Below are 144,179 nucleotides of genomic sequence, written 5' to 3' on the forward strand. Positions count from 1 at the left end.
GACACCTAGTGACCAGTGTAGAAGACTACAAAACAATGTGTTTGAGTTTTCTGAATGTCTTGTATTTGCATTTTAGTTAATGGAGTCACCTTTATGATTTGAAATGCTTATTCCATAGGCAAGAAAATATGTATAATTTGCTTAAAACTAATAACAGTGATGATTTATTATTTAATATATTTTGATTGTATATCCTTTTCAATGGACGATTGCACAGGCGATTGCGTGTCACATATTCTCCCTAGCAACAATCTAAAAGTAGTAAGTTTGCAAAGTATTTATGCAAACATGCGTCATTACAAGGAAAAATAATAATAAAAGTTGAAATGTTGTACATGTGTATGTGTATTGGCAATACATGGAGTAATGGAGAGGCATTTTCTTAGCTTAACTAAACACTAGTGTCCCATCATTTTGTTTCAAATAAAAAATAATTGATCTCAGTTGAGTTTCCTTTTGCAGGTTAAGCCTCTAACGCCAAGAGAGTTCTCCTGTGATGGAATGCTGGAGCGGGTCCATCATTATATCACTCACCAGGTAAAAGCTGCAGTCACATAAGCATACCAACAATAAATCAATGGTTATGTCATTATTTTCTCTCAAAGGCTTACATGTAATCTGATGTGATATTTATGATTCTGTTCCATCCAGAATTTCTGCAGTGCATCAATCACCACATGGCCGCCCAAAAGTGCTCTAAGAGTCCACCTGGGTCCTCTCGGTCAGTCATGTGTAAGCGTGTGTGCACGGTCCTCCCTGGTGTGTGAGCCATCACTCTTTCAACGACTTAACAACCTTGAAGTGTTCACCAGGTGAGAGACGAGCACCATGCTTGCAACACACTGTTAATTCTACATTTGATTTCAATTCTACACTTGTAAGTCCTAGAATATATCGTACAGGACCTAGATGTGGTTTAAAACTCAAATGTTAATAAAATCTAGAAAATTTCAGTGGAAATTTGGATGGGCATGCCACCCGTGCCATGAACCTCGGACCCGGTGTCTACCGGCACTGTGTAGTTTACAATGTAGACATGAGGAAATTGGCTAAAATGCTAACAATTAGTATGCTAGCATCAAAAGTGCCAAGACGGTCCTAAAGCATTCCTATATATAGGTCTTTAAACAGGAGCAAAATAACTAAAATGTTAACATGCATTAACAGTTAGCATGGTACCACCTAGCAAAATATCATGTGGCGAAAGTGCTGAGGCAGTTCTATAGTGTCCCTACATCATGCCATGTGTGTATTTGCATTGAAACATTAGTAAATTTGCTAAAATGCTAACTTTTAGCATGGTATCACCAACAAGATAGCACCAAGGACCAAAAGTGCCAAGGCGGTTCTATAGTGTCCCTGCATCATGTAATGTGTGTTTTTGTATTTAGACACCAGTAAATTAGCTAAAATGTTAACATGCTAACAGTTACCATGCTAGTACCTAGCAAGATAGAATCAAGTACTGAAAGTGGCCAAGGCAGTTCTACAGTGTCCTGACATCATGCCATGTGTGTATTTGAATTTAGACTTGAGTTAATTAGTTAAAATGCTAACAATTACCATGCTAGCACCTAGCAAAATAGCATAAAGTACTGAAAGCGCCAAGGCAGTTCTGTAGTGTCCTTACATCATGCCATTTGTGTATTTGCATTCAGACATGAGTAAATTAGCTAAAATGCTAACATGCTAACAATTAGCATGCTAGCACCTAGCAAGATAGCATCAGGTACTGAAAGTGCCAACGTTGACCTATAGTGTCCTTACATCATGCTATGTGTGTATTAGCAATTAGACATGAATACATTAGCTCAAATGCTAACAGCTAGCATGCTAGCACCTAGGAAGATACTGGATCAGTCAAGTACTGGATGTTCCAAGGCATTCCTGTGGTGTTGCTATATGATGTCATATGTGTTTTTACAAATAGCCATGCATTAGTGAACCAAGGCATCCGAGTCATGTGAGGATCGATAACAAAACATCGATACCTCTGATACCACCGCTTAATGCTGTATCATGGATTCTATGAAAATGTTGATATGGCTCCAGTCATCGATACATGAATATAATAATGTAACATTACAGTGTTAAATAATAATACAACAGAAGTGGGTGATTGTAAATGTAAATGTATGTAGAAGAGACAGCAGTATTCCACCGGTAACGTCAACATCCAGATTCACTTTCACTGTTCCTTTCTAATGTACAGTCTTGGAATCGGTTGTGCCAGCACACTGGAGGAAGTCAACCACATATTCCCCGCCTACACCCCCTGGGGTCGACTCTGTCAACTTCAGCAGGAACCGCTGCTGTTCAGCTGTTCCGGTTCTGACCCTTCCCACCGCCGCCTGTGTCCGTGCAGAGCTTATCGACCTGGACAGGTGGCACTAAGCCCTTAGGACATGGAGGACATGGCAGGAATGAAGTATGAAGTTAAGGAATCAGGTCCATCAGTGCTTCCTTTTGTGTAGATTTGTTTTCACTTTGACTAAAGAGGACAGCTTCACTGCTGATGCTACATAAAAAACAAATGAGACTTAAATCCACATTTTTGTTCCTAATTAGCCATCATTTTGGCTCCTGTGACTTCATGAGATGATTCATAGCTAGCAATACAAAGCCAGGCTATTTTTTATACTCAGGAAATTAATTGACATTGTTATCTATCTATTTGATGATAGAAGGATGATGGAGTATTGTCTATATTTCACTTTAATTTGAAGTCAGAGCCCTCTTTTTCAGTTTGGGTCACATTTACACGCTTCATTGATTCCCGTCTGGCTACAAAATGATGAGTGTGGGCCTCCTTGGAGATAGTGTGACAGCCTCAAATGATGAGGCTCATTATCGCTGTGAATCACAAATAACCCCTGGGCGCCTTTGGGTGGTCGCTGCCATATGAGCATGATTATATTGTCATATAAACCTCCAGTTCCTGACTGTCTTGGCTCTGTTTAACTTCATACCCCCCCGCCCCCACCATAGAGGATGCCGGGCTGCACTGTTTGTCTTTCAAACACATATTCTGTCACTCAAGGCAGGATTAACTATGTTTTCTTGACTGAAATTACACTTTTAAACACTTAAGACAAACTCCTGACTTTTTGTTCCATTTAATGTTGAAAAAATAGTTGAAATTTGTCATGTGATATTCATTTTGAAAATGTGTACATGTAAAAAAAAAAAACAACATCACATTTATCTAACAAAAACTTAAGACAATTCAGATTTCCATTTTGGACTACAATTTTGGACTGGGACCATTTTGGGTAGCTGACATCTTTTGTTGATTGAACATATTTAAAGGACATCTTCAGGGTTATATGCATATGCATATGCAGCACTTGTAAAGATTTAAGCATAACTCCCTCATATAGAAGACCGACAGGGTCACACAGCCTTCTTCCATCGCCACTCACAGCTGATGAAAGAAACAAATGATAAGACCTAAGGGCCAAGATACAGCCCATAATAAACCCAGTAAGTGATGGGGTGCTGGCCCTACAAGGTGCAGCTGTTTTAGCCAAAATGGTGTCAACAAGTGCTGTTATTTGGAATGAATGGGAGGTTTTTCTCGGAATTGACGCACGGTTTTATTGGCAGAAATGGTGAACTTTGTTTCCACTCCCGATACCCTCCAAGCGACCGGAACATATTGTCACTGCGGGATCAGGCAATACTCTGGGCCGTGACGACAGGGTATGATGTCAGTTGAATGGGCCGATGTAAACAAGAGTTCTGATGACTTTGGAGGATTGTGGTGCATTTATTTGGCTTCTTTTACGTGTGAATTCTGCTCAATTACAACCTAACAAAGATGATGAAAGACAACTTGGCTATTATTTGCATGTAGGGGGGTGTCCAAACTTGTTTCCACAGAGGGCTGCATACTGAAACGTACAACATGGTGGCAAACTTAAGTATGATTGCCAAGAAAAATGATGGATCTTGTTGAAGAAAGGCGCTTTCATTGATGGACCATATTGATGGCATTAAACACATTTTAACATTATTTTACCGCATATTTTTAGATGTGGGCTGCACGGCGGTCGAGTGGTTAGCGCGAAGACCTCACAGCTAGGTGAACAGGGTTCAATTCCACCTTCATCCATCTCTGTGTGGAGTTTGCATGTTCTCCCCGTGCATGCGTGGGTTTTCTCCGGGTACTCCGGTTTCCTCCCACATTCCAAAAAATGCTAGGTTAACTGGCGACTCCAAATTGTCCATGGGTATGAATGTGAGTGTGAATGGTTGTTTGTCTATATGTGCCCTGTGATTGGCTGGCCACCAGTCCAGGGTGTACCCTGCCTCTCGCCCCAAGACAACTGGGATAGGCTCCAGCATCCCCCGCGACCCTTGTGAGGAAAAGCGGTAGAAAATGAGTGAATGAATGAATTTTTAGATGTATGACTTTTATATGATACCACATACACTTTAATGATGGCCCTTAGCAGCTGTAAGCATCATACATAGAGGAAGACATCACAGACATGGGTACCGGTAAGTAAGTGTTACAATCTTCCAACAAAAATACTTCTTGGACTACTAAATAAAAATAAAATCTTGAAAAAAAATCCTCACAAAGGAAGCAGTTTGCGACGCGAGCCTTTTTAACTACTAGAAGAAAGCAGCTGCCTGTATTGTAATGATTATTATTAAAAGTTGTTATTAGTGTGGCAAGATTACGCTGCAGAACAACAACAAACAGCCTTGCTTGGAAGCTAATTAAATGCTGACAACAAACACTTGGCTTGCCTGCAGCGCCGTGTGAAGCCACAGAGGCTGCTTGCTTTAATGATACTCGTGACTATTAAAAAACAAGAACGAGCAAAAAAAAAAAAAAAATTAGGTTGCTGACTCACTCCGCGCACAGGAAGTGATGTGCACTTAAAGATGACTTAAGTACCAGCACCTCCCTTTTCAAACCTTTCATGTCAGTTTCTGCTCAGGTTTGTCATCCCTGAGTTAACATGGAGGCAGACTGTGTCTCTCATGTGTTTCATTTGTAAGTCTAACAGGATGTTAGTGCTATTGTCTCGATGTGCATGTTCAACAGGGTGTATTTTCATCTCAGGTGAAGAGGAGATAGCCATCAAAGCGTAGGGAATGAAGGATGCTTTCAATTTCCTGCGGCATGAATGAAGTGTTTATTATCTGGTTGTGGACTTACCATCACAAAAATAGCAACAAAAATTCTGAAATATTGTGTGTGTGCATACAGTTACTCTATTGAACGCACATTGTTTTGAGAAGCCAAACTATTTAGTTAAGTGGCCCCACCAACTAACCGGAACTACATTCCTTATCAGCAAAATCCGACCAGAATGGAACGAAGTGAGGGGTGAGTCACAGTTGATGCACTACACCGCTGATGGGGATGTCATACAACTTCAGGTCAACAAATCTGAACTATCCCTGTTAATACCCAGATACTTTCCCTAAACACAGTGGTATAGGTGAGGGGCTCCGGAAAACAACATTAACTGGCGGTACTTTAGATTTGACCAGTTAATGTAGTCTATGCGCCATGTTCTTAATGAGTTTCTGAAACCAAATTTGGTAAGGTTGCGAGGAGAAACTCCAGTTGACTCCATCAAATAGTTTTTCAGTGTCTAATGAGAGGATTGTGGTTTCTAAATTATGGATGACACGGTGGTCAATCAGATTTATTAGGTGGCGTACATTGAGTGTTTCCCCTTGATAAATTCTGATTGATAGTTATATTATATTAGGGGTAACTCTCCTCGCTAATACTAGTATTGTGAGATCTGTATTAATCAGTGAAATTGGTCAAAATTAGAAGGAAGTGTTGGGTCTTTATCTGGTTTCAGCAGGAGACTGATTGTACAGGGTCAGGCAAAATGATCTGACACATTTGTAGGTTAAATAAAAGGCAAATAAAGTAAAGAAACAAAAAAGTGTTTTATTTTACAAAGCAGAGGTTAAGTACATATTATGCCATTTTGCTTTGTTTCTTTATAATTTTATAATGCCATTGCTTTTGGTTTCTTTTTCAGTTGCTGCCATGAATTGGTGAGCATGGCGCTTTCATTGTGGAAACGTTTATCAAAACAAATTAATCTGTAACTGCAACACAATGAGCGTTCTGTTTGCACTTCAATCTTGGTAGACATGATCCCGTACCAGCTGGAAACACCATCTTGTTATGGGTTACCAACTTCAGAGCTACTAGATCTGCATTGAAACGAAAATCAACCGGCCAACCTCACACCGCCAGAACTTTTTTTTTAAAACATAATGAAACAGAATGAAAATAAAAACACTTGTTTGTTTCTTTACTTTATTTGCCTTTTACTTAACCTGCAAATATGTCAGATCATTTTGCCTGACCCTGTAGTAGAAGTCGTGTATGGGGAAAGATGACCATTTTCTTTAATTCCCCAAACAATTCTAAAACAATTCCTAGTAATGACCGAAATGTTTTTATAAAATTCAGCAGGGAACCTGTCAGGTCCTGGTACTATCTTGTTTGGCATCTGCTGTAGAGCAGATTTTTGTGAATGAAATGGATAAATCTAACTTTGTCACCTGCCCCTTATTCATGGCATACATATAGTTTTTCGTCTGAAGTCAGCTGGGATAGGCTCCAGCATCCTCCGTCAGACATCTGTTTGTCACTATTTCATGGCCAACAGAAAGTCTATGCTAGGTTGACTGTTCCTGTAGTTTCTATTTGTGGCACCAGAGGGTACCATTGCCCCTGAAAAGGCAAAGGTGCTTTAAAAGAGCATTAAAATGTATTATGACTCTGTAGATTGACTAGAAGTGTGTCCAGGGTATATAATTTACAGCAAAAATAGACATAAACGTAGGACATTGCGAGGAACCAGAATACTCCTTGCCTCCCTGGAAAGCTTTTGTCATCTTTCATCCCACACCTCCAAACTGCCTTCATTTTCTGGAGTCCCATAAATCCACTCTTATTCTCCCATAAATGGCTCCTTTTGGGGTGGGATTTATAGTACGGGGTGGCAATGGGGTGTGCAGGGCCCACCTTTTGATGTCCTCTCTACTTAAGAGGCGCTGCAGACACACCTGCACATATGCGGCGCCGTGCCTCCGCCACACACGGCTAGCGTGCACAGGAACATTAAAAGATATTAAACGGCATTTCTGCTTTCAGTCAAGAGTCATGGGATGTAACAGGCGAGCAGGGTGGTTTGCGTTAAGCGCTGCCACTTCCTCTGATGTAATTAAAGCCGGGCCGGTGCAGGGGGTCTTTAAAAGTCTTGTTCCCCCCCCTGCACGCCTGATCCTGACCTTTTAAAAATGTACCTTTCTTGTGGTATTAAGATGGAATAACACTGGTTGTTTTAATCTGGGTGGTCATGTGGTTGGTTGTTTTGATTTCATGTGGATCTTATTATATGTGAGCATATTTCATTAGCAAAATGATTAACAGTACTGTCTCTTTGACATGCTGTAAAGGGCCGTCAGAGTTGGATGACAAGGCCAAGGAAAAAGTTTTTACTAGGAAGGTGGTCCACCGCAAGATGTTTTATGCAAAGGCAGAGCTTGTTTAATGCTTTCTGGAGTGGAAGATTTAGATTGAGATCGGAGACGAGCGCACTGATGCCATTGAACAAAAACTTTATTGGTTTTGGCTTTGTTTTGAATTGGCTCTCTTTATGACAGAGCAAGTGGATTTCTATAATACTGCTTCTGACAGAAAAAAATCCCAAGTCTGTAATAGTAATAAGAGCTATGGGGTACATTAGTGTAGTGTTTCTTTCCACAGAGTGATGCATACAGAAAATTAATATGAATATGGCCATTGGTCACAGTTGAGTGTGTTCCTATGTTGCTTCTGCATTCAACTATACAATATTCATTCATTCATTTTCTACCGCTTATCCTCACAACGGTCGTGGGGGTGCTGGAGCCTATCCCAGCTGTCTTCGGACGAGAGGCGGGGTACACCCTGGACTGGTCGCCAGCCAATCACAGGCCACATATAGACAAACAACCATTCACACTCACATTCATACCTATGGACAATTTGGATGATGACGAATATGAACTGGCTCCAACAACTTCTCCTCAAGCAAGTCAGAGCTTTTCTTCCTGCCACTCACACACAACACATACACCTGTGTATCAAATTTTGTTAGCAATTCACAGAGGATAAGTTACGATGCCTATTTTTAAGATAATTCTGATCAATGAAGTGGATTCATTTTGTCTTTGATTTTGTGTTCAAAAATATTTTTCCAAAAACCTGTCTCAGAAAAAAGGGTGTGGTCTTATATTCAGTGTTACGTGACATCATTATTATATTCGGGTCAATATAGTATTCATTCATTTTCTACTGCTTATCCTCACGAGGGTCGCGGCCAGCTGTCTTTGGGCGAGAGGCGGGGTACACCCTGGACTGGTCGCCAGCCAATCACAGGGCACATATAAACAAACAACCATTCACACTCAAATTCATACCTTTGGACAATTTGGAGTCGCCAATTAACCTAGCATGTTTTTGGAATGTGGGAGGAAACCGGAGTACCCGGAGAAAAGCCATGCATGCACAGGGAGAACATGCAAACGCCACACAGAGATGCCCGAGGGTGGAATCAAACCGGGTTTCCTAGCTGTGAGGCCTGCGCGGTAACCACTCGTATGCCGTGCAGCCTATATACAACATATTATATTATATATATTGTGAGCCAGAGCTTTTCTTCCTGTTACTCACATACATAACATGCAGTCACGTCACACACACATGCAGAAGACCCGTCGGAAAAAATGTGTTTCAAATGTTGGGGAAGTTAACAAACAAATAATACAGACAGTGCTCCGATACCTTCTCACTTCTCTTTGGCAGTCGACGTACTCCCTGACAACTGAACTCACAGTGACAGTAGAGACAAATAACTTTGGTCTTGTTGCCAGAGCTTTGAAGCTAAACTCACCAATGAAAACATCAGTTTCTTTGCCCATTTCTGCTTAATATTTGTTCCTGTTATGGCTCCACACAAACCGCTGTGAGCCGAGAGTCGAACAGGATAATCACACTCAAAAAAAAAAAAAAATGCTGTTAAAGGAAATTTCTGTTAACTTTGAAAGCCCTATAAATGATGAATGGAAGGAATAAATGAACATCTGAGGTTACTTGCACCTTCATTGGAGACATGCTTCTTGACGTGACTGTTCCCAAAAACACTATGTGGCAGCGAGATCAACATTTTGCTTTTTAGTTCAGCTTGCCTCTGCCTGTACTGCTATTGTTATACTTTCTATGAGAAGATGAGGTGATTGTGACACAGCCAGGTGTTACCAGTTACCATGGCGATGACAACCACCGGTCCAGGTGCATATGCAGATGGAATTGCAAGGAATGTTGGTGTGTGTCTGTGTGAGATGTATGTGATGCTGGTATCTGTGTGTGTGTGTGTGTGTGTGTGTGAGAGAGGCATGAGGGAGTTGCTATTGAGCCCACAGGTGTGTTGAGGATGAAGAGGGCGTGGGAGAAGGTTCTAGAAGAAGCGGAAGAAGGGGAGATAAATGGTGATAAGGATGGAGTCTGGCCTTTGACACCTTGCAACGATGATGCCATCATGGCAGCGAGCCATCAGCTAATTGTAAAATTGGAACCTGCTCATGAGATGAACTAGAAAAATCATTCCTAAATTATTTGTAAAGAAAGAACATTCCTCCTGTGTTGCACCTGTGAGACCACGGCTCTTCCATTGTCGTGCATTCTCACCTGGGAACATTCCACTCCTAGCTAAAGCTGTTCCCTCTCTTGGAGCTACATCACTCACCACTTGGTCATAACCACCACAAAGGAGGCCTTGGTGGCCCCGGCTGCGGCCCAGCGACATGCACCGCCCTGGGCAGCAAGGAGAGGAAAGTCTCCCCACCCATCCCGATACCTCCACCTGTCCTGATTTCCAGCATTTGTCCATCATTCCCACCTCCTCACATGATGAAAAGCCTGTCAGCGTGGATTAAGGAAGAGTGGCAGGCATCAGTCGCAATGTAGGCTGTGCCGCCGCATCCCTCTGTTTGCCACTTGAGGGCAATTTGTGCGTGTGAATGTGTTCCCATTGATACGAATGCGACTGTAACAAAGTTTGATCATCTTCTGTCAACAACTTGCCATTGCACTATGACTTTGAGTTGAGCACAAAATGCTTTGGAAGACATGCTAGCATACAAAGTGTCATCAAATCAACGCTCAATGATTTTGCTCAGTCGCAAATGCTTGTGCTTGATGGCAACCATGTTTTTCTTGCATCCATCCATCCATAGGTATGCCTTGTCAGCTCCCAAAAGGTGTGTACCAAATTTTATGATGGCTAAACACCCTGCCATTACAGTAGCTGTTTTTGTGCTGCTGTGTAAGTCATTTCAAGTGAGTCAAACTTTGGGGTTTCATAACAGCACCACCATTTGGTGTATTTGTCAGAAAAATATTAGCACAGGCAACACGATAGGGGTGTATGTTTGGACTCTTTTTCACCCTTTTGTGTGTAGAGGTTCTGGAGTAGCTTGAGCTTACACCAGTTGTGTAAGCTGCTTGGGCAGCTGTTTTTTTATTAGTCTGTGGCATTCATTCATTTATTTTCTACCGCTTATCCTCACGAGGGTCGAGGGGGAGCTGGAGCCTATCCCAGCTGTCTTTCAGCGAGAGGCGGGGTACTCCCTGGACTGGTGGCCAGCCAATCACAGGGCACATATAGACAAACAACCATTCACACTCACATTCATACCTATGGACAATTTGGAGTCGCCAATTAACCTAGCATGTTTTTGGAATGTGGGAGGAAACCGGAGTACCCGGAGAAAACCCACGCATGCACGGGGAGAACATGCAAACTCCACACAGAGATGGCCGAGGGTGGAATTGAACTCGGGTCTCCTAGCTGTGAGGCCTAACCGCGCTAACCACTAGAGAGCCGTGCAACCTAGTCTGTCATCCTAAAAATATAGTTTCACAAAAAAAAAATCTGCAGTTATTTAATAAGAAAACATAAAAATATTAAGCGCAAAAGTACTAATCAATGAGTCACTTTTGAATTACAGTCTGATTTCTGATGGCAGGTCCCGTGCCTTTCTGCACATAATATCTGGAAAATTCCATTTCATCCACTAAGAATCTGGAACCTGTTTTCCGGACTTTTATTACATCCCTCTTTAAGTTTAGTCGCTGTATTCCTGTCTTTATCAATATAATCTCTGCTGTAGTTTAACAAGTTAATCAGTGTTTACACACACATGCACACTCCGAGATGAGCCATCAGATGAGTAGCTCCAGCTTCTCGGTTGCTTATACACATGATATTCAAATAGGAATGATCCCTCATGATTACATCACTGACTTACCAAGTGTAACGAGGCTTCTATGCAGTCTGAGGTCTGTTAGTAATTCCCAGGTCAAGGCTAAAAGCCACAGAGACACACCAATGGAGTCGGGGGCCCAAAGCGACCTGGAGGAGATCAGGAAGTCACTTCTGTTTTTTAACTTTCGCTTTTTACAACTAGCCTCACTTCAGTCACTTGGTATGCTGTAAAAGCTAAAATGGAAGATTAAATAGCTTAAATGAAGATGGAAACTGCTTTTTCATGATAGATCACTTTGTTTATCTTGAGTGAGGGGTGTCCAAAGTGCGGCCCCGGGGGACATTGTTAAGGATGAAAATGCATGCTCCCAAATCCATACTGAGGAGGTACTCATCCCCACATTTTGCCCACATTTGCAAGTACATCAGGTTGGGGCTGGGGCTTTAGAGCCGCTGCCTGAAGGATGATCACATTGTAAGCCTCAAACTGACCACACCCTGCTAAGCGCCCCCGAATGCCGCACCAATCCAAAGCTTTACTGAAGCACGTTTTGCACAAAGACAGGAAGTCCCACACACGGCATGGCGTGCTTGTTCTGGATGCTGCAGCAGGGGCGGAGCTGATCATTTTAAAGCAAGTATCGGCTGATATTGATACCGTGCTTTTTCACCTTTATTGGCCGATACCGATTGGTGCCGATCGATTGGAGCACCCCTAATTGTCAGATATGGTGCTAATTTTGCTTTGTCAACTAGAACACAAGGATAATATGTTGATGTTTTTGTCAATTCCAATTCCAATTTTTCTGTTCTCAGATTAATTGTTTATTTTAATTAATAATAATACATAATTGGTCTAACATACTACAAAACATATCTTGTTAGTCAAACATAATTTGGCAATTTGGCATTTCTAATTCATTTTTTGCAGTTAGTTAATTTACAGCTTTCGTTCCTTTTGGTGCGGGGGGGCGGGGGAGGGGTACTTTAGTTTTCAGGCTGGCACAGAGGAGTATTTTACTTCTTGGTGAGACAAAACCCAAGAAGAGCAGCCTGGGAGGGGGCAGGATCTTAAATGGATTTCATGGCGGATACAGAAGGAAGTGGGTGTGTTTGTATGCAAGGATAAGAAGGAGTTCACTGTGGATTTATATGGCGAGGAGGGGGGGGGGGGGGGGGGGGGAACAAGGGATGAAAGAATGAGATGAGCCGACTTGTAAAGAGAAGAGTTGTATGAGAGCAAACCATTTTGTTGTTGACAAAAACTGGAAGCTACGCTACGTAAAGAGGGAATCTGGAACACCCCCATGTTAACTACTTTTACTCCAATAACCAATAACCTGTGAGACATTGATAGGCGTGAGTGACAGGGAGAAAAGCACTGACTCGCTTGGGCTGAGGTCATGTGTTGGTTTGCAAATAGACCCAAAATATGAAAGACATTACTTTTTTCCCCTGAAAAGGTTATCTTTTATTTGGGTCAACCAAAAGTTAAGGAAAAAATAGACCTCCACAGACGCGAGACCTCGACACATTCCACGAGACTCCAGTTCAGCAGGCATCACCTGATTAACTCTGTTGTGATTTTTTGCAACAGTCTCTCCCTGCTCAGTCTTTTTCCCCTTTTTGGCATGAGCAACAGCATCTCTTTTAAGACGCATGTCAAGGGAACTGTCTGCTGCTTTCAAAGGCCTTTGTGTCCTGCCTTTCTTCCCCCCTTTAGTTGGTTTCCCCAAAAACCTTTTCCCATACCATGGCCGTCTCACCTCCCAATTCCCAACCCACCCTCTCATCTTTAGCTCCTTGTTTTATAAACTTCTTTCATACAGAGGTACCAGATTTTCTGGACTATAAGTCTTTCTGGAGTATAAGTCGCACAAGGCCAAAAATGCATAATTATGTAGAAACAAACATACATAAGTCGCACTGGAGTATAAGTCGCATTTTTTGTGAATAATTTATTTTATGACCAAAACAGACATTGCGTCCTCTTGGAAGGCAAGTTCTAACAATAAAAGAATAAAGAACAGGCTGAATAGATGTAAGATATGCATAATGGTACAGCTACGTGAAAAATAAACATAAACATAAAAAAGTGTCCAGCAACAGTTTTTTCATTTATAAGTCGCAGGAACAGCTAACTTATGAAAAAAACTGTGACTTATAGTCCGGAAAATACGATATTATATTAGCATATGGTAACAGAACGAGGGGTGTTGACTTTGTCAATGTACAAAAAACAGGTCCAAAATGTTATGGAAAAAAAGAATGTGAAAAGTTTCACTATTTTTTTGAAATTTGCTCATCATTCACAACCCTGATGTAAAACATGAACACATATTTCGTTCCCTTTTCAGTGCATTATAACGAGTTCACTCTCCTTGGGATGGCTGTATCTTTCAGCACAAGACGTGTGCTCCAGTCCTCAGGGAAAAAATACTGACGGCAAACCAGCATCTTGTTTTTGTAGCGAAATGGAGAGCTATAGGTATCCACTCTTCTGTCTGTGAATGACGCTGAGACTAGCGGTTAGCGAGCATGCATGTGCACCTGGTTCTCCACATGTTCTGGTCACCCCCGTCTCTTTCGCCGATGACTTCAGTGACCACACAGGTATCTTCTGGAATCTTCTTGTCATAAATCTGTGTGGAGACGAAAAGGCAAAAAGGAATTTTTTTTTGTTATTTATTCTAGCCAAACAGCTGACAGAAGTGAAACGTTTGGAGAAGAGAAGATGAACGTTGGAGAGAGACAAAGTGTGGAAACAAGAAGCGTGTGCCGTGTGGTCCCTGGTGGGGGCCAAGTGACGCCATTTGTTCCTCACATGTGTTGCGGCCGTGTCCTCACCTCCGGCGTGCACATATGGTTTTAATCCATAGACACACTCCGCTGCATCGCTCAACAATCACCCCATCCCTGGTTTCTACCTTTCTCGTATACCAACATCAAACCCCGTCCCTTTTTTCACCCCATTGTGTCTCTTGAAGGCAACAACTTGTCATAATCTGAAATCCATGAAAGGTTTTTCCTCCGGGAGATACCTTGCAGGATGGATTACTTGTCTTCTACATCCTTGTCTGCTTTGAGACAGTCGCGCCAAAACATCTCTCTGGCTTTTCCAGAGATGTGTGGTTCTGTGAGTCAGTGCTCAGAGAAAAAAAAATACCATGAGGAGTCAGGGGAATACAATGCATGTTTTCAGGAGCATCAAGAGACCCCAAATCTGAAGAAGATGATTTTTTATTTGCCTCTTTGTGAGTGTTATGTCTTAGCTCCCTCCTTGGAGTCTTGTTCTGCACTTGAAAGCAACGCTCTTACTTTTTCACACCTCAAAGGGCAAAAACACATCCTTAAGTTTCTCCATTTTGTTTTCATTTCCTGTCCACTTTTGGGGTGTCTTTGAAAGTGAAGTGCGGGTCCCGTCAGAGCGGCGGTCCCAGTGTCAACAATGGGATATAATTACAGGTACAATACTGAGACTGTCAAAGCATAAGATGCGCCTCTAAAGCGCTGACGTCACAATGTATTGATTTCTCATGATGGTTATTGAGAGTGATATGTCCAGGGTCACATCAACTCTTCTAATGGAACTGTCATGATGGAAAACATTTGCTTCTAATTGACCTCCAGCATCTCCACATTGCTCTCCCACCCTTCCTCAAACACATGCAGCCTTGCACCTTTGGCCCAAGAACTCAACCGACCATCAAACCGCTCACAGCTGGGACCCAGAACCATGCACTGGGACCAGGACGCGAAAGAGACCTGGGTAGAAGACGTTGTGGCTGTAAATCTGAGGGTTGGAAAGTCCCCTATGAAGTTGAACATGCAGTATAATGCCTCAAAAAATTGGAGTTCAGAATATATAGTAAATACTAGATCACATTAGATTATACTGGATTAGATTTATTGGTCCCCAGGGGTAAAATTTGTCTCCATTGACTGTACGTTATAGGGACAACATTACAACAACATTATTAAATACAGTTGAATAAAATCCTTAAAGGGGATCTATTATGCTCATTCAGCCCTTTATATTGAGTTGTGGACTCATATAGAGCAGCTACACGTAATAACCCGCACAGAAAGCTTTCTAGTTCTTCCAGAATCTGCACCTATTCAAGCTTATACCGCCTACGGCCCGCCTCCAGGCCCACGCACTCCTCTGTGATTGGTCACACTCTGCGCTAACGCGGTGAAATCTTCACAGTGCTGCAAAATGGGGTAGAGCAGGTCTACAGCTTGGTATTTGGGAATGCCCATATAAGGAAGTTTGACTCACTGTGACATCACAGGCAGCCAGTGTTAGAAAAAAGAATGCGAAACTGAGCGTTCAGAGCCATCCCAAACTTTTTTTCAGGGCTCACTTCAAAATGCACAAACTTCATTATCTGAAACTCTCAATTTCCAATACTGATATCAGCCGATACAGATGTGTGTAACAATGCATATATCATGTGGTGCATTTTTTTATATCGGTCTTCATGATCGGGAAAAAAATAATATGTCAATCTGATTTATGGAGTCAAACTTGACAAACCATGTGGCAGAAACATAAAAGCACATGCAACACAGTAGGGGTCCATGTCTCGTCAAAGTTTTGCTCTTTTGTGTGTGGCGAACGGTTCAAGAGTAGAAGAGTTCTTCTTATACAAACATCCACTACACAAAAGAAGGTGCATGGAAAGACTTTTGGAAGACGTTAGGATGAAAAGACTAAAAACATGGCACTATTTTCCACAATCAGTTAACCTGATGTCAAACAACTCAGTGAAATTGTCCATTTATTTGTTTTTTAAATGAGATAGGCCACCTCTTCAAAGAGATTGATTACCTCAAGCACGCATGAAATCACGATGCATACTTTAAGTCAAAAGAAAATTATTCAGAGTGCAGCTTTCCTCTTGGAGGTTAGACCTTTCACGATAGTTCAAGAACAAAGCCGTGAACGCGCACGCACACACGCACACACACACACTCACACTGCACAGCTTAGACCATGCAACCCCCCTCTTGTGTCTACGTCTGACTCCTTGTGTAAGGCTCAAAGAGGAGAGAAAGAATGAGGACGAGCTTGTGTGTGATTAGAGAATATAAGGAAGCGTTACCGGCGTTGTGATGGCTGCAGGCTGGAAGCAATTTTTTTTAAAAAGGGCGGCGAATGTGGGGGAAAATTAATAAAACATTTTCCCAGCCGTATACAGTAATCCCTTGTTTATCATTGTTAATTGGTTCCAGACCCGACCGCGATAAGTTAAGTTCCGCGAAGTAGGATTCCTTCTTCTCAGATGGAATATTTTTGTAGTTATGGCATGGAAAACTATATTTAGGATCTTTTAAATACAGTTTAATTTATTATTCATTATTAGAGACCTCTGGACATTAAATAACATCCCTATAGTCACCTTTACACTTATTGTGTGTATTATGCAATATTCATTCATTCATTTTCTGCTGCTTATCCTCATGAGGGTCGCGGGGGTGCTGGAGCCTATCCCAGATGTCTTCGGGCGAGAGGCGGGGTACACTCTGGTCACCAGCCAATCACAGGGCACATATAGACAAACAACCATTCACACTCACATTCATACCTATGGACAATTTGGAGTCGCCAATTAACCTAGCATGTTTTTGGAATGTGGGAGGAAACCGGAGTACCCGGAGAAAACCCACGCATGCACGGGGAGAACATGCAAACTCCATACAGAGATGGCCGAGGGTGGGAGTGAACTCAGGTCTCCTAGCTGTGAGGTCTGCGCGCATTCACATGTTGAATAGTGGTCTTGATGGCTTATACACTATTTTGGACTATATACTCATTTAGCCATTTTTATGCTTGAAAATGCTTGATTTGGGTAAGAAATATTCTTTTATTTATACACTTACTTTTTGGCATATCCACCATTATTTTGAAATTAGCATCATAACACTTTTTCCCCCATCGCATCCTTCCTTGTCACTGGTATGTGTGAGTGCCACGAAGAAAAGATCTGACTCACATGAAGAGAAGTTGTTTGGCAACTTGTTGGTGTCCATGTATAATTTATAATGTCTAAAACAAGAATATAAAACCAACTTTTTTATAGCAAAAATAAATATCCAAAATCAGGGTCAATACAGTACGTGGTAAATCACCCCTGAGCTGTGAAACGCGGGACTGTATCCTGTTGAGTTAAATTACATTATTTCATCAGCATCCAACAGCCAGCAAATGACAATATGACCTTATTTCAAGTCACCACTTTGACTGGTAACGGCCAATCGAGGTGCGGCTTCCCGTACATGCCACACAATTAGGAACACATGCATGATCCTGAACTCCAAGTTTTGTATCAAAAATCTGAGCATAGCTCTTAAAGATAGAACTCTTGTATTGGTCCTCATTAGATTATTATGAGCTTGCCTGCCTCAGCCTATTAGGGTTTTATCAGGTACGGGACTGAGGATGGTATGTTGACCTCGCGGTATACGGCACCCCCACTCGCCACTTTTAGCCTCTATATACAACAAGCCACCTGTAATTATGTGGGGATTACCCCTTTATATGAGGAGGCTTTATAGAGCCTAAAGGGGCTTTCTTCCTTTAAAAAACTCTCCAGTAAAAAGCAACAGGCCAATCAATACAATACACCTAGAGCTCTGCCAGTTCATGTAGAAATATTCCTGCATAAATAACCTGTGCATTAAATACATCTTTAATAATGATTTTGGGTGCACTGACCACATTTATTAACACAAATAAAAAAAAACACAGCACAACAGAACCAATGTTGTCACAGCGGTAAGTACCAGGAGCACCAACCGATGAGTTGCAACATTTTAAAGCACATGCAGAGGTAGATGAAGCTGACAAATTAAATCATCAAATGCACCTTCAATGTAATTATTTATTTCAGTTAATTTAGGGGAATAGGCTTCTGTTGTTTGTGTGATTTGCATTTTTGTTGACGGACACCTAGAGGATTAGAGAACTTTTATTTAAAAAAAACAAAAAACGCAGGAATCCCATTTATTGGGCGCCACAACAGAGCAGCCTGCAGGCGCTAGTCGTCAACATCACAGTAAAAAAAAAAAGCTGTGAGCTGCTGGACCTTTTAGCGACTTTTTCCAGATGGTTAAGCATTTTAGGCACATGTGCGAGTATATAAACTGATTCCAACCCACCCTGGACTACAACAGGTGCACCAGCAGGAAAACACACAACTAGAGACACACTAAACTATGACATTGCCCTTGGATTTTTCCTCCAAATGTCGCACGCAATGTACCGACTGAAAAGTCCCTGAATCTCAGAGAGAAAGAGAAGAAGCCAAAGTGCTGGAAACTTAGTGAATGAGAGCATCAACAAGGGGAAAATCCATTAGGTGCAGCCTTGCCAATTGTACAAGGCTGCACCTAATGAATGGAGTCACGCCCCAGTCGGCCCCTTTTGTCCACTGCCAATTATAGCTAAATAAATATTTAATGCATCAAAAATGTAAATCCTGATATAAACGGGATGTTGTTTGGCTGAAATCTACAAAGCGGCTTGAAGGCACGACGATGAAAAGTGAGCACAGGTGGTGTACAAAAAGAAAGTGAGAGGAAACAAGTATTTTTACAAGATTCAAAAAAACCAAATGTGTGCATTGCGTGCCTCGTTCTGGGTTGTGTTTTTTTTCTGGCCTATTAAAAGCAGACCTATTTGCAGACAAGTATTTGAGGCTCAAAGGTTTATGTGGTGTTCTCCTCAAAAGAACTTCCACTGGCATACCAAACATTGGCACTTTTGGACTTGAATCTTCTTTCCACATGTAGCATCGAATGTCTCACAAACTCTTTAGATCACAATTCACTTGCTAGCCATTTTCCACTTAACTCTGCGGATTCATTTGAGGCCACAAGTTACATTTGTGTCTCCTCCCCTATGGCGATAAGATTCCACCTGTCCATTATTGGCCACGGTAGTTCAGATCACTTTTATCTCCCTTCACGTTCCCGTAAATGCAGCAAATGCACCAATTAACGCCTCTATTCAGTTAGTGCAGCAAACCAAGCAACCTCCTGATGTAATTTTTCTAATAACACATGAACAATATGGATACCGCAGAACCTTCATATCTGCCTACAATACATTTATATTTAATACACTCCTAACAGGTGCTGACATTCAATCATGCCGACTGCCTACTCCATCATTTCCCCCTTTTTCACCCTGTCTCCATTGTAATTGCAGATATAAAAATGGCCAAATGTTGCCCCCTTTGATGGAGAAGGGCATTCCTGGCATCTCTTAGATGTCGGTGCAGCTTTGTGGTAATCCAACCCCGGTTGAAAGCATTTTCCTGGGAAAAAGAAGCAATGGACGAAGCAGCAGGGACACCTGCAGCTCTGGAGCAGCAGCGACTGGAGATGCCTCTCGCACAACACTCAACACCATTCTAGACGCGCGCACACACACACACACACATACATACTCTATGTTGGCCAGCCTCAATGGTATTCCACCCTGTGATATACTGGCTGATGACTGGTGAAAATGAGTACATTTGCCGCCATAAAATACATCTCATCAATTTATCCGAGACATTCAAATGGGCTCTAACTGGCCTCATCAGTGGCTCTGTGATTGGCTGGTGACCAGGTCAGTGTGTACTCGGCCTCTCGCCCGAAGACAGCTGGGATAGGCTCCAGCAACCCCAGCGACCCTCGTGAGGATAAGCGGTAGAAAATTAATGAATGAATACTTGAATGAATACTATTGACCCAAATATAATAATGTCACGTAACACTGAAAATAAGACGACACCCTTTTTTCTGAGACAGGTTTTTGGAAAAATATTTTTGAACATAAAATCAAGACCCTGCCCTGTGACCCTGCCTCTCACCCGAAGACAGCTGGGATAGGCTCCAGCATACCTGCAACCGTAGTGAGGACAAGTAATATAGAAAATAGATGTATGGAAGCTTGCCAATGACACAGAAGAGACTAGACTGCAGTGGATCATACTGCAAGTGATTTGTTGTCTAGCTGCATTTTTTCCAAAATTGATATGCATTCATTCATTCATTTTCTACCGCTTATCCTCACAAGGGGTGCTGGAGCCTATCCCAGCTGTCTTCGGGCGAGAGTCAAGGTCACAGGGCACATATAGACAAACAATCATTCACACTCACATTCATACCTATGGACAATTTGGAGTCGCCAATTAACCTAGCATGTTTTTGGAATGTGGGAGGAAACCGGAGTACCCGGAGAAAACCCACGTGAAAAATGCAAACTCCACATAGAAATGGCCGAGGGTGGAATTGAACTTGGGTCTCCTAGGTGTGAGAGCTTTGCGCTAACCACTCCTTCGCCATGCAGCCGACATGCATTTACATAAAATAAATTCAATGTAGTTATTTAAAATATTTGTGCTTTTTTTTTTAATCACAGGCCCGCCCCGGTAGTGGGGGACCTCTGCTCTAAATAACCTTTTTCTCCAGACAAAAATTCTGTATGAGCTATATAAGTAATGTTGCATGCAAATATCCATTGACTTCCTTTCACTGCTTAACGTTGATGCTATCCTACACAACACATGATACATATTTCCATGCTCCACTTCTGTGGGTAGCGTGAGTGAACGTTCCAATGAGTGAACAATTGAATAAATAAACTTGGGTTGTGGACAAACCATATCTGATACAGGGGTGGGGGTCTAAGGGGGTGAAAGCTGTGGGAGTATTCCCTAAAAACACTGCAGGCCAAGTGAAATTGAGCCTAATTCCCAGGAATGCTGCTTCCGTGTGGACATGTCGATAAAAATACAGCTTATTGTGATAGAGGGGGTTCAGCCCTCAGGTAGAGTAATGAAAAGAAAACTGGACGGTTTCCCATTGGAGGGAAAAAGCAGTTCACCTTTCACCCTGCTTACAATAGGCCGTATAGATTGGTACTGCTTGTTTTTCCTCACAAATTGTGTTTATACGGCATACATACAAGTGAGGCAAAAAAATATTGAGGCAACCGCCAATTGCATACGTTCTCCCATTGTATTGTGACCAAACCTGACGTGTGTTAGAATCTCCACTTGTATGTTCTCCACGTGCACGCATGAGTTTTCACCGGGTACTCCGGTTTCCTCCCACATTCCAAAAACATGCTAGGTTGAGGAATGTGAGTGTGAATGGTTGTTTGTCTATATTTGCCCCGTGATTGGCTGGCGGCCAGTGCAGGATGTACCTTGCCTCTCACCTGAAGTCAGGCTCCAGCATATCCGTGACCCTGGTGAGGATAAGCTGCATAGAAGATATATGGATGGATGCCACTCACGTCTGCATTAAGCCCTTAAATAATGCAGAGCTTTCCTGTCATAAAGATAGAATTTACAGTAAATTCAGATTACAGATTATAGACGTAAAATAGTGTGTGTATAAAATATACAGTATATAGCCAATTGTTTTTAGCAAAATTCGTCCAAAAAATGTACCCACCCCTATCTTATAAGATGTGGTATTTCTTCCATGCATGCAGCAGCGTGGGAGAAAAACTAGAAGGTAGACACACTGGTCAAAGGTGTCAAGACAAATACACAAAAGGAGGGAGCGAGAAGAATCTTCCTGCTGGACGGAAGCCCAGGAGCAGATGGACGTGAGAAAGCAGTTGTCATTGACGGTTGAAGGCTTGGCACTCGGGTGGTAAAAACTGTCAAGGCTGACTTTTGGCACTGACAGGAAGCCATCACTTGCTGACTAAGGGGAACTCACACATGTAACGTTGGCTCAACAGCTGAGCTCCAAACGCACATACCTCACAGTTTACGTCTGCACAGATTCTAGCACGTAGATGTATTGACCTCTGCCAAGGAAGGGTTTTCACGTTATGGGTTTGGGACAAGGTAGGCAAAGTTGACATTGCAGCCGCTAATGTAATCACATACTAGTTTATTAATAACATGAGTTTTATTGACAATATTTTATTTATTTTATTAACAAAATGAGGCACCGGGAGCACACTTTTTTTTAAATCAAGTTCTTCCTCATTGGAATTCGGCTGTCAAAGTGGGCAAAAACACTAGGAAATCTAAATAACAACATTTGAGTTGGAGTGTTATGCTTGAGACTCGATGCCCAACTCAGAGGGAGGGTGGGATTGAACTCAGAGACCCGGGTTCAATCCCACCCTCGGCCATCTCTGTGTGGAGTTTGCATGTTCTCCCCGTGCATGCGTGGGTTTTCTCCGGGTAGTCCAGTTTCCTCCCACATTCCAAAAACATGCTAGGTTAATTGGCGACTCCAAATTGTCCATAGGTATGAATGTGAGTGTGAATGGTTGTTTGTCTATATGTGCCCTGTGATTGGCTGGCCACCAGTCCAGGGTGTACCCCGCCTCTCGCCCGAAGACAGCTGGGATAGGCTCCAGCACCCCCGCGACCCTTGCGAGGATAAGCGGTAGAAAATGAATGAATGAATACTATATTGACCCAAATATAATAATGATGTCACGTAACGCTGAATGTAAGACAATGCCCTTTTTTCTGAGACAGCTTTTTGGAAAAATACTTTTGAACACAAAATCAAAGGCAAATTGAATCCACTTCATTGATCAGCATTATCTTAAAAATAGGCATCTTATCCTCTGTGAATTGCTAACAAAATCTGATACACATGTGTATGTGCTGTGTGTGAGTGGCAGGAAGAAAAGCGCTGACTTGCTTGAGGAGAAGTTGTTGGAGCCAGTTCATATTCGTCATCTTGAAGGTAATGAGTCTAATTTGCTTCAAAGTACTTAGATCAGTCAATTACATCCACAGCAAAGGGCTGTTGTAAAGTGCTGGCCACAATGGTGACTGGAGTTCAACGCTTCCTAATGCCTGCCTGGCGACCTGTCATTTGATGCTGCTGTTTTTACTTATTTGTTATTTATTTTCTATGTCTTTTTTCCATTTGCTATTGTCATGCATTAACATAAAAAGATGAAGTTTTACACTCATGCTCCCCGGCTTGTGTTAGCCTTCACATGTGTTTATGGGGAAAGCGGCAAGCTGTTAACAATCGCCATTTCGAAACAACTTGTACACGCTTTCACTTTTACGACGACACTGGGATTTGTCAACAACCACCCAGCAAAATATGCAACTGAAGCAAGCATGCACATTTTTACCCTATGACCTCTCTAAGAAAGAAAATGAAAAAGAATGGGGATGACAGCGACTCACACATCATACTTGTGTTGTGCTGTGGTCGGAAACTTTGCATTCCGAACAGAACTTTCCCAAGACAATAAAACCCTTGTCATACTGTGTACTGTGTTTTGCAGTGCTGCAGAAAGTGGCTTATACTGACACATGTTGACACACTTATTAAACACATTTAAAGTATAAAATGTATAGGTACGCCTGTGATTGGCTGGCGACCAGTCCGGGGTTACCCCGCCTCTCGCCCGAAGACAGCTGGGATAGGCTCCAGCACCCCCACGACCCTCGTGAGGAAAAAGTGGTAGAAAATGAATGAATGAATGTATAGGTACTCACCACAAATTAATGTTCATGTAAGGTGATCTATGAAGAGATGGAATCAGAGTCATGATATAGCCTTTAGCTTGGTCGTCGGGCTCTGTCGTCCGCGTCTACATCATTCAGTTTCTGCTGTAATTCCAGGAATAATTTAAGATTAATTTACGAATACTATATTGCCACATATAAACTTGTGTTCACTACCTGTGTCTGTAGCCAAACAAACAAACATTCATTCATTCATTCATTTTCTACCACTTATCCTCACGAGGGTCTCGGGGGTGTTGGAGCCTATCCCAGGCTCCACCCTGGACTGGTCGCCAGCCAATCACAGGGCACATATAGACAAACAACCATTCACACTCACATTCATACCTATGGACAATTTGGAGTCGCCAATTAACCTAGCATGTTTTTGAATGTGGGAGGAAACCGGAGTACCCGGAGAAAACCCACGCATGCAGGGGGAGAACATGCAAACTCCACAGAGATGGCCGAGGGTGGAATTGAACTCGGGTCTCCTAGCTGTGAGACCTGCTAACCACTCATTTGCCGTGCAGCCCATAACAAACATTCAAGGAACACAAAACATGTATGCTGTACATTTTACCTGTATTGTAAAGTATTGCCAATTTAAAAAAATGTAAATTTGGACAATGTATTTCCACTACTGTGGCACATCTGTGTTTAAAATTGTTGCACATATCTTCATAAAAGTGTTTCACTTATGCAAGCTGTGGTTCTCAAGGCTGGTATACAGTAATGTTTTTTCCAGTCCTTTATGTCTCCCCTTGCCATTCGCATGTAAGTATTTCATTCTCCCCGCGTCTGGATATCCTTCTTATGGTATTTAATTGGCACTCAGCATTGGTAAGTAACGTTGCTCTAAGGTTACCGTGCCAAAGTAAATTGCTCTCTTCTTGTGCCACATGCAAGCAGTGGTCCAGCTTGGCTTGCAACCTTGCTGCTCAGGAAACAGAAGCACAAGGCAGGAAATCGGCTTTCCGATGTTTTTTTTTTTAACTTGCATGGGTGCTGCACGGCCTCACTAAGCTGTGACATACGCTCTTTTGGAATGTGTTATTAAACAAAGGTGCTGCCATGTAGAGCGGTTGGCATCGTGGCACATAAAGCTCCTCTATACATGAAATAGCATGGCTCAGCGAGGATGCCGAGTGGCACCTGTCATCGGAACGTGCCCTCGTTTGATGCCAAAGGTGAGTTTATTTTCTTTGATACGTGGATACGCCGCCCATATTTTCACAGGTGTTGTTGAAGCAACATACTAACCTGGTCTCCTTGCCCAACACAAGGCCTCGCTTGTGCAGGACTTCCATCCTGGAGGAGGCATGCAGGAGAAAGTAGCCCTCGTTTCCCTCAGGAAGTGTTCTGCTCTATTAACAACATACCACACTTATTAGTATTATAACATGGATTGGAATATTACAAAAAAACATCTGGATGTTTTAGAGCTCTCATAGGTAACGCATTATTAACGCGTTAACGGAAGTTTCCTTTGACGGCACTATTTTTTGCATGTCCTGTCCCTCGGCGCCGCCGTAGTTGTCATCTTGTGGCTACAAGCTATTGAGCAGAAATTGAGCTATTGAGAGAAACAAATTGGTATTTAAAAAAATAAAATTTAGCTTCAAAGCCTGATGTATCTTGCAGTAAGACCAAATCTACTGTCGCAGTGATTGGAACTGTCACGACTACGTTGTCGTCCACTTGCCAAAGAGAAGCGGGAAGGTAAGCACTGCAGGGATTTTTATAGTCAGTATTTTCATACTGTGGTACCTAGGCATACAAGTCTCCCAACAACGAACGAGTGTTTTTTTTAAGCTATGCATCTCTGGACTGATTTCTCTGCTTGAAACTGCGAGCTCAAATTTGGCTACGAGCTGCTAGTTAACAGCAGGCATAGCCTCGGACAGCTATATTTGGTCTTCTGTCATTGCAGCGGTAGCAGCGCCAGCATTAGCTAGAATTAACAGTGCACTAGCTAGTCATCGACACACCAGTAAAACGTAGTACATGATAGCGATCTAATTTGTCTTATTCATCATGTATTGTGTAAAACTATGACAGGAACAACATCAATCTAGAAGGACAACATATGTACAGATACAGACTTGTTTTTCCAAAGAGGCTGTGTCCCACAAATATAAACATTAGCACTCAATAAGGTAATAAAATCTTACCTTTATGCATTCCCACAAAGTATCGGCATTTGGGAGCAAACGTGAAGTGAAGAAAAAGGGTTAAAATACAGTAAAGTAGTCTACCAGCGTGAATCTATCTTGGAGATGACTAAAGTATTTGTTTGTGCAGCGTGTGAAACTGAGACGGTGTGTTCAGGGACGGTCGAAGAAAGTGGGACAAATCGCCACTCGCATTAAGCACTCAAAACTGGGGGGTTTCTAATAGGGATGAGGAAGGACACCACTATCTGTATGTGTTTGTTCACCCATCTACATTATCTGTACTCGGAATTGGCGGGACATAAACCGGAAGTGGGTGTAATTTTCTTGAAAATGAGACGGATATAAACTGCATGGAAGTGAGCACAGCTTAAATCTGTACACTATTTTAAGTCTGAAATCCACGAAACATGTATTGATGAGAAGTTGCTTATTATAATTTAGCTGAATGTGAATAAGTGATCAGAGTTTTTAGTATCAACTCTACTTCAACTTTCTTTTCTCTGCCACGGGTACCACAGTGTTGCTAAGATTTGTATCCACCCAGCCTTAATGTTATGTTATTGTATCATTCAGAAGTTGTTGGCAAAAAATAATCACATAACAAATGACAAAGTCCGTCTAATCTTTCTTGAGAAGTTTTGTTGCCAAGCCAAAGTGTGACTGGAAAGGTCCTGGCGGACAAGTGGAGCCAGATGACATCTCACTATGGTCTCTGGATTCAAAGGAAAACTCCAGAGCTTTCAAATTGTCACATTCTTACACAACTTATGCCTTTGTGTGTCATGTGGTCTCCATGTTTCATGTTTTCTTCGCACCTCACTTTCCTTTCTCATGCCTTTTTGTTCACCTCGCCCTTACTCACCCCCACTGGGCTTTGACCTCCTGTGAGCCTCGCTGTCCGTCTGCACAGATAAGTGGACATCCCTCACCTTCCACACAGCATCACATGGTAGCAATCAGAGGCACACTACGGCAGAAAAATTAGGGTAGTTAATGTGGACCGGAGATCAGTGCAAAAGGTGAGGCTAAACGCCAACAGATGAGAGTTTGAAGTGGACCGGGTCGGAGCCTGGGTTGTAGGGGTTGAAGATGATGTGTTTTAGATGGACGCTCATTGTCAAGTGCAGGGGAGAGATCGAGAAAGGCTGGATTGTTTTCATTCCTGTTGGTTAGTATATTTCATGAAAGATTGTAGAGGGCTGACACATATGCCAAGTATCATCGCCTGACATTTTGGAGCGCATCCATCATTAGCCACCACTAGGGACACATATTACGAATATGACATCATGAAAAAGTTATTTTTGCGTGTTACGAGACCTTTAAGGTAGGATAGAAATCAAGAACACACGCCTCTCATGTTACGTGCTTTGAAAGAGTTACACTCATCCTCATTTTCAACAGTAACCAATCCAAACCCAAAGCAGCAGCAGCAGGATGGATTACGATGTGGCAAGTTGCAATTGGGGACCACCCTGGTTTTAAATTCCACCCTCTTATCTCTCACTCATTCCCAAATAAAAGAACATCGGAACACAGCCTGTTTTATGCAGCAAACACAATGTCCGACACTGTTACAAATGTTCACAACGCTTGTGCGTCCTTCAGTGAGGGGAATAGGACATTTCCCAGCAGAGAGGGCTGGAATATGCTTTGTTAAAAATAAGATGGAAGGATGACAGATGTGTGAGCGGAAGTGTGGCTGTTGTCACGCACGCTCTTTTCCAGAGGGAGCGCTGTCTCCTCGGAGGACAGCTGCTTTCACTCACAGCCCAAAGACAGAGAGATCAGACCTTCACCGCTGAAAATTTATGATGCAGATTTCTCAACACATTTTTTTTTGGTGGACACACGCACACGCAAACAAATACAAGTGTTCATGGATGTATCTATATTCAGAGAAATAGGACGCATCAAGGTCACATACACAGTCAATTAAAAAGGTGCTCATCCTGATGTTTTTGTTAGGCATGCCAAAATGAAAGAACACACACAAACACAACCCCATACTGAACTTTAAAGTTGAACTTTAAAGCCTATAGTGGCAATGAGGCCCCTTTAAAAGCCAAATGAAGCTGCTCTGCTTACGAAAGCACATTTTGAAGAATGTAGAAAAGAACAATGGATTGCCATTGGACACTTTTCCAAACTCCCCTAAAAAAAAGCTCCAAAAGCACTGCTACACTATGCCCTCCCATACAAAGACACACTTCCTGTGCATTATTAAGAATTGTTAAATCTCAGATTTGACAAAAATGACACTTGGAGCAAGGAATGCATTATTGTTGACAACCACAATGTACCTCATCAGACATCTCCCAATTAACTAAAACAGAGGCAAGGTGTGTCCCTTCAGAGAATACACAGTACTAGTCAAAAGGTTTGAGGGTTAGAGGTAAGGTTTAGAGGATTAGAGTTAGGCATTAAGGTTAGGGATTAGGATTAGGGGTTAGGGTTACACGGTTAGGGGTTAGGGTTAGATGGGTAGGGGTTAGGGTGCGTTACTGGTTAGAGGGGGGCTAGGGAGTAAGGGTTAGGATTATGGAGCCTATCCCAGCTGACTTCATGAGAGAGGCAGGGTCCACCCTGGACTAGTCACCAGCCAATCACAGACTGTAGTTCCATTAATTCATTAATTTTCTACCGCTCATCCTTACAAGGGTCAAGGGGGTGCTGGAGCCTATCCCAGGTGTCTTCAGGACGAGAGGCGGGGTACACCCTGGACTGGCACATATAGACAAACAACCATTCACACTCACATTCATACCTATGGACAATTTGGAGTCGCCTATTAACCTAGCATGTTTTTGGAATGTGGGAGGAAACCGGAGTACCCAGAGAAAACCCACGCATGGGGAGGACATGCAAACTCCCCACAGAGATGACCGAGGGTGGAATCGAACTCGGGTCTCCTAGCTGTGAGGCTAACAACTCCGACGGCGTGCAGCCCGACTGTAATTATATGAAATGATAAACCTGTAGAACCTTTCTTCCTGTCGCTGTCACACTGTGACCTAGTGTGATCCAGCGATGACACAGAGACCTGCTGGTTGGGTAGTGGGTGAATATTTCGGAAGCCAGGACCCTAATAGGTAAGAGAGGAAAACAGAGGACAAAATTTAGGACTAGACTTTGCTTACTCCTCATTCCAAACCAGTCAGGGAGTGGATAGTTTCCAATGGGAAACTCATTAATGAGACACAACACACAGCTCATTAACTAATAATTTATTTTTTAGATGAAAAAGTCAGTGGTTCATTGCCTCGAAGGGGAAATGTACAAGGAAGATATAGAAGTGAAGAGCAGGGAGCACCAAATAAATGGATACTTCATAGATAGAGTAAGCCATTATTCCACACATTCATATACTAGTAGTACTACCAATGGACCAATCAGTCCCGTGTCAGTTATTTCATTGTTTTCTTTGCACCCTAAGTCATTTACATTAGGGCGGTTGTCGTTTTAGAAAGACTACATTCTGCATCTGAGACATATTTCCAGGTGCATGTGTTTCTGATTTCATCGGATTTGTCTGCAATGTACGTCATCGAGTGACGCCTGGCATGACGCAACAGAAAAACGGCAGCTCGTCACATATTTACGGCGTGACAAAGTGTGGAAATGTTGAAGTGGCTGGATAACAGTATCAAAAATTGACTGATTTAACAATATGTAGTTGCAGCGGGTTTCAACTGCACTGAGAGGCGTTTCTAATATTTTGACTGATATGTGCATGAGTGTTTTCTGTGTGTTTTAATCAGACATACACCTGTGATTGCTATAAAAAGCCACAGAGGAAGAAACAAAACAAATGTTATGTTCTGGCTTCTATTGCCAAGCTTTGGGCCTTGTTAACAACAGGACCCCCCCCCCCCTCGACCCCATACCAAAGAGACCACCCCCACCCTGCAAAAACAAAACATCTGGCTCTCAGTTATCGTCGCTTCAACATTCAGGGTGGGCACTTGAGAGAGCGCCAATAGAAATCAAATATGGCGGGGTGATATTGTGTGAAATGAGGTCCAGATACAGGAAGGATAACTAAACTAGCACTGCTTCACACAGTGGGACCATGTGACACACGGCAAGGAGAACAATCAACTCTTCCTCCATAATTATATTACAGTGGAACCTTCAAAAGTGGTACAATTTAGAGCTCAAGTTTAATGTAAATGTTTTTTTGGCCACCATGGAAGGGGAAAAGCATGATGGTGAGAATACAAAATGGATCTGGTAGCTCAGGACAATAAGATAAATGCAATTAAATAAATTAGCCAAATTGGCCAAATGATTTTTCCTGAAAGTATATTATTTATATTTATCAAGGGGTTTATCAAGTCAGAGCTTTTCTTCCCATCACTCACACACACCAGTCACATGGAGAGATACTGCTGCATAGTTAGAGCATAGAAAACGCGTTTATGACTTAAATTCGAGTTTTACCATTGTTAGAGCCTTGTACACATGAAATAACACCCCTATAGTCAACTTTACCTTCCTATCGTGCCACATTGTGCAGGCTACGAGATCACCGCAAATGGGCGGCGCTTTAAGCATAGCAAGGTAACTAGTTAACTAGCTAACTAGTTAATCTCCAATGTATTTATTCTAAACTTAAAGGGGACTCCTTTAGAGCAGCTACACACAATAACCCGCTGAGAAAGTCGACCTTCCAGAATCTACACCTATTATAGCTGTATTTCCTTGGAATTTCCAAAACGGTTAGTTTTTATTTATTGGTGGAATTCTGCTGTGATTGGTCCCCCTCAGCTTGTACCCTGACACCCAGTCACAGCCTGAGCCTGAAACCAAGCCTTCAGAGCCATCCCCAACTTTTTCCAGGGCTGACTTCCAAATTCGCAAACCTCATTATCTGAAACTTTGGTATTGTTTAACACGGGAATCCAACATTCTAATAACATTTATAGGTCAGAAAAGTGAATACTAGTGATATACACTACCGGTGAAAAGTTTTAGAACGCCCCAATTTTTTATGTTATTATGTTATTTATTGGATTTTCAGTCATTCAAGTCCAGTGAATCTATTGAAATGCTACATAGGTAAGGGGTGAACTGCTAGAAGGTAAAAAAAAAAAAAAGGTAAGGTGACCCCAAAAGTAAAAATAATGCGTATTTAACAATTATGCAAAAAGGCCTATTTCAAGGACCATAAAATGAGTCAACAATTTAAAGTTTTGCATAAATGAAGTTTCATCAAGCCTTCATAGTTGGTATAAGGTGTCCTAAGTTCTGTAGTACTTACTCTATCTACATAAAAGCAGTGTTCGGAACACACTGCGGTACTATACCCTCCTGAACATCAGTGGAACATTATGCTGGAGAAAGTCAGTTGTTGCTACTAAAATGGAAAGAAAAAGGCTAATTAACAATTGAAGAGAGACAGACCATCTTAACCACTTTAAAACTGTAAGTTTTTCTTCCAGACAAATTGGAGTGTTCTAAGTCTGTTGACCGGTAGTGTAACTTTTTTTTAATAATAGGCCATAATCAACCACAAACAGCCATCATTTATTAATGAATTTGTGAAAAACGCAACACAAAATGACTGTATAAGAGATGCTAACAAAGCATTTAGCTAATGACTAGCATGGAAATGACTGGTTTCCAGTTCTCTTTCCATCACTGGTCTGTGAGTACTATTACTGTACTTAAGTTGTTTCATTAAACATTCATTCATTCATTTTCTACCGCTTTTCCTCACGAGGGTTGCGGGGGTGCTGGAGCCTATCCCAGCTGTCTTGGGGCGAGACATGGACAGTTTGGAGTGGCCAATTAACCTAGCATGTTTTTGGAATGTGGGAGGAAACCGGAGTACCCGGAGAAAACCCACGCATGCACGGGGAGAACATGCAAACTCCACACAGAGATGGCCGAGGGTGGAATTGAACCTGGTCTCCTAGCTGTATGGTCTGCGCACTAACCATTAAACAATGTTACTTAAAATATGATGTTTGAGCCTGAATAATCCACTTAACATGATTTCCAATGGGGAAATGTTGTTTTGGAATGAGAACAACATGGACGTCAATGGAACAGTTAGACTTTGTAGGTTCCACAGTAATCGATGCTGTCAAAGCATCGATTATTTTGGTTGTGGTTGTTTTTGGACAAAAAGACGCTACAGTTGTGCTAAATGGACATTCTTAGGGCTAACTCACACAATCAATATATTTGAGTGAGTCCTTCACAGTTAGACATACATTCATGAAGAGCTTACAGTGCACAACAGTGCACCACAGAGCAGATTTGGCAACATGGACCTGTCACTTATCTAAGACACTTCATACACAACATAAGGGTGGGGGGCGTCTTGGCTGATACACCCGACATAGGAGAAGACACTTTTGGTGGAAGGACAAACCAAACATGCAGCCTTGGCCGCAGCCAAACAACCGCTAACGCGCATGACACGGCTGTCAGCACGCTCGCTAGCTGGACGTGCCCCATCCGACCTGTGTTTATCTTGAAAACCTTTTCTCCGATCTGACTTTCTGAGTTCTCTTAATTAAATTTAAATCCCTGACTATTCTCATTTGGCAGAGGATGACAGGGGAGATAACTCTTGATGCTTGCTCAAACCACAAGCATGCAAACATAAAGCACACCAGGGATGAAATGTGATACATGTCATAACACAGTACACTCGCTAAAAACTTTCCAGCCGTTCAGTCTAAATAGTCAGGTTGTTTAATTGCGCCTACTACACGACATCACAAATCATCAGAAATGTTGGGATCTTTCCGAATTACGAAGCGTTTGTCTATCGTCCTGCAAAAGCAACCCCTGTAAAACCCGAAAAGCCAGGAATGTGATTGATGAGTGCCAACTTAATTCATGATAACACTTTAAACACAGGAAGTGAACAAACTAAAAAAGTAGGAAATAATATGCTCTGTTTCTTTCTTCCTACTACTTTTCGGACATTTTGAAGTGTGTAACTTCAACACAAGAAATAAACCCATCTTTCCCCTGTAAGGCAAGATCGTGGTCGGAGGATATAATGCTGAAAAAAAAAAAGACAAGCATGGAGATTGCATGAGTCCAGTTCGGAAGCAGCAGCAGTGTTTCTTGTGGAAAATCCCCAGTATCATAAAATGATCTTGATCCAAAGAGGTTCCTGCTCATCCTTGGCGACAAAATAATGAGCAGCAAATAAATGGATCTCCAAAAATGGAAAAAAATTGATCCTCAGTGATGTTTGTGAAGAACTGGGTGGGTCGTAAATGGAGCTGCTTGTTCCAAAGACAAGGTTTGGAACGGTGTCTGCTTGTGTCTCCATTTCATACCCTTTTTAATGGTCCCTTTTCAAGGCAAACCAATAGGACAAGAAAAACATGTGACATTACAAAAAAACAAATACAAAGGAAAATAATTATACAATATACACAAAATGTGGTCCTTAAAACGGGTTGGGTACATGCAGTCTTGGTAATGTGCAGTGTTCCCGTGATGGAAGGGAAAACAAAGGATGACGGGTTGCCGGGGACCTATCATGCTTTGCCGCACTTCCCCTTCTTCTCCTTGCGCTGGAACTTCCTCAGTCGTCTCGTCCAAACGTCCCTCCACTGGATCACCAGGCTGTTCTTATCGGCCAGCAGACCCACGCGTTCCCCCCCGGGGTGGGAGGTCCCCCCACCGGGCCCCACCCCTGGCCCCGCTCCTGTGCCAATCCCAGGACCATCACTGCTGCCCATGACCAGGAAGCGCTTGCTCATCTGGATCTTGGGACACTTGCAAGCCAGGTCCTTCATGTGCACCCACAAGATGTTGTCTCCACGCTTCAGGGGCTCGCTACGGCTCTTGTACACTGACAAGACATTGACGGAAAACTTGGCCCAGTCGCCGACCGTCTCCATATCCAGCACGTTCACTTGGACCGCTGAGGACACAGGAAGGTTAGCGGATTCATACGTTGCTAAAAGTAAATACAGTACTCACCATAATCCTTTTTGCAGTACTTCTTCATGTTGATCTTCAGGTTGCCCTTCACCGGTTTGCAGTACGACTCACAGTCTATGAAAACACACACCCAGTTTAACATTCAGTTCAACTTGGGTAATCATGCTCCATTCGCTCATATTAGAATATTCATTCATTTGTTCATTTTCTATCCTCACGAGGGTCGCGGGGGTGCTGGAGCCTATCCCAGCTGTCTTCGGGACGAGAGGCGGGGTACACCCTGGACTGGTGGCCAGCCAATCACAGGGCACATATAGACAAACAACCATTCACACTCACATTCATACCTATGGACTATTTGGAGTCGCTAATTAACCTAGCATGTTTTTGGAATGTGGGAGGAAATGTTAAATATTATGCAGGATCCAAATATTTGGTGTTAGTCTTTCGGACACGCGCCTGCTTTTATGCGCCGCCTCCCCCACTCCCTCAGAGTCGTCCCATTCCATCATGTCACGCCATGACATCACTTGGCCACTGGTCTGATCTCGTAGCCTGTACAATGTGATGTAAACAAAGAACATCAGAAGTGTAAAAGTAACTATAGGGGTGTTATTTCATGTCTACAGGACTCTAATAATGTTAAACACTTAAAAACCTATTTAGAAAGCCATAGACAGATTTTCTATGCTCCAACTACTAAAATATTCTGTTTATTCATTCATTCATATTCTACCGCTTATACTCACAAGGGTCGCGGGGAGTGCTGGAGCCTATCCCAGCTGTCTTCGGGCGAGAGGCGGGGTACAGCCTGGACTGGTGGCTAGCCAATCACAGGGCACATATAGACAAACAACCATTCACACTCACATTCATACCTATGGACAATTTGGAGTCGCCAATTAACCTAGCATGTTTTTGGAATGTGGGAGGAAACCGGAGTACCCGGAGAAAACCCACGCATGCACGGGGAGAACATGCAAACTCCACACAGAGATGACCGAGGATTGGACTCGGAATTGAATTCTCGGAAGAATTGAAGTTGTGTCTCCTAGCTGTGAGGCCTGTGTGCTAACCACTTCACCACCGTGCAGCCTTAAATTGGAATGTCTGAAACCAAAAATAATCTTGTTTCTACAGGTGAGGATGGGAACTCAGATCGACTGGTAAACTGAGAGCAATGGCGACTGTTTGACCCTAGAACAGATTGTTTTCTTACTTTCCTATGGGAGACTTTTTAAATGCTTTGAAATAGACCAACGTCCCTGAACCAAAGGTAACCATATTCTCATGGACTTGTTGGATGAAGGATGACGCTAATCATTTGTGGGCAAATCAAGCAAAAACCAGCAGCGATTGTTTTGAATTTCAATGGTAGAAAATATCTATAATCTGTTTCTGGTTCTGTCCCATTACCCAATAGCCAGCATTTCATTTCCAAACTCATTTAAGGACTATATTGAATTACACGAATAAGGATGATGTTGTGGAGGTCAGCCAGCCAGCCAACCTTGTGTGTCTTAAAAAACATTTTGACATTCCCATGTGAACACAACACGCAGTGCTGTGAGAGGCAGGTGAAACATAGCAGGGGACTCAAAGTGTTAAGTCTGACATGTTTTCTAGCGCGGTGAGAAAAGACAGAGCGAGGTAGAAACGGGTCATGCTTGGATGGTGCGAGTGGGCCCTTGGCTGGCTGCGTCAAGCCTGAGACCACACATTGGCCAGATCCATCTTAAAAAAAGTGGTCATCCTGCTCATAAATCTACAGTGGAAATGGAGGAAAATGATCATCTTAGTAAGCTGGAGGGAGCACATGTATCATAACTATGACCTTTTGAAAACAGATGAGCACTACCATGCAAATGCTTCTTGACAGTGATGAAGTAAGAACATAAAAAGGGATTATTAATACAACTTTTTCCATGTTTGAAACATCTTCAGAGGACACGGCAAACTGACCGTGCTGCCTGCTTGGAATGCGTACGAGCATCAGGGACAGAAAAAAACACAAACTGGACCGGGGTTCCATGTGGTCTTGGTGCTTTCTCAAGGAAAAATCAGCCAGTCATGTTGCCTACCAAAGTAAGTCAATAAAAGTGACCGCACACAAAATGCCCAAACAGCAACGGAAAGAAAATGACACTCCCGAGTTGCATGAGAGCGAGGTGGGAGAAGAAGACGGATGCGGCAAATGAAACCGTTTAGGAGGAAGAAAGGAGCAGAAGACCAAGATGGCAATAAAAATGTCCAGGATGTTTGGCTCTGTATCAGGAGATTTTATAAGACACAGAGACCACAGAAAGGAAAAGCCAGAAATGACCTAAACAGGACTCCAGACATTTTTTTCATTTATTAGGAACACACTGGGCCCTAACGGAAAATGTATGGGTGCACCCTGAAATTGACTTTTAAAATAAATATTCACATTTCCTCTCATTATAACTGTATGACTGATAAATGCTATTAACGCCCTTGTTTTACACACATCTTCTTCTTCTTTGGTTGCAACGTTGTCTTCGTGTGGAACACGAATGACTCTGAATGAACCGCATTGCTTGACAAAATGTCACCATGGAGGCGGATAACTATAGCTAGCTAGCAAGCTGCCGCCAGAGTGAAAGAAGAAATGAGAGCCAGGCAAAATGTGTAAACAAAGATGGTAGAAATAAGCGTCGCTGTTATTCATTCATTTTCTACCGCTTATCCTCACGAGGGTCGCGGGAGTGCTGGAGCCTATCCCAGCTGTCTTCTGGCGAGAGGCGGGGTACACCCTAGACTGGTGGCCAGCCAATCACAGGGCACATATAGACAAACAACCATTCACACTCACATTCATACCTATGGACAATTTGTTAAAACAATCAGTTAAAACACGCATGTTTTTGGAATCTGTAAAGTGTTTAATTTTGTGTAACTTCTTCTCATAGTACCCCTTTTCTGGAATAGTCGCCAAAGAAAGAATACTTTTTTGTGCATGTGTGTGGGAAAATGTTTGAAACCTCTTCGCCAGTACTTTTTAGACACCAAAGCAATGTCCGTGCCTTTCTCTCTTCCTAAACTTGACCGTCCAAAAAATGTGTTTCTGTAGAAGGGGCGGAGGATGCAATTTGTCCTTGTCATAGCATCCAAAGGCTTCAAGAAACCCCTCAGCCAATGGAGCGTGTTTTCACTGGGCCACTCTTCTGGGTCAGTGGGCGATTTTCTTTTTTTTTTTTCTTCTTCTTTTTTCCGAGAGCTTTTCCAGGTGAAAAGTGGCTCCTCATGGGAAACGGCACTCTTGCCTTTCCTCCCCTGCCAACATTTCACCGCCAATATCTTGGGGCCAACCGCAGTATACCTCACATTATACAAGAAGGAACGCACACATATTTGGCGTCACTTTAATGAAGTCCATGCACATCTCATACAAATGCATGCCTGTCACACTTGCATGCACACGTCTATGATAATGAGCCACATATGAAACCACACTCACCTATAATGAAAAGACTTTTTATGATTTTTAACCCTTTAAAGATCCTTTAAATTCACACACACATTTGTGCCTTATGACAAAAAATGTCAATGCTTCTAAGGCATGAACATGGGTTCATGTTTGTGCCAAGAACTACTGCAAAAATATTATATATTCATTTATTTCCCATTTTAAATGAGACAATCTTGCAAAACTGCTGCAGTCTAAAAATTATATTCAGGTTTTTGAATGTTGACATAGCTTCACTGTTTTTTTTTTCAGTAGAATTTTTTAAAATATTTTCCATAAAATAAATGTCAAGCAATTCAAACTATAATTATTATTATCAATGATTGACAGTTACAAAGGGCTGCACAGCGGTCGAGTGAATAGGAGACCCAGGTTCAATCCCGGGCCATCTCTGTGTGGAGTTTGCATGTTCTCCCCGTGCATGCGTAGGTTTTCTCCGGGTACTCCGGTTTCCTCCCACATTCCAAAAACATGCTAGGTTAATTGGCGACTCCAAATTGTCCATAGGTATGAATGTGAGTATGAATGGTTGTTTGTCTATATGTGCCCTGTGATTGGCTGGCCACCAGTCCAGGGTGTACCCCGCCTCTCGTCCCGAAGACAGCTGGGATAGGCTCCAGCACCCCCGACCTTCGTGAGGATAAGCGGTAGAAAATGAATGTATTGCTGACAAACATGGTAGAGTGAAGCTGTGAAATTTGAACCGTAGTGGTTCAAAGTGGCAAGGTACAACTATATATAACATAATCCACTGTGTTCCTGTTCAATGATACGGCCTTGTGGAAGTACCAAGAAGCCTTCCCACATTGGAAGCTGCAGCCATCAAATCATTAACATTTCCAAATCAACATGAATCAAGAAGGAAAAATAAGGGTAATTGAGCGGAGAATTGGGGCGTTGGAGTGACTGAGGTTCAACTAATTTCCTCCTCGTTCACTTGCCAGAAGTCTTTTCATGCCTCAAAACGCTTCCTTTCACTTTATCTCCCACGTACAGTGTAACCAATCACCTCTGCTGTCTGCTGGCCAGCTTTTGCCGATGCTTTGCGAGGCTCGAGGTTGAGGAAACTTGGCCGAGGACGATGGGATTTCAAGACAAAAGGGGGAAAAATTTGTCTGGGCCAAAGTGTGCTGGACTTCAAAAAGAGATGCCACACCCTCCATTAATATTTATTCCACACCTTCAAACTGGAGCCCAGAAATATGAAAACATATGTTTTTGTTCCTCTGGTGAAGTAGTGGAGGGCGGGGTGTGCAGAGAGAGTATAGACCAACCTGCTGGTTCTTCTGTGCTGCTCACCACAGCTGTGGGGTTGACCACGGGGATCTCTGAAACACACAAGAAACATGATGAATCCTCCCGTTTCAGTGATGCTGCCTGTCCACAGCCACATCTCGTTGTGTGCTTGAACATGTGAAGACCATCTGGCATCATCTAATGACATCATTCATTCATTCAAAAAAAATATTTTTTACAAAGACAACTGGAATTGAACCCCGGTTTCCTCGCTGCAAGGCCTATGTGATAACCACTTGATCACCATGCAGCCCCTAATGAGATCATGTACATTTTTTTTTTCACAAAGACAACTGGAATTGAACCCTGGTCTCCTAGCTGTGAGCTAACCACTTTGTCCACCGTGCAGCCCCTAATGAGATCATGTACAAATAAATATGTTTTTACAAAGACAACTGGAATTGAACCCTGGCCTTCTAGCTGTAAGCCAACCACTTTCCTCCGTGCAGCCCCTAATGAGATCATGCACAAAAAAATATTTTTTACAAAGACAACTGGAATTGAACCCCAGTTTCCAAGCTGTAAGGCCTGTGTGATAACCACTTGATCACCGTACAGCCCCTAATGAGATCATGCACAAAAAATTTTTTTTTTACAAAGACAACTGGAATTGAACCCTGGTCTCCTAGCTGTGAGCTAACCACATTTGTACCCTGCAGCCCTTAATGAGATCATGCACAAAACATTTTTTTTTTACAAAGACAACTGGAATTGAACCCCGTTCTCCTAGCTGTGAGGCTGTGTGCTAACCACTTCTCCACCGTGCAGCCCCTAATGAGATCATGGACAAAAAAATATTTTTTTACAAAGACAACTGGAGGTTTAGCTGCCATTGAGGTTGACAAAAGTGGTGTGGACACCATAACTACTTGGTCCGTGTACCTATAACCTAGCATGTAACTATATTGATTTGTTTGCTTTGTTTGCAGGTCAATTCCTGGTTTGGAGACACTGCTGTAAGATGATGGGACCATACCATGTTTGACTCAGAGGTGGGGTGAAACAGTTCCTTCCTGGCTTAAGTCGTTAAAAATTGTTGTAACTGTTTGTGAGGCAACTTCCTGGTTAATGGATAATGAGATGGGATGCACTGATCGATTGGCCTTCGGTCAATATTTCTGTGAAAAAGCATGTACTAGGTGAATGGCATATGCCAATAAATGCCAATCACAAAAGCCAGTCACCTCTGCCCCATGCGATTATTATTGTTTATTATTGTGGCTGCAGTGTACTGCATCATACCGAGAGCTGTTTGACACCACAGCAAATCACCTCATTCATTGTTAAATGAGACAATGGATTGCACTGGCTTGGGTTCAACCATTCTGAAGCCCACTAAATCCCATATTTGATTCATTGTGGCACATGAATTGTAGTGTGCTGTCTTGCTTTGACAGTTGCAAAGTCAACACTGCTGCTCTACACAAGCAAGTATAGACAACAGATGGACAGATGGCAAGGGGGCAATTTGGTTTGGATCATCTTGAGACAGATGCATCCCTCAAGACTCACTTCCTGTGCCCGCTGGCTCGGCTAAAAAGTGCCTCATGGAACCCTTCCAGTTCTTCTTCCAATTGTATGCAGCTTTTTCCAAAATGAACGCTAACAACAACATAAACAAAGCAAGTACTGGAACTGCTGGCTTTTGATTGGATGTGATCAGATGCTCCAAAGCAACCCAGTGGGAGATGTTGGCGGGAGGTCTTTGGAAGGCTGAAATCATGGCCGCCTTGCCAGTGACAACAAACAAGGACACTGCAGAGCGGTCAAGGGAGGGGGCGTTTGACTCCGCCACATCTTGTGACACACAATGAGAGTATCAGTGCGATAAGGCGTGCTGCCATCAAACATACTAATTGCCTACTTAACATCTTTGTCTTCTGTCTTGGGACTCAACGGGAGCAAAGTTGAGGCCTGAGTCGTCTTTAATCCTAATGGATCTGAATTTATGCGCATGCACGCATATGCTCACAGTTCTTTTGGGTCCCTGAATGGTTCAGTGGCACTGAAATGGTTGGGGTCTGCCATGCATGACCACGGTCGTTTTCTCCTTGGTCGTGAACCATCTGCTCCGGAGCTGCAAGCGCAAGAAACAAAACAGCACCATGTGGCACCGTGCGGCGCAGCGCAGCGTGAGTTTGCCTCGGCTAAGGTCGTCTTTTGGCGAGTTTGTGTGCAGGCAGCCTGGTACACAGTCTGGTGCGATGAAGCCCTTCACTACTATATATAGAGCAGACTGCGTGGACTGAAATACATCGACTGGATCATTCCAATGAAATTTGACATTTGTGGTGCATATGGTAATTTTTTTTAACTACACTCACAGGGTGAGGAGTGTTTCAAACATGGTCTAAAACACGGAAAAGGCACTCCCATGGTTTAACTTTTGAGAACCAATATCAGAATTTAAAATTAGGAAATGTCCATGTCTAAAAAAAATGAAGGGACGTGGTAGATTTTCCTCATGATTGACACATTATACTGTCACAACATTATTCCAAAGTCCATTTGGTGCAATAAGGGACCTTTAAAGAGGATACGTGACTAGAAAGAATGTTGGAAGAATAGTTCACTTTTCTTAGCAGGGATTGCGTTTCATTTTATCGCGACTTTGCATCTGTTTGGCACACGTCCTCACATATGGTTCGGTCTGCCCTCTATGAAATTACCGTTTTCTGTGGCTAGCCAATCCCACAGAAAACATGTAAGTTGGCTTGGCCCGGTCAGAAGCCCCAAAGTGACTCGAGGCTACGAGAGTCGTGTGCTTTAAATTACGGCTGTTAATCTCCGTGACTTGAGTCAATGCTGCTTTTACTTCACGTTACAACTATTGTTTAGCCTTTGGGTTACATAATGCGGTATGAGCTAAAAACTGTGTATTCACTCACTGATGCAGGGGGCAACAGGGGAGCGGCTCTGCTGGTATCCCTTGGCACAGCGGTTGCAGGTGATGCCGGTCACTCCGTCCTTGCAGGGGCACTGCCCTGTGGTCTGGTTGCATGTTTTACCCGCTGCTCCCACAGGGTGGCAGTCACATGCTGAGAAAGACAGAACAAAAAATATAACGTCTGACATAAGACGAAACAAGTAGAGTCAACATGTCTTGGTCAAAGCGGAGAGAAAATATTCCATTCCTATTCCTTGTCCTAATAGTACTTCCAGATCCTGGGTGGAAGTCATGGATTATCCCGAATTAAATTACATTTGTAGCGCCCCCTATGGGCTGTGCTTACAATGCTTTGGAAGACATCTTAGCATACATGTAATACAGAGATCCTCAACGTTTTCTAATCATTAAACAAATGGTCAACAAAGAATGATCAGTTAGTTGCTAAGTCCCAAACACATTCTGTTTGATGGCGGCCTTGTTTTTCAACATGTGCCTGAAAGACATGCACCAATCTTTTTGATGCTTTGGCTAAATACAGAGGGTGGTTTTTGTAAAGTGCGTTGAGCTGTGGGAGAAATTTAAATTCATTCATTCATTCATTGATTTTCTACTGCTTATATTCACAAGGGTCACGGGGGTGCTGGAGCCTATCCCAGCTGTCTTCGGGCGAGAGGCGGGGTACACCCTGGACTGGTGGCCAGCCAATCACAGGGCACATATAGACAAACAACCATTCACACTCACATTCATACCTATGGACAATTTGGATTTGCCAATTAACCTAGCATGTTTTTGGAATGTGGGAGGAAACCGGAGTACCAGGAGAAAACCCACGCAAGCACAGGGAGAACATGCAAACTCCACACAGAGATGGCCAAGGGTGGAATTGAACTCAGGTCTTCTAGCTGTGTGGCCTGCGTGCTAACCACTCGTCCACCTTGCCAATTTCTAGTCAATCCGACTAAATTAAAACACACCGTTTTGGAAATCCAAGGAAATACAGCTGGAATATGTGCAGATTCTGGAAGATCTAGAAAGCTTTGTATGCCGGGTCTCATGTCTGGCTGTGCTATAAGAGTCAACGTTGAAAGGGCCAAAAAATGAGCACAATAGGTCTCCTTTATATAAACATGTAAAGTCAGAAGAAAAGACTGGTTGGTTCATTACGAAAAAAAAGCCTGGAACCCACCACTTTGTTCCGAGGCTTGCCAGAGCAGCTGTGAACATGCCTTTTGCTTTTCTTTCCATGACTTGACGGAAGTGTGAATGTGTTTATTTGCACCGGACATTTTTCTGCCACTAGAGCAGAGCAGCGTACGAGGGCCCACCTGTTGGCTGGAGGCTTTAAAAGGCTGAAACTGACCCAAGAAAGATCTGGCAGTGGGGCGAGGAGGGATTAACTCTGATCCCTCAGAAACACGTCCGCCGTTTTCCGGGCAAGGTTGTGCTGGTCAGCAGGTGTCAAAGCAGTCGTGGTCCATTTGAAGTGCATGTAAATCACAGTCCGTGCAAAATCCTCACCATTTAGGGGACCTCGGCTCACCCGGAACAGTGAGGCTTTGCAACTGACATGTTGAAATACTTCTGTATATGACAGGACATGATGCAGTGCTGATCTTGATGTCAGGGGTCAAGTTGAGAAGAATCTCCGCTCTGTGGCAGAGCCTCATTGGCCAGAGGCTCCATCAAAAGGTGCAGAAAAATGTCTGACATTCCTCAAGTTCTGCCCCCATTAGTGGTAATGGAACCCATCTGATTGGACCACTAAAGCATTGAGATGAATATGAAAATCTCCAAATCTCCTGACAGAACAGCTACTAATAATCATTTTTGGATTCATCTAATGGAATCATTTCTTCTCCGCTAACTCAGCAGACAGCCTTTTATTTGATGTGGTGTTTTGTGTTCAGGGTCTGTCGGCCTGCCAGGACGTGAGCGTGGCAAATGGACAGACGTCATTGCTTCCTGGCTGGTGAGTGAACATCATCAAGTCAAGCCAGCTCGGAGCAGGAACAGGAACAGGAACAGGAACGTGAGTGAGACCAGACCTTGTAAACAAAACAATGGCAGGCTGTTAAGACATCAGAGTTTACAACCTTTGTCCAGCGTGTTCGGTCGGTAAACAACCAGACAAATCCGAGCAGGGCTGGAAGGGGGTGACTGCGGTAGGAAGGGGTGGTGCGGGCCGTGTCAATCTCTGCCCCTTTCCTTTCTCTTCAAACTGTTTTTTTTTCCTGAGGTTTTATGAGCGGGGGGTGGGGGGTGGGGGCTTGAGCCAGTTAAGAAGCAGTAAAAAGTCCTCAGATGTTGATGACTTTTCAAGCCTGTGCGACTGCAGCTGTGACAGTCACTACACTGGGACTTGGGATCCTTTTAACTGCCGTTTGTTTATCTGATTAGAACTTCTCGTGCGCAAATAGTGGATGTTTGTCCGCTGTTATTGGCCAAGTCAAGAAGCGTTGTGCGTTGTCTTCTCATTTTTACGACTTTATTGCAACAAATCCAATGCATGAATGCTTTTACGGGACATCTGGAATGAAGAAAGTCAAGACTGTGGCTTCTAAGGGCTATTCGACAATGACTGGTTGAATGGATTATCAATCAAGATCGGGGGACAGCTGGACTTGAAAAGATGTAATGATGCGAATCCATATTACTTAACTTTGAAGAGAATGAGAGACCTAATTAAAATAGGAGTTTTAATAGTCTTGCAGCAATTTGGTAATGGTAATGGTTTGATTTCATTTTAACATGCATCAGATTACAATTGAATGCATCACATAATCAGTTCACAGTTCCACATGTCCAAAAGGAGTAGGAAGAAGCAAAGCTTATTAAATCCTACCCCTCCATCTGGTACTTTTACAATCAGTAACTGTTACATTTGTTCACTTCCTGCTTTCCTAATATAGTTTAAGGTTTTTTTAATTTTTTTATTTAATTTATTTTTAAAATTTATTTTTTATTTATTTTATTTTTAATTTTATAAATTAAAAAAAGAATTTGTCACATACCGAAGTACGAGGTGATATGACCATCCAATGACATAATGGGTACCATAGTAAGTGTCAATATAGTGATATATATATATAGCACATCATGATTGGTTCAAGACTCTTCATGCTTGTATTTAGCAAACATCAACTGATTTGATCAGAACTAAGGGCTTCTCCGTGATTTGTTAAGCTTTGACTATGTACAGTTATGTGAAAAAAAAAAAAAACTCCAGACATGACAAAACTGCATTGATCTGCTGCAAATGGGCAAACTTTTTCTGTAAATGTGCCCTTAAAGTGGTGCTTGTGCTATTAATTCTCGGACAAATTCACCACATGGTGGCATTGTTATGAAATCCCACTGTTTGTCCCCATAAGTCAGATTGGCTGACTCAGCTCAATGCGCTGTAGAAAACACCCACTGTAATTACATTTTTAGCTGAATCAGCACAAAATTTGGTACACTTATTAAGCGGATTGACTAGCATATGTCTGTAAAATTTTAACAAGATCGGAGGAAATGGCAGAATGGCACAGGCACGAGAAGGATACAGCAACTGATTTCCAGAAGTCATTGACCATTTGTCAAATGATTACAAAACTTGGATATCCCATTGGATATCCCATTGGATATATACTCACAAATGATTGGTGGTTGATGGTGTCACAGATCAGACATGCTCGCTTTGGGTTTGGCACGTCTGCCCAGTGTGAAGGAACGTGGGACCAGGATCACGACAGGCCGCAATAGTACAAGCCAGACTCTGCTTTTTTTAATCAGCTTATGGCAATCAGATGCTTTTTCACGGAAAATAATAATCGATTTTACAAAAGCATCCGCCTGTGAATGCCTCAGTCCTGCAGGCTCCACTCTGGGTTGATATTTGGGCCCAGACGATATTGTGTGGTGGGTTTATTCACCCCCTCGCGTCAGATATAGGCGCTCATTTACAGAGCAGGTCTGATTAGAAGCAGACACAGTCTCTCCTTTTGGAAACACCTGTATTTTATTGTCGTAAGTCCACCTCAGATGTGACACTCACCCCCTGTTCGAGCATACCGCCACCTTTCACCTCCGTCTTACACAGCCATGTGGCAATAAGAGAAATATAAATATGGTTGGGCCAAGACAAAAAGACAAAGGCTTGACACACAAATGCTGGGGGAGGAAAGGTTGAGGTATTGCTATGATCAGTCAAGGAGTGAACCATTCCGTAAGCTTTAATATCCGTCACATCTGGCACAGGGAATGAAAGTGATGAATTGTTTAGCTCTTGATTGCTCGACTCTGATAAAGCACAAATGACAATGTCAGATAATAGATAGATATTGCAGGAAATGAAAGAGGAGTGAACCATTGATTCATTTTCTAACGCTTTCTATCGCGGGGGTGCTGGAGCCTATCCCAGCTGTCTTCAGGCGAGAGGCGGGGTACACCCTGGACTGGTGGCCAGCCAATCACAGGGCACATATAGACAAACAACCATTCACACTCACATTCATACCTATGGACAATTTGGAGTCTCCAATTAACCTAGCATGTTTTTGGAATGTGGGAGGAAACCGGAGTACCCGGAGAAAACCCACGCATGCACAGGGAGAAAATGCAAACTCCACACAGAGATGTCCTAGGGTGGAATTGAACTCGGGTCTCCTAGCTGTGAGGCTTTAGCGCTAACCACTTGATCACCGTGCAGCCCTACAATAATTAAAAAAAACATACTTTTTGGTGGTTGAATATGGCCTATTAGTCAAAATATGCATTTTCTTCTTAAATTGAGTATCTTCAAACATACAAATAGCGAAAATACAAATATACAAATGATGTGTAGTATTCTGCACTAGTCACTGCAGCTTAGTAATGCTTCAGCGAGAACCTGAACCCTGATATCATTTCTTGTCCGTCCCTCACTCAGCAGCCCGAGGGAAAACATTTATAGCAAGACACATCTTATGTCTTATTTCCTCTTATGTCTACTATACTTGGTAATACGAATTTAAATGTGACTATATGGTTATTTCATTTCTAGGCTTTAATAATGTTGAAAAACATATTTAGGTCATAAACGGATTTTCTATGCTCAAACTCCAAAAATCCATCATCTGTGCCACTTTTTCTCACTGGGGGGTTGTCAGGGTATGCTGCAGCCTATCCCTGCTGTCTTCAGACGAGAGGCGGGGTACACCCACGCATGCACGGGGAGAACATGCAAACTCCACACAGAGATGGCCGAGGGTGGAATTGAACCCTGGTCTCCTAGCTGTGAGGTCTGCATGCTAACCACTCGATCACCGTGCAGCCTTAGGAGTGGACCATTCTCACAGAAATGGGGTAACTACCACACATAAGGTGTATCACAGGGATATCCAAAGTGCGGCCCGATTGTTTTTTGTGTTTTTTTATTGGCCCACAGCACATTGTAAAAATATTTTCTATATTTTCATTCCCTTTCATTTATTAGGGACACTTCCTGTAGCATATTGGCATATTGCATTTAAAGATGCAACAGTACAGCACTTACCCTTGCAAGCCCTGCGGTGAGTGATGGGTCGGGCCATGTCGCGGTAGAATCCCTCCTTGCAATAATGGCAGTGGCGTCCCGCGGTGTTGTGTCGACAGTTCATGCACACACCTCCACTCTTCCTCCCCGACAGCTTGTACAGCTCCATGTTGAAGCGACAGCGGCGGGCGTGCAGGTTGCAGTTACATGCTGGAGCAAGACAAGATGCTAACATGAACACATGGACATATCAGATATAATATCAATAAAATCTATTATGAGCTTGGCTGGACCCCGCAGAGCTCATCCATCTAAATTATATCCACAGAGCTCATTTCTTCTTTTCATAATTTATGAATCTGGCTTCCTTCTGCCCGCTGTTTATTAATCACCGCAAGGAGACACGTTAATCCCACGATTCACAGATGACCCATGTCCTATTAAAGGAAGAGACTTCAGCATTTGGATGAGGTGAGTCGGGATAAATGGGACATGAGACGTGAGGCGCTGTGCTCCAGTTAAAACTTGATATCCAACTGATTCACTTTAACCATAAATGGTTAATGGTTTTAGATTAGAGGCTATTAAAAGCTAGTTAAGCTAGCTCAAGTAGCACTAATGAATATGGTACATGAACAAGGTTTTGCATAGATAATGTTTAGGGATGTCCGATAATTATTGGTGCAATATATGATATTGATATTTTAAAAATACAACACATATGTATTCATTCCACCACAGGAGATATGTCATGTTACACATATCAATATCGGCTGATATCAGTATCGGAATTTGAGAGTTGGACAATATTTTTTGGCAAAAAAGCCAATATCGGACATCCCTAATTTTAAAAAGACTGTCATAGCATCAAGTAGTGCCCTAGCTGATCCACCAATAGGAAACCAGGAAGTGAACAAATGTAACAGTTACTGATTGTAAAAGAACCAGATGGAGAGGTAGGATTTAATAAGCTTTGCTTCTTCCTACTCCTTTTGGACATGTGGAACTGTGAACTGATTATGGGATGCACTCAATTGTAATCTGATGCATGTTCAAATGAAATACAACCATTACCAATTCAATTACCATATATTGTAGACCACTAAAAGTAGTTGATCCAGGGTTTTGCCATAGCAATTAGCGGTGGGCAAAACCGTTAATTTCATTGAACTGGATCATTCCGGTTCATTTGGTAAAAAGATCCATTCATTTCGATAATTTTGTTCATTTCGGTCAATTGGTTGTTAGCCTGTGTCAGCTGTGTCGAGTCAGTCCGTTCATGTTCACGTTCGTTCCGACTTAACAGCGCAACAACACGTGATGTAAAGTTGATTTTATTCAGTACATCCCGTTGCGTTCACAAGTCGGTCAGCTAGTGACAGGCTGACATCACCTGGTAGAGAGTGAACGCTTCCGTTGTCGGTTAGTGCTGTGTCGGTCATGAATGAACGGCCGACGAATGTTGGTCAATCTCTCAGTCTCTGTCTTTCAGTCAGTTAACCCCACCCACCCACAGAGCGACGCGTGATGATAGGATAAGACAGGCAAGCACGCAGATAGTCCCGCCCTGCAAAAGGAACAGTGAACTGACTCTCCAGCCAATAAAAAAAAAAAGCATTTGCAAATGAACGGACAGAACAGGTATTTTAGGGGCGGTGACCTTGTTCATTCACAAAAAAGAACTAGTTCTTTTGACCCGTTCGTTCATGACTGAAACACCACTAATAGCAATGACAGACCAGCTATTTGAATGATTACAAGCCAATTTACCAGCACAATGATTTTCAATCAGTTATCTTCAGATACTCCTCAGGTATTCCACCCTCGGCCATCTCTATGTGGAGTTTGCATGTTCTCCCCGTGCATGCATCCGGTTTCCTCCCACATTCCAAAAACATGCTAGGTTAATTGGCGACTCCAAATTGTCCATAGGTATGAATGTGAGTGTGAATGGTTGTTTGTCTATATGTGCCCTGTGATTGGCTGGCGACCAGTCCAGGGTGTACCCCGCCTCTCGCCCGAAGACAGCTGGGATAGGCTCCAGCACCCTCCGCGACCCTCGTGAGGATAACATCCTTGCACAATATCCACACATACAAAAAGGAAGCCTGTTACTAGGGCCCCTTTTTCCATGGGTCTCCGATCCTGGAAAAAAGGGGGGACGGCACATTCCCAGACTGTTTCCCAATTCCATCTGTTTATGATGCTGCCCAATTTGTTTGGAATTCAGACGCTAATCAAATGCTGATTCCAATATGAATTAATAATCAAACTCAGTCACGCTTAGTCATTGGGAGTGCATTTGGGAGTAAGTATTTAGTTACATGTAGCAAATAGTTCCTTCTGTATATTTTGGTGCATGTTGCGTATTGTTTTGTGATCAAGCATCTCAAACACAAACACGCTCACAGCTGCGAGCATTTGGGACCGTTAACACCTTGTCGCAGAACATGAAAGTGATGTATCGTGGTTTGTGTGTGCAGCTGAACAACCCACCGCCCTCTTATGGCATCTTGTTGATTTACTGCCGTGCAACAAGATCGGCCAACAAAGTAAGACGAGGCATGTTGAAGTGTGGAGAATGTTAAGAAAGCGGCGGAATTGAATCTTTTGAGTGTTTTAACATATGTGGCTGTGATGGTTGTGACAGCTTGAGGGAAAAAAAAAAAAAAGATAGCCGGACATTTAACGACCAAGCAAAGCGAGAAGTGGATTTTTGCGGAATGAAATAATGCAAACATGTTGACTGTGTGTGTCATATACATGCACATTCACCCCTGAACCGACTCTGGAATGTTTATGGGCTTGTTTTGAAGTGCGTGTGCACAAAAAATACACATGAATGCCCCTATACTGACACTTGGACAACCCCTACAATAAAAATTGAGCATTCCTGAAGGCATTGTTTCATATTTTCCAAATGCTGTGAAATATGCTTGGAGCCAGTGCTAAGGCGAGTAAAAATAGCTCAGGTGTTGTCTAGGAAATCACACAACAAACAAGCTTCAGGCTTGGCAGACAAACGACAGACAAATCATTTTTAGTATGTGAGATGAAAATAAGTGGATATCATCAAGATAAAAAGCAACAAATTGGGAGTTAGGAGGGAATTACTGTTTCAAGCCAAAGTCCTCCACATATGTTTTTGGAGTTCATGATCTAGAAAGGTGATTTGAATAGAAGGGACGTGCCAGGTAACATATTGACTCATGGTAATGGTAATGGTTTTATTTCATTTGAACATGCATCAGATTACAATTGAGTGCATCACATAATCAGTTCACAGTTCCAAGTGTCCAAAAGGAGTAGGAAGAAGCAAAGCTCATTAAATCCTACCCCTCCATCTGGTACTTTTACAATCAGTAACTCTTACATTTGTTCACTTCCTGCTTTTCTAATATAGTTTTTTTGTTTTGTGTTTTTTTTTGCCACGTACCGAAGTAGGAGGTGATATGACCATCCAATGACATAATGGGTACCATAGTAAGTGTCAATATAGTGATATATATATAGCACATCATGACTGGTTCAAGACTCTTCATCCTTGTATTTAGCAAACATCAACTGCTACAGAACAAGCACCGTTGTTCCTTTTAGCTGTCCAAACAGGTTCTCGGAGCCAGCTCACAGAGCCTTCTGTCAGGGCTGCTACATGACAAATTGTGCCTGTTTGAAGACTCAACACGTGAAACACAAGTGTGTTTGTGAACCATTCTTCCCTGTCCATATGTGATGGATAAATGTACCCTTCACCAAACACCAAAGCCAAACCGGTAAGCCCAGCCAATTGATTTTGGATGCCTGTACTCCCTCCGCCCCCCACCCCCCCATATCCACCACTCTCTGACACCATCATTCCTCTCTGGGCCTAGGCTACGATCCAGACACCCCCTGTATTACTCACTGCAGGACCAAAACTGGCTAATTCTGGTTCTGTGTGTGTGTTTGCTCCTGGCTGCTCCAGCCACCTGCTCAGGGCACCAGGGGGAACACCCGGTTAATTAGCTCCTTGTCGGAGCCAAGACATGAGACGTATGATCAAACATACACAATCTACAATATATAAGTACCATATTTTCCAGACTATGAGTTGCACTTTTTTTCATACTCCAAAGCAACTTATAAATGAAAAAAGTGTTTATGTTACATAAACACTGGACACCTTTTCTGTTCATGTTTATTTTTTGTGTAGCTGAATAACCATTGTGTTAGCATATCTTACACCTATTCAGCCTGTTCTCTATTCTTTTATTGTTAGAACTTGCCTTCTAAGAGGACGTAATGTCTGTTTTGGTTAGGTAGTTTGTAAAATAAATTACGCGCAAAAAATGCGACTTATACTCCAGTGCAACTTACGTATGTTTTTTTCTACCTGAATATGCATTTTTGGCCTTGTGCGACTTATAGGCCAGAAAATACAGTATATGAATGGAATTATCCATGGTGGTCATGTCAGTCATCCCACCAAACGTTTTTGGATACTCTTTTGAAAGAAAAGATGACGGAATGTCCATTCCAAGCACTGGCTAGTATAGTAGTATATTATTATTACTACAAAGACAGGAATATAAGACGGACACTCTTTTTTTAAGATGCATTTTTGTGCTCGACGGTTGCGTCAACTGATCACTATAACCTTAAAGTTAGCATCATACAGTATAAGATGACCCATATTTTTCATGGAGGAAAATACTGTCTTATATACAGGTCAACAAGGTAATATTTTAGGTTTATACACTAGCCACGTTTACATCAGTTTTTTGTATTTCCGAATGGAATCTTTCTGAATGACTTTTCCGAAAACAATGGTATACATGGAAAAGGAATATTCCAATCTCGTGTCTACATGCCGCCGCATGTATCATATCGTATCTATAATCAAACAGAATCGTCATCGGGGCATGCGCAGCAAAATGTAAACATCAGTTTGGAGTTTTTATAACTCCATATTGTGAGTTTTCGTCCGTCCAGTCTTGAAATTATGTTCAATTCTTTCTGTTCAACTTCTTTGCTGATTGGTCGCCACCATTTTTAAAACTGAGGAACATCTCTAGCTGCGTGTTACGTCATATCTGAGCATGCGCTGAAAAGGGGAAAGGAATATTCCATCCGATTATATGTCCATTCGGATTGGCACTTTTCCTTCGCAATGAGGTGCATACAAAGGTTAAATTCTTTCCATTTGAGCAAATAAACCGAATGCGATTAGAATATTTGGGTCCATGTATACGTGGCTAATCTGTCCTTTTTAGACTAACAGAAGCCTCATAGTGGAAGACCTTTAAACTCTCTCTATGCCGAATTCCCTTCCCTAAATCATAGGCGCAAACACAATGAACGATAACATTTCCTCCTCCTTGTCCTGCCCCCCTTTCATGCCCATACTCTCCTCCACCTTCCGTGTTTTCTATAAACGCAGACAGGGACAAGCAGTTTAACAACATTAGACAAGGGGCTTAACTTGATGCAAGACAGGGATACGAGGCATGTATGCCATGCTCACAAATTGGATCTTTAAACCCATGTATTGAAAAGCAAAAATGGGTTATCTTCTCCCACTGGACCTCCTCTGATGGCATGAATGGAGTGAAGCACACCCTTCATTGTTCCACATTTGTACAGCTGTCACATACAGTAACAGACAAAAAGCCATATTTAAAACAGTTCCATCATTCATCTTCAACAAAACTATGTCATTTCACTGAGAATGAGGTTTGAAAAGTTCAGGTTTTTCTCTTAACATCCACCAACAACACTGACGACGCGGTGGCTTAAAACCACATCGTTCCAGAGCCCGCAGGCTTGCAACAACAATGTAAAGAAGATAAACTGCAAGATTTTCAATGACAAAAACAAGGCTCTGATTTCAACTGAGTGGGGCACTTGATAGATAGGAAAACTCACCGGTGGGAAAGTCTGATTGCTCCCATCTGTGGGCATTGGACTTGGACACAGCAGCATGGCCACAAAATAGCAACACAATTAAGATTTTTGTTCCTTGATATAACTACTTAGACTGGTTAGCGTGTAGGCCATACAGCTAGGAGACCCGAGTTTGATTCCACCCTCGGCCATCTCTGTGTGGAGTTTGCATGTTCTCCCCGTGCATGCGTGGGTTTTCTCCGGGTACTCCGGTTTCCTCCCACATTCCAAAAACATGCTAGGTTAATTGGCGACTCCAAATTGTCCATAGGTATGAATGTGAGTGTGAATGGTTGTTTGTCTATATGTGCCCTGTGATTGGCTGGCCACCAGTCCAGGGTGTACCCCACCTCTCGCTGGGATCGAAGACAGCTGGGATAGGCTCCAGCACCCCCACCATCCTCGTGAGGATAAGCAGTAGAAAATGAATGAATGAATGAATGAATGAAAGAATAATTACTTAGTGAGAATAGTAACGACTAATCTATCAGACTCCATGAAAAGTAACACTGTTGCAGAATGGGTAAATGCATCCTATCCATAAGCAAATAACTACCAACTGCAGCTGTGGCTGTAGGTGACTTCCTGGTGAAGTTTTTATGACCTCCACAAGATGGCAGTCCCATCGTCCCTTGCTATATCATGATATTTCACAAATTTATGAATGAATGATCATTGTTTTTCCACAGGTCTGCACGGCGGTATGAATGTGAGTGTGAATGGTTGTTTGTCTATATGTGCCCTGTGATTGTACCCCGCCTCTTGCCTAAAGACAGCTGGGATAGGCTCCAGCACCCCCCGCGACCCTCGTGAGGATAAGCGGTAGAAAATGAATGAATGAATTTGAATGAGTTTCGCCACTGAATATGACCTGTTATGTTGCTATTACAACATTGGCTCTGCAGCTGCTGTGTAAAATAAATGCAGATCTATGTGAATGGATATGTGACAATGCTATTATTATTGCTAATTATTATTATTATTATTATTAGCATTGTTGGATATGTGATATGTGAATGTAAATTGTTTTGACAAAGCTTTTGTCTTTACGTCCTTTTACTAGGTTATAGTCATGTAAACGTTGCCGGACTTCAAGTCCTGCAGAAGCAAAAAGGGGAGAAAAAGAAAAAGCAAACATCCCTGAAGCCACCCGAGAGGTATAATTCCATGCTGATTTTACAACAAAATTCCACAGCTGTGTAATTATTCAAGAGCACAAGTGGTTTCTTTTCATGCAACTGCTTTTTTAGAGTATGGGCCTCTAAGTAATTGATGTGACGAGCTCCCGTTAGCCTCAAGCGGCAAAAGGGCGATTAGCGAAAGTAGGATAATGACACATGCGAGGCAGTGCTTTTCTTTCTAAATTTGGTATCTCATTGTCATTCATAGCATGTTACCCTTGGGGCGACAACACTTCCAAATTTGTAGATGGTATGTTCCGTTTGAAGAGAATCCAACACTGTCTGGTTCTTTACTTTTTCTATTTTGCTGCAGTACGATTCGTGGAATTGAGTCGTTCGTCCATGACGACGAATGAGCTCCACAAGTGGAACACAGCCTGACCTCTGCTTCACCTCCGCTGGTACATGGCAGTGGTTTGAGGGGGGGTGGGGGGGGGGTGGTTGGGTGATGGAGGTCTATTTTGAAATTCTAATCAGCATCAAATAACCATCTGCCCCTCCTCAGAGGGGAGAGAGAAATGGCTACATGGTCCCAGGTTGTCGAAAACACTGCACACACATCTGAGAGCTTATTCAGAGATGTGTTCCTGTTGGCTGGTCTTCCTCGCTCTATGGCACACACATAAACATCTCTGTTGGATCACACTGCTCTCCCTAAGTAACCCATCTGTCAATGTCCCCTTAATTCCTGCTAATAGTGTCCAAAAAGACTGAACCCTGATTCCCCTCTGATTCTTCTACTTTAGTGTAATGCACCCTTTTTAATTCATGAGACCATATTAGACAGGAATGATCTACTTGCATTTATTCCAAAACAGGTAATAACTCTTTAAGAGGTATTACAAATTGAGGGAATTTCCTTCAGGTGATGACATGGATAAATATGCAGTGCGTGTTAACTGACTTGATTTAAAAGGAAAGTCCAAAAACAGGCTAGTGTGTCAGTCATCACTCGCCAAACCAGTGATTTAAATGCGCTATAATAAAATATTCGCCGCCGCACCCCTGCACTAGAAGACGATGCCAGCCTCAGCTCACCTACAATCTTGAAAAGTAAACCCAAACGAATGCCAGCAGCCTCGAAATGACCCCGTGGAGTTTGCTATGAATGCATAGCAATGGAACACAGCAGGAACTGGCTGAGCTGCTCCATTCGGGATGGATGGTGTCTGGCTCGGGCTTTGCAGCATCCCTGAGCTGGTCCAAATGAGGGAGAGGAAGGACTGGAGAATAATTTGCCATCCTGGCCAACACGGGCATAAATCATTGACTCCATGAGAGGCCTCTCATCTTATACAGTCAACAAACAGTATTTACTTGCAGCTATGGACTGTGCCAGCAAAAACAACAATACTCAATCATATGCGGCAACCAAACAGAACTAATGCATGTTTCCTCATTCTGCTCTGCTCCACTCTGAGGATAAATCACAGCTATTTCCATCTAGTCTCCATCACTACGAACAGACTTCCCTCTCTGACCTCCAAGGCAGAGATTTGGAAGACGGGGTCTTTACGATGGAGGCAGCAGATGCGTTGGAAGATACCATGAGATACCAAGATATTTTTATATCATAATTTGACAGGTGCTCTGGGATAGTAGATGCAATGTTTTTAAATAACAAAATCTTACGAAACACTCCTGCTCTTCTAGTGTTTTAGAGATACAGGTAGTCCAAAACCCAAACCAAACTGGGCCACCAGGTAAGATTCATTCATTCATTCATTTTCTACCGCTTATTCTCCCGCACGTCACGAGCGTGCTGGAGCCTACCCTAGCTGTCTTTGAGCGAGAAGCGGGGTACACCCTGGACTGGTGGCCAGCCAATCATAGGGCACATATAGACAAACAACCATTCACACTCACATTCATACCTATGGACAATTTGGAGTGGCCAATTAACCTAGCATGTTTTTGGAATGTGGGAGGAAACCGGAGTACCCGGAGAAAACCCACGCATTCACAAGGAGAACATGCAAACTCCACGCAGAGATGGCCGAGGATGGAATCAAACTCGGGTCTCCTAGCTGTGTGGCCGGCGCATTAACCACTCGTCCACCAGTTTAGATGTGGGAGTATTCATTCATTAATTTTCTACCGCTTATCCTCCGAGGCTCGCGGGGGTGCTGGAGCCTATCCCAGCTGTCTTCAGGCGAGAGGCGGGGTTCACCCTGGACTGGTGGCCAGCCAATCACAGGGCACATATAGACAAACAACCATTCACACTCACATTCATACCTATGGACAATTTGGAGTCGCCAATTAACCTGGCATGTTTTTGGAATGTGGGAAAAAAACGGAGTACCCGGAGAAAACCCACGCATGCACCGGGAGAACTTGATGGCCAAGGATGGAATCGAACTTAGCTGTGTGGCCTGCGCACTAACCACTCGTCCACCAGTTTAGATGTGGTAGTATTTTTTCACTAAATATCTCCACATCTGCCCCGCTCACATTCCTTAACATTCAACATCGTCTCCTCAGCGGCAGCTTAACCATGTCACCACCCTGCTAAAGGATCACGACCCCACACCCTGCCCCTTTAGACCTTCACCGTCTACTAAAAACACCCTCAGGGCCCAGATTGGACTCCGGTGACACCTCAGGGACTTCACCGCTCTGTTACTTGTCACCTTTTAAGGGAAAACTGCGCTTTTTGGGGGTAATCATTCAACATCCTTATGTGAGACAGTAACACATTATCAGTGCATTCTAAAGATATAAAAACAGCTAAGACAAGACAGCTAAAAATGTGACGCATTTATTCCACCTATGAAGCCTTCTGAAAATAACTCCATATTACATTTACATATAATGCAATGTTATTAACCAAGCTAGAGCGACATTGTTACTATTATTATTATTAGCATTGTTACTTTGATTCACACCGGCTAGCGACTATTCACCACACATTTGGCTGCAGCACATCAACTTGACGCCCTCAATAACCATGTTGACATGAGTTTTTCTCTTTCCGAATGGAATCTTTCCGAATGACTTTTCCGAAAGCAATGGTATACATGGAAAGGAATATTCCAATGGCGTGTCTACATGCGCCGCTATAATCAACCAGAATAGTCAATGGGGCATGCGCAGTAAAGCGTAAACACCAACATCACGTGATACCGACTTCCTCCAGTTTTTCTTCCACTTGTTGGAATAACTCCGTATTGCCAGTTTTTCCTTCGTCCAGTCTCGAAATTTAGTTTGAATCAAAAACAAACTTTCCTTAGCAGTCCAGTGCCGATTGCTCGCCTCCATTTTTTTAAATTGAAGAACGTCTGGAGCTGTGTGTTACGTCATATCTCAGCATTCGCTGAAAGAACGCACCCGGGAACAGGAAAAAGTTCAATCTTGCTAATATTTTATAATTAAGCTCGGCACATGTTTTATATAGATATGTATTTTCTTTTTTAATAAAACTGGACTTGTGAATGGTGTATAGAAGGGTTTAGATTCTTTTATAAGAATCTGAATTATATTCATTCGGATTGGCACTTTTCTTTCGGAATGAGGTGTATACAAAGGTTAGATTCCTTCCGTTTGAGCAAATAACCCGAATGGAATTGGAATATTTGGGTCCATGTATACGTGGCTAATGTCTCAGGCCAAAAAGGACCAAAATATGGCAGAATACTGTAAAGATAAAACCTTGTTGGAGGTGTAGGTGTGTCCCATTACTTGCAGTAATGATCTGTCTCTTTTGATTTGTTTTTATATCTTTAGAAGGCACAGAAAAGAGAAAGACGTGTGTTCATGTCTCACATAAAGATGAGAAACACTTTTAACACACTTGCTGCCACGGTGGCATGTTGCAGGCATGCAGCCATTTGTTCCGCAGGAAAAACAACATGCAAATAAATCAACATGAGGGCGCTTTGTAGATGACATACTACACACTAGGGGATTTTAAAGAGTCTCTTGCAACTTTGAGGACAATTTCTAAGAAGAAAAAACTCAAATGAGACATCTGGGACTGACTTTCTTGCATATCTGCACGTATGATCGGGTATGCGTAGCTTTAATGGGCCCATATCAACACTGGGATTAGGTCACCCCAGTTGGGCCGCACAAACGGGTCCAGAAATCCTGCATAGAGTTGACATATACATCCCGTACAAAAGAGATCTGCAGGAAGTGGCTGTAGCATTTTCAGAAAGCACTACGGGACATTTAAAAAAGGGCGTATGCAGAAGCACGCTGCAGAAAGCGCTGATGGATTGACAGGATATCGTAGCAGAAGGGGGAGAGGCGCCCGTGTGTTGAGTAAGAGACGAGGCGTCTGGGGGTAAGGTAGTGCTGGCATGAACACGGGTTGAATTTATTTTGGCTAGAATGGCTTTGCTCTGTCACTCCCGGTCGCCCTTAAACAGATGTGGCATTGCTAAATATGATCTCAAGCCAGCTCACCGGGCAATTACAACATGTTAGAAAAATATACACACTATTGAAACTCCTTCTTGGCTGTAATTCTACTTCATTACACGAGCGAGGTGAAAATGGGGACAACGTCTGCTAATTTGCTGTTGCTTTGCCGTGCTTCCACATTTTTTATGACAGGCAAAATTAACCTGAATTAAATTTCACTGGATGTCTGTTTATATTTAAAACAGGTGTACAAGTTCCACCGTAAAAAAGCTTACATGCAGCCATATAACGGATATATGCTTACATTAACAGCAATTGGGACATAAATAAGAATAATCATTTAAAATGGCCGTTGAGTGGTTAGCGCGCAGACCTCACAGCTAGGGGACCCCAGTTCAATTCCACCCTTGGCCATCTCTGTGTGGAGTTTGCATGTTCTCCCCGTGCTTGCGTGGGTTTTCTCCGGGTACTCCGGTTTCCTCCCACATTCCAAAAACATGCTAGGTTAATTGGTGACTCCAAATTGTCCATAGGTATGAATGTTAGTGTTAATGGTTGTTTGTCTACGTATATGTGCCCTGTGATAAGCAGTAGAAAATGAATTTTCTACCGCTTTTTCCTCACGAGGGTCACGGGGGGTGCTGGAGCCTATCCCAGCTGTCTTCGGGCGTAAGGCGGGGTACACCCTAGACTGGTCGCCAGCCAATCACAGGGCACACATAGACAAACAACCATTCACACCCACATTCACACCCATGGACAATTTAGAGTCGCCAATTAACCTAGCATGTTTTTGGAATGTGGGAGGAAACCGGAGTACCCGGAGAAAACCCATGCATGCACGGGGAGAACATGCAAACTCCACATAGAGATGCCCGAGGGTGGGATTGAACCCTGGTCTCCTAGCTGTGAGGTCTGTGCGCTAACCCCTAGACCACCGTGCCGCCCTGTTTGACACCATGGTATTCATATTATTATTATTATTACAAGCTACTTGGCATCGTAAAAAGCAATACCAATACTTTAGTAAAACAACCATTAAATGGTGTCAAGTCAAATATAAGGTTTCTTATGAAGATATACAGGCATGGGTCTGTTTTGTTTACTTTGACTACATATCTGAAACAATTTAGTCTGAAACGGCAGGCGGAAGGAAAAGTAGTTCCTGCCAACATAGACGACATGAAAATGGCAGCCCATTTGGATAATCTGTTTCTATAAACAAGATATTACGTCGTTGTTGCGCCATGCTGCTAGATCAGGTCTGTCTATATGTGCCCTGTGATTGGCTGGCGACCAATCCAGGGTGTACCCCGCCTCTCGTCCCGAAGAAAAAATTAATGAATTTAAAATGGCAAGGTTCCATGTCCGTTTCTGGAGGTAAAAAGCGCTTAGTCGCGGTCTCAGATGACATAGTCGTAGTTGTATGCCCTTTTTAGATATTTCCAGAAAACATGAGTACTTAATCCACTGACTTAATCCACTGACTGTATTCCCATCCACTAATGGGAATACAGTCAAGTGATTGACCATCAATGTTATGGGAAGCTACGCTGGTCATTATACCAGTTTGTATTTTTTATCCTTCACCTATCCTGAAAATGAATCAGTCCAGAAACCAAATGATGGAGTATTTTGCTTTCCAAAAATGTTATTGCAGCCTGTACCAGTAAACACAGGCACATTTAAGATGTTTCGTCTAAAATGTGAACCGGCTTTCATTTGATTTAACGGAGGACCCATTTTGCTAGCCTGACATGGAAGGGGCTCTTCAATCACGTTTTATTTATATTACACATTTTAAGTGAACCAATGTACAAATCAAGCCGAGACCACCCCTGGAGGTGATTTGTTTTAGTGTAGTCTGAGTTCTTTCGGGGGCGACTATTGCTGACTAGTTGTTTTGAGTTGGTAGTTGAAATTTGAAAGGGAGACAACTTACGCAGACACTCGTTGGCCTCTCGGGCGCTGGCCCTCTGCCATGGGCGGTCGTAATGGAAGGGCTTACAGCGGTCGCATTCAGGTCCTTCTGTGTTGTGCTTGCAGTCGCATACCAGCTTTCCCTCCTTGTCTTTCAGGCAGCGTGACGCATGGCCGTTGCACTTGCACCGTCCGCCCACCTGGAAGTCGCCCACCGCGTAGAAATACGTGGGCAGCGTCGAGGTCACCCCCATGAGGTCATCATCCCTTCCTCCTCCGCTGTTGCTTCCGACCGCCAGCTCCCTCGATGGTTGGGGCCGGCTGAAGACCACACGGATGTCGGTGACGGTCACCCAGTCCTGAAGGACCGGGCTGTTGTCAAAGTCCTTGCCAGATGGTCTCCCATCCAAGGTGCTGAACGCGATGAGTCCTCCAGAGAGGGGGTAGAGGTCAGTGTGGCCGTCGGTACACAGAGCCTCCTGTTCGTTCTGTTTTGTGATGGTTGCTTTGTTGGGTCGATTGTATACACGTCGACACTGTGATGAGTAGAACTGGTACGGCATCCAGGTCTTGCCATAGTCCATGCTCTTGTAGATAGCAAGCGACTCAGGTCTTGGAGAGCAGAACTGCAAGCTCACGTAGGTGATCTCGAACTTTTTACCAAGGGAAAGAGTCAGGGTCACATTGTGTGGCGATGTGTTCAGGTTCTCTGACTGCCAACAAGTCAGGTTGTGAGCCGAGTTGAGGTCTGTGAGGTAGGAAGCCGGATGGGAGCGACGGGGGTCTGCGGCGTCACAAATCTGGCACGTGCGCACCGATGGCCTGTCGTCGCCACGATCCACAACGCTACAGGAGCGGGAAGGAGGGCGGCCGCACATGCTGGACACGGCCACCTCTTTGCCAAAGGCGGCGTTGATGAACTCTGGGATGCAGCGGCGGGCTGCACCTGCGTCGTCGTAGCAAGGGTCCACAGGAGTCTGCTGCCCCGCAAAGGGATTGTTGCCACTGGGTGAAGAGGCTGAGTATGCCAGGAGACCCAAGCACAGTAGGTACCTCCAGGGTTCCCTCATTCTGCTCCGAGGCCCTGCCTAGGTATAAATGCACAGATATATGAGAGTCCACCAGAGGAGCTGTGCGATTTAAAGAGAGAGGGAGAGTGTCTGCAGACGTGTCCACCGCCTGACTAAAATCCCCCCCTCGATGTGCTTAATTACAGCTCAGAGGAGGTGTCTGAGCTCAGTGACCCTTCACATCAGGCCCTTCCTGTAAGAGACAGATACAAACACAGAGGTCAGTGTCAAACTCATATCTTTACCTTATAAGGATAAAACAAGAAGAGGACCTCTACTAAGCCCCAACAGTCCTAAACATGTCTGTGTGAGTATCAGTCCATAATGTTTACCCTAATTACAAAGTCGCTTCCTAAAAAGTATAAATAATAAATCACAGAACATAAAAATTGCTCCAATAACGGATGAGGCCAGATTACCTGTACTGTGCTGTAAGTAAGCAAGTGAGCAAATCAAGCGCTCCTTTTTACCTGATCAAGTGAGATTTTCGTTTAAGAGGTGTTAGTGGCACCAAATGTTCTGCAAACAATCAATGACGAGGAAACTAAAACATTGTTATGTTATCAGCCACCTGAAATACCAGTGTCACTATCATGGCCAGGTCCGGGGCTTGTTCCTATCCACTTGAAAAGTGGAAAAATATTAGCCAGCGACGACACAAGGGCTAAATCACATCTGTTGTTGTGGCTGGTGAACCCCCTGGAGCCACGGTTTGGACTTCTGATTCACTGCTATTTTTTCATGTTTGGTTAAAAGTAAGGCTGCACGGCGGTCGAGTGGTTAGCGCACAGACCTCACAGCCAGGAGACTCCAGTTCAATCCCACCCCCGGCCATCTCTGTGTGGAGTTTGCATGTTCTCCCCGTGCATGCGTGGGTTTTCTCCAGGTACTCCGGTTTCCTCCCACATTCCAAAAACATGCTAGGTTAATTGGACCCCGGCCCCAGTATCTAACCAGACAGTATCAATGTAAAGACTTCCATGGGTATTACAGCCTTGTGCTTGTGCTTAGGGTGCATGGCAGCCCATAATCCCGGTAATGTTGTGAAGCAGTGGACCACATATGTGACCTTCTCTGTTTAAGAAGCGAAACAGACAAGTTTGCCGAATAGCAAGCTATGAGGACACAATTACAAGACGACATTAGGGGGAAGAAGCATTATGGTAATGGTAATGGTAATGGTAATGGTAATGGTTTTATTTCATTTGAACATGCATCAGATTACAATTGAATGCATCACATCATCAGTTCACAGTTCCACATGTCCAAAAGGAGTAGGAAGAAGCAAAGCTTATTAAATCCTACCCCTCCATCTGGTACTTTTACAATCAGTAACTGTTACATTTGTTCACTTCCTGCTTTACTAATATAGTTTAAGTTTTTTTGTTTTTTTGTAATTTTTTATACTAATACCGAAGTACGAGGACATTATGTTCTTTTAGCGAAGCATGAAATACACCACTAGTGATAACTCTTTGAGCCTCCTTGATTGGTTACCTGGGTGACATCATTTCTACACCCATAACTAGACAAGGGGCCTCTTGGTCCCAAAGAAAGCTTGAATGGGTGTAGGGCGAGAAAGCTATTGGGGTAAGAGTAAGAGGGAGGTGAAAGACAGCGAGAAGGAGATGAATATGGCCTTCCCTAATCCCCCTTTTCCTTCCCTGGGTGTCAAATCTGGAAGTGCCTCCATTGGAGAAGTGACAGCTGATGGGGCTTTGTGTGGTATTTATTAAATTACAATGAATCACAGCCACCTCCTCCCGCTCTCACAACCCCTCCCTTGCACAACACCATCCCTCTTCATCTCGGAAGAACAAAAGGTGGCCTCTGTATCCACTTCAGTCAAGCGCGGAAGGCAGACAGATGGATTTAAGGATGGTCATAGAGACAAAAGTTTACTTCTTCGTATGTGTAGTGCGTCCAAAGCTGGGAGAACATTTCAAAAATGGTGGACTAGCGAATAGAACCACTCATCTACACTCCAACTATTTCAAGTGGGTGTTAAAAGAGTGTGGGGCAAAGAAAATGTCAAGAAAAGTAGACACAACTACTGCTTGTTACACATTTACATTTGTTACATGTTACTGTGTTAGCACACTGTAACTTAAGGGTGTTTATCCAAATCCACAAAATTTGGCAGACACATTTAGGGGACTGATAAGCACGAAATTTGAGCAAGATTGGTTGAAAAATGAATGGCTGCATTCATCCAAAATATCTCTGGGACTTAGCATCTAATTGTCCATAAGTTATTGACCATTTGTTGCCATGTCTTACAAGTATTTTGAGTACAACCCTTAGGGGGCGCAAAAAAATTTAATTTACATAATTTTTATTATTTTGGTTTTAGTTATGGCTGCACTGCAATCGAGTGGTTAGCGTGCAGACCTCACAGCTAGGAGACCTGAGTTTAATCCCACCCCTGGCCATCTCTGTGTGGAGTTTGCATGTTCTCCCCGTGCATGCGTGGGTTTTCTCCGGGTACTCCGGTTTCCTCCCACACTCCAAAAACATGCTAGGTTGGTGGTGACTCCAAATAGTCCATAGGTATGAATGTGAGTGTGAATGGTTGTTTGTCTATATGTGCCCTGTGATTGGCTGGCCACCAGTCCAGGGTGTACCCCGCCTCTCGCCTGAAGACAGCTGGGATAGGCTCCAGCACCCCCGCAACCCTCGTGAGGATAAGCGTTAGAAAATGAATGAATGAATGAATGATTTTAGTGATAGTTTTGTATTTTGAACACAGTCTTCCAAAAGAAATGAAAACCATGCAAACATTACTCAAAGAAGAAAATCCCCTGCCGGTGCAATCATTTTATTAAAAAAAAAAAATCAATTTCAGGGACAGAGGCTGCCCATAAAAGATTAGGGAATGACCCTTGCCAAGAAGGATCGAGACATTGATCAATGGCATGTGTCCGAGTCTGAGGGAGCCAAAGTGGGAGGAGTTCATCAGCCAAGGCACTCCATCAAAAACCTGGCTACAGTTAAAAAAAACAAAAAAAAACAAAAACACTGAGCAGGACACTAAGGGACATTTGATGGAATTAGTAACTCATTAGCATCCAGGCCCAGCTTCCAACTGCAGCGAGTTCATCCAAGAAAAGAGAAGAAGGCAAAGACTCTGAGAGAGGAACAAAAGATTGCGGAGTCGGAATAACGGCACGTAAGAAAGAGGGGAAATTGTTCAAGATTAGATCAAACTGGAAGGAAAGACGGTAAAAGTAAGAGCGAGAAGGAAGGAAAACTGTAAGATGGATGGAGTGAGACACTGAGGGGAGACAGGTTAAGGTGGCCGACTGCAACGATCCGTTGGAATGCCTAAATATGGCCGTTTCCATGCATGCCACTGGGCCTGCCAGGAGATTCTTGCAGTGTGTGCTACAGAGTGGGGACATTGACAAAGCCCCCCCAACCCCAAACCCCTCGGAAGTGAGACTATTTTTTCCCTTAATTAAAGCCCAGTGACTTACCATTGCGACATATTAACATCCTTCAAGATCTGTCATTGTTGCCCGGGTGTCACCATTGTGGTTTAGGTGGCTTTACATTTTTTCTTCTATTCTTCCAATGTAGAAATGTCCAGAAATATCATTTTAACACTCAGCATTGACGCCTCCCATGAAAGGGTGCATACATTGTCTTTCATTAGATGCGGTCTAAGCTGAAACTGCTGCAAGCTGCAAGAGTAGGCTGACATGTTTAAAGAAATATATCGATTCTTATCGCTGCCAATAGTTTTTAGACTTTTTATACATCGTCCAAGTTTTTTGGATCGACAAAATGTAGCTGAGATTTCATTGCTTGACTTGGCATGTATTCCTCCATTCCATTGCGACTCGTGTTTCTGTTTAACTCCCGTCTCCTGTCATTGGACATCTTTTCGGTCTCCATTCATGAAATTGTTGAGCAGTCAAAATGTCATTGAGATTCATGCACTGAGTATGTTGGTAATTCTCACTCCTTAATGCCTCAAAGGGCACCTGTTATGTTTTGTCCACTTTTCTGACCTCTAAATGTAGTTAGAATGTTATATTCTCGTGTTAAACGATGCCAAAGTTTAAGATGATGAAGTTTCTGCATTTGGAATTGAGCCCTGAAAGAAGTTTGGGTCTGCAACAAGTACCCAGCTGGTATTTTATTTCATTTCCTCACTTGCATACATTCTTACACGTCGTTGTGACTTGTGTTTTCTGTTAAAGTCCCGCCTTGCTTTGGTGGAGTCATCAATGTGATGCAGCATTTCTCTGCGGCTTAATGGCAAGGAAAAATCACTTCCATCCCCTGGGGATATACTTTAGCTGTGTTGAGTCATTTGTCCATTAGAACTGTGATGAAAGATAATAAAATATTAGGCCTTGCATGTCCAAGTTGTACCTGGCAACCAGAGTGACTCAGGCCATTTTGGCAAATGGAACACAGTCAGTGGTATTAATCATCCAATGACAGCCCAATTAGGAAAGGTAGATGTGATAATGCAAAAGGGAATGGAAAGGGAATGAAAAGGAGGCGGGAGAACGGGAAGGACAAGGACGGGAGGATGGCAGGGTGGTCTTTTGGTTTAGCAGAGACATTCCGGGATTCGTTTTTTCAGCTTCTCCCTGTCACCGGGAGATCATCCCATGTTGAGTTGTCTCTCTTTCAAGCATGGGCTGCCTCAGTCAGAGTTCACAGATTAGGAAAACAGAAGTCGCTGAGAGGCTTTATTTGGCTTGGGTGTAGAGAGGAGGACTCCGGGATGGATGGATGGATGGAACGGGGACAGGGGGTTAGTGGTGGGAACTGGGGATAGGAGTGGGATTGCTGAGCTGCTCTGTATCCCCAAGTGGGAGGCTTTCACACTGATCGGGTCGCCCCTCTGTCTCAGGCGGGGAGTGAAGAGCGAGGCCTTGTGGTTCTGACTCTCTCAGATGACAACCAGGGGGGACCCAAGTAGTGCCCCTGCTGTCCCCCAAGCTGCTGTATAGTAATCCCTGGTGGGGTTATTAGTGGCTTTGCACAACTACTGAGGCTTTTTTTTTTTTTAAATTAGGTTGACACCTCCAACGTCATTATCACCACTGAAAGATACACTGGATAAACACGACCGTACAGCAACAATAAATCTGCTTTGTCTGAATTTCAAAATGGAAGTAAAATAAATACGAGATGATTTCAACTGTTGCTATCATAAAACCTTCATTAACCAATCCATTGCAAGGCAATATTTAAGTAACGTTCTTAAAGCTAACCGCTCTATCGCTGCTGTTCCACTCTATTATGTTCATGAATGGAGGCTTTGGATGTAACCCACACAGAGTGAGGCCAAATAAAGCTGTCCATATGAGTCAACATGACTGACAGGCCTCAGGTAACAGGGGTCACGTAGCCTGATGACGGCCATCTCCACGGCGGTGACGACAATGCTTGTGTTTGTATAAGCGTATGTGTGTGTTGGAGGTGGATGGGTGGAGCAGTGGGGGTTTGGCGGGTGGGGACCGAGGCCAGGAGGGGGTCAACTCTCCCAATGAGGGCATCATTAGCAGAGGGATTACTGACAAATTTTTCAAGCCTGAGGAGGGGCGTCTGGAGGGATTGAATGTGAACATTTTCTTGAGTCCAATTCTAAATATGTCCATCCTCATGTTACAATTACAATGATATATTATAGATAAAGTGCAAAGATACATCCCTCTACCCCTAAACCCCCCCCCCCCCCCCCCCCCCCATATGTAACAATGTGTCAGGTTCAAGCCAGGACTCCAAACAAGATTCTAAAGATCAACACCCACAACCATACTTCAAGAGACTGAGGGGGTTGAAGGTGTACTCCGAGGTCAAGGCAGTTCTCACAGACAAAAATTGCTGATCGGACAAGCTGCGGTGTATTTTTCCTGAGTCTAGAGTGTTCTGTGAAGTCGGTGTTTTTGTGAGAAAATGGGAGGAGGAGAAGCAAAAACATGAGTGGACGTAAAAGTGAGAGGTATGACGACTTGAGGGGTCAAACAGGGTTAATTTAAGAAAGAACCGGATCTAACAGCATGGCGCAACAACGACGTATTATGTTGTTTACAGAAACAGATTCTCCAAATAGGCTGCTATTTTCATGTCATCCATGTTGGCAGGAACTACTTTTCCTTCCGCCTGCGTTTCAGACTAAATTGTTTCAGATATGTAGTCGAAGTAAACAAAACAGACCCATGCCTGTATATCTTCATAAGTGATCAATCGTAACCTTATATTTGACTTGACACCATTTATTGGTTGTTTTACTAAAGTCTTGGTATTGCTTTTTACGATGCCAAGCCCTCGGTAAGAAAATATGGGTCATCGCCATAGCTTGTAATAATAACATGAATACCGTGGTGTCAAACATCTCATTCATTCATTCATTTTCTACCGCTTTTTCCTCACCAGGGTCGCGGGGGTGCTGGAGCCTATCCCAGCTGTCTTGGGGCGAGAGGCGGGGTACACCCTGGACTGGTGGCCAGCCAATCACCAGGCACATATAGACAAACAACCATTCACACTCATATTCATACCTATGGACAATTTGGAGTCACCAATTAACCTAGCATGTTTTTGGAATGTGGGAGGAAACCGGAGTACCCGGAGAACATGTGGGATTGAACTCGGGTCTCCTAGCTGTGAGGTCTGTGCGCTAACCACTCGCTCACCGTGCAGCCCCAAACATCTCATCTCGCAGTAAATAAATGTCAATGAAGCACTGAAGGCCAAAAAAAAATCCATTATTATTCCTCAATGGAGTGTGTGGTCAAATTTGGGGCAGTGAGGCTGGATGGTGGTCAAGTTAGGTGTTTGTGGCTATTAGAGGATGTGGCTTGTTTGGTGGGTATGGAGTCTTTGAAGGTTGAAGGCAATATGCAGCTTGCCATTCATTTTTATGAAGTGCTTGGAATTCTTCGATGATTGTGTACACACATGTAGGATGACTCTTATAGTAGCATTACACGCTATGATGTGTACGTTCAAATGAAAAAGGTTGGTGGGCACCAGCGCACACAGACTGTAGACCTCACACACACACACACACACACACACACCTGCATCTGGAGGAAACGTGTGGCTGACACATGCATGGAGGCCAAGCGGGACGCAGGGAGTACTGTACAGACAGGATGAATCATGTGCATGTTCGCCCCTGGATCGTCTTCCCGACTCCAGACACATCTTATGTGTCACGCTGACGAATGACATGTATTTTAACACTTTAACGGTAAGGTGAAGGTGAGCGTGCACGCAATTTGTCACAAAGACAGAAAAAGCCACTTTTAAGATCACTCTCACTTCTTCCAGTAGAATTAGTGAGTAGCAATGTGGGTAGTCTCACTGACAAATACAGCTTGTAACATGCAACACATCTATGGCACCATGACTAAAAACTACAAATTCGTTGTGGACTCCTATAGAGCAGGTACACCTACGGAATTTATAGATCTTCCAGAATCTACACCTATTTCAGCTGGATTTGAAAAATAGTCTGTTTTAATTTATTCCAAACACAACCTCCCTCTGGACACGCCCATTTCACTGTGATTTGTCACACTCTCAAGTGTTCCCGATGACTTCTGGACTACTGCCAAACCCTCTTTCTAATGTTGTCAGTATGCAAGTTGATAACTGTAAAAAAGTGCTTAGGAGCTACTGATAGTTTTTGCGGGACTCCCGTGTTTATTTACAGTTCATTCATTCATTCATTCATTTTCTACCACTTATCCTCCCGAGGGTCGCGGGGGTGCTGGAGCCTATCCCAGCTGTCTTGGGGCGAGAGGCGGGGGGGAACCCTGGACTGGTGGCCAGCAAATCACAGGGCACATGTAGACAAACAACCATTCACACTCACATTCATACCTATGGACAATTTGGAGTCGCCAATTAACCTAGCATGTTTTTGGAATGTGGGAGGAAATCGGAGTACCTGGAGAAAACCCACGCATGCATGGGGAGAACATGCAAACTCCAGGCCGAGGGTGTAATTGAACCCTGGTCTCCTAGCTGTGAGGTCTGCGCGCTAACCACTCGACCTCTGTGCAGCCCAGTATGCGAGTTGAACTGTAAAAAAGTGCTTAGGAGCTACTGATAGTTTTTGCACGACTCCCATGTTTAAAAAAAAACTCAGGTAGTCAACTATTAGCAATTCCAGACATCCATGATCTTGTACTTTGCGCCCCTCTCCCTGTATGCACACTCTATAATGTTACACAGACAACTGCTGACTTACACAAAATAACCACAATGAAGACATGTGTGTGGTAAAATTTGGGGCAGTGAAGCTGTATGGTGGTCAACTTAGGTGTTGGTGGCTATGAGGGGATGTGACTTGTTTGATCGGATGGAGTCTTTGAAGGTTGAAGCAAATATGCATCTTGCCATTCATTTTTATGAATTTATAGATCTTCCAGAATCTACACCTATTCCAGCTGGATTTCCAAAATAGTCTGTTTTAATTTATTCCACCCACAGCCTCCCTCTGGGCACGCCCATTTTGCTGTGATTGATCACACTCTCAAGTGTTCCCGATGACTTCCAGACTACTGCCGAACCTACTTTCTAATGTTGTCAGCATGCGAGTTGATAACTGTAAAAAAGTGCTTAGGAGCTACTGATAGTTTTTGCGGGGCTCCCGTGTTTAAAAAAAAAAAACTCAGGTCGACAACTATTAGCAATTCCAGACATGTGTGATCTTGTACTTTGCACCCCTCTCCCTGTATGCACACTCTATACTGCTACACAGACAACGGCTGACTTACACAAAATAACCACAATGAAGACACTCATAAATTGTTACTCACAGCTTGCACTTCTGACTCCTCAACTCTTAAACAAGTAAAGTCGGAAAGCCAATCGGACTTCAGCAATTTCAGACTTGTTCAGAAAACAGAAAACAGACCCCAAAGTTTTATCTTACTGGCCTGAAATAATCAACTACCACTTCTGCCTCAAACAAACGTGTCCAGGAAGAAACCAATGCTGCTTGCTAACACTGTGAAAGCTCAGACAAAGCTGTGTAACGAGGCCTACAACTTATGCTCACTGTTGGCATACTGTGATGTCACAAAGAGCTGCCGTTAGAAAAGAAAATTGAGCGTTCAGAGTCCTCCCAACATCTCACTTCCAAATGCGCAAATGTCATTATTTGAAACATTGGTATCGTGTAAAACGATAATACAACATTCACAATATGCTCATGAAAAGTTTGTCTGGGAGCCCCCCCGACCATATTATGTTCTCTGAGAGGAGGGCTCACTGTCTCACACTTTTAAAACCCCTGGTTTAGAATGCTAATGAGCTTATTTTCCTGACTTTGCTATGTTGGACTATTGAAGCCAAGGAAGAAAAACATTTTGGAAGTTTTGACTTTACTCGTTCACGTGTTGGGAGCCAAGTTATTCAAATTATCTGCTAATGTTACAGCCTTCTCCATCCCAGCGCAACCACCTTTTCTTGTGGGCGCATGAATACCAAAAACACACACACACACAAATCTGCACAGTGTTGCCTTGGATTAGACTTTACACATCATGTGCCTGACTTTTGCCTCTACCTTCTCATGCTTGTGTTATTGGTGAAAGCACAATGTAATTAAATGATGATTAATTAGCAAAAAGTCAAGCTGATGTGGTCTAATTATTTGGTATCCTGAGAGCTTTCTCCTCTTGCTTGTGGTCTGATTCCAGAGGTTAGCGGTGAGAAGTAGGTCAAGTGGCTGACACCGTCTCAGGGTGCAATCGGAGCATACTACTTTCAGTCTATTGAAGCAGTTAAGATAAGGACGCTTGGAAGGGACTCTTGCTTTCAGCTGCAGACGTACTTAAGCACTTTGATATCAGAGATTTGATATCAACCCCTAAGAGCCAAATGTCCACTGAAATGCAAAACTGACTTTTTAATTATGTAGTAACAGTAATATATAGGGATGTCCGATATTGGATTTTTTTGCCGAATACTGATATACCGATGTTGTCCAACTCTTAATTTCCAATACCGATATCAGCCGATACCGATATGTGTAACATGACATATCTCCTGTAGTGGAATGAACACATATGTGTTGTATAAAGCATCAGTTTTCATGATCGGGAAACATATCTGACACCGATATCGCATTTATCGGACATCTCTAGTAATACAGTATATGTTCCTAAGGCATGTTTATGACCCTCAGTCCTTATGGAAATCATACCTAGGTGGATGAACCCACGCCCACACCATGTATAAGCTTCCCACTAAATAAAATTTTCATTTTCTACCGCTTATCCTCACAAGGGTCGTGGGGGGTGCTGGAGCCTATCCCAGCTGTCTTCGGAACGAGAGGCGGGGTACACCCTGGACTGGTCGTCATGCAACATGCAAACTCCACACAGAGATGGCTGAGGGTGGAATTGAACTGGGGTCTGTGTGCTAACCAGCCGTAAATAAAATACACATAAAATGTAATTATATATAGTATGTATACATACACTTGTAGTGCCAAGTTGGTCTGCCAAGCTACAGATGTGGGAGCGATAAGCTTGATATTTTTCTTTGCTGTAAAAACACTATGCACACAATTGTGGGACGCCTGAGACTTAAAAATAATAATACAAAAATAATAATAATAAATAGAATAGCCAACCTGTCAGAATTTGGGGCCAATTTCTATCCCCACAAAGCAAAATTAATATTAACTTACTCAGTCAGTACGGCTGAATTTGTCACAGACATGCACAGGTATGACTCCAATTTGTAAAAGTTTCAGCAGTACATAAAAGTAATAGATTTGAGGGTACTACAATGATATATACATTTTGCATACTTTTCACAGCCGACTGATTTTTAATTCCCAGCCGCCTGTCACAGGATCAATGATAATAAACCTGAGTTGTGTTATTTGCAATTGTATTCCTACAATTGAATTCCTGCAGACACGTGTTCAGGTGGCGAGAGTGTGAGTATGGAAAAATATTGGAAGTGACACACGCATGTTGAAGGAAGGCTGCAGCCGAGAAGCGCACTGCTTGCTTTGGCATGCACACTTGGCTCAAGAGTGGCTCCTAAAACGCTTGCACCTCCTCCGTGGAGTGCATACACACATCTTTCATGTGCTTTTATTTTTAACTGGTGAAAGTGACACCTGTCTGTGAGATGTGAGCGCACCGCTCCGACAAAGCTGAACCTATAATAATCAAGTAATGACAGTCATTTGCTTTATTTCAAAGTAATAACACGTTGAAGAAACCTGTCATTTTAAAGAGCTGCTGCTGTGCTACAAGCAGATATTCAAATAATACAAAATTAAACTCACCCTGCAATGACCCTTATTCGCTCCACACCAATTAGGCTTTAGGATGTCCTAGGTGTCCATAAATGTCTCTTTTTCTTAAAGGCATGCAACAAAGTCCACCTCTCTCTCTCTCATGCTTTCCTTGACTCAACTGAGAGGCAAGCAGTCGTCCATATGTTGTAAAGCGAGAGCAGGGTAGGCTACTCCCCATTCAAATCAAACACACATTTTCCCAACCATGTGTGTGGGAGAGGAGGGGGTGCGAGGTGTGTGTGTGTGTGTGTGTGTGTGTGTCTGCCTGTGTGTGCACAGAGGAGGGCTCCAAATATTCAAATAACATTACATGTGTTGAGTCCGTGTTCAATTTGATTACACACTAATTACAGTGTTACCAAGGAGCCACAAATCACACCAAAACACTGAAAACAAAAACAGCCCATTGCGTTAATGTCCTGTTTTCCCACCTCAAACACCAACACTACTCTCCCTTTTGTGTATATATTCATATATTTTGTGTTTATTGCATACTTGTCACTGGAGTGATATCTTCAACATGCACTGCTTTTATACTTCATCGGTGGTGCTAAAGGTACATAAAGTCAACTTTCAGTCTAATAATTTGCTCTTTGTGGTGCATTACAGGGAACTTTAGTCACTATTGTTCCATTTCTAACAGTCAACGTAGCACTGGCTCTTGCCACCAGCATCAAAAAATCAATTTAAGCTGATCAACATTCCTCTTGAATCCACTGTACCACTGTACCACCCAGTGGAATACGGTAGCCTGCAACATACAGTAGTCATACCATGTAGTTATGGACTATCAGGACTATGTAGAGTACAAGTCACTTTCAACCACAGTATCTCACAATAGTCATTATGTTGTCATCAGGTTTGCAAAGGTTGGGGTTGGGGAATGTCACAGCGCGTGTTGGAAATGAACCATAGCTCACCAGTGCTGGCAGCACTCATGCAACCTGAGACCATGACACTACCACCACCATGTTTGGTTTCTATAAAAGCTGTCCGCTGCCTAAAGCATACCCAGGTTCTGATATCTCTATAATATTCTAGTGAGTTCTATAGTACCCACTATTGTGGGATACTGCAAATGGTAATGGGGAAACAAAAAATGAAGTACCAGAGCACCGTCCATCTCCTCGACCTTCTTCCATGGTGTCTCAAGGAATATAAATACAATATGTGTATCAGATGGATAAAAAGTCTTCTATTATTTTTTAACCGTATTTTCCAGACTATAAGTCACACTTTTTTTTAATGTTTTTTTTTTAGGTTGGCTGTTCCTGCGACTTATACTTCAGAGCGACTTATAAATGAAAAAACTGTCTATGTTACATAAACACTGGACACTTTTTCTGTTCATGTTTACTTTTTGTCCATTTAAGCTGATCAACATTCCTCTTGAATCCACTGTACCACTGTACCACCCTCTTATGGGAACAGGGAGCACAGCCTTATTATTATTATTGATCAGAGTCCCACCATTCAAACCAGCCACACATCAATAATCACTATTTATTGTTGACGAGTCTACATTGACAGTCATTACGCAAACTGTACCGGAAATGTAGAATGCGTTTACATTCGGTTGGCCGATTTTTCAGCAGGAAAGTTTTGGGCAAGGCAATTTGTACTACTAAAATAGAATCTATTTTATGGCAGTCACAGAACGTAAACGTCAGGCACCAATATTTGAAATATACATTGTAAGACCCCTTTTCTTGGTTCCATAAATTGCTAGCAAGATGTTTGGATGTATGGTATTTCTCTGTTTAGAAGGAAAAAACTCTCGATTAATCCATTGTTGAACTCGGCTTATGGTTGTTTATATTCAAATATCACTGTGCTTAATATTTTATTGTATGTATTGTTTTAGTTGGAGAAGGGGAGAAATGCAGAACCGATTGTCTTTACGTTTTGGATTGCGTAATAACTAAAAGGAGTTTAAAGAATGCGGGTGCCCACTTAACGTCCACTTCCGTATATGCCCGTGTGGGTTTGGCCGCCATGATGGTGAGCAGAATCCAGGAACATTGCACTGAAAACATATCTTCAGAACACTGTTTGGCTATTTATTGCTCAAATAGTTTGTCAATTGTCAAGTTCCCCCAAAACACAGACAGGTTGTAGATTTACTACACTGGTTGTTGTAAATAAACAGGACACTGGTTAAGACTCCCAAAGTGTATATTGTATGGGACTCTCTTTCTCTGGGTGATTAAATTAATTACGTGTCAGTGATGTTGATGATTTAGACTATAGCCTATCAAATGTACAATTATTATGATTTATTATTTTTTATGTTGATTGTTAAGCGTTGGTAACACTGAAATGAAGGAAAAACGTAAATTAAGGACATGGACCTTTCAGTTCCATATACGCTGTTCCGTTTTTTTGCGGCCCATCAGCTACCCTGTTAACTTCACAATCCATGCTAATGACACAGAGCCACAGAGCCAATCAATTGCTAATTAGCAACCAGAAAGAAGACGCCCAGCTGGCACGTCAATCAAACGCCAATTAATTTGACACATAGTCAGGGCATGTCGCATATGTGCTTTTGAATGCTAATAATCTTGATGAATGGCAGCTTTTCATTTCCCCAGTTGTCCCGCTTGGAGAGTAAATCATCGTTCTTGTCCAGAATGTGGGACCCCTGCAACAGACCCCCCATAATCAATCGATGGCAGCAGCTGTAAGTTCTGTTATTTTAATAATTGGCTTCATTTTAGTCACTCTTGAGTTTGTGCTCAAGTCAGGAAGCCGCGCACCCTCTCCAGCAGTTTTTAACGGGAAGTGGGCGCCCTCTGGTGGCCAAACCCCGTAGAGCGCCTTAATGTGTTTAAAATTGGGCTTGTTTTGTAAAATGGTCAACTATTTAATGGTTAATCATTTACTCATTTTCAATGATTTTCCATCATATTCTCAGAGGGGAGGCTCACTATGCCACATTTTGACCCCCCCCACCCCCCCGGCCTATTTTAAAGCTAAAATTTGTTGCGGTGTACTTTAGTTGTTAAATTGCTGTCTTTACATACAATTACAACTGGCATTTAAGGTTTAGCACCCATAAAGCAGAAAAATTTAAGCTCAAAATATGGAAAAAAACATCTAAAAGTAATTCTTCACTAGCATAGGCTGAAAACGATTGGATGTGGATGATATGTACAGTAAACAGTATGTGTTCCCTCACCGTAGGAGCATGTTAGGGGTTTGCAATTAACTTTTGATGTGATGCGATGGTGGTAATTTGGCTTCTCATCTTCAGTGCGTAGCACATGTGTGATGAAGCCATAGATTGCTATGGCATGCATGTGTATAGGCATTGAGCATGGTGCACAGGTACGGAATTTGGACCCTTCATTTGTGTGGAATTCAGCATCATTATCTCAAAGTGTTGCCAGCTGCAAGGGCTTGGGAGTTCTTATTTGAACTCAATGTGTGTTCGGAAAATTGAGAGAGAAGGAACAATCTCTGGGAAACTAATAAAAAATTGGGTCTGTGCAAATTCTGAATAAAAATGTAGTAAATGATGACGTGAATGAAGACAATGTATCTTTTTTGGTAGCTTGCAAAAGTGAAAGAAAGTCACTGTTTTGTTTAAGAAGTAAAAACGTGCAAGTCGAAGTAAAGTCTCAAGTCAGGTCAAATTCGAAGTCATAGGCTTTAAATGTTCTGGTCCTTACATGTCGTAAGCAATATTACGTGCTTACCAAATAAATTACCATGACTTCATAATTTACGAATGCACTCTCCCGCTGTTTGTCGCTGACAGTAATGTAAGTAAATGTAAATACGGTCACTTTAGCGGAATACTTTGAATGGGGACACTTTATGCTCAACACACTCTTTTCACACTTTTCCTTGCCCTGATGGGGGTTCAGGTCAGGGGATGTCGTCTATCATCTATCATCTACTGTTGCCTGCTTGTTAAGCCCTTTGAGGCTCTTTTGTGATTGAGGGCTATATAAATAAACATGACTTGACTTAAAATCTGTGGTCAGACTACTCTGAGTCTGAGTCAAGTCCCTAGTCAATGACTTACACTTCATTGACGTGTAAGTCATTTTGCTAATCTTTGACAATATTGTCAAGTCGAGTTTGAAGTCATCAAAATTAACTTGAAATGGTCGACTGTTTTAATGCATCGTCTTCTGTTGTCCCCATTTTTTTCCCACGGGGTCTCTGCATCACAGCTGCCTGTGATTCTAGACCAGGGGTGGGCAAACTTTTTGACTCACGGGCCGCATTGATTTAACAAAATTGACGGGGGGCAGACTCTATAGTGTTTTACAAGTAATAGTCCATTTTTACAAGTAAAAGTGTCATGCAATCTGCTATATGTGCACTTTGAGATCGTTTATTTGATGTAAAGTGCATCATAAATTACATTTATTATTATTATTAGGTTAGCGCGCAGACCTCACAGCGAGGTGACCAGGGTTCAATTCCACCCTCGGCCATCTGTGTGGAGTTTGCATGTTCTCCCCGTGCATGCGTGGGTTTTCTCCGAGTACTCCGGTTTCCTCCCACATTCCAAAAACATGCTAGGTTAATTGGCCACTCCAAATTGTCCATAGGTATGAATGTGAGTGTGAATGGTTGTTTGTCTATATGTGCCGAAGAGCTGTCTTCGGGTGAGAGGCGGGGTACACCCTGGACTGGTCGCTAGCCACTCACAGGGCACATATAGACCAACAATAATTTTTGGAGCCCAGTGAGGATAAGCGGTAGAAAATGAATGAATGAATGAATTTTGTAAACAACAGACCACATCAAATAACGAAATTGATAAAACAGCCACTTCCACCATCAAAAGGTTGGCTCAAGCCGTGATGCCAGGTTGTATGTTGAGTTGAAATGAAATACTTTGGAAAGAACAGGCGGGCTGTATTCAAACACTTGGCGGGCCCACCCCTGTTCTAGGGTAGAACAGGGGTGGGCAAACTAAGGCCCGGGGGCCTGCGTGCGGCCCACCAAGCGTTTGAATCTGGCCCTCCAGTTGCTTTCTAAGTATTTCAACTTTTAACATACAAACTAGCAACTTTACTAAAAAAATGACATAATTTGATGTGGTCTGATGTTTAAAGTGCTCCTGAAAAAAGGGACTCGAGAACATACAGCTGAGAGTATAACACTTTTACAGATAAAATTAAGACAAATTCAAGGAAAATTATAAGTATAAAAGTGTGTGTGTGAAACACTTATATGCTAGGACTACATTAAAAAGCCATAGCATTTCAGTATGTGGAATCAAACTATGGAATGGATTGAGTAAGACCCTCAAACAATGCACAACGATGAGCCAATTCAAGAAACAATACAAGCAGTTGATGTTTGCTAAATACAAGGATGAAGAGTCTTGAACCAGTCATGATGTGCTATATATATATCACTATATTGACACTTACTATGGTACCCATTATGTCATTGGATGGTCATATCACCTCGTACTTTGGTACATGACAAAAAAAAAACAACTTAAACTATATTAGGAAAGCAGGAAGTGAACAAATGTAACAGTTACTGATTGTAAAAGTACCAGATGGAGGGGTAGGATTTAATAAGCTTTGCTTCTTCCTACTCCTTTTGGACATGTGGAACTGTGAACTGATTATGTGATGCACTCAATTGTAATCTGATGCATGTTCAAATGAAATAAAACCATTACCATTACCATTACCATTAACATTACCACTAAATATGTATATGTTCTGGTCCCCCGGACAATTTTGTTAACTCAATGCGGCCCACCCCTGTTCTAGACCTTAGAACATAAGGCAACCAATATGTTTGTAGACATTTGACAGGAATAAAAATACTCATGAGTTGTCTTTGGGCTCGTCAGAGTCAGTGCCGCTGTCAGAAGAGGCTTCATGCTGAGGACAGAAACGCTTTCTGCTTCCTGTTTGAAAGTTGTTTCCGGCCTCGTCTCTTGACCGCTTATTGGATGCTCCGGGGAAACGGCTTTTCTCTGCCTCTGGTTGACTTAAACGGGTGACAAAGAAACCGTCATTTGAAGCTTCCCCTTCTTCAATCAAGTCACGACTGTGGATGCTGTGATCGACTTCATTGTTTGTGTCATCCTCTCGCCCGGATATCTTGTCTCCTTTCCCGTCTTGGGAATCTTCTTCATCGGCATCACAAACACTCTCAGAACTGTTGTAATCATGCCACCATTGGACAACTTTCTCATCATTTTCCTCCGGTTTAGGATTGTCGCTTGATGATGGAGGCAAAGGGTGGACCACTTCTTCCTCCAAACCCTGGTTGATACCAACCTCGACTTCATTGTTGTCCTCAACGTGGTCACTGCCTTCATTGTTTACATTAATGTCATTATCTTCGACGTTTTCTTGAACGACATCATAGGCACGAATAGCCAAATCTTCCTCACGAATTCCGTGGAATTCAAAGACGATTTCCTCAAATATGTTGCCGCAGGAAAAAGGCCATACCTGCCAAATGAAACGGATCCACGCAAAGTGCTCGGAGTCTTCACTGTTATCAAGCATCAAATCGCTACCGCTGTCCTCATTTTGGACATCGCTGTCCGTGTCGGGATTGTCGCCATCAATTTCGCCGTCTTCACGCTCGCTGTCACTATCGACAATAACATCATCATCATCATCTTCAATATGCGCCTCGCCATTGTCCTCAATATGGGCCTCGTCGTCATTTTCTTCAATATTGTCCTCCTCCTCCTCATTCTCTTCAATAATGTCCTCATAATTGTCTTCAATGTGGGCTGCATCGTCATTGTTGTCACTTTCAAGATCATTATCAGGTTGCCTTGGCGCCGCTTCAAGTATAAAGGAGATCTCGTCACTATGCAAAGATATGCAAAATCGACGAAATCTTAAATTTGGCTCTCCTCTTCCCAATTCCAGTGGAATACGGTAGCCTGCAACATACAGTAGTCATACCATGTAGTTATGGACTATCAGGACTATGTAGAGTACAAGTCACTTTCAACCACAGTATCTCACAATAGTCATTATGTTGTCATCAGGTTTGCAAAGGTTGGGGTTGGGGAATGTCACAGTGTGTGTTGGAAATGAACCATAGCTCCCCAGTGCTGGCAGCACTCATGCAACCTGAGACCATGACACTACCACTACCACTACCACCACCATGTTTGGTTTCCATAAAAGCTGTCCGCTGCCTAAACATACCCAGGTTCTGATAGTTCTATAATATTCTAGTGAGTTCTATAGTACCCACTATTGTGGGATACTGCAAATGGTAATGGGGAAACAAAAAATGAAGTACCAGAGCACCGTCCATCTCCTCGACCTTCTTCCATGGTGTCTCAAGGAATTCTAGAAAATAAACACAAGTGTATCAGATGGATAAAAAGTCTTCTATCATATTTTACTGTATTTTCTGGACTATAAGTCACACTTTTTTTCATAGGTTGGCTGTTCCTGCGACTTATACTACAGAGCGACTTATAAATGAAAAACCTTTTGTGTTAGCATTTCTTACACCTATTCAGCCTGTAGTCTATTCTCCAAGAGGACATAATGTCTGTTTTGGTCAAGTAGTTTGTAAAATAAATTACCCGCAAAAAATGAGACTTAATACTCCAGTGGGACTTGTGTTTTTTTCTACCTAACTATGCATTTTTGCATCATCCTGTGCGAGTTATACTCCGGAGTGACTTATAGTCCAGAAAATACGGTAATTTCAGCACATTTTTTAGTAAACAATAACAATAATGCTAATCCTTACATGCTCCAATTTACCAGTCTCTATTTAATTAACTGCTGACTTTCCAGGAGTCACTGAGTGCGTCTACAAAAGCAAATAACCTCCAGTGTCACTAATTAGCAAAAAAAGTGGCACTGACGGCGGTGGCTGTAGGCAACCACCTGATGTAGGTTTTTTTAATTCACTTAATTATTGTTTTCGTGTTGGTGGTACACATGAAAACGACAAAAAAAAACCTTTTTGTGATTTTCCATTTTTGCCCCAAAAAAGTTTACACAGAACACCAATTCCACGTGGCTGAGAGGCTGAAACGATAAAATATTTCGCCATTTACACTGTGGGTGAAAATGGTTGATTGGAACTACTTACCTTAACTTCACAGACCCGGTCTGTAAAATGGACGTTTACAAAGCAGTCCAAAGTTTCTTTTGCAGACTGTGGTCCTTTTCATGTTGAAATAAATGTATTAATGTACTCTTATCGCAGTGAAACTTCCTAACCAAGCAGTATTATGTAGTAAGATAATTTTTTGAATGCTCTGTGTCATGGCATCGTGGTAACATTCAGTGAAAATGCTTTGAACAAAACACTTCGTGTCATCACATGTGATTACATCATTCTGATGATGCGTATGACACGGTTTCCAAACCCGCTGACTAAAACCCTGACAAGGGGTTCAAAATTTTCTCAAACACTTAATCACACAAGGGTTATCTGGGTTACTCGGAGGATACCTTAGTAATCAAAGCATGGTTTCAAAATGAGTACAACTTATTGATGTAGTCTAATGTTAAAAAAAACCTGGCTACCATGTTCACCTTGCCAGGATATGACAGGTTTCGGAAAGATAGGGCTCTAGTTTACAGTATGATGGAGGAGAGCTTCACAGATTGAATATTACAAGATATTAAACTTGAATGTGTTGGGGTGAATATTGGGCTGTCAAAGGAAATGACCTTCACTGTTATTTGTAATGTATTTTATTTATTTTGCACCGATCACTGCTTTAATTCGGTCTGGCAATGTCTGTTGTTGGGTATGATGTCTTCACAATACACCCCCCAGATTCTCTATGGGGTTCAGGTCAGATTTTGGCATTGTAGACAGATGTCAGGTCAAGCTGGAATGTTAAGTCAGCATCTCCAAAAAGGTTTTCAGACAGCTGCATTGACTCTGCACTTAATTTTAAAAAAAAAGTGGACCAACACCAGCAGACGACATGGTGCCCCAAACCAGATTAAGGAATTGAGATTGACCACAGATTGAGGAAACTTCATACTGGATTTTAGGCAGCTTTTGTCCTGTGCCTCCCCAGTCTTCCTCCAGACACGAGGAACTTGATTTCCAAATGAAAGACAACGTGACAGGACCTTGGACCACTGGCCAACAGTCCATTTTTTCAATTAGCAAACTGAGTACTTTTAGACTAGGTAACCGAGTACTGAGTTCTAGCGAAACATGGATTTTGTGGTTTTCTTGAGCTGAATGCAATAAAAATCTAAATTAAGACCAAAAAAAGGTTTTGAATAGTTTGCTGCATGCATGATGAACTTAGAATATATGAAGGTTAGAATTACATGAGAGAAGAAAGATTTTAGTCAATTATTTTTAAATGGCTATGTAAGACTGCTGCCATCAATTCATTTAAAACCCATCTTAATAGGAACACGATCAGTGACCATTAATTTTATTGTCTTTTTTTTGTCCTGTCCTGTCATTGGGGCAGATAGCATTATCGATCTAAACATCCTCACATGCTAAACAGATTAGCTATGTTAGGGAACAGTGTAAGCTACACCTATCCTGTTATATGGAGTATTACTTAGCTTTATTTAATGTTTTTGTATGCAAATTTGGAGCAGGAGGGGATAGAAAAGAAAAGAACACACAGGGAGGAGTGCAGGGACAAGAGGAGGACAAAAAGAGATAACAGCAACAACCATGCATTTTATTGTTATATATAATTATTTTGTTTTATTTTACTGCCCATGTACTCTTTTTGCCACACAGTTTTCTTGTGTGACGGTGCCTATGTCCAACATTTTTTGAACAAATGTTGAACATTGAAGATTTTCATTGAACAAAGAAGCTTTCTATTTGTCAAATTTAAGGCTCAAATGTATGGATGAGAACATCTTTCATTTGTATACGTTTACTAGTCTGTTTGAGGTTCAAACCATTGCTGTTTCACCTAAATCGATGGAATTAAAGTACAGGTTAATTGAAGCTGGATATGTATCCATAGTCAGTTTTTCTGGATAGAAATATATCATTTCTTGCCACTAGTCTCTTCTTCCTCACTCAAGTTCTCAGTCGTCTGCGTTGGTGGTGAGCCCTCTTCCGCCTCCAGATTGCTGGAGCTTTTTTTCTGAGTTCTTCCCTCCTGAAAATTGACTATTGTCCTCTGGTCGCTCAAACTCAAACGTGCCAGATTGTCCCGCAGACTTAATTTGTGAGGTTCCTCTTGGCCGGAGTCGGCGCTGTCAGAACTGTTGTCATATTCGTGTCCTACTTGGGAACTTTTCAGGCTTCTCTTCTGAAGTTGCCATGAGCTATCCTTGGATGGAGCATGGAGTGGGGCATCATCAGCATCTTGGTCGCTCAAACCAACTGTTGATTCGTGGGAACCATTTTCGATACCGTGAGAAGAAGAATTACCACATTTGTGTTTTCCAGGAAACTCATCTCGCCACTTTAATCTTTTCTTTCCTTTGGTATCGAAAGGATCCACAACATTTCTTGAGCCATTGCAGTCTTCCGCGTCAGTTCCACTATCGGAATTGCAATCATGCCAAAATGTTACACGGAAACGTTTGTTACTTCTCATTCCATCTTCCTCCTTATCGTCATCTACAGCTCTCTTCCTCGATGGTATCGTCTGAAATACTTGCTGGCTATCCTCCAAGTCAGTGCTGCTGTCTGAACTGTTACCACCAAATTGTCGCCACCACTGCAAACGATTGCTGCTTGTCATGTCGAATTGGTGTCCAGCATCCGTTCTTGATAGCCTAGATGGTCCAGGCAGAGGGTCTTCATCTGGACCCTCGGAAAGTCCATCGGTCTCAGCCTTGTAAGAACTTGAACAGTTGCATTCAGGGTTTATTGAAACTTTGTTCAGTCTTAACGTTGTCTTGAACTTTTCTGAATGCAAGTCATCTCTTTGACAGATGGAACCACCAGACGCAGAGACTTCTTCAGGACCTTCTAGGTTAGCACTGTTCTCAGAGCTGTTGTCATCACATCCGGGCCACCACTGGAAATGCTGACCTTCTGACTTGGTTCTTATTGGTGAATCCTGCTCTGCTTCTTGTGTGATCAGATCTTTTAACCTCTCCTCACAGTCTGATCCTTCTTCAGCTTTATCGCTATTGCTCACACTTTTAGGTATTTCAGAAAAGTCCATCACCCCCTCTTCCTCTTGTGCAACCAAGTCGTTTCTCAGGTGTTTCTTACATCTACCAAGTAGAAGCTTTGCTTCAAATACATCCGAGTCTGTACTGCTCTCAGAACTGTTCTGTTGAAAGAACCGTTCATCATCACCATCTTCTGACCTCTTCCTGGAAGGTCCTGGCTGAGGGTTGGCATCATCAAAGTCCAGGATAGGCAACCTTGTACACTCACTGCTTGTAATTTCATCCTCTTCTGCTCGAGACTGGCTCCTTGATTGTTCAGACAAAGGCTCGATTTCCTCCAAAGGCGGGTTGCCTTCCGTGCGAACCTCAGCCCCAACAGCATCATCCAGTGGAGCTTCATCACCAGGATTATCGACGATGTCTTCAATGACCACATTGTTGTGTTCCATGTTCACATTGTTGGGATTGTCATTGTCATTGTTATTGCCCAGATCCCACTGCTCGGGCTGGTTTACAAAGATGATCTCTTGATTGACGATGAAGTCCAGGATTGCAATGAATTCCATGTTTGGTTCATCATTGGGTGGCCGAAGTCCTCTTGGGATTGGCATACGGAAGCCTGCAAGATCATTGACACGTGATTATTATCATACAGAAATCACTTTAAGTGGAAAACCACATGGACAGCCAAACGTACTATTGGGACCATTGTGCCATCCATCTCCTTGTCCATCCATGTTGTCTAAAACACAATCAGAAAATCAATTACAGGACAATCTCCCAAATGTAATATCACTATATCACAAAAACGATTACATCTCATTTAAGCGACTATTTTTATGATCTTTTCAAGGGGAAATACCACATCAATGAAAAAACTATAGTCAGTATAGTGCTTGTATGGCTACATTTACTATTCACTGGAAACAGGTAGCATAGCTATACTGCTATGCAAGCTGTACACTGACTGTTGCATCCATGTTGTAATTCTATAAGGTTGTCCCTTGAGAAGATACAACGTCAGGTGTGTACTCACTTTTATACTTTTGTTTTGTGTAGGCTTAAGAGGCTTACCTACGTTCAGGGAAGTGGTCTCTAAAATAGCCGTTTAAAAAGCCGATGATGAAGTCCTGTGGCAGCTTCTCCAATATTTTTGCCGTGCTCATGCTGATCTCAACAAAACGATATCAAAGCAAGGCCCTAATTTGACACGAGACAATGTAGACTTCAAAACGTCAATCATCACCCCCCCCCACCCAAAAAAAAACACTCCCCAACAGTGCACAATGTAGAAGCACACACAGTGTTGGCTTTGTGTCACGGCGCAACAAAGCACTTCATGACATCGCATGTCATTACATCATTGTGATGTTACAATTTGTGTGATGTCACTTTGAATGCAGAATTGAACTATGCTGTGCTAAGTGCTAATGTTAAGTCGCTGAAGCTGCGGTCAAAGGTCGGCATGCAAAAGACAAAAATTCGATAGGCTATTTTCGAAGGACTCCTGGAGCAACTTAAAAAGTTCTGTGTTTTTTTTTTTGTTATTTTTTTGGTAATGGTAATGGTTTTATTTCATTTGAACATGCATCAGATTACAATTGAGTGCATCACATAATCAGTTCACAGAAAGCAAAGCTTATTAAATCCTACCCCTCCATCTGGTACTTTTACAATCAGTAGCTGTTACGTACATTTGTTCACTTCCTGCTTTCCTAATATTGTTTAATTTTTTTTTATATTTTATTTTTGTCCCGTACGAGGTGATATGACCATACAATAACATAATACCATAGTAAGTGTCAATATAGTGATATATATATATAGCACATCATGACTGGTTCAAGACTCTTCATCCTTGTATTTAGCAAACATCAACTGCTTGTATTGTTTCTTGAATTGGCTCATCGTTGTGCATTGTTTGAGGGTCTTACTCAATCCATTCCATAGTTTGATTCCACATACTGAAATGCTATGGCTTTTTAATGTAGTCCTAGCATATAAGTGTTTCAAATGTAGTTCTTCCTGTTTTAAAAGAAAGAATTGTATTCTGAAATAAAAAAAATGTCAAAAATGAGTAGTTCTTGGCCATGTTCATTTTGTAAAAGTAACTCACATTGACAAGACTCGGTGTGGCAATTTGTGGCAAATTTGCACTTTCGATGCGTATAGCTCCACATCATGGCTTGTGACTGCTCAGTGAGAACACAAAATACACAATACCTGCTCATAGCATACTAGAAAACGCTCCAATTATGCCAGAAAAAATTCTCGGGTGTGTTGGAATGTCGCCAGACCTAGCAACAAAATCGCCAAGTTGCCAACACCCTTTAATACGTACCTTATGTTTGTATTTTCATTCATTTAGCCTTTTTTATGCATGAAAATGCTTGATTTAAGCCAACATAATATGGCTGTATGTTAAAAGTGAACATTTTAAAACAAATAAATGTATTATCAATTCCTATAATGTTGGGTTCGGCAGCTATCTGGAAGTCCTTATGAGCGCTTGTGTTTGTGTGACCAACCACAGCTGAGTGGGCGTGCCTGTAAGCGGGCCAACCCAAACACATACAGCTGGAATAGAATTCTGGAAGATCTCGAAAGCTTTCTGTGCTGCTCAATAGGAGTCCATAACTCAATGAAAAATATTTTGAGTTTGTGACCCATGTGAGAATAAGCGGCATAGAAAATAGATGATGGCCAAAAGCTCTGAAAGGCATTTTATTCATTGATATGGTGTAAACACATACAGTGGACATGGACGTTAGATTAAAATGAATGATTCTCACAGTTTTACAGTCCAATAAACTTTGCGATTAATTTAATCCCATCTTTCCAATTAGTACATCACGCTACTGCTTCCTTCCTCGTGGCCTTCTCTCAACCTCTCTGTGGACTGTGATGGTAGAAGGTCTTCCTCTGCCCTGTGTTCCCAGAAACCATCTCCCTCCTTGGAAGGCATCCCTCCCTCTGTGACAACTAAGATTCCCGAACTGTGACCTGCAAGATGGCCACTTAAACTCATGAGGTACAAGTTAGCCTGCGTTTGTAACTTTGTCGAGCCTTCGACGACCTCGAGCTCAGCGTTGCTGTCGGAACTGTTGCCATCAAACTCATCCCACCAGCGGAAACTACCTTCCTCGTCATCGTTATTCTTCGAGGATTCCTGCAGGGGGGTTTCTTCTTCTTCCTCCACTCCTCGATTGACTCCGATCTCCACTTCCGCTCCGACAGCAGCATCCAATTCGTGGTCATTGTCAATGATAATTGGAACGCTTTCTTCATTCTCACCGATGTGCATGTGCATGTCGATGTCGTTGTCTGGCCACAGTTCACCCTCATTTATGAAGATGATCTCCTGGTTTACGATAAAATCGAGGACGACAATGTATTCCATGTTAGGTTCATCGTTTGGTGGTCGATTTCCTATTATCAGCGGAATGTGGTAACCTGAAATTCATTGATATGACAATGTCAATGATGCTAAGGTTACCATAGGAAAATAAATGACTGACTTCCGTTTTTTTCACACAACTGTAAATGACATTTGTGGCGCCCCCTGTAGGTTTCGGTCAAAACGCATTGGACATGCTAACATACTGTACAAGTAATTTGGATAGCGAGACAAATGGTCACACTGACCAGTGGTGTACTGTATTACCTGCTGAGTCCGTCTGTGACATTTTGCTTCATGGCGATCATATTTTCAATACAATCTTGCTCAAATTTTACACAAAAGTGCTCGTCAGTCCCCTTAAAATGTGTAATAAATGTGGTAGAATTACAGTATGTATTTTGTAAAGCGCGTTCAGCAGTGTGATACATTTCAGTGCCATACGTGTTCTACTTGTCAGAAACACATTTAACACCGTAGGGGTGAATGTTTTGACACAATTTCCGCCTTTTGTGTGCAGCTTCGGGAGTAGAAGACTGGCTTTCCACAAATACATACAATTATGTGAAAAAATTAGGATACCAGGCTTTCAAGAACTTACTACTCGGACCATTGTGCCAGCCATCCCCTTGTCCTTCCATGTGCCCTGAAAGAATGCAAAATCAATAACAACATATAGTATAATAAATGGTTTAGTGTGGTTAATTGGTGAAGTGAAGTTCCTCAATGTAGGGTTCCTTACTTATAAAATGAATATTTGTGCAGTATAGAAAATCTGTTTACAACCTTCTAAATATGATTTTTAACATTCATCCATTCATTTTCTACCAAGCCTATCCCAGCTGACTTGGGGCGAGAGGAGGGGTACACCCTGGACTGGTGGCCAGCCAATCACAGGGCACATATAGACAAACAACCATTCACACTCACATTGCAAATTTCCCCACTGATGGATGAATAAAGGCATATCTTATCTTATTCATACCTATGGACAATTTGGAGTGGCCAATTAACCTAGCATGTTTTTGGAATGTGGGAGGAAACCGGAGTACCCGGTGAAAACCCACGCATGCACGGGGAGAACATGCAAACTCCACACAGAGATGGCCGAGGGTGGAATTGAACTTGGGTCTCCTAGCTGTGTGGCCTGTGCGTTAACCACTCATCCTATGTAAAACATATTAAGTGTTTAATATCAAGTCTTTCTTTTTTTCTTTGTTACTTTATGCTTTTTTGTTTTATGTTTCCAAAGTGTGAAGAGTGAATACATAAAGAGGATTTTCTGTCATCACTATTACGGATAATGACAAAAATGCATTATCCCTAATGGATATTTGGCTCATTCCTAATAGTAGACATTGTATAACAGAAAATGACACATATTAGGCCTAAATAAAACACAAGACTCACACATCAGCATTGGGAGTGTTCTCAGAAAACCCTCACAATGCGTTTGAAACTGCCAGGTCTGACCAGCATCCCCACCATCGGCGCCAACTCCCCACCAGGTAGGATCGGTTGACAGCTCCACCACTTCCTTCACCCAAGTGTCCAAAACATATGGCCACAAGTCCACAAAGCCAATCATCAAACTGTGTCCCGGTGCACATGTGGACACCCTTATTCTTGAACATGGTGTTCTGTGACAGGCACAGAAGTCCAATTCAGATCAGGGGGACCATTCCTTTCCAGGTCTTAATGTTACTGCCAATGTGAGAGTTGAAATCCCCCAGCAAAACAAGGGAATCCTTCAAGAGAGCACTTTTCAGTACTCCCTCCCAGGCAGGGGTCTCAAAAGCAATTTCACTGGAGGTTTAGAGTCTGGGTGAGGCTAGGCTGAATCAAGTCTCTCAAGCTACCTCATGGTATGATACCATGTGCCCGGCTGGGCCCCATGTGTGTAGGCCCCATCACCAGATACTCGCCATTGTGCCGCACCTCCAAGCCTGGTTCCAGAGGGAGGACCCGGTGATCCGCATCCGGGGAAGGGAAAACTCGGTCTAATGACCTGTTTGTCATGGGTGACCATACCGGGGGCATAAAGCCCCCCCACCTGACAGCTTAGCTCCTATGATAATTATCAGGACACGCAAACTCCACCACGATAAGGTTGTCCCTCAAGGAGGAGCCATCAACCATGATATTACGGTATTTGTGTTCTTAGTATGATTTAAAGACTTACCTTCTATTCACAGTCTGAAAAAATGTCTACTAGTGTCAACTATTACAAGTTGTGATGGCCTTTCCACCGGTTTGGGATATCAAAGTATTGAGTGGAAAACGTGGATGTGAAGTTGAAGACACATACTTCAAACATCAGTCACAGTGCATGTAGGAGTAACAATGGTAGCTTTAGTGCTCTGTGTCATCATCACATCTTTGTTACCAGCTTTCCAAATGCTTTGAACAAAGCACATGATGTCATCAACTCATGATCATGTGTTGTGTGATGTCACTACTCAACTAGTTAAAACATTGGAACTTTTGCATATATTGCATATACGGCACATAGGAGATAATACATTCATTTTCTACCGCTTATCCTCACGAGTGTCGCGGGGGTGCTGGAGCCTATCCCAGCTGTGTTTGGGCGAGAGGCGGGGTACACCCTGGACTGGTGGCCAGCCAATCACAGGGCACATATAGACAAACAACCATTCACACTCACATTCATACCTATGGACAATTTGGAGTCGTCAATTAACCTAGCATGTTTTTGGAATGTGGGAGGAAACCGGAGTACCCGGAGAAAACCCACGCATGCACGGGGAGAACATGCAAACTCCACACAGAGATGGCCGAGGGTGGAATTGAACCCGGGTCTCCTTGCTGTGTGGCCTGTGCGTTAACCACTCGGCCTATGTAAGACATATATGTGAGGTCTGCGTGCTAACCACACGACCGCCGTGCAGCCCGGAGATCATACAATACAATACAAATATAATATAATAAAATATAATTAAAATTTACTTAATTAAAACTGCATATAAAGTCATAAAATGGACTTAGTGGGAAAGTAAAAGGGAGTGTACTTTGTACTAGAATGGCACTACATGTAATAGTGCAAGAGCAACAATAAAACAGTAATAGCAATGTCATGGGTGAATTTAGTTTTTATTTATACCTTTATACCTCAGTAATGGGTTTGATATAAATGTACAATAATTTTTTAAAAAACCTACTGAACTATAAAAACAGTATTTAAAAATACTTTGAAAAGTATAAGGAGAGCAAAAAATTATTGTTTTGTATTTTACTCAGTAAATGTTGAATTTCAAATGTGTTTTATATGTAAACAACTACTTGACTAAAAGATCAATGAAAAGTTAGAGGACTTTTAAATTACAAACACACAAAAAAACTAAGTGATAGTTGACAATTTAAAATGTAATACTTTAAACAGTAGTATAAATACTAGATGTCCATTTTTTTGCTGAAAACCGAGATGCAGATATTGTCCAACTCTCAATTTCTGCATTTTTAAATATCGGTTTTCAGGATAGGGGGAAAAAAATCTGATACCGATATCAGCCAATAATTATTGGCACCGATAATTATCGGACATCCCTAATAAATACAATTTAAAATGTACACAAAAAACAATTTAATTGGGGGTGAACTGTTTAATTGGAAATGTGATCCATAAAACCACCAATTGTCAAACTGTGGTACGTATGCCACTGTTGCTCGTACTATTCGTAGCCGGCTCTATCTAGTGGTATTCAGGAATGCCAGATTGTTTTTTGTTGTTTTTTTTTTTTTTATAAAAATACAAATATATTAAGAGGCATATACATGTGAAATACTTGCACAAATAATACATTTATTAACCAAATATTTGTTGAAAATGAATTACATATTCCAGAAATAATATTTAACACAAACCAGTTACCAGCTAGTACAAACCACATTTGGAAGCTAAACCCTAACGGTAAGAGGAGGTAGCAAAAAATGGTACTAACTGCAAAACCAAGTTTTTTTTTAAGGTTGTACTTGGTGTAGAACCAATGCTTTAAAGACAGCCTACTTAAGTATAATTTTAAAAAAAACCTCTAAAACGTACACATAAAAACTACTAAATTACAGTAACACAAGTAATTGTTACTAGTATTTTGAGTGTGTAATTATGAAAACACGCGCATACGTTGAACATTCTAAGACTTTCCTGTAAATAGGAGAATCTCCCTCCGAATGTTCTGAACTCCCGTTTCCATGCCAGTGTCATATTGAGCAGAATAATGCTGCCCAGCGGCATAGAGCGGATGTAGCTCAACTTCCCAAAGCTAACGTCGTCTTTAGACTCGTTGAGTGTGAATCTACAGTGCCTCTGCTGGTTGCACCCAGGAAGTGCGCTCCATTTTGCTTCAAGAGAAGTATTATTGCTTGTGTGGGTTTATTTTTCGCTCCCATTACTTTCTTCATCTGGTTTGTCTCTCAAGCTGTCACTTGATGATCCTGGTGGAGGGTTTGGTTCCACATTATCAAAGTCACTTTCAGAATCCTTGCCTTGCCGGAAACGCTTGTGTTGTCCCGTTTCAACCAGGTGTCCCGCTTCACCACGGGATCTCTTCCTGGACGACCCGGAAAATGTGTCCTCGTCTCCGTCTTGATCGCTTAGACAAGATTCGTCCCCCTTGGATGTGAGTTCGTCTTCCGAGTTGGGTCCAGAGTAAACATTTTTCTTGCGGGTTTGTTTCCTGCCTGGTTTGTCGTCCGGTGAATCCATGTCATCGCTCGACCTTTGCTTGGATCCTTCGCAACGACGCACTTCGTCTTCTTCATGACAGTTGTCCGAAAAACTGTCCGAATTGGAATCGTCCCACCACTGTGATTGTTTGCCATTATCATCGTCGTGGTCGTCGACCACCGACCACTCCCTGGACGGTCCAGGCAATGGATCGTCTTCATATAGCGCCACTTCCGGCTTTAATTCGTTCTCATTGTCATGAACATTACCGTCAATTTTTTCATTGTCATTATTGTCAGTTTCATCAAAGCCTTCATCGTTGTTATTACAGTCATTGTCTTCAAACCCTTCGTCGTCATTATTGTCGTTGACTTCATTCGCTACATCGTCCACATTTTCAATGTTTTCCTCGCTGATGTTATTGTCGTCGTCGATGTTTTCGTCAATCAAGTCTCCGTTGTTTTCCACGTTGTTGTCAATGTCATCCAAGTCGTCGTTATTCACCAGGCGCAGCTCGAGGAAAATGTCATCAAACACGTCCCCGTGCAGCAGCGGCCTTACCCAAATTCGAAAGGAGAAGGCGTTTTCATCAGGGACGTCATTCTGATTGTTATTCTCCTCGTGATATTCGTCATGCCCGTCGTTGTCGTTTTCAAAATCGCCGTCGTTGTCTTCACCTTCGGCATCACTTTCCTCTGTAATATCGTCCTCATAGTCGATATTATCATCATTATCCTCAATATTGTCTTCTTGATCAACGTCCTCCGTGTTGTCCTCGATATTGTCATCGTTATCGTCGATATTATCATCATCGTCAATGTCGTTGTCGAAGTTGCCGTCGTTTTCATTCATGTCGTTTTCGGGCGGCCGTATCAGGGCATGGATGGAAAAGATGATCTCCTGATTTGAAATAACAACTCTTAGTCCCAAGGTCTCGATATTCCGTGCTCCATTTCCTATTGGCAGTGGAATACGGTAGCCTGCAACACAGCCAACATGATGCTACCGTTAGCATAGAATCATACACAACATGAGATTCAATGTCAGGTACTTACAATTTGGACCGTTGTGCCGTCCGTCCCCTTGTCCTTCCATTTTTTCTAAAAACCAAAATCGGTAAATAATTACTGTACGAGAACAATAGTACACATAACAACGCGACATTTCAAAACTTTGTGCATGAGAACGTGAACATTAGCTCTCTTTGACCACATGGTCATTTATTAGCAAGTATTTTGCACAACACAGCAGCAACAAAACCAATGTTGTAATAACAACGCAGATAAGTGGAAACAACAGTGTAAACAACAGTTGGGCAAGTTTAGCACGCATGAGTAGTAACATTTTAAAGTGCATGCAGAGATAGATAAAGCTGCAAATACTACACCAGGAGGTTGCCAACAGCCAAAGGGGATGATGTCATCTTTTTTTACCCCAGCGGTTATTTTCTTATGTAAAACACGCAACCAGGAGACTTGGCGGTTAATTGGATAGGTATTAATTGGAGTAAAATAAATGTATATTATAATTCATATACAGTATATGAATAGGCTCCAGCATATCCTGGGACTTTAGTGAGGATAAGTGGCATAAAAGATGGGACAGATGGATGTACATATATGATTTCATAATATAGTAATGATAGCTTAATAATATATTGGACATGGAGGTGCCTGTAATAACAACAATGAAGGCTAATAATATATGGGATATGATATAATCAAATATATATGTAAATCAAATTAAAAATATATAGAAAATATATAGAAATATATTAATATATTTAATAAATACATAAAAATAAAATAATTTAAAATAATAATTTAAAATAATAATTCTTTTACTTATTTTTTTTTTTTTCATTTTATGGGGAAAAAATGCTGCCATTTGGGGAGAAGATAAAACTTAAATCCAAATTTAAATAATAATATATAATAAATAATAATAAAACTATAGGGGGCTGCACGGCCGTCGTGTGGTTAGCGCACAGACCTCACAGCTAGGAGGAGCGAGTTGAATTCCACCCTCGGCCATCTCTGTGTGGAGTTTGCATGTTCTCCGCGTGCATGCGTGGGTTTTCTCCGGGTACTCCGGTTTCATTCCAAAAACATGCTAGGTTAATTGGCGACTCCAAATTGTCCATAGGTATGAATGTGAGTGTGAATGGTTGTTTGTCTATATGTGCCCTCTGATTGGCTGGCCACCAGTCCAGGGTGTACCCCGCCTCTCGTCCCAAAGACAGCTGGGATAGGCTCCAGCACCCCCCAGGACCCTCGTGAGGATAAGCGGTATAAAATGAATGACTGAATGAATAAAACTATATTATGACTTGTATTAAGGATGACATATGCTCCTGAATCAAGTTAATTCCACATAAAATCATCATGAGGTCATCCCAGACGATGACATCACATTCCAATATGTCATTACGTGCGTTGTCGCTTTGTAAAGCCTTCCTCCAACGACAACTCCAGCCAATGAAATGATGGTCTTACCTTCACTTCAGCAAACCAGTGTGTAAAGTTCACACCCGATGCTAACATAGAGGCTTCTTTTGCACTACTTTAGTCCTTGTCATGTTGATGTCAATTAAAGTGAACCTCTATGTATTCATTCATAGTGACAGAGGGGTGGTTTGGGGGGGCGGGGAAATAGCCTAGCAGCATGCAGTCATACATACTGGTGGCTTGAATGCTCTGTGACATCACCACAACTTTGTTACCATTTCATCTCATTGCTTTGAGCAAAGCACTTCATGACATCTACACAATTATGTGTGTGTGATGTCACATTGAAAGTTACAACCACTAATAGTGCCCCCCCCCCTTAATTATGTCATTGTCTGCCTTATTTGTTTATGGTTGGTCCTGGGAGGTATCAGGTAGTTCTGCAGTGTGACTACACTCTTCTCGATATTAGCAGTATTGGCATCAATCTGGAATTTGTAGTATCAGTCCATACAATTTTATTTTATAGTAATTTGTGCGGAAACAACATGTGCTTAATTATTTGTTCAGTGTTAACTTAATTACTAAGCTCCATGCGTCTACACTGGAGTTGCGCAGCTTGATAAATAACTAGCTTGATAGATAACTAATAAGGTTTATTGTGATTATAAACAAGTCCTTTGGCCACTTGGTGGCAGTATTGGTCTAGTTTGACGTGTCATTTCTGCTCATATAAATTGTATTGACATATGGAAAATAAGAATAATTAGCGGGTGAGTATTTTTTTAATCATGAATAAAATATACAAAATAATGAATAATTGCAAGTAAAACATTTTAATAATTTCATATGAAAATATGAGCTATTAAAAATGTACAGTACAGATAATGAGTATTATTTATTTATTTTTTTTTACTATTTTTGTCTAAAGCATCCACCTTCAGTGCAGTCTGGTACTATGCTATGTGTGAGGTCTCAAGTATCTTATAGGGGACAAATTTTCTTTGTCATAACTCAGTGGTCTCATTTCCATGGTCATTTCCCCATATTTACTTTTAATATAGTAGCATGGGGGCTTGTATGTGGGGGTCATGGAATAGGCTGGGAATTAGAATGCAACACAAAACCACAAACCATTTAGTAAAGGAATGGTTTTTATGGATGGATGGATGGATGGATGGAAGGAAGGATGGAAGGAGGGAGGGAGAGAGGGAGAGAGGGATGGATGGATGTTCACATGCATCGAAAAATTAGCTTGATGAGGGGTGCAAGTTGATTTTAGGACTTGGTTTAACTTCATCATAAAACATCAATAGATTATAGTTTATGTATTCCATTTTATACTTGGTGTAGTTTAGGACTTATCTATATTTTAATTATTTATATATTTATATTTTTTATATGTTTTGTTAGTATTTTTATGGTTCTTTGTTGTTGTTTTTTTTAAACATATAGGGGACCTATTATGCTTTTTCCACTTTTCTGACCTATAAATGTAGTTAGAATGTTGTATTCTCATGTTAAACAATGCCAAAGTTTCAGATAATGAGGTTTTGCGCATTTGGAAGTGAGCCCTGAAAGAAGTTATGGATGGCTCTGAACACTTGGTTTCAGAGGGCGTTCTAACACTGGCAGTTTGTGATGTCACAGATTGCCAAGTTTCCTTATATGGGCGTGCTGTAGGCCAGATACTTTCTGTCCTCTCCCAAGCTCTGCTTCGGGATCCAATACATATGGCTGTATGTTAAAAGCGGACCTTTTAAAAAGATAAATGGTCGTTTATGATCAACTCCTATAAAGTTGGGTTCAGCGGTGTCTGTTTTTAGTTACCAAATATGGTTCAATGCCATGAAATTAATGAACTGTCTGTTGTCAGTCATTTTAGGTAAAGTATGGGAAATGCACTTCCCAAATGTCTTTCTTGTGACTATTCCAAGTTGATGTTCCCATGGGGTCAACAAAACCCCATTTTTGGGGTCCTCCTTTCCCATTCAGGCCTCACTGACACTTGGAGCCTAAAAACCTTGCGAGTCATATACGTCCATTCCCTAATTGGCGGTTCTTCTTTCAGAGCGTGATTGTGTGCATGCGTGTGTCTAGAGGAGTGCAAGGCGCCTCGATTCAGTCCCATCTACCATTCCACAGGGGACAAAAGAGGTACCCACTCCTGTGGAAGCGAGGGGCCGTTGACACCAATAAATCCCCTTATCCACTTCCTCTCCGGTGTGTTGGGGTTATGTCAGGAATTTCCTGGGTCCCATTGTCCCTTGGGTGCTCTGTTTTTGGTAACCCATCACCAAGCATTCTCTCTGCTGCTCGCCGTGGCCCGTTCCCTCCCCCTTACACACAAAACACGTCCATAACCCCGAGGCTGTGTCCGTCAGTGTGAATAGAGCACCTCAGCTGAATAAAACAGACAGGCAGGCGTCAGAACGTCAGGTTCAGCAGCCCAAGTCATGCACTCAGTTATTTTCACCTGTTTAGTGAAAGCCATTCACAACACTTGATGCCTGTGCCGCTCTTTCAATGAGCTGAATGAGGCGCTGAAAATCAGCGCGTTAAATGAATCGCTTGGTTATCGCGGCTATAGGACTATTTACTATTACTATTTACTATCTACTGTTTATTTTAGCAAGTTGTCTTGGGTTGGAGCAGGGGTGTCCAAAGTGTGTCCCAGGGGACATTTGAAAATATCACTTCACAAGAAAAGCAAATATTGGCAGTCATTTTCCAACAGTAATGGTGTAACAGTGTTACCTTGGTTAACATCCACCCTGGTTAGCATGTTTTCTGTTAACAAACCAAATTTTGCTGTAATGTTGCCTTGTTTTTGGAACACATACTTGTTAAGCGTCCAAAATTTGCTTTCTTTGGTTAGAGTCCAGCTGCATGGCAGATGAGTGGTTAACACAGAGGCCACACACCTCGGAGACCCAAGTTCGATTCCACTCTCCACCATCTCTGTGTGGAGTTTGCATGTTCTCCCCGTGCATGCGTGGGTTTTCTCCGGGTACTCCGGTTTCCTCCCACATTCCAAAAACATGCTAGGTTAATTGGCGACTCCAAATTGTCCATAGGTATGAATGTGAGTGTGAATGGTTGTTTGTCTATATGTGCCCTGTGATTGGCTGGCTGGCGACCAGTCCAGAGTGTACCCCGCCTCTTGCCCGAAGACAGCTGGAATAGGCTCCAGCACCCTCCGCGACCCTCGATAAGCGGTAGAAAATGAATGAATGGTTGAAGTCCGTTTTGGTTGACGTTAGACATGAACCATGACCTTTGACCTCAGGTATTTCATTCAAAATCAAGGTGTCATTGCAAGAGCAAACGACCCCTGAAAGTGTTCATTAAATGTGTTTAATGATTCAAATCTTTGTACTCACTTGGGAATTATCAGTCCGAGGTCACCATTAACCAAGACGCTACGAGTCCTCTAGCTAGCAGCTGCTCAGTATAAAAGGTGAGTTAGCGGACTTGCTGAAACACAGCAGACTGACCCGATGATTCTGCCAAATTGAGTAAACCGTGGCCATAAAATGAAGCCACCCCCTTCTTATGTATTTTTCTATTTAATACAGAGCAATTGATTCATCATCCTTGTAGCGTAGTCAGCCCCCAAACGTAGCTTTAGTGCTACAGTACATTCTGTTGATATGTACCTTGCTGCATCCGACAAAATACATTTGTTGTCTTGTGGTGGCGATGCACTGTATGTTGTCTGTGTGTGTGTGTGTGTGTGTGTGTGTGTGTGTGTGTGTGTGTGTGTCAGTTAGCGGGACTTGCCGAGTTGTACACATGTGACGAAGCAAGGCGCCATTGCGGCCTAAAAACTATTAGGCTCTGTAAATACACACTGTGGCGAAAGTAAACATTCTCAGCATGCCATCTAGACGCACAGAGGGGTACTGGGAGACAGCCATTGGACACACTGTGAGGGGGAGGTGTGTGTGTGTGTGTGTGTGTGTGTGTGTGTGTGTGTGTGTCAGTAAGATGGATATTGAAAATGTATGGTCCAATTAGAGGAGAAAGTCAAGCATCTAAGGCGATGCACAGGATATTTAAGTTGAGTAGTCATTTAAGGAATTAAAGATAACATCCTTATGATTACCTGGGAGAACATTAGTATTGTTTTTATTTTTAAATGTATTTATGGTCCTTCAAGAGTACTTTCAATGTTTAAGGAGCAAGCAAAAAAATAAATAAATACTGTGTGTAATGTGTGTATGTATAATTCAGTTATTTTTTATTGTAACTTGTATTTAGTAACATATACACAATATTATATAATATATATAATTATATAATATTATTGTGTCTAAATACACAGTATTTAGACACAATAACACTGACATGTAAATATATTAATAACAATAATTATTTAATATTTATTTAATATATTAATCGGGTATGTAAAAAAAATTGTAACAATTTTTTACTATAATTTTATATGAATTTATATAATTCCATGCAGTATATAACACTACAACTCACCTACATTTAGATATGTGCTTTTAAATACTACTAATAATAATATTATAGTAGCTATATAATATATAGATCATTTGATTACATGATAAATATTTTAATGTTAATTTATACTATTTTAAACTTTTAAAAAGTATTTTAACTGTATGAATAGGTAATATTAATAGGTAATTATTGCCTAGAATAGCTACTAATTTGCTGATTGAGGATGGGGAACCATATGTTGTTGTTTAATTTAAACTTTTATGTAATATTTATTCAATGTAATGCATTATTTTGCCTTTTTTTTTTTTTACACATTTTTCCTTTATGAATACTCACTTTAGTGTAGTGCTTTTCAAATAGAGGGTGGGTGGGGGCAAACTCTCAGGGGGGCGTGTACTGTCTACTCTACGAATTTGTCTTTCCCAGCATGCAATTGGACTCTTGAATATGCTTGTATGCTTTCACAGCTGGTTTCAGTTCTGGGTTCAGTCTGTAGAGTACAGATAAATAAGTATATATATATATATGTCAGTTTATTCATATTTTTTCAAATTGGGGGGACGTGAAAACATTTCGTTAAAGATTTTCTAAAAAGTACAATGTATACTTGAGTCCCTCAGCGTCACTATGGAAACGGAACAAAAGCAATGTACTGTATTTTCCAAGCCACCCACAACTCTATTTATGGATTTATACTTCGGTATTTTGGCAATGTGTTCCCTCCATAAAGAGTTAAACAAGTTGTCTAATTAGATTCAGTACAACAAACTACAACAGCCTGTGTCATTATTACAAGCGTGAATGCAGAATGGTTGCGGTCGAGCTTTAAAAAGCTCCAGAATGCGATGTCGTCTCCAGTGATGTGCCACACTTTGCCACATGTGATAAAAGATCTCCTAAACTAAGTGTCAACCAGAGTGGAGGAACTAAGACGGCGTGTTGAATGTACCCGCGGCTCTTCACGGCATCGCATGCATTTCTTGCCTGTCTGCTTAATTGTCCTAAGCCCCGCTTGATGGTGATGACTAGAGAGGTTGGGGGTTCCATTTCCATGGCCTGTTATTTCCAACTGAAGTCACCTGTTGTGCGGCGGCAAACATGGCCACCCGTGTTGATGTCATGGCATGTCATGAATCCTGTGGCCACTGAATGAAATCCAGGTCAAGTCATGGATGTGATGGATGTGCTCCTGAGCCAGGATCAACCTCAAAGCACTGGAAGAGGCACAAAGACACGCTGTTAAAGCACTTCAAACAGTATAAATGATCAATCAGGTCCTTTTGGCATCTGGAATAGACCATTCATTCATTTTCTACCGCTCATCCTCACGGGGGGTCATGGAGGTGCTGGAGCCTACCCCAGCTGTCTTCCGGTGACCTCAGACTTATAATTCCTAAGTCAGTACAAAGATTTGAATCATTAAACACGTTTAATGAACACTTTCTGGGGTCGTTTGCTCTTGCAATAACACATTGATTTTCAATGAAGTACCTGAGGTCAAAGGTTATGGTTCATGTCTAACTTAAACCAAAACGGACTTCAACCATTCATTCTACCGCTTATCCTCACGAGGGTCGCGGGGGGTGCTGGAGCCTATGCCAGCTGTCTTCGGGACGAGAGGCGGGGTACACCCTGGACTGGTGGCCAGCCAATCACAGGGCACATATAGACAAACAACCATTCACACTCACATTCATACCTATGGACAATTTGGAGTCGCCAATTAACCAGCATGTTTTTGGAATGTGGGAGAAAACCCACGCATACACGGGGAGAACATGCAAACTCCACAGAGAGACGGCGCAGGGTGGAATCAAACTCGGGTCTCCTGGGTGTGTGCCCTGTGCGCTAACCACTCATCCACCATGCAGCCAAACTCTAACCAAAAAAAGCTAATTTTGGACGCTTAACAAGCATGTGTTCGCAAGACAAGGCAAAATTTCAGTATAAATTTAGTTTGTTAACAGAAAACATGCTAACCAGGGTGGATGTTAACCAAGGTAACACTGTTACACCGTTACTGTTGATATTTGCTTTTCTTGTTAAGTGAGTTGGCCGAGAGTGGAATTGAACTCCGGTCTCCTAGCTGTGAGGCCTGTACGCTAACCACTCGACTACCATGCAGTCTGAAATAGACCAGTCATTCTCAAATTTTGGTCCAAGTCTAAAATTTTGCCTCTGCTTTGGTACATATTGCATGGAACTCCAACAGACATCATTTGTTTTGGAATATTTGTCTCAGTACGTCAATTTTTGTATTGCAAATTTACATATAGCTTAATGCCTAAGTGCTAACTAATGTTTGACACAACTGCAGATGATACCCAACATTCCATCAACTCATGTGGTGTGTGTGTGTGTGTGTGTGTGTGTGTAAGGAAACCCCCTCCTCTTCAGTGCTCCATCTAATACCCTGTCATCATCAATAACCTCAACTCTGCTGACTCACTGGCTTTTACCACCATGGGGTTTGGGCCTTAGTTACAACCATGCAGCCTTGTCTCCATCTCTGTCTGTCTCTATTTGTGTGTATCTATGTGTATGTGTGTGTGTGTGTGTGCACAACACAGGTATGACGACCCTTGACTTCACCTTGCACAGGCATATGTTCCCCAAATCCTTCCCCAAGTGGTGCCAAAATCCTGCACCCTAAACACTTCTCATCCCCCCCGCACAAAGAAGACAGTGTTTATTGTGATGGGGTCTTAACAACGCATTTGTAACGCAATGAGCGTTTAAGCTTCCATGAATGGTGTGAAGTAGTAAATTAGGACACGTCGGCGTATTCCCAGCAAGCGAAGACAGGAGGCTCATCTAAGGATTGAGATATTTTCTCTACTGGGAGAAAGGAGCTGTATGGTCCATATATTTCATACACTACATTACACTACTGTATTGATTTAAAATCATAAAATATCAGTCATTAAGGGGTGATGGTGGGCCCAGCAGCCAAATCAATCGAGAATGACAACTCTAAAGAAGAGGATCTCTCCAGATTACTGGTGTGGATCACCTCTGAAGTCATTTGGCCCCACCTGCTGGTTTGCATTTATAATTCTCTGAACTCTGAATGCATAGGACCAGGGTGGGTCCCCCTGGGGAATGGCGGTGAATTGCTGGGGATGAGGGGGTGGGGGGAGGGTGGCCTACCAATGTTAGTGCAGAACGACCAACATGCATGGATTTGTTGTACTCAGCATGCAGTTTGACACTCGTATGCTATGCCTTGTATGCTTCACTGCTCTCCATTTTGTGGCATTGTACTGGTTTATTACTGGTACAGTACACGTTAATAAATAAATACGATCAGTTTCTCAATAGGGCTGCACGGTGGCCGAGTGGTTAGCACGCAGGCCACACAGCAAGGAGTTTTTTTTGTTTATTATTTTTTTTACCAATACATACATATTTATTGAGAATTAAATCAAAATCAGCCATCACTTTTGAATTGTTGATTAACATAATTATCAACAAAAACTAATTAATAAAACAGGCCTAGACGAAAATGATGGTACCCATAACTTCATATTTTGTTGCACAACCTTTTGAGGAGATCACTGCAATTAAGCGATTTCTGTAAGTGTCAATGAGCCTTCTGCACCTGCACACAGCAAGAAGTTCAATTCCACCCTCGGCCATCTCTGTGTGGAGTTTGCATGTTCTCCCCGTGCATGCGTGGGTTTTCTCCGGGTACTCCGGTTTCCTCCCACATTCCAAAAACATGCTAGGTTAATTGGCGACTCCAAATTGTCCATAGGTATGAATGTGAGTGTGAATGGTTGTTTGTCTATATGTGCCCTGTGATTGGCTGGCTGGCGACCAGTCCAGGGTGTACCCCGCCTCTCGTCCCAAAGACAGCTGGGATAGGCTCCAGCAACCCCCAAGACCCTTGTGAGGATAAGTGGTAGAAAATGAGTGAATGAATGAGTTTCTCAATAGTATTTCAAATCAGCGGGATGCAAAAACATTTGTGTACCCCAGTGGGGGGTACACAGAAACAAAACTGATACCCACTGGACTATAAGAATAGAGGTTTTCTCCAGAACTGCACCTCTTAAAATCCTGATAGATAAATCACATGGTGGCGCTCTTTGACCAAATAAGATCAGATTAACTCAAAAATGAATTATAACTCAATAAGCTCTACAAAACACTCACCGTAACTTTAAGACGTTTTGCCGAATCACCTGAAATTTGTTATGACAAGGACGTGTCTGTAAACAAAGGAAGGTCAAAAAGGAGCCAAAAATGGCCCCCAGGCTGCGCTTTGGATACTGGTACCATAAATCATTGACCACTTGAGGGTGCCACAAATGTCACGTGGTGAGGTTTTTCACTTTAGGTGGGAGGCACTGATGGGTCTCCAAGGTGTGCATGCATGCACCTCAGTGGCTGGACTGGGAGCAATGCAGGCAGGCAGGCGGGCAGGCGGGCATATTGCCTTTCACACGCTTCTAAAATACTCTCCGGGGCCGAGGCTGTGAAAGGGTTACTGTTTCCCAAAGTGCTTCATTCTGCGCAGTCGAGAGGGGGCGGCTGAGTGGCGCCGTCGAGTCAGAGACGCACTTTCTAAAAAACCCCTAGACATCATCAAGAACGAAGCTGACAGTAAGGAAAGCAGCCCCCCCCCCCCTCTTTCCCCTCCTCCTTCTTTACTGGCATGCTGCCGTCCCTCTTCCCAGCCTCCTCTGCTTACCAAATCCCTTCAGTGGCTCCTGTCTGTCACAATGGCTGGGCGGCAAGTGTCAAATCCAGCCAAGGCACAAACGCGTACTTTTACGCACGCAATTGGCGCACTGCAAACTAAGCTTATTGGCTTCTATTTAAAGAAATCATGCTTGTTTTTATGGGCTTTGTTTTGTTTTTCTGCCCTCTCCTTCCTTCTCTACCCCCCCCCCCCCCCCCTTCAGTGCAGGGTGGTCAGACTAGAATAGGCGCCGGTCTCCAAATACCTCAGTGGAACTTGTGTGCGGCGTCCAGAAGCTGCTTGCCTGCTTGCCTGCATGCTTGCTTGCATGCATGCTGCAGACAGACACGGTTTGAAACGTCTGTATCATATTTGAGCCGTTATGTTAGCACCTCGGCAGCAGCACACATTTGTTACCCCCCCCCCGTCATTCCCCTTCCACAAATGCATGCCAGTTGTGGTAGTTGAGCTATGCGCATTACGCAGCGTAGTAAATCACCAACTTTCTCCACTCAGAAGGCAGAAATCCCTGGAGCGTGGGCTAATCAAGTATCCTATACACTAAGACATGATGACAACATATACTCTTTATTGCTAAAAATGCATGTACACTTGTGGGTTTTTTTTCTTCAATTGTTTATTTTTTGGATAATTCAAGTAGACATCTCCCATATGTTTTTTTTTTATTCTGGTATACTCTGCTATTCTCTTTTGCTCTATAATCACAAAATAATAAATAAAACGTACAGATTTCTACAATACTATGTATTCCCCAAAGAGAAAAAAAAGCTGAGTTCACGCCTTTATTCATATATAATCTTTAACCTCACCTTTTGTGTTTTTTAATTAATATTGATATTAATATTATACAAAAACTCTAGGCAGCATTGCAGTGAAATAACAGTCAGTTGAAAAACAAACAACAACAAAGAAAAGTCACCTCTTGGAGAGGTGTAGCATATCTTCAATGTCTCTTAAAAAAAAAAAAGCTCTTCCATATGAAGTGCTGCATGGTGTCATCTCCCACCCACCCACCCCCTCCCCCCAAAAAGTGTTGACAATAAAATATGGTCCTGGTTCAATTAGAAAAAATAGCTGCATTCCTCTTAAATATGTACAATGTTGGTATTTCACTTTAAAATGCTATATAAAAAAATAGATTTGCTATGGTGCCCACCTCTGGAGAGAGTTAACAGTGCAATAGAAACCAGTCCAAGCTCCACACCTCCACACCTCCATCCACCCACGTCTTCAGCATGAACACTTGCACTCTGAGATGATGGGGTACTGCACCTGTATCCACGTACAGTATTTCTGTCTTAAAAAGCCTTGGCAGTACCACCGTAGGAATATCTTGTTGATGGACTTGACAGGTTTGCAAGACATCCCCTCTGGGAATGAACAGGAGCGCTCCGAGAAGCAGTTGCCCTCCTTAATGTAGCGTGGCCAGAACCTCACTCCCAAGTCCTTCCAGGTGTACACCACGGGACAGTGCGTGTAGGTCCACAGCCACTGGAGGAATTTCCTCCGCGCCTTCTTGCCCACTTTGACACGCTTCCCATAGGGGGTCTCTGTGAGCTCCAGCTTCTTGATCTCATTGGGCATGGGCCCCTGCAGCTTGACGTCTGGTGCCGAGAAGTTGGTGAGCACAGGCGCGCTGATGGACATGAAGTTGGGGTCAAAGTGGCTGCCCAGCTTTTTCCTCAGAGTCCTCTCAGACAAGTCCTGCTCCCTGGGGTCGTAATCCGGGTCGGGGTCCTCCTTGAGGTCCGGGACTGGCAGGTGGTCGCTGGGGGATGGACGGAGGCGAAGGTAGTGCTGGCACACTCCGAGGTGGACACACAGCAGCATGTAGAGGAGCACCGGAACCATGGTTCCTCTTGCTTTTACGCACAGTAAATGACACTTCTATTTAAAAGGACAACACTTTAAATAAACCCCGCGGCTGCTGCGAAAATGTCTTCAATCGCGAAGATAAAGGGGAAGGGGAACTCTTTCGGACGCCTTGGATTCACTTTGGGCTCCTTGTGGTTGTCATGGTGACCACTGGGACGACGAGAAGCCACGGGATGACAGAGCCGCATGGAAACAAGACTGCTGAGCGCACCCACAAGGTGCCCGGCAATGAGGCACTCTCCCTCTTCTTTCCACTTGTGCGCAACAAAAGGTCTTTAGCAGCGTTGTAGTATTCCACAAGTCAAAAAAAGCAGCCAAAAACAGCCCATTTGTGCATATTATTCCACGTCATGAGGAGCATGACAGTTTCAGTGCACCCCTGTGTCCACGCAGAGCTCCTTCTCGTGCATGGCGAGAGTCTCCAAATGTGGAAGGGTGCTGAAAAATCCTTGCTTCCAGAAGCTCCCCCACTTGAGTGTGTCCTTGCTGGAGGAGTGTGAGCGTGTGTATGTGTGGGAGAGAGAGAGAGAGAGAGATAGAGAGAGAGAGAAAGAGACAGAGAGAGAGAGGCACACCGTGTGCGTGGGTGAGCGTGTCTGTAAGCGAGTGGGCGCTCAGTCCCAAGTTAAATATCCCCCTCCGACGTTACAAAGTGTCAAAGGGGCCTGCCCACCCTCGGCCACTCTCACTGATTGACAGCCCCCCCCCCTCCCTCCCCTTGGGCCAACCCCTCTCGGAACCCTCCCCTCGCAACGTGGAAAATGTCAGGCACAATCAACAGGGTCCTAACGCACACATGACTGCAACATTCGAATGATTCAGATCTGCGCATGTGTCGGAATTATTGGCTGAGATGCACGTAATAGTTTCAATACGCTGTCAATAGGAGAGCTTCCATACTGCTTGGATGGTTTAAGGAGAGGAGGAAGGAGGCATCACATTCCACCTTTGTTCATCAGGATTTGGGTCCACACAGGAATTGGCCCCGTTGAACTCAGGGGTCACAAAATAGGCGCGTAATTAAGGGCTATAAATGGACACGGATAAACTCAACTTTCCCATGCTAAGCACTCATTATGCACCATGCTGGACTTTTTTTTTCTAGGAAACTAATTGTGGGATTAAATGCATTCTAATTTAGATTTAAACACACACACGCAATTCATTAGTGGGCTTTTTTGTGGTGGGCACTAGAGGGCGTCGATCCAGCACAGTCTGCATGGTCCTGCCTGATGCTAGTCATATAAGGGTTGGGGGTGCATAGCAACTTAATTAACACTTAAAATGTTTTAAGTAAAAAAAAAAAAGTCTGCTTCCCAAAACTGTATTCATATTTTCCACTTCAACCTACAATATATAGTATATATGAATCATATTTGATGAGCACCGAGATGGGTGAATGATTTATACATTAACTTTCTTGCATTTTTTTCTCATCAGATTGAAAAAAAAACGTCACCAAAACTGCTGTAAAAATATCACATATTATATTCTTCCATTTTAAAACTACATCAGCATGAAATATTGATATCATGTTTTAGTTGATGTTTGCTAAATACAAGGATGAAGAGTCTTGGACCAGTCATGATGTGCTATATATATATATCACTATATTGACAGTTACTATGGTAGCCATTATGTCATTGTATGGTCATATCACCTCGTACTTTGGTACGTGTAAAGAAAAATCAAGAAATAAATAAAAAATAAAAACAAACAAATAAATAAAAACTATAAAATAACTATAAAAACTGTAGTTATTTACTATTTCATATACTATAAAAAAATAAAATAACATTACAGCTCTTGGGGTCCTTGCAAAGATATGGGAGGACATACAGATACTGTATATTTAGATTTCAGAAGCCACCCAAAAAAAAAAATTTTTAATAAAAAAACAAACAAACAAAAAAACCTTAGACTATATTAGGAAAGCAGGAAGTGAACAAATGTAAGTTACTGATTGTAAAAGTACCAGATGGAGGGGACACGTATATAGCAAAGAGCACATAAGGATTTTTGGAATTTTGCAGCATGCTCTGAATGGGAAACATTAGCGCCCTCTGGTGGACACATATAAACTGTAATAATTCCAAATGAAGGTTTTGTATTAGATTATGCTAAGATCAATGTGGGGTCAAAATAGCTTTTTCCATTGGACAAATGTGTCACATTTTGTGTAGCTTTACCATTTTAAGCTGGTTTAAGCATTATGCATTATTAGGTGAAACAATGCAGTATGTTATTGAGACATTCCTGGTTACCCCTCTCTGTATGTCAGGTGGTCATGTGATGGATGATTAGGGTGCCAGTGTAGACCTCTCAGTGGGCAGCGGGGACAGACGGGCTGAGCCGGTTACTGTAGGACAGCAGGCTGGGTCCATTGTCTTCTCGGATGTCTGCAGAGTAAGAGAGAACACCCCACGGAGGTGGTAGGGGGACCAGCACACAACCCCCCCCCCCATATTTTGCTTAGTTAGTGCATGAGGAAGAGGAGGAGAGAGGTGACCATGGTGTGGAGAAGAGGTGCCGGATGGCCGTTTACTGTGGAATGGCTAATTAAATAACGCCATAAAAGGAGCCCGGCTCGCTTTAACGAAGCCCGTCAACCTCTGACGAGTGCTGTGTGTGTGTATATGTGTGTGGGGGGGTGCTGGGGACAGTGGGGGGTGGGAGCCCCAATGGGGTGTTTTGCCGAAAATTGGGCTTGTATAACAAGAGGACTTAGCTCTTTGGTTTTGCAGTGATTGTTCACGCTCCCTTAGGTCTCAATAGGGCACATGGTGAGGGTGCGTCGGGGGCTGGGGGGGGGGGGGGGGGGGGGGTGGTGGTGGCCCTTAGGCACAGATAGGACCCCCTTCTCCTCTTTTTGGCTGAATGCTATACACACATAACACATACACAAACACACACTAACACCCCTATGGCTCCATACAAAGGTCTACCCAAGGTCCAGGCAGGGGCTTATCTAGCACGGGGGCACAGCAAGGGGCAGGCCTGGCCAGACTGGCTGGCTATGCCCACTGGGGATTGGTAGAATGGCACAGGCGGGTGGAAAGACACCAGTCACATAAACACCCAAAACATATCTTGGAGGGAATGCCAGATTTTATGAGAAGGAATGTGGCAAAAAATAATTCAACAGTCAAAAGTTTGGAGACACCTTTGAAATCAATAACATGAGAAAGTGTCCCCAAACTTTTGATAAACTATAGTTTTACAGTCACAGTATACTACATTTTTGTGGTGCCCCCTATGCAGTTTGCTGAAGACGCTACCTGGAGAATCTCGACACATGGTCAATGACTTGGGTTGATGTTTTTCGAGATGCGGCCATGTTTTTTTTTCCAACCAATCTTTCTCATGTTGGGCTGTGGAAAAAAAAATCAAGTCAGTACTTATGAGTTTAATAACAGTTCCACCACAAAATGTATTAGTCAGAAAAATAACAGCATAAACTAAGCAGTCGAGTAACCTTCAAAGTCACTTCCTGTCCGCCTGCCACTCACCTCCGATATGACTATATGGTTGTTCGTTAAAAATCGTATTTACAAGGTCGTAAACTGTTTTACTTACTGATCACGGTCGAGCCTGAAACCAATTAACCGTGGTAAACAAGAGATTATTGTACATATGAAAATAAATACATAAATTATGGCATCCGATGGGATTTTCCCATGACTATTTATCAGGATTTTAGGTGGTTTTGTTGATATGTTTATATACAACAATGTTCCTATATTTTTCTATTGCGGCCATGAAAGAATTCTTCTCCTTGTACCACAACAATTCTAAGCAAAAAATTGAATATCTTTCCATCATCGCCTGTCAATACTGTACCCCCCCCCCCCCCCCCCCCCCATTGCCCTCACCGTGTTCTCCAATGCTCCACTTCTCTCCCCCCCGCTCGTTTTCGTCTCCGAGCTTTAACCCAAAGCAGATGGCTTGGGAAGCGTATCAAAAATCTGTCTCCCGTTAACGCAACTTTTAAGGCCCCGCTTCTATATTTTTCTCACTCCCCCGATTTACAAACCGATCGCTAAATTATTTTTTTTTCAGTAAACAGCATCAAAGCGATGCCATTTCTCTATTTACGATGACAAAAAGGCGATTATGTCCAAGCAGCCTGACGCAATCATTACAAAGAAGCATGGCATCGTTTTGTTTAGTTTCCATGCAAGTTGTGATGGAGAAAACGTTGTGATTCACAGCAATCCTATTTTAGACGGCTCGTTGGCTTAGGCACACACATTTTTATTTCTTTACTTTTGATTTCACGCATAATCAATCACAACATGAGATTTGCCAATTCCTGTTCTAAACAATAAGGGAACTTGAGTTTTATCTGCTGTCTAAATTATCAGCATGGCAGATTGGTTTGGATTTGTTTTTGTTTTTGACTCACTAGACTGGATTGTAACAATTTTGTGACCTGAAATTGGTATGCTACCTGTCTTAATACGGCAGCCAAAGTAAATGAACACATAAGTTGACATAAAAGATGAATATTGGGCATGAATGAAACATATGGGCAGTTGTAGCACTCAATGAATGCTAATGCTAGCCTCCTTCTACATATGTGGACTGAAACAGTACGGTTACATAAAAAAACAAACAACACTGGACTGTATTACTACCTTATGTCCCAATATAATCATTATTTTATCTTTAAGATACAATTTTCAACATTTCAACATGCCCTGAAAACAAATCTGAACAGCAACTTTAGCACTGATGCTAAGGCTAACATAGCATGAAAGGCTGAAACATTAAGAAGCCTAGCATTAGCATGCTAAAAACTAACAATACTAGTCCACATCTTAACATTATGTCTAACACAGCATGCTAGGTGTCCTGGCTGGTCAGAATAGCATCAAAATGCTATTGCTTGAGTTTAATAGAAGAAAAATGAAACTCACCATATGCTACCTGCTCATTATCATATTGCTCACAGGCTCCCTCTACAGTCATGGAGTGTAACTACTCTTTCAAGGAAAAATGCCCACAAAGACCACTATTCAACCTCCAACGAGGTTTTGTGGTTTTTATATATATGCTGTAACAGGTATATTTATGATAATATGTAATACTTACAGAATTGTGCCGTATTTTGGTCATTTTAGGCATTTCTAGAACTTATATGTATAATATGTAGCCTTACCTTTCAGTAGTGGCCTGAAGCATTCAAATGCTGATGATGATGAGTGTGTGGTGAAGCTAGTCGCTATAACAATAACAACAATAACAACAATGTTGCTGTAGCTCGGTTAATATACAGGTCACATTATGTAAATGGTGTGTTTTTGTTGGTTTGTTGAGGTTGTTTTAGAAGATGTTAAGCGGAATAGGTGCCTCTTTTAGCTGTTTCTTTAGAATGCACAGAAAAGAGAAAGACATGTAGTTTTCCTTTAAAGAAAAACTTTATTAACAGTTCTTCACATTGAGTGAAGGACTTAAGTTTTTTGTAAGCCATTGGCCCTTTTTGCTTGATGAATTGCTCCTATTCTTCAGTAATGATGCCCACCGACTACGAACTGGTGTGACCTCATGGCATTCCATTACTCACAAAATGAAAGTATGGGGTAAAAAAAAAAAAGATCCAAAAGAGGGTACCCCCCGCTCATCCTTTTTGCTCCTCGCCCTGGAGCAAGCAGGGAGCGATGAGGGTGGAATTAAATTGATCACCGCCTACCGGAAAAAACAACAGGAAAAAATAGTGCATTCCGAAACGCCAGGAGGGCGTTCCCGCTGGTCTTCCCTATGGCAGGATGACATCATTGGCCCGTTGCCCAATTCCCATCGTTTACAATAGAGTCACTGTTGCCGCTGTCTCCACGGTGGCACAACAGCCAAGAGGGGACGCACAAGCAAGAAGATAGAAAGAAAAAAAAGAAGTAAGGGGTGGGGGTCGGGTGGATGGATGTTCAAACCTAAAGCTTAGATTTTTTAAGTGCTTTTTAGACGTATCAGCTTCCTGAAAACTGCTGTAAATCTATAATAATATAAACCATAAAAGCTAGTTATTGGATTTAAAGGTAACATTTGGTACTTTCTCGGGGACCAAATACGTCAAGGGTATTTTTTAAGGGGACTATCTCTCAGAAAATAAATACATCCAACCCTCACACGATTGGGACATATCTGTATATTTTGGGCAGTACGAACATGACAAAAACGTTAAATCGTACTTGTGGTCGGGGTACGGTTAAATAAGTTCTGCATCTTTCTCCGCCATTTCATATATGTCAAAATGTAAACAACGACCGTGAACAAAGACTATACCTATGGTGTATAGATCAGGGTAGACTATAAGACAAACTTTTTCCGGCTAATGAAAGTGTCGTCTGACGAGGGTAAGCTAGGTAAACCCTCACCACGAGTGCCTGCATTCCGTGCGACCGCTAAGCCATTGTGCTGCCGCAATCCATCGTGTCCAAAACGAAAACGTTTGCCCGCAGCCGCTGACCACAACAGATGTTCTTGTGCCCGCAGCATGTGTGTTCTGTTGAGTCTGGAGCCAAGATACTTCACAGACTGGCACTGCGTAACAAAAACAAAAGGGAAATTCGGCGACGGCGTCTTCACGGCGGGATGCCTGCTGAAACCACATTAAGGTCACGAGGCACCGCACAGGTCGGGTCGAGACGCAAACCAAAACCAAGCAGCGACCCTGTATTTTTTTTCCTTTTTGGTGATGGCCTGCCGATGTGCCAGGAGAACTGGGAAGGCCTTGGGAAATGTCTCGCCAACGTGCGAGCGCGCACCGCCGCCCGGGGGGTGCCTCCCGGTCTGACAACAAGGCCGATAGATAGTTTGTCTAAGGGATGTAGCAGATGTTGACTCAGACTGGTTTGCTAATCGGGGGCAGCAAGCCCCTGGAGCCATGAGCAAACACCAGCGTCTGCCTTTCTTTCTGTGGGCTGAGGTATGCATGAAACACTGAAGAGGAGTAATGAAGTCATGAGGAATTGGGAAGACTTAAGTGCGGTTAAGTCTGGAAATTAAGAAAAAAAAGATCTCAAGATGTCTCAATGAAGGATTAATACAACTTTTTTTCAATGGGAACTTGACAGGCAACACCCATTCCCACCCACCTGTCATAGTCAATGAGAATGCCTCATTCGGCTGGAACAGACACTGCTGATAACCTAAGAACAATCAAATTATTAACGTCACGGCTCTTGGGGTCCTTCTAAAGATATGGGAGGACATTGCAGATACTGTATATTTCGATTTCAGGTCACAAGCCACTCCAAAAAACCCCAAAAACCAACAAAAAACTATATTAGGAAAGCAGGAAGTGAACAAATGTTTTTCGCCGGTCCTTCTGGAACCGATTAATAATGAAAACCACGATTTGCACTGTACTTCAAATATACAATACTCCTACCTCAAGTATCTTGTACTGCGGTATGTGACAAAAAATCAAATAAATAAATAAAAAATATTGAACACAATTATATAAAAAAACAAACAAACAATATTAGGAAAGCAGGAAGTGAACAAATGTAACAGTTACTGATTGTAAAAGTACCAGATAGCGGGGTAGGATTTAATAAGCTTTGCTTCTTCCTACTCCTTTTGGACATGTGGAACTGTGAACTGATTATGTGATGCACTCAATTGTAATCCGATGCATTCTCAAATGAAATAAAACCATTACCATTACCATTACCATTACCAAAATTTGATCCCATACTTGTCAGGTTTTGTTGCAATGAACTGCAGGAAACAGCAGCGAGTTGGGCAAAGGTGTCCATCAATAGTGATGTGTCACCCAGGGCTGTTGCATTTGATGCAGTTGGTGACAAACGATTCCCACACAGCAGAAATTGCAGCAAACTTATCAAACGTGTCGCCTGATTTTGTAGTCCCACTCCCAAGCTCTCCCGAGGACTTCTGGACTACTGCCGAACACCACTTTCTAATTTTGTCTCCGAAAATATGGAGGAAGAAGAAGAGTTTATTTGATCCTACCTGTTCTTTCATTCATTCACATAATATATTTTACATTGATACCTTTTTGTCCTTCATCCATGTGGACAAATATTTTGACCAATTTTAACCAGTAGGATGTTAATAGTTCATGAATATTAGTCATTCATAGGTCAACACATTGTGTACTAAATTGGACAAAATCAAACGGTTCAAGTCCGGGCTCTTTAGATAGCTTCATCAGCTTTGTAATTGATTCATCTGTGAATTCTGAGATCAAATTTGGGCTTGTCAATCCCCCAACAAAGGACACGTCACTGAAGTGGAAACCTTCACATGGCGGTAGACAAAAGAGACCTATGAGGCAGGAGGCAGACAGCAGTCAGCACTCTGCATCCACAGGGCAGCAGACAGAGGCTGTTAAACGCATTCACACTCCAATAACTTTCACAAGTCGTGCACAGAGAAAAAGCGAGAGTAGATCAACAAGGAGCTATTGATACCAGAGATCTGTGCTGGTGTCAGTCTAGGAGGCACACAGAATCACAATTGTGGTTTGTGCCAATAACCTTGTTGACCTTATTTAACCTTGGATTTGGCCAGTCGAGAGCTGTGAGAACAAGTGTGCATTCACAAAAGAAAATTGGGAAATCCATGTTTGTGCTAGCGCTCTATGAATCTAGCTATTGATTGGACCGCTGGCCATGTTCATGCATGCAGTCATTTATTATTTTTACGTCAGTGTTAAATGTTTGCACTCTAATTTTGTATGAAATTGCATTAAAAAAGTTGACAATTTTCTGCGATATTTTTCTGCAAACAATCATTTTCATCAAATTCATGACATAAGAGAACTTAATTTTTAAAACAAACAAGTGAGCATTAAAGAGTCAATGACAAACTTGGTAACTCACGAAAAAGTCAACTGACAACATTCAATTCAAGAGTTGCACTACCATGTTCAAGTATTAACGTTAATATGAATGAAAATTCTACTACATTTTTTATTGTCAACATACGTGGAGAAATATTTTTACAAATTTGGATTCAACTAACAAGTCAACATTCATTTCAATGGATATTTGAAATTTCGCTACATCTCAGTTTAAACATCGCTACCTCACTCTACCTTGGTTTTGCAAAAATAACTAATGAATAATGCTAACATGCTAACAGTTAGCATGGTAGCATCTAGCAAGAAAGCACCAAGTCCAAAAGTGTGAAGGCAGCCCCATAGTGTCCCAACATCATGCCATGTGTGCATTTGCCTTTAGACATGAGTAAATTAGCTTGAATGCTAAAATGCTAACATGTTATCATGCTGGCACCTAGCAAGAGAGCCTCAAGTACCCAAAGTGCCAAGGCTGTCCTATAACCTCGCCGCATAATGCCGTGTGTGCCATAATGCCTTTAGACATGAGTAAATTAGCTTAAATGCTAACATGCTAGCAATTAGCATGCTAGCACCTAACAACATAGCATCATGTAGTGAAAGTGGCCAGGCACTGTGGTGTCTGCACATGATGTCGTGTTGCATGCAGAACTTGCATTGCCATGCAGTACTTAAAGGCAGAGAGGTAGTGAGGTGCGGGTCAATACCAAAGTATTGATTCCTGACATGATGATAACACAGCTTAATGCTGCATCAGGCTCTTGCTAGGTCCTAGCTTGATAACCGTTAGCATGTTAGCTAATTTAGTCATGTCTAAAGGCAAGTACACACAAGGCATGATGTAGGGACACAATGGTACTGCCTTAACACTTTTGGGACTTGGTGCTTCCTTGCTAGATTTTACCATGCTAACTGTTAGCATGCTCGCATTTTGACTTTTTTATGCATATCTAAATGAAAATACACACATGGCATGATGTGTGGACACTATGGAATTGACTTGGCACTTTAGCCACTTCGTGCTATCTTGCTAGGTGTCACCATGCTAACTGTTAGCATGTTAGCATTTTGACTCTCTTATGCATATCTAAATGAAAATACACACATGACATGGTGTGTGGACACTATGGAACTGCCTTGGCACTTTCGCCACTTAGTGCTATATTGCTAGGTGTCACCATGCTAACTGTTAGCATGTTAGCATTTTGACTTTTTTATGCATATCTAAATGAAAATACACACATGGCATGATGTTTGGACACTATGGAACTGCCTTGGCACTTTCGCCACTTAGTGCTATCTTGCTAGGTGTCACCATGCTAACTGTTAACATGTTGGTATTTTGGCTATTTTACTCCTGTTTAAAGGCCTAGTATTCCTCACATCTAAAGGCTAATACAGACATGGCGTCATATTATAGGACCGCCTTGACGCTTTTGCTAGAGAGTGTCATCTCGCTAGATGCTAGCATGCTAACAGTTAGCATGTTTGCTTTATTGCTAAATCAAAATTTCCGTGGGAATTTTCTAGTTTATTTCATTGTCTTTGTCAGAAACATTTTCATGTTGCATGATAACAATTCACGCAAGAGGGCTGAAAATGACGGATCATGTTTTGTAAACAACATTTATTTGATTCATCGATTATCCTGACCTATACCTATTTCATTCTATTTTATTACTAGAAAAATCCTATACACATAGGACAAGTAAGGAGGTGGAGGAGTGATGAGAGTGGGGCGGTGAGGCGGGATATCTGGGCCACAGACCTGTGATGAAATATTTGCCTTTTTTATTAATCAAAACCACAATCATTCCTTAACCCTTAGCCAGGAGGTTTTTATTTGTTTTTAGCACACTCTCACTGTAGTTTATTTTGCTTTTCTGAATTTTCTTGCCACTTTCTGGCAGCGAAAACCTGTCAACACCCTGACCCAACCCTGACATATGCACATATGATATTAGTATACAGTCACGTCTGTCAATGTTTGTTCTACTCAACCGCTGCACACAAGAAAGCCAAAAATTAGTGGAACACGCACCCCTGCTGTATGGCCTGTGCTATTATTCTTTTGACAAATACACCACATGGTGGCGCTGTAAATGAACCCCAAAGTTTGACCCCCATACGTCGGACTCAATTGAAATTTCTTACACATCTCAACTCGCTCTACAAAACACACAAAGTAACTTCACACTGAGCAGAATCGCTTGCACCAAATACCGACAAATGTGCAAAATTTGAGCACAATTGGTTGAAGACATGCTTTCAAGCATTTCGTCCAAAATATTTTGAATGCAACTCATAGTCTTCACGGTTCTTTTGTACGTATTTTTTTTATTAGTTTACATACAGGGTATGTCAATAGTATGGCAATACATGCTATCTTTTAGTATTTTACATGTTATCTTTCTTAAAGTACTTAGCAACTGTGATGCTATTCAGGCGTCTTCAGTGAGGATGTTATTTATGGTGAACCTTCACAAGTGTGGTCAGATTGAAAGGCATAAAGACACACTTCAGGAGCCTTTCTCAGTCCTTGCTTGTGTGTGTGTGTGTGTGTGTAATTACAGCCAGGTTCCTGGTGTGGAGCCCAGTAGAAGTATCGTCAGTCTGTCTGTGGCATGTGGTGGTTCTGCCGACCTTCTCCCTCTCTCCTCTTCATTCCTTCTCTTCTTCCTCTCCTGTAGCTTCTAATGCTGCCCTAGCTGGCCACCTTCCATATTCTGATTTCTCCTGTGCGTGCATCTGCTGTTTACGAGCGTACACAAACTGCTTTCAATGCTTGGAGCTTTTACTGAAAGCGTAGATCATAACATAAAATAACTGTGTATGTGTGTGTATGTGTGTGTGTGTGTGTTGAAATGAAGTGATCCTGCTGGCTCCAGATGCTGTTTACCTGTCCTGTTTACCAGGCGATCCAAGGCCTAAATCTCAATGCTGTGCTAGGCTTTTATACACACAAAACATACAAAAACACCTTCAAGCAGACCAGGCATCAGGACCAAAGGTCTGAGGTCGAGCACAATCCCTTCGGGACGCAGCCAAACTCCAATTAAAATTAGTTTTTTCCTCCATAACAAATAACCAGTACCATTATCACACCCTCAAGAAATGTGAACACAAGTGTAAAAAGAAGTTTACCATTTATGTTCAGCATTTATGACATGGGGGGTGGTGGTGGTGGTGGGGGGGGGGGGGGGGGGGGGGGGGTTAACTGCTGCATCGCGAGCAACATACCACAGGAGAAACATTTAAATATAAAGAAATAAGACCAGTCATACGAGAGATAGCACATAGCATTTCATTATGAAATTCATTTTAATTCATTGTGTGATTAAGTCATGTATTTATTATCCCAGGCCTGGTGCCCATAGGACAAAACATTTTTTTGAATGAGAAATCACGTTTGTGACACCCCTACCAACCAATAAAGAAGAACCTGCTGACCAGCTGATGTCCAAATATTCAAAGAAGAAGAATAGGCAGTGGATCTTGGACATAGCATTTCAACAACTTGGAAATGGATGTAAGATTCCATGGAAATTATGATTCAAAAGCAGTCCAGAATGCGGTTGAAAAACACTGCTTGCCCCCCCGCCTTTCATTTTCCCCCCATTTTCTTTCATTTTTATAATTTATGTATTTGTGTGCAGCCTGTCGAAAAGGAAGACAAATGGCCCCAGTACTAAAAATAGAACTTGTTAGTACCTGTACTGAAATTTATTGAGTTTTTTTGTATTTATTATTTTTGTATTATTACATTTATTTGTAATAACTTGTAATAATAATAATATGTCAAAAACTAATTTATTTAATTTATGACATGACATATTTTAATAAAATACAGTAAAAATGGGCATATTTCATACATATAGGAGTTGCAAATGGTGATTAATCACGATTGATCCATTTCAAAACTGATTAATCTGATTTAAAAAAAATGTATTTGACAGCCCTTTATTTTTCACACATATCATTTTAAATGTTGAAGACAAGCTGAAGTCTTGTCATATTTGCTGAAAGGTTTTGACAAGCTATAAATCTAGATGTAAAATCTATAGATCAGTCTATCAGGTAAAGATACTCTCTGTGTGTATATATATAACCCCCCCCGCCCCCTTACTGCATCCAGGGCGATTTATTTGACCCCTTATTGCCAGTGGTGAGCCTGCGGTGGAGATGAAAGCATGCCTTCCCAGTGTGGCCCCAGTTTCTATAGCTATGGACACAGCCTCACACTGGTTGGGGACAATGGAGGGGGCCCTGCCACTCGCCCCCTTTTGCCAGAGCCCTCTTCTCTCCCCTCCCCATCCGTCACCGCAATCATATTTTCAAAACAATAACACAGCCGGGGAGGGCTATGATTGAAGTGTGTGTTTGAACTGGCGTTATGTGTGTGTTATTTTTAGGCACGCGTTTATTTGGGGCCCGAGTGTGAACACGCTTGTTTAACTTGTGTCAGGCTGTCTGTGGGCTCCTACGTGCACTTGTGAAGCAACTGTTTGCATGCATACTTTTCTCTGTGTGTGTGTGTGTGTGTGTGTGTGTGTGTGAGTAGCGCAAGCCGGGACGGGCCTTTGATGGTGTGGCCGGAGCGTGCCTAATGTGGCTGCCGGCTGGGGTGGGGTGACACGAGTGGGATAGGGCAGGGGAGATGAAGGCGTTGAGCCTCTTGCCCTGGTACCGTCTACCCTGCTATGGTTCAAGGCTCCCCCTGCAAACTTGAAAGAACCAAAAAGAACCACCCCCCCTTAAACCACCTCGACGCCGCCCCCCCACATGTTTTCAGAAGGGGTGACATCATCTTTTTCACAAAGCAGTCCAAGACGGGGGCTAATATGGAAGCATGCATGTGTGTTTGAAACCCATCACAATGTATGATCTATCCCATTTCAATATGTTTTGACTAACAAGTGATATCTAGCATTCTGGTCACCAGGCACCAATAATAATACAAAACATTGACGAGACATTACCTTACATTACATTACCTTAATGCTGCATGTGTGGAAGTAGTGCGTTTATGACTTCTTAAGTTTAGAAGGAATAAATTTGGCTAGCTTGCAAGCTTAGTAGCTTGTTGCCTTCTCGGGTCCCTGCAGCATAAGAATTGCAAGGGTTAAAGGAGAGTGAAGGTGACTATAGGGATGTTATTTCACATCTACAAGGCTCTAATAATGTTTAAAAAGTACAGTAAATAAGGACACGTGCAAGGTAGACGTGTCTTACAAGTAATGTGATTGCTCCTCCCGCCAGTTATGCATCATAAATGCCACATTTTTTAATACAGCAAAACAGGAAGTGAAATGACCCACCAATTTAAAGCTCATGATACACACGATCACACATAAGTGTACTTGCCCAGTACGCATGTGTCATATAGTGACTACTCCTCCTGCCGGTTATTCATGATAACCACCAACCAAGAAAATAAATACAATTTATCAATGTTCAAGTTAGGTGAATGCTTAAGTTACAGTATCAGTGTTGTATGTGTCAAATGCCATTGCTCCTTCTACAAGTAATTAACTACGACTGCCACCTTTTATAGCAGAACATTCATTCATTCATTCTCTACTGCCTATCCTCACGAGGGTTGCAGGGGGTGCTGGAGCCTATCCCAGCTGTCTTCAGGCGAGAGGCGGGGTACACCCTGGACTGGTGGCCACCCAATCACAGGGCACATATAGACAAACAACCATTCACACTCACATTCATACCTATGGACAATTTGGAGTCGCCAATTAACCTAGCATGTTTTTGGAATGTGGGAGCAAACCGGAGTACCGGGAGAAAACCCACGCATGCACGAGGAGAACATGAAAACTCCACACAGAGATAGCCGAGGGTGGGATTGAACACTGGTCTCCTAGCTGTGAGGTCTGATCGCTAACCACTCGACCGCCGTGCAGCCCTAAAGCAGAACATCTAAAAAAAAAAGACTCAAAATAATCCACCAGGTCATGTGAACACTCCTCACTCACTCCTCTCTCCTATATTGTGTATATAGGCAAGTACAAAGTAAACACTCCTCTCACCAATTATAAATGATAACCGTCACCTTTCACAATGGAAATAAATAGACTCCACACAATGATAGCGTATAGTACCATTTCTGATGGGAAATTTCCTGCACCGTGGAACATATTGTGCTCCACCTTGGCCAGAGACATACCTATGCAGGATTGAAGCCGGTGGTGAAGGGCAAAGACAAAGTCAAAGCCACCAGCACAGCGAATGTCACGGCCATTGGCTTGTAACACACACACACATGCAGATATCAACACAGACTCTCCTTCTCGTCGGCTTGTTTAATGGGCCGTCCCGTTTGCCAACTGTTCCTTTGAGGGGGCCAGTGCGTCGGGTTGTCGGAGCCGGGATTTGGGAGGGAGGGCCGGTGCCGCTGGATCAGACAGATGGAGGGGGGTCCGGCTCCATTCATTTAGCTCTATGAGAACAACAGAGCCCCACTTCAAACAACAAACCACGCAACCTGCTGGCCCCATCGTCTGCGAACGCACACAAAAGGCATACGCAGACACCCACATGGCGCAACACATGCAAACACATGTGCTTTCATTATAACCTGCGTTGATTTCATTAAAGGCGTCTTAGATGGGGTGGGGGGGGATACATACCAAGCTACAGGGGCCAAAATTCTGGCATAGGAAAATAAAGTTGTCACTGTTGTTGACGTCGCATCTGCAGCTCATCTGCTTGCCTGACACACACACACACACACACACACACACACACACACTGCATACATGCACAGTGGGACATAAAAACACAGGCTCCACCGTGCCCACCCCCTTCTTACCCTGGGACCCGCACCCAACCAGCGCCCCCCCCTCCACTCCCCTCCTGAATTCACTGGCACTTCCAGAAAGCTCGGAGGCGCCAGCGGAGTGGGGCTCATCTCTTGGGAACAATGAAGCCAGATCTTCATAAAAACTTCAAAAAGGCCTCGCCAAGTGTTTTATAGGTGCTTTAAAGGTTTATGGGCCCTGGGGAGGCAGTGAGGGGGTGAGGGAGGGAAGAGAAATGAGTGATGCCGCAGTGGCAGCCTTCACTTCTCCCACCCACTACACACTAATACACACACGCCATCACTCACACACAAATATGCCCTGCAAATCTACCGGTAAGTACGAGCCAGGCTGGAATCAGGTAGGCATGATGGAGCAAGGTTAAGGCAAGAGGGTGGGGTTGGATTTGGGATCAGGTGATCCATCTGTGCAGGAATGTCTCTCTGGCATTCCCCAAAAAAAGCCACATTGTGGCGTTTAAACGCAAATAAATCAAATTTATTTATCATATTTCAACGGGAACACTTGTTTGAAGACAAAAGGTGCACCTTGAAGACAAAACAGAGGGAAAAGGTTGACCTAGGTCATTTCCATGCAGGTGTACAATAACTGGCCACTTCATCAGGTACACGTGCACAACAGGCAAGGTCTATTTATTTCTCTGATGGTGTAGAAGTGTAGAACTGTTTAAAAATATTTTATTAATATGCTTATATATTTTGGTTGTATTTTTGCTTTGTATGTATTATTTATGTATTTTTTATTTTATTATTTATATTTTACTATATATTAGTTATAGTTATAGTTTAGTTATATAAAAAAATCTATAATTATATAAATCAAAATTATATAAATTATAATAACTATATAAATGAAAATATTTTATTGCATTGGATTAATAATTTTTAAAATTAATATGTAATATTCTTCAAATTAGAAAATATAATTGAATGATTATCATTCAATCATATTTAAATTATATTCATTTATACTTCAGACTGCATAAAATATAAAATAAAATACAAAAAATAATGTGTGAAAATATTAAAATATGTACGATACACCACTGCACAGCCATAATGATAAAGACAGTGAAGTTGATCAAGATTGATTCGATAGTGTACCTAATATTTTGGGTGTCACTTATATATTCCCATTATAGGAGTTGCTGACTAACGTATGTTTTTGATGCGAGTGATGAGTCACGGAGCCGAGCGTGCTTCCCTTGACTGGGATGAATGACACTATTCAAGGTGTTTTTAGAAGGTTGTCTTTATAGCTGCCTAGATATATGCCAGCCGGTTATATTTAGCTCGGGTCCTTTGGGAGTCAGAAGGTTTAAAATTAGGAGGTGCCAGAATTCCAGTACAATTCTTAAATTACTGTCAATAAACAGCAAAGGGCTGCTCTTAAAGGGCTAGTGTGTTGCAAAGGATGCCTGAGTGTGGATGTGTGATAAGCTGCTGCCTTCAGAGAGTGTGTGTCTTTTGTCTCCATACAGGACAAATGTGTAAATCTTCTTCATGCTGCATGTCTTTATGCATCAAGCACGCGTGTGTTTGTGTGCACATTAGTGTCCGTAGGATCTGCTGACAGGGAAGCATGCAACCTTTTATTTGCTCAGGAGCTGAGAAAACATGTGGCGCTAGGCAAGGCGAGCGCTGTGATACGAGCCGGCTGGAAGCACGCTGGCCAAGTTGAGGACGGACTCAAGCCTGGGATCAACGTTTCAGCTGCACATTTTAGCACATGCCATCACAGCATAGCGTAGCAACGTGCACGTGAAAATATGCAGCATCATCTCTAAGCGGCCATTTTTTATTTTCAAGCCAGTTTGACAGCATCACAAGCACTTCATGAAGCAGCAATCACACATTTAAAGGTTGACTTTTTCAGTGGGGCTGACTGCAGCAAAGTAAGATGCTAGATTTTGCATTCAAAATCAATAGGGCTCTTGTACCCCCCCTCAAAAAATATATATTTTTTATAAAAAAAAATATATATATATATATATATATATTTTATAAATATATATATATATTATACAAATATATATATATATTATAAAAAATATATGTATATTTTATAAAAATAATTTTATATATATATTAATTTTTGAAATTAATTTTCAAAAATAATTTTGAAAAATATTGACAGACAGTTGCCATCTTTGGTGTACCTCACAAAGTTTTGATTGATGATTCAAAATCACGAGCTGGCATGCCCTGAAAGCATAGCCTTCAAAATCAATAGACCTCTTCCTCCAACATGGAACAGCAATCCCTCAAAACAGATTGAAAACATAAATACAGTTGTATCTCAGTTACCATCCAAAATATAACTAAAATTGTGTCTTGGCATGCGCCCCACTTGTTTGGTGTTCAAAATACTGTCTGGTTTGTTTACGACGCCATCTTGGACCCTGCGGCAAAGACACAATATTGTAGTTCTTGCAACAGACGCCATTTTAGATACTAGACTGATACAATTTCATAGAACAAATATCATAAATTAAGTTGTAAATAGACGCAGCCTCACAGCAAGGAGACCTGAGTTCAATCCCACATGCTAACATCCTAGGTTAATTGGCGACTCCAAATTGTCCATAGGTATGAATGTGAGTGTGAATGGTTGTTTGTCTATATGTGCCCTGTGATTGGCTGGCCACCAGTCCAGTCAGCTGGGATAGGCTCCAGCATACTCCTTCGACTGATGAGTATAATTGGCATAAGAAATGGATGGATGGGATATCCAAGTTTGTTTGTTTTCTTTCGGCTTTTTCCTGATTGCAGAGTCGCCTCAGTGGATCTTTTTGAGCCGCATACTGATTTTTGGCTTGAGCCCTTTATTAGCAACAAAAAACAACATTTGGGGTAAATATAATTAGCATATGTAAACAAACTAGCCTTAATTTCTTTAGAAAGAAATATTAATGTATTTGTAGTATTAGTAGTGGACGCGTGGTTAGTGCGCAGGCCACACAGCTAGGAGACCCAAGTTCGATCCCACCCTCGGCCATCTCTGTGTGGAGTTTGCATGTTCTCCCCGTGCATGCGTGGGTTTTCTTCGGGTACTCCGGTTTCCTCCCACATTCCAAAAACATGCTAGGTTAATTGGCCACTCCAAATTGTCCATAGGTATGAATGTGAGTGTGAATGGTTGTTTGTCTATATGAGCCCTGTGATTGGCTGGCCACCAGTCCAGGGTGTACCCAGCCTCTCGCCCGAAGACAGCTGGGATAGGCTCCAGCACCCCCGCGACACTCGTGAGGATAAGCGGTAGAGAATGAATGAATGTTTATAAGTCAGTGCTTGTGATTGTGTTTAGGCCAGCAGAGAAGGATTTGATGGCTCTGATAACTCCCCATTTGGCTTGGCTTTGTGGCTTTGTTGTTCAACTCCAGGATACGAGCAATGAGAACCAAATCACAGGTAAAAAAATATTTTAAAGTATAATTAAGGATGTCTGATATTGGCTTTTTTGCTGAAAACCGATATGCCCATATTGTACGAGTCCCAATTTCCGATACCGATATGCGTAACACGACATATCTCCTGTGGTGGAATGAACACATATGTGTTGTATACATCATTTTTTTTTAATGCCGATATTGGGCCGATAATTAGTGGTACTGATGATTAACAGTACCGATAATTACCAGACATCCATGCATTCGCTCTAACCACGGCTCACGCTATCGGCTGAACTAAATAACCCACAAATTGACAGCAGGTGCGTGAGAACAGGAAGTTCAAACAGGAAGAAAATGGAAGTCATAGAAAATGAGCATATAAACCGGGACTACTGTCACGCTGTCACGAGTACTGCGGGATGAATGAAACTTGACACCCAAGCTGCACACGGACTACTCTAAATTAAAGTATTGTCCGTTGAGAAGATATAGGTGATCAAACATGAAGTATAATACAGTTAGCTTAGCCACTTAGCAATATGAGAAACTTTGAATAGGTTTCTTGATTGGTCCGTGCACAATGCTAACATTCATTGTCCTTCTGGAGGATTCCATGTGGTCATTTGTACCTGCATGCAGCTGCCCTCCATTCGCTTTTCATCGACTGTGTGTGTGAGGTCATTGCAAGGAGCATGCTCCAATATATGTGTGTGTGTGTGTGTGTGTGTGTGTTTGTGTGAGTGCGTCACACAGAGCGAAAGTCAAGCAAAATAAGCTCCAGAGAAAATGTGATGCACTTAAGGATGCCTGCCAAATAAAGTTTAACAACAGGTGGCGCTCCATTCTCAAACAGGAAGCGTTCACAGGAACAACACAACACTTTTTGTCATCGTCATTTATTGTTCAATAAAAATAGATCTTACAAAAAGTGACGCAACGTCTCCTTCATGAGTCTACCTCCAACTCCTTGTAAACAAACCGAAAAGGTCCTCGTCTTTTCACCTTCCCACTCTCTTCCATTCAACGCTCTCGCGTGTCTATTATAGAAATGGTTCACTTTTTTTTCTTTTTAAAATAAAAAAAAACACTTTAAACAACATTAAGTCAAAGAAAAAGCTAAGCGCTAACACAACCTAGTCGACATTTTCATACAGTAGATGCACCTTTGAAGAGAAGTCAACTTTGTAAACACAAGGTCGCCATAGCAACCATGGGCGGCGCCGCCGTCGCCCCTCCAACTCCCGCTACAATTATTTCAGTCCAGCATTAAAAATGTCTTCAAAATAAATATCAGAGTTTGGAATGTTTTTGGGTAAAAATGTCCTCCCATTTAAATAGTTCATGTTTTAAAAAAAACAAGTTATTATGTAGCTTTGAAAAGAAAGCGCCTCTGTCAAGTTAACCCTTAAGAGATAGATACATTTTTTTTTTAATATGTCATCTCTGTACAAAGAAACCAACACATTTGTTCCTCATGACCAAAAATATTCCACTGATCTCACATTTAACTGAACATAAACCAAAGCAGCAAATATCTCACTTCGGACTTTCCCATTCAAAGCATGCAGCAAAATTGGCCAAGCAATGAATTGGTGCATCCATAAAAAGTACATATGTGACTTTACTTTGTTTTTTTCTTTATAACAACAATCTGTAATCATACTTACATTTCATTTTCTAGAGCGTGAGTTTTTTTCGCTTTGATTCATGATTGTTACTAGAAATTATGGATCCATCTCAGGGCCTGAAAATTATAAGAATAATAAGTCCATCTCAAAATGCATTTTTTAAGTGTTTAAAATGTAAAAAAATATCAATACATAATATTTTTACAGCAGTTTCTAGGAAAGTGACATTGGCTCAAGGATTTCCGTTGTGACACTGTTACATTGATCCATCTCAGGGCCTAAAAATAATAATAATTCATGTGCCTTTCTGTTAAAGAAAATAAAATTAATGTTTGCTTATGTAGCTTTAAAGTAGTATAAAACTACTTTAAAACAGTTTGACTCATTTAAAGTGAGTAAAAATATGATTATACGTAATTCCTCGGTTCACATCCGCCATGGTTAGCATGATTTTTGGTTAACATCCAAAATGTGTGCAAGAATTTGGACCTTGGTTTAGCGTCCAAAACAAAACCAAAAAACTGCCATCTTGGATCCGTCGCTGAAGATGAAATCTTGGATATGACCGTGCAATGCATTGTGGGCCACGGGTACCATTTTGGAGGCTGACATTTTTTGATCATTGGGGTCAAATGTGTGAGTGAATTCGAAGGATCTCTTAAGGGTTAATTTTCAAGCATTTTAGCATCCCGGTGCATTGTGGGCAATATAAAAAAACAGCAAAAACACTGAACTTGTTTAGCACAGCGTCAGCATCAACAGGACTACAATTGTTGGAAGATGAACATGCTTTGTTCCTCCTCATGACAAACATAAAAGTATTGCTTTTTTTAAAGTTCTAAAACCTCCAATTTGCTGGTTTGTTATTTCTACAAGATGGAATCTTAGAGCTACAGTGTGTTGACGTTGATGTGTTTTAAGTCCCACTGCAGGTCTTCAGTGGAAGCCAAGACAGCCAGGATAGATATTGCAGCCTTTAGCTTTTTTTCATGTATTAAAAGTAACGTTACTGCGTCACACCGTGGTGCCTCGGCTGTGTTTGAGTGCAAGAGGTGAGTACTCCTTAATTCGCACACACAACTTACCCCTCAGCCAGGGGTTTTGCAGATCCAAGGGGCAGAAGTCGTCCTGCAGCCACTTTTCCCTCTCATCCACCACCAGCACCAGGCCAAAGTGCTTCAACTGTTCAGGGCCATAGTCCGCACCCTGCTCTTGATCGTCGCCACCCAGCATCCGCCGGGACACAAGGTTCATCTCCTGTACCACCAGCTGGACCATCTCCCCCGCAGACGTGCACGGCGTCACGCAGAGCTGCGGCATAAAGAAGAAGCCAAATTACCGACAACTGGACAGGGAACTCTGGAATTCTAAGAATGGGGAGAAACATGGAAATTGAAAAAACACATTGTAGAAAATCCTGACAAAACAGCTAAGATTTGTACTTTTTCTTTGGCTTTTTGTGTGCATACCATTTCAAGAGAGTATGAGTGATGACATGAGGGTGGAAAAGGCTCTATACACTGTATACTGTATATACAGTATATAAGTGTACATATATAGTGTTTTAATTCTGGTTTAGTATTAATTTTTACTATTATAAATATTAACATTATAATCATTTTAATAATAATAATAATAATATAATAATAATAATAATGTTACAATATTATTATTTTATAATATTATGCATAATATTATATTAATAATATTTATGAACACTTAAATGGCTGCTGTCAAAGTGTTGCTAATAACATTAGTAAATCCTGGACAGACAAATTTTATTTACATGATTTCTTATGGCAAGAAAGCTTTAATAATAATTATTAATAATGATTTATTTATATAATAGAATAGAATTAATTTGTATAATTAATTTATAATTATTATTATTAATAATAATTACTATTATTTAAAAGTTAATAAAAAGTTATTAATAAATATTATTTAATTTAATAATACAAATGAATAATAATGATTAATAACTATTAATAATTTATAATTATTTTATTTCATGATACCATTTATTTTCAAAAAATGAAAATACTAATTACTACTAAGGGTTGACTTTGAATTTAAAAGCATACATAAAAAAATTGAATGTATGACTTTAAATGTATGATTTTAAATGTGATTTGTATTCATATAATTCAAACGTTAAATGTAATACAGAAATATTATATATCATTATTATATTGTATTATAATAAATAGGGATGACAGTCTGTGATGAGAAAAATATGCATATAAGGATGAATAAAAAATATTGAATAATACAATAAATAATTATCTCCTATACAAATCATAATTCATACAATTAAAAAAGTCATTTGAGTACCTCGAAAAGCACTATAGAAATATGATATTATTATTTAAAAAATAAGTAAATTATAACAGATTGTTAGATGGATGTTAGTCTGCTACGTGCCCTTGAGCAAGACGCTGCTCCACCACCTAACTCTGGGGAAAAAAGGTGTGAAATGCATGTTAAATGACAATGATAGTATATAAATTAAAAAATGGACCTTGACACTGGTCTCCTTGGGGAGGCCGGTGTGGTACTGGGGGTACACTCTGAGCGTGGCGTGGGAGCCCTTCCTGTGGGCAGCAGGCACCGGTGACGACAGCTGCTGGGTGCCACTGTCCTCTGACAGCGTACGAGCAGGCGGGCGCCGCCCCGGACCGCGTTCGCTCGAGCAGCAGCGGTCCACCGAGGAGGGCCTGTGCCAGCGTTGCTGGGGTGAGGTGGCGGGCGAAGTGGCATGGCGGGGGTACAACTGGTGGCCGACGGACGTAGCCGAGGGGAACTCCAGGCTGCTGGTGCGCACACAGAACGCCTGTCGCTTCTCAGTGATGTGCAACAACTCAATCTGCCTGCTCGGCAGGATGAAGTCGCTGTCAAAAAGCTCGGGCGGACCCCCTCGTCGCCGCTCGCCTCCGCAATGAATGCCACCCCCACAACGTACGAGGTCCCTCCCTCGCTGCGGCTCCGATGCCTGCAAGACGTCTGGAGTGGAGTCCCTCAGAGCACCGCTTCCTCGTCCGCTTCTTCCTGAGCCGCTGCCGTCGCTGCGCAGGAAGCCGCGGGGCTCCAGGGGCGCAGAGGTGGAGAGTGGCGATGGGGGCAGCAGGTCCAGCTCACGGGGGCTCTGGGCTCGACTGGAGTCGTAGTCGCTGTCGGTGGTGAGGAAGACCTCAGACGAGCCCTCTTCATCTGACAATCCTGCAAAGTCTGAACAATGCAACTTTTTAACCGACTGGAACAAACTTGGGATGCAAGTGGATCCCATTTGGGGTCCGACCTGAGTGCTTGCGGCAAGGTTCTGGGGACGGCAACGGCGAGGGCATGAAGTCAGGCTGTGATGATGTCGAGGGAGGCTTCTCAGGCAGCACCTCTGTCGAGAAGTCAATCAAGCCACTAATGGAGATACCTCCTGTTGGCTGTTTGTAGCGGGCGTACTGCAAGGCCTCCATGATCCACCTGGCGTCCCGCCACACCTCCTCCATTTGCTGTCGGAAAAAACACATTCATTCATTCGTCCATACGGGACAAAATATAAAAAACAAACAAACAAAAAAAAAACCTTAAACTATATTAGGAAAGCAGGAAGACAAAAAATGTAAAAATTAAAACAAACAAACAAAAAAAAACCCTCAAACTATATTAGGAAAGCAGGAAGTGAACAAATGTAAGAGTTACTGATTGTAAAAGTACCAGATGGAGGGGTAGGATTTAATAAGCTTTGCTTCTTCCTACTCCTTTTGGACATGTGGAACTGTGAACTGATTATGTGATGCACTCAATTGTAATCTGATGCATGTTCAAATGAAATAAAACCATTACCATTACCATTACCATTACCATATATAAGGAAAATGTTGTGGCTGTGCTGAATGTGAACCTGAATGTGATCTTGGAGCTGCTGGTGCTTCTTCTTTGCAGCAAGGAGCTCCTCTTCTGAAAAGGCCTCCCTCATGGCCTGCTGGGACATGAGAGACTCCAGCTCCAGCAGGGCGGACACCCGGCAGTACTGGCCGATGAAACCAGGGCAATAGGCGTTAAAATGAACTGGCAGGAGAGAGGAGCCGGGTTAAATGAAGTCAACCAGATTCTAACCCTTGTTGTGGGACTCACCCAGTTCAAAGATCTGCAGGGGTAGTGTGAGGAAGCCAGAACGGGGGGAGTAGGGATTATTCTGACCGGGAGCCGTGCACACTTCATCGGAAGGAGGCAGGAGAAGAAGGAAGGACACTTTGTCACCAAACTCCAACACTTCCTGGGTGTAGATTCGGAAGTCCTGTGCCTGGAAATGTACGAGTGGTGAATCAGCAGTCTTCCAACAGAAAAAGTCTTAATCCAAACTGCTTGTGCCCTCTGAATCTTAATTATTCATCTTTTCAAGACAAATCCATGTGTCCAATCAGCATTTGGAAGCAAATTTAAGGTGAAAGAACCCAGCAACCTAGTCTATCTGTGCATGGGAGAATGGTAGAACAGAGAACTGTATGTTCAAGGACAGTCAAACAAAGTAGGACAAATCGTTGCTCGCATTAAACATTCAAAAACTGGGGGATTTCTAACTAATAGTTACTGTATTGTCATCAAATAATATTTACTGTAGGTTTATTATTATTTACTGAGATTAATATTAATGTTATAATCATTTGAATAATAATAATAATTATTATTATTATGACAATAATAATAATGTTACAATGTTATTTTATAATATCACATTAATAATATTTATGAACACTTAAATGGCTGCTGTCAAAGTGTTGCTCAAAAACATTAGTAAAGCCTGGACAGACAAATTCTATTTACATGATTTCTTATGGCAAGAACTTGTATTATGTTAGATTATGTATTAATAATTTTTAATGAATGTTTTTATTTCATGAAACCATTTATTTTAAAAAAATGAAAGTACTAATTACTACTAAGGGTTGACTTTGAATTTAAAAGCACACATTAAAAATGACATATATGATTTCAAATGTTATAAATTATTATGTTATAAATTATTATAAATGTTATATTTATATGATTCAAACGTTAAATGTTGAGTAGCTACAAAAGCACAAATGTTATATATATCATTATTATATTGTATTATATTATGTAATATGTATAATATATATTGTATTCATCTTTTCAAAACAAATCCATGTGTCCAATCAGAATTTGGAAGCAAATTTAAGGTGAAAGAAAAAGAGGGACAATACAGCGACCTAGTCCAGTTATGCATGGGAGAATGGTAGAACGGAGAACTGTATGTTCAAGGAGTAGGAGAAATCATCGCTCACATTAAATATTAAAAAACGGAGAGATTTCTAACGAATAGTTACTGTATTGTCATCAAATAATATTTACTACAATCTTCTTCTTTCTTTCTCTTTGGGCTTTTCCCATCAGGGGTCCCCACAGCAAATCAATCTCCTCTTTGGTCTTCCTCTACGCCTCCTACCTGGCAGCATCCTTCTACCAATATATTCACTATCAATATATGGGCGGCAGTGGTTAGCACGCAGACCTCACAGCTAGGAGACCCGGGTTCAATTCCACCCTCAGCCATCTCTGTGCGGAGTTTGCATGTTCTCCTCGTGCATGCGTGGGTTTTCTCCGGGTACTCCGGTTTCCTCCCACATTCCAAAAACATGCTAGGTTAATTGGTGACTCCAAATTGTCCATAGGTATGAATGTGAGTGTGAATGGTTGTTTGTCTATATGTGCCCTGTGATTGGCTGGCGACCAGTCCAGGGTGTACCCTGCCTCTCGCCCAAAGACAGCTGGGATAGGCTACCGCACCCCCCGCGACCCTGGTGAGGAAAAAGCGGTAGAAAATGAATGAATGAATGAATATCAATATATGTCCCAACCATCTCAGTCTGGCCTCTCTCACTTTATCTCCAAGGCCTCTAAACATGTAACATCCCTCTGATGTACTCCTTAAGGAGTATGTATGGTATATATATATATAGTATATAAGTATATAAGTAAGGATGGATAGGATCAGGAATTCCTGATCCTATCCATCCTGGTCACTCCCAATGAGAACCTCAGCATCCTCATCTCTGCTACCTCCAGTTCTGCTTCCTGTATTTTCCTCGGGCTGGACAACATGGCTGGTCTCACCACAGTTTTGTATACCTTTCCTTTCATTTTAGAGTTTAGAAACTCTTCTATCTCACATCACGCCTGGCACGCATGCTGAAAACATGGAAATGTACTCCAAGACGCATGCTTGTGAACTTGGGAGTCAGGTCATTTCCTGTTGGTAGACGCTGTATTGGGAAATAGACAATGATTACCAATTTATGGGAAATCCAGACCACTGACAGAAATCATGGGAGTTAGTGGTCTAACCAGAAATGGCCAAAAACCCTCACTGGAATAAAGTTGGCGCTCCACGGATTGAAATAGTTTCAGACAATAAATGATCATGTGGATTGTCATGAACAGAGACGAGAAACCACAGAGTTTGGCCTGACTCTGACCTTGTTGCCGGGGACATTGATGTGGGCCATCAGATCCTTGATGGCCCCACGCAGGTCACGGAGGAGGTGCTGTGGACCGCTCTGCAGGCTGGTATCCGTCTCCATTGGATCCTCCAGGGAACTGAGGGCCTGTAGCCACTGCCACTCTTCCCTGAAACAACAAACATGCGAACTAGCGGTAGATCCTCTTCCTTTGTGATACGTCACAAAGAATGCCAACCTGGATACGTTGTTGTTGTCTCGTATCTTGGTGTGACAAAGGACGTTTGGGAGCTTCTGCGGCACCAACGCTCTGATCTGCTCCACTGATGTACACAGCTTCAAATATCCCAGGTATAAACCAGGAGACAAGAGCTTCCTGCTTCTTCTATGATAAGCAAGCTTCTCCTGTGTGCAGAAACATGAACACCATGTTGTTTTCCTTACTGTTTTCCTTCTGATATGTTCAAAGCCAAAATTGCAAAAAAACATCCCATTTAGCATTTTGCTGTATTTCGTGATACAGTTTAGTCATAATGGAGCAAAAAACAAATATTCTAGTGCACTGCGGTTTAGCCAAAGGGGAATGGGTTGCCATTGTTTTGGAACCACAAGAACAAACCTACTTATACTGGAGACAATACAGGATGTGCAACTATGTTTAATATGTTCTACAAACAAAATAAACCAGAGAATGACTTCCAGATTGAAGAATTTGGTAGCAAAGCTATCATAAACAAATTTAACTGTTGTTTCAAACGGCCTGACTGAGCAACTTTGAAGTAGATGGTTGCGGGATGATGACTGTGATTACACTTACTAACATTGCATAAGATTTAAACACAAGGCATAGCGGCCCGTGTTACAAAATGGTTTTTTTTTGCTGCTTAACATCACCTTGCATTTGATTTGGTGTGTTTAATAAACAACAAGGTAAAGAATATCTAATTATTCCATCTTTTTTTAATGTTTTGCAGATTTGGACACCTTTGTAAAAGTCGCTATGAAACAACATTTTATATTTCCAAAGCGTTTTCCAAAATACAGCTCTATCCCCATCCGTGTATTCCTGTTCGCACGTACATGCAGCGTGATGAGAAGCATGTCCAGAGCGGTGGGCTCCTCTGGGGAGGAAATAGACTTGCGTTGCAGCTGCAGTTTGCAAAGCTGCATCCAGCGCACGCCGTCGAGGTTTGGAGACGTGCTCATATCCTTCAGGAGAACTAGTAAGGCGTTTCCGTGCTTGTCTTTGATGGGCTCGAAATACATCTGACCCAGATCCTGCGTTCCCAGCATGCTCTGCGGGAAGGTAACATCATCATGATAATGGTATTATTTCATTTGAACATGCATCAGATTACAATTGAGTGCATCACATAATCAGTTCACAGTTCCACATGTCCAAAAGGAGTAGGAAGAAGCAAAGCTTATTAAATCCTACCCCTCCATCTGGTACTTTTACAATCAGTAACTGTTACATTTGTTCACTTCCAGCTTTCATAATATTGTTTAAGTTTTTATTTTTATTAATCTATTCTAATTTAATTTATTTTTTGTCCCGTACCAAAGTACGAGGTGATATGACCATCCAATGACATAATGGGTACCATAGTAAGTGTCAATATAGTGATATATATATATAGCACATCATGACTGGTTCAAGACTCTTCATCCTTGTATTTAGCAAACATCAACTGCTAAATACATAAATAAATATATACATACATACATACATAAATACATTGCCACCCCATTTAGTTCCAGGGCGAGCATCATTTGGAGTCCTACCTGAAGATGAGAGATGGCTTGTAGCATCTTGAGGCGTGTCTGTAGAGTGCAGGAACAAGACGACTGGGTGGGATTGAGGTACTGCTGCAGCCAGGTAATCTCCTCCCACAGGTAGGACACCTGGACCAAATATCCAAAACATCTACAATGTTAATTGAATTTCAAAAAAACAACAACAAAAAATCTCTTGTAGTCCAGGTGCTTGTACAGTAGTATACCTTTGTAAACCAGAGGAAGTCCTGCATCAGAGAACTGGAGTAGGAATCCTCAACCTCCACGATGGGAATCTGGTCCTCGGGGGTCACTAAGATACTGTCATCTCTGTAGAATATGGACGTCAGATATAATCCTCTGGAAGCAAACACACTATGTTATTCACAAAGCCATGTACAGTAAATACCAAAGAGTATACTCTGTACTTGATTAGGATGCATCATTGCACATATCTGGGTACTTATAGTGTACTGCATTTTGCTGTAGTTGCCATATGGAACCCCCAGTTCAGTTTTATACAAAAATGACCCCTATAATTGTGTCTCAGTTTTCATACACTGCCTCATATTTATCATATTATCATATGACCGAAGTAGTCCTAACTAGGAATCACGTGCCCAAAACAAAGCTCTTCTTTTAGAGTTGGCATTGGCTTGATGACCGCCTCATTCATTCATCACTTCTATACATTTCACATTGTTTTCTGAGTGTAAAAACCATCATTGTTCTAGATTAAAAATGTTTTGTGTATACTGTACAAATAAAGAGTACATCCATTAAATTGCACCAATAGCCACGTTATACATGGACCCAAATATTCCAATTCCATTCGGGTTATTTGCTCAAACGGAAAGAATGTAACCTTTGTATACACCTCATTCCGAAAGAAAAGTGCCAATCCGAATGAATATATAATCGGATTCACAGGGGTGGAATATTCCTTTCCCCAATCCCATTGAGGAATCTTGTACCCGCTCAATCGGAAAGTTGTCAGACTGTGTTCTTCTTCGTGGTGTTTTTCTTCTTCTGTTGTTTATTGGCGGTTGGCAAGCAGCTTTCGTGTGCATTGGCGCCATCTGTGGAACAGAATCTAAACCCTTCTATACGCCATTCACAAGTCCAGTTTTATTAACCCTTGTATTATGTTGAAAAAAAATTACATTGATTATGTTGCGGGTCATTTTGACCCATACTGTGTAAATCCACTCAAAACAGTCAAAAAATCAAGTGAACCAATAACAACGTTATTTTAGATCATATAAACATTTAGAAGAGACATACAATACATTTTTAATACCAACACTATGTTTAAGAACTATTTAGTTGAAGTTTTTAGTAGAAGTTTTTCCCTCTTCACAAACACTTTTTTCCATTTAACTTGCCCCATTTTCTCAGATTTTCAATGTTCAACAGTTTCAGTGTTCTCCACATGATGGACAGAATGTAACTATACTGCAGATGTAATTCTTGCATTTCACACAAAAGGTACTGTTTTACTGTCCTCTCGGAAGGGACAGACCTGGCATCTTTTCCGTTTCTTTACACCTGTATCCACTGGATCCTGACCTTTTCAACGACAGCTACAGCTGCTGGGGATTGAGGTGGCCTGGCTCACCTCTGGATCTTGGGAGTGACGAGTGCTTTGCCGAGTTCTTCCAGCAAAAGTCGACGTGGGTACAATTTGCCGGCATTCCACTGCTGGTTGATTTCAGTCCACAGGACATAGGCATTGTAAGAAGACACTTCCACAATGTTGTAGAAAATCACCAAGGGCCAACAAGCAGTCTTGCACTGGCAACTGTATGTTGCTGTGACTTTGTCCAGATTGTCAACTCCTCCTTTGGTGGAGTTGTAGTCCAGGATCATTTGTGGCTTCATGTCTTCTCTTGTGCTCAGAGATGCATCTGTGTGCATCGTGCTCATGACAAGAACATTCTTGTTTCTCTTTGGGCAGTATGAAACAACTGTTGCTTTCTCAGTGAAAGCAAATATTGAGGAATGCAGAGGTCTGCCCTGCATCTTCAGAATTTCACTGGGAAGTTCTGGCTTATTTCTTCTGACTGTTCTCAACATAGTCAGCTTTCTCTTTAGAAGTTCATCTTCGAGGTGGTAGGATGTAAAGAAGTTGTCACATGTGATGTTATGACCTTGCAGCCCTTCACTCATCTCCAGCACCACATGCATCTTCTGATTCTTCTCAGATGCTCTTCCAGGTAGCTTTCCTGCGTATACTTGCATATTCCATGCATAGCTAGATTTTGTACAATCTGGATCATCAATAACATTGTCCCCAGTCTCTGGAAGATCCTCTGTCTCTGAAATTTCTTCCTATCGCAGTTCAATATCTGTGAGAAAGTTTCTTCAGCTGTAAACCTTCTGGAGCTCATTTTTGGTGTGCATCTCAAAGAGATGACATGAGAACAGTGACAAGGACAAGGGAGAGAAAGTTCCTCCTCTACACACACCTGGGTCTGAATGGCTCTTCAAAGGCAATCAAAATACAAATAATTGGGCAGTCAAAATAAACTACATCAAAGAGACATGTTTTTTTCTGGATCTGAACAGCTATATACCCACATAAAAGTGTCCGGGTCAAAATGACCCGCAACATCATCTTTGTATACAAACTCAGCACAGACATACCACGACACCTCAGAGTGTCCAAATTTTACACACCAGTTCATGACCCTAGATGAGGAAAAGTCACAAAATTTCATGAAGAAAAAGAAAGGATAACCAGTACTTTGGTCAACTCAAAAACTGAAACGGGTCAAATTGACCCGTAACATAATACAAGGGTTAAAAAAAGAAAATACATATCTATATAAAACATGTGCCGAGCTTAATTATAAAATATTAGCAAGATTGAACTTTATCTTTTCCTGTTCCCGGGTGTGTTCTTTCAGCAAATGCTGAGATATGACGTAACACGCAGCTCCAGACGTTCTTCAATTAAAAAAAATGGAGGCGAGCAATCGGCACTGGACTGCTAAGGGAAGTTTGTTTTTGATTCAAACTAAATTTCAAGACTGGACGAAGGAAAAACTGGCAATACGGAGTTATTCCAACAAGTGAAAGAAAAACTGGAGGAAGTCGGTATCACGTGATGTTGGTGTTTACGCTTTACTGGGCATGCCCCATTGACTATTCTGGTTGATTATAGCGGCGCATGTAGACACGTATCCATGTATACCATTGCTTTCAGAAAGGTCATTCGGAAAAAGAAAAACGCCTCATGTAAACGCGGCTATTGAAAATCTCATTTACCTTTTCAAGCTTTTGACAAATTTGCTGGTGGGTTGAAAGAGGTGACGTAGGCTTTTGGACACCGAGTGTTTCCTGCCTTGTGTCGGAACTTTGCACTGTTCTGTGAGGACAAAAAAGGGCATCAATTATCTGAATAAAAGTGATTTTGTGTGTGTGTGTGGGGGGGGGGGGGGGGGGGTGTTTTGGACAAATATGACAAATTGTGCCGTGACCGTGAGTGGCCGCAGCCAATGAATACCTCTGTCCTGACTCCACACATCTCCCGCAGTGACAGGTTGTCACCTAAATTGACAACAAACCTGACACGTTCAACAACACGCTCAAATGTTTTTTGACATTTCGTGCGCTCCGGTGGCTCGGCACCATTTGACAGCCAGAAGCCAGACTATGGGCCTTGGGGGAACCACTAGCTCTCAACTCCCACAGGGACACTAACTGTGTGTGTGTGTGTGTGTGTTTACCTGTGCATACTTTAGCTGCTGGAGCATGGCACGTTTTGAGCTACCATAGCCAAGGAGTTGTAATAATATGTGTGTGTGTGTGTGTGTGTGTGTCTTAACCCTTCGCCACTCACTGACAGGGAGGTCAGTTAAGTCTGTGGGGACATGTTTATTTTTAGTGGGCCTTCAGGGGGTTGGAGGTGAGAGAGAGTGGTGTGTGTATGCATGGATGTTTTATGCTGTTGGTGAGATAACGCACCTTCCAACTCATTAGAAACCCAGCGCAGACCCCCCCACACCCGCCCCCAGGTGATCTTACTCTAGCCCCGGGCCACTTAAAGTCAATAAATCCCCTCATTCACCAGTCCTAATTTTCTCTTCAGGTGGACAAGACGAGGCGGAGTAAAAACAGCCCCACTCACGGGTGTTTGACACTGAGTAAGACAGACAAGTGGGGCTGACTGCTGGGGTGCCAGTGTTAGTCAAGGCCTCTTTCACAGTTTAATTAATTGTGTTTGGACAAGGGGGAATGAGGGCGGGCGTGGGCTGCCGGGCGGCCGTACATGGACATGCATGCACTTGAATATTTGTCTGTGCATGTACATGTGTATCTATGTCTATCTTTATGTGTGTATATGTATGGACTGTACTGTAGACAGGACTGTGTGTGTGTGTGTGTGTGTGTGAGGCTGCAGTAAGTCAGTGTAATTTATGCCCTCCCGACTCCAGCCTCGTCTCTAACAGGAATAACAAACATGACCCCGGGACACGGCACCTTGGCTACTGTGCCTGAACTTTCAAGCTCAATCAGGAGTCGTCTGAATAACGGCAAGCTCAAACTCAATACGGACTATTATACTGGAGTGTCTTGAGCATTCACTGGGGTGTGTGCGCTCCACAGTGGACAATAGTAAGTGGGTGAGTGTGTTTGTGAGAGAGAGCGAGAGCGAGACAAGGCTGTCAATGCTGAATGTGTGGACAGCTTCTGACACTTATGGGAGCAGCTTACAGTCACCAGTGTTTGGAGAAACCCATCTGCACTTTGTCATTACAAGGGAAGGGGAATGGCTGAGTCATGGAAAGAAGCTATTATATTTCAGTTGGCGCCCCCCCCCCAGAAAAAAGTCCTGCCTCTGATTGTTAAATGTCCATCAAGGTGAGAGAAAACAGTAAGATTTGCCGCACCTGCTGACCCTGCCATAAATTGCTAATCGAGTATTTTCTGTAACTTTTTGCTTCAGGCTGTGAACCATCAACCATCACCCCTCAATGACAATGCATATTGGACGCATAAATGTCACTTAACAGAAGTTGCAAATAAAGACAGATGACTTAAAGGGGACCTATTACCTATTTGGACCCTTTGTATTGAGTTGTGGACTCCTATAGAGCAGCTACACACAATAACCCAGAACAGAAAGTGTTCTAGTTCTTCCAGAATCTGCGCCTATTCAGCTGTATTTAATTTGATTTAGTCTGCTTTAATGTATTCCACCCACGGCCCGCCTCCCGGCATGCCCACTCTGCTGTGATTGGTCACATGCCCAAAGTGCTTCTTTACTAAGAACCATATAAGAGGGCCGGACTGGCCCTCTGTGACATCACAAAGAAACAGTTTTACCACGCCTTTTGAAACCGAGCGTTTTGAGACATCCCAAACTTCTTTCAATGCTCTCTTCCAAATGCGCATACAAAACATTCAAAAACATTTAACGGCTTAGCATATATTAAACTTCAATTGGTTTTAGCGTGGACACACCTGGGTATAACAAATCAAAGATATTTCTGCCGTATGTCTCCATATAACGATGAAGCTGGACCATGACGTTTGTCTGGCTCGCCTCAAGTCTAAAACCACTTATACGACAGAAGACGTCTGCTCCAACTGCTACATCAGCGCTAAGGAGTCGCCCCCGGGTCGCGGGTCAAATATATTTGCAGCTCTCGTGTTTTACACTCGTACTCCCTTGTTAAATCTAATGCCATAATAAAAAACCGAGAGGCAGATTAAAAATCACACGCTCATCCATAGTTGATTGCTTTAAAGGCCTTGCGGTCTCAACTAACCATGTAAATCATTCCCGGTGTCATGTGACTACTGAGTCTTTTAGCAGCCCATAAATCAATCCAAACGATTTATTATGTATACCGTGACAGACGCAGCTCTGATGGGCATCTTTTATTTGGGCAAGCAGCTGGTCTAGAACCTCCTTCTGGCCTCTCTGGCGCGGAGCTCGGCTGTCCATGTCCCTCCAACCTGTTGACAGAAAGATTTCATAATGTGCTGCATTTACGGTATCTCATAAAACTGAGTACACCCCTCACGTTTCCGTAACCGGGGACAATGCTATAGAAAAGAAAGATTTACTTTAGAATAGTCAGTGTACAACTTGCCGTGGAGTGGGCACCGAAGGGGACAGAAACTTTAATCTCGACCTCACCATATTAAATATATGCTGGGTCCAGGTGATGTGTGTGGTGCCAGGGGCATCCCTCATGGCCCTTAATAATGATCTAAGTCCAACTGAGAACATTTGGGGATGGCTGGCGATGGACGTTTACAAAAATGGACAACACCAATGGTGTTGGTACTTAAAAAAAAGGGGGTGGGGGGGTATGCTTTCTTTAGCAACTTTTCCCTGCCGACCGGGCTTCGGTTCGCATCCCAACTTGAGTCTAGAGTTTGAACCTTTTTCATAATCTTCAACTATCTTGTTCATTCATCCTGCCAGCATACAAGTTGTGCTTTTAAAAAGTTCCAGCCCATTCCCTAGTTCCCCTCGCCTTTTTCCCAGATGGATGTGTCATCCAATCTATTACCTATCTATCTTCAATCTCCGTCCTCATGTTTCCACAATACAGTGTTACATTATTACTCAACATCATTCTGCATTATGCTTACAGCCATTATCTACACGGCTGTGAAGAGGACATGTAGTGCACATACTTTGATCCTGTAGTTGAGTTATTAAGGTATATCAGGTGTTACATTCAAGTCTTTGTATTTGCACAAAAATTCCCATCGCCTAAAGGACACAGCTGCCATCAAGATGGATGAGCATTTTTTGTTCCGAATAGTTTCTATGTGGAGCTAACATTACACTGCTTTATCATGTTGTAAAAAAAAAAAAACAGCATGGAAGTGTGTTCTGTGTTGGGTGTGCTAATTTTTTCACATTGCTGTAAATGGCATTTGTGGCTCTTCTATTGTTAGTGCTAAGACTGCTTTGGGAAACATGCTAGCATGCATGGTCGATGACTTACAGCCGATACGATTTGCCTGATGGTGCTCAAGTTTTTAAACCAATCTTGCTCAAATTTTACACACAAATGCTTGTGATTCCCCGAAAAGGTCTCTACCAAATTTTGTAGGGATTTGACAAAACACCCAAAAGTTACAATGAGTGATTTGGAAAAGCTCATTGAGCTGTGTGAGAATTTTCAATTCAATCAGATGATTTGGGGTTAATAACATTACTGCCGGGCTGCAAGGTGCATGAGTGGTTAGCGTGGAGACCTCACAGCTACGAACCAGGGTAAAAGTCCACCCTCGACCATCTCTTTGTGGAGTTTGCATGTTCTCCCCGTGCATGCGTGGGTTTTCTCCGGGTACTCCGGTTTCCTCCCACATTCCAAAAACATGCTAGGTTAATTGGCGACTCCAAAGGTATGAATGTGAGTGTGAATGGTTGTTTGTCTATATGTGCCCTGTGATTGGCTGGCCACCAGTCCAGGGTGTACCCCGCCTCTTGCCCGAAGACAGCTGGGATAGGCTCCAGCACCCCCTTGTGAGGAAAAGTGGTAGAAAATGAATGGATGAACATTATTGTCATGTTGGGTATTTGTCAGAAAAAAAATAATAGCACAAGCAAAACAGTAAAGGCGCATGTTTCGACAAATTTTTGTGTGTGTTTTCATTTGTGGATGATCGCTTCAAAACTACAAAAAAGTAAAATATAACAAATATAACACATTATGGAGTTACTATTTTTACACCAGGACGTGGAGGACATCTGTGACTTTCGTTTAGTTTAATGAGTTTGAAGTACGGGCTGCACAGTGGAGGAGTGGTTTGCATGTACGCCACAATTCGGGTGGCAGGAAGGGACATCCCAGAGGATGTGCCTCCTAAAAGACGACGTATGGTGCGTGTAGGCCAGTTGGTCAAAACACGTGGTGGTAGCGGGGATGGAAAAAAATAAAAATAACACAAAAAGTGAAAATAGCGACAGTCGCGGGATCTGGGAATTTCTGAGCCTGGTGACATCATAAAATGCAAATTAGATAAGTGAATTTTGAGTCAGTTTGTCTGTGATTGGCTGGCCACCAGTCCAGGGTGTACCCCGTCTCTCGCCCGAAGACAGCTGGGATAGGCTCCAGCACCCCGCGACCCTCGTGAGGATAAGCGATAGAAAATGAATGAATGAATTTTGAGTCATACTAATGATTTCTCTCATTTACAGTATTTCTGTATCTCTAACCATTTCCAAGCTACAACCGTCTTCTTGCCTTAAAGGGTTAAAATAGACCAGTACCAAATGTAAAATAGTAATCCAAGGAGAGGAGGCATGTTATGTTATATAGAGTCAGTTGGTTAGTGTCGCCAATAAGGTACCTAGTGGCGTGCAGTGGCTCAAACTGCCTCCCAACTGGCTCGTGGTGGCCCGTAACAGCGGCAAAAATAGAGTTTCAAAATGTTTAAAATCTTTGTTGTGCCAATTGCTTGATGCAAGTTTCCACCAAGTGGAACCAAATCTCACAAACAATCCGCCTATTGGCTATTGGAATCCACTGTAATGTAATGGTGCGAGCCAAGTTGCGCCAATCCTGCTACGAGTCCACTGGCGCCAGTTCGCGCCAAAGATTATGTGATTGGCACGTAGTGGCTCGCTGTGGCGACGAATAACAGCACCAACTTCTGCCGGGCCAGTGGACTCCTAGCATAAGAACGGCTTAGGACCCCCACTCTATTAGCGCCTTCTCACACAGATAGGGAGCAGTGTGCACATAGAACAGTCAGTGCACACACAAGCACCACGGCTGGAACATAACACAGCACACTTTGCCTCCCAAAGCAATAAAAACACAAGCGGTAACGGGACATTTACCAAATGCATCAATGCAAAGTCTGTATGTTCCATTAAAAGAATACTGAAAATCTATTCACTATCTCGGACTGCATGAGAAATCACACAGACACTCTTTCTGCCTGCACCCCCCCTCCACAGAAAGTGATCCTTCAGCACCGCCTGCCCTCTTTGCATCCCTTCGCTTGCTCCCTGAAGGATGTGTCAGCGATAAACCCACCTCCCTCTCTCTCTCTCGTACCATCCCGCACCACCCTTAGCACCAACTCCCACTCCTGGAGCCCCCCGGAGGGCGATTGGGGCTAAAACACGGTGAGCTCTATTCCCGGAAAAGGTGCCTGTCCAGACAGGACAAGCGGGCCCTTTAATGGGCGTCCACGGCCCGGTATAAGGCCCCCACTGTTGGGGCCCGCGCCGTGCGCTACGGCACAGACATGCAAATATTTCCAGTGGTAGGCCCAAATGGAAAACACAAACACGCAACATCGAAATTAGCTCGCAGAGCGGGAGGAAGGTAGACAGTTGAGGGGGAAAAAAAGAGAGAGAAGGAAAGCCCAGTCTCTTGAAGAGAAGACACATTTGCCTGAAAAAGCACATTCATGTGTCCCCCAGATGCGTTAAAGGGTGCCACACACACACACACACACAAAAAGACAACACTGTGGTGTCCTCCACACCTCAGCTGTTGTTGCACATGACTTCACTATTAAACTTCTTGGCTGAACTCGGGCGGCTTCTTTTGTCAGCCAGCGGCAAACACCAGCTAGAGGCTACGGTTACACTCTCTGACGTCTGAAGCAGGGGTCCCACCAGCGGGGCCCGAGCACGGTCCAGCTGTCACCCTGGCTGGTGATGTCAAAGCGACGTAAGGCGTGACGTTTGAATAGCAGATCAGTCGAGCAGAAAGTGTGGGAAAGCCATGACACACGGGCAGATGAATGTGTTGGGAAAACTACTTCACCGAGGAACGCTTGTTT

General features: G+C 42.3%; 6 protein-coding genes and 3 long non-coding RNA genes across 14 annotated transcripts in view; 1 reads left to right on the forward strand and 8 right to left on the reverse strand.

Annotated features, from left to right (window-relative positions):
• Positions 1-2,547, forward strand: part of LOC131109858 (alpha-1,6-mannosylglycoprotein 6-beta-N-acetylglucosaminyltransferase B-like) — an 11,765-nt gene extending 9,218 nt beyond the window's left edge. Inside the window, exons 15-17 of the mRNA XM_058062289.1 lie at positions 463-537; positions 652-812; positions 2,213-2,547. Coding sequence (XP_057918272.1) covers positions 463-537; positions 652-812; positions 2,213-2,402 — 426 coding nt within the window. The 3' untranslated portion in view covers positions 2,403-2,547. The remainder of the gene's footprint in view (positions 1-462; positions 538-651; positions 813-2,212) is intronic.
• Positions 2,548-13,353: 10,806 nt separating this feature from the next.
• LOC131109860 (uncharacterized) lies at positions 13,354-26,164 on the reverse strand. Its single transcript, XR_009120795.1, has 4 exons — positions 25,984-26,164; positions 25,073-25,176; positions 23,801-23,914; positions 13,354-13,945 (listed from the first exon to the last, which is right to left on the reverse strand). It is a non-coding gene; the product is annotated as an uncharacterized LOC131109860 (long non-coding RNA).
• Positions 26,165-29,888: 3,724 nt separating this feature from the next.
• ntn2 (netrin 2) lies at positions 29,889-73,028 on the reverse strand. Its single transcript, XM_058062291.1, has 7 exons — positions 72,825-73,028; positions 60,490-61,730; positions 47,098-47,286; positions 41,578-41,727; positions 38,668-38,721; positions 33,946-34,020; positions 29,889-33,886 (listed from the first exon to the last, which is right to left on the reverse strand). The coding sequence occupies exons 2-7, from the start codon at positions 61,535-61,537 to the stop codon at positions 33,498-33,500; spliced, it is 1,905 nt and encodes a 634-aa protein (XP_057918274.1). The 5' UTR covers positions 61,538-61,730; positions 72,825-73,028; the 3' UTR covers positions 29,889-33,497.
• Positions 73,029-79,588: 6,560 nt separating this feature from the next.
• LOC131109681 (uncharacterized) lies at positions 79,589-81,015 on the reverse strand. Its single transcript, XR_009120771.1, has 3 exons — positions 80,907-81,015; positions 80,097-80,146; positions 79,589-79,728 (listed from the first exon to the last, which is right to left on the reverse strand). It is a non-coding gene; the product is annotated as an uncharacterized LOC131109681 (long non-coding RNA).
• A 1,791-nt stretch (positions 81,016-82,806) lies between these two features.
• LOC131110016 (uncharacterized) lies at positions 82,807-85,093 on the reverse strand. The gene is made up of 3 exons (XM_058062657.1): positions 84,969-85,093; positions 84,588-84,632; positions 82,807-84,509 (listed from the first exon to the last, which is right to left on the reverse strand). The coding sequence occupies exons 1-3, from the start codon at positions 85,054-85,056 to the stop codon at positions 82,807-82,809; spliced, it is 1,836 nt and encodes a 611-aa protein (XP_057918640.1). The 5' UTR covers positions 85,057-85,093.
• A 1,524-nt stretch (positions 85,094-86,617) lies between these two features.
• Positions 86,618-89,606, reverse strand: LOC131109680 (uncharacterized). 3 transcript variants are annotated; one of them, XM_058061925.1, is made up of 3 exons: positions 89,470-89,606; positions 87,889-87,933; positions 86,618-87,251 (listed from the first exon to the last, which is right to left on the reverse strand). In XM_058061925.1, the coding sequence occupies exons 2-3, from the start codon at positions 87,910-87,912 to the stop codon at positions 86,733-86,735; spliced, it is 543 nt and encodes a 180-aa protein (XP_057917908.1). In that variant the 5' UTR covers positions 87,913-87,933; positions 89,470-89,606; the 3' UTR covers positions 86,618-86,732. The 3 variants fall into 3 exon arrangements, with proteins under 3 accessions (XP_057917908.1, XP_057917907.1, XP_057917906.1); XM_058061924.1 differs by having other exon boundaries at positions 86,618-87,343; XM_058061923.1 differs by lacking the exon at positions 89,470-89,606 and adding an exon at positions 88,698-88,817 and having other exon boundaries at positions 86,618-87,343.
• Positions 89,607-92,840: 3,234 nt separating this feature from the next.
• LOC131110048 (uncharacterized) lies at positions 92,841-94,605 on the reverse strand. The gene is made up of 3 exons (XR_009120825.1): positions 94,470-94,605; positions 93,030-93,074; positions 92,841-92,954 (listed from the first exon to the last, which is right to left on the reverse strand). It is a non-coding gene; the product is annotated as an uncharacterized LOC131110048 (long non-coding RNA).
• A 9,936-nt stretch (positions 94,606-104,541) lies between these two features.
• On the reverse strand, positions 104,542-110,965 carry nog2 (noggin 2). 2 transcript variants are annotated; one of them, XM_058061787.1, is made up of 4 exons: positions 110,394-110,965; positions 108,753-108,845; positions 107,739-107,873; positions 104,542-105,960 (listed from the first exon to the last, which is right to left on the reverse strand). In XM_058061787.1, the coding sequence occupies exon 4, from the start codon at positions 105,448-105,450 to the stop codon at positions 104,830-104,832; it is 621 nt and encodes a 206-aa protein (XP_057917770.1). In that variant the 5' UTR covers positions 105,451-105,960; positions 107,739-107,873; positions 108,753-108,845; positions 110,394-110,965; the 3' UTR covers positions 104,542-104,829. The 2 variants fall into 2 exon arrangements, with proteins under 2 accessions (XP_057917770.1, XP_057917771.1); XM_058061788.1 differs by lacking the exon at positions 110,394-110,965 and having other exon boundaries at positions 108,753-109,242.
• A 14,102-nt stretch (positions 110,966-125,067) lies between these two features.
• LOC131109246 (ankyrin repeat and fibronectin type-III domain-containing protein 1) overlaps positions 125,068-144,179 on the reverse strand; it is a 132,408-nt gene continuing 113,296 nt past the window's right edge. For 2 of the 3 annotated variants that reach the window (XM_058060991.1, XM_058060990.1), the window contains 12 exons: positions 140,265-140,372; positions 137,676-137,775; positions 134,633-134,765; positions 134,415-134,534; positions 133,710-133,925; positions 132,868-133,034; positions 132,648-132,798; positions 130,285-130,453; positions 130,052-130,218; positions 129,452-129,659; positions 128,675-129,381; positions 125,070-127,464 (listed from right to left, as the gene is read on the reverse strand). In XM_058060991.1, the coding sequence (XP_057916974.1) occupies positions 127,168-127,464; positions 128,675-129,381; positions 129,452-129,659; positions 130,052-130,218; positions 130,285-130,453; positions 132,648-132,798; positions 132,868-133,034; positions 133,710-133,925; positions 134,415-134,534; positions 134,633-134,765; positions 137,676-137,775; positions 140,265-140,372 (2,543 nt within the window). In that variant the 3' untranslated portion in view covers positions 125,070-127,167. Of the gene's footprint in view, positions 127,465-128,674; positions 129,382-129,451; positions 129,660-130,051; positions 130,219-130,284; positions 130,454-132,647; positions 132,799-132,867; positions 133,035-133,709; positions 133,926-134,414; positions 134,535-134,632; positions 134,766-137,675; positions 137,776-140,264; positions 140,373-144,179 lie in introns of all 3 variants that reach the window. The other variant, XM_058060992.1, reaches the window with a different exon arrangement.

This window comes from Doryrhamphus excisus, chromosome 22 (assembly GCF_030265055.1).
Source record: "Doryrhamphus excisus isolate RoL2022-K1 chromosome 22, RoL_Dexc_1.0, whole genome shotgun sequence".
NCBI classification, from domain to species: Eukaryota; Metazoa; Chordata; class Actinopteri; order Syngnathiformes; family Syngnathidae; genus Doryrhamphus; species Doryrhamphus excisus.

Excerpts from the sequence above, each read along its gene's own strand:
- ntn2 (XM_058062291.1), bottom strand. The coding sequence starts at position 61,537 with ATGAGGGAACCCTGGAGGTACCTACTGTGCTTGGGTCTCCTGGCATAC. Across the intron at positions 41,728-47,097 it reads TCACCGCAGGGCTTGCAAGG|CATGTGACTGCCACCCTGTG; the intron begins GTAAGTGCTGTA and ends TGTCTTTCTCAG. Across the intron at positions 33,887-33,945 it reads GTACTGCAAAAAGGATTATG|CGGTCCAAGTGAACGTGCTG; the intron begins GTGAGTACTGTA and ends CTGTGTCCTCAG.
- LOC131110016 (XM_058062657.1), bottom strand. The coding sequence starts at position 85,056 with ATGAGCACGGCAAAAATATTGGAGAAGCTGCCACAGGACTTCATCATC. Across the intron at positions 84,633-84,968 it reads TAGAGACCACTTCCCTGAAC|ACAACATGGATGGACAAGGA; the intron begins GTAGGTAAGCCT and ends ATTGTGTTTTAG. Across the intron at positions 84,510-84,587 it reads ATGGCACAATGGTCCCAATA|GCTTCCGTATGCCAATCCCA; the intron begins GTACGTTTGGCT and ends ATGATCTTGCAG.
- LOC131109680 (XM_058061923.1), bottom strand. Across the intron at positions 87,344-87,888 it reads CTGGCACAATGGTCCGAGTA|GTTACCACATTCCGCTGATA; the intron begins GTAAGTTCTTGA and ends AATGAATTTCAG.
- nog2 (XM_058061787.1), bottom strand. The coding sequence starts at position 105,450 with ATGGTTCCGGTGCTCCTCTACATGCTGCTGTGTGTCCACCTCGGAGTG.